We start from the raw sequence: 144,179 nt of genomic DNA, 5'->3' as shown, positions 1-144,179 counted from the left end.
GATACTGATTTCGTGGTGTAATTTTGATTTTTACTATTTCTAGCATCGGGGGACAAACGTAAAGCTGACAAGTCTACGACGAAACGAATCGCAGTTTCGAGAAATCGAAAGCATGATGCAGAGTACCATCGTCCCTCATAGCTTTGAGAATTTACGGGAATACGAAATAATCCAGGTATATATTCAATCCTAGAAACCTAACTTTTGTAGCATCGACAAATGCGCTGTATTTTTCCCGCACGCCAATGCTATGATCGTGCTGTCGCTTGTCAACTCGGTATTTTGAGAGAAAATGATGTTCAACGGGTAAGTACACAATTTTTTGACATATTGCGAATCTACTTGTCGTTTCGACGAATGGTTATGGTCTGTAATTTTTTTGCCATTGTGGCTTCGATACGAACGGTGACTGGTGGTCATACGGCGCGTTTATTATTCAATGAGGTTGATGTCAGTGCATCAAAGGAATCATCTGACGTCAGACAGCCAACATAATACAATGTGGATGTGATATTCAAGACGACCGCAACCCGTCCGACAATGAGGATAACCGACGGAATGCTCATAGACTAGAAATAGAATTGATAGAATAGAGTATTGTGTAAAATTGCAGACTGATTTGCAAACTTTATTGAGTTTGTGCCATAAAAACGATTTGCAATTAAACATTAAAAAGCGCTACTCCATCAGTTTTGCTCGTAAAATTAACCCAATAATTTTGGACTACTCTCTTAGTAGTTAACATTATCAAGGATCTCGGGGTTTATTTTGACACAAAATTAAATTTTGAACATCATGTAGATTACATAACTCGGTAAGAAAGTAACCAAACCCTTTAAAAACCCGGAAACTGTTATATGTCTATATATGAGTTTGATTCGCAGTAATCTTGAGTATGCCTCACGCGTATGGAGTCTGCAATATCAAAATCATATAAATTCAATAGAATCTGTTCAAAAAAAGTTCTTAGGTACCTTTTGTATAAGTTCCGAATGTCTAACCCACGTTCAAATTCAAATTACGAGCAATTTCTAAAATTTTTTTTATTTTAATTCTCTGATAAAACGCCGCGTTGTTTTTGATATAAAATTTCTGTATAAAATATTAAACTATAAAGTTCATACTAACCTCATATATAAAATACAAATAAATGCGGGACTGAGAACACTCAGACATCGGGAAATGTTTAAACTGCCTATGTTTTCAAATAATGCTTCATACCACACACTAGTAGCGAATGGTGATTTTATTTACAGGTAAGCCATATTTTTTTTTATATATTTGTACAAACAAAGGAGGTACATAATATAATGAAAGTAACATATACTATAAATTGATATTTTTCTGTGGTTCTGTGTGATACAACAACTCTCATCCATGAAATCAACTCAGACGACGTAACTTCGTAATATATTAAATTATATAGATATATTATACATTACTTTAATACATAACTCTTTAAAAAAAAACAGCACTATGAATTCAGTCGATATTAGATAACGTCAACTGGCCGAATCGTTCAAGAAATAATTAGTGCTAAAAACGGCTGCGTCAAGCGCCACATGTCCTGCAATATGACGAATGAAAGTAATTATGGTCTTATGTCAAAAGTACCGTCTCAAAGAAAAATAACCCTTAAGAAATACTGTTTAAAATACTGTTTTCCAAATCTAGAATCTTCAAATAATTTGTGTAAACTGCAAGTTTAATCTAGAAGAAAAAAACCCGCACTGGGGTTAAGACATTCAGAATATAGTATACTTATTTGTATGAAAAAATAAGCTGGAATAATTGGCTAGTTTTTTGGCTCACCGAAGGCGCTGGGCGCGCTTTATTGATATTTATATTAGGATAAAAATACAAACGGTGGAAATTATTAAAAATAAATGGTAATTATTTATATGTTTTTCTGTAAATGACGTTACAGTAAAACATTATTAAGGTTAGTCAAATATAATGGTAAGCTGCGCATAATCGCTTCTATGCACGGTTCGCCCCTGCCACATACCTATGGCCCGCGTGTGTCAGGAATATAATATATATATACTGCCGAAACAATAACATTGACATTTTTCATGATACTCTCTCAGCTTTTGCGAATAATCTCTTAGGAATAAATCTTATTTAAAAAGTGCACACGTACAACTTATTTTTTATTGCATTGTATCCCGTATAAAAAATTAAAAAATATTCACAAATATGTATTACATCTTAATATATAAATTTATTTTGTGTAATTCTATAATTGTAATTCTATAATTAAATATAAATATAAATGTATGTAAAATTGTATCGACGAATGCTGTCATTTTTTTTACTAAATACCGCGGTGATCAATAAAAAAATCGCATTTTAAAGAAACTTTAACTAACTAACTCAATAGTATTTTTTTTATCGATGAAGTCATAAAATTACAAAAAAAACTTATTTAATCTGGATATTCGTTTATTTAGTTACAAAAGTAAGAATAATGAAATTGAAAATTGCTGAAGAAAATTAAATAAATTACAATTATGTTCCAAGAACTGATATCGCCCAATATGGGCTGACTCACTGATGAGTTAATAGTCGGATTTTCTGCTTTTGTTGTTACGGTAAGATTATCTTTTCTTTTGTGTTAAATTATTTGGTACGTAAACTATACGTTGAAATTATTTTTTGGTGAATACAATTCTAGTTACAATAATAATAATGATTTCATATTTTGAAACATCACCTCTTATTTATTTATTTATTAATTTACACGCCCTACGGGCTTTTACATTTATTAGAAATACATGCAAGTGCAGCAGTAAAACATAAGTATGTAAATTTAGTTAAAATTAAAGATAACATAAGAAAAACTAAAAGATAAAATAATAAGTAAAAATAAGGAAATGTACCAACATAGGTATAGGGGTACATAGAAAAATATTCAATAAATTTACATATAAAAACATACACACATAAATACACATGCATATACATATACACACACATATATATATATATACATGCATGTACATATATACATATACACACACAAAGGTTTATACATTTAATGCCGATTATTCAACTCTTGTATAATGCCAGTTCTCCCATATGGGTTCGTGAATCTTGGCACCTTACCAAAGCTCAAATCACCGAACTTCTGAGTTTTGAAGTGCTTGAGAAGAATATTAGGTATAAGGTGGTTCGATTTTATAATTAACATTGAAGTCCGAGAACGGACGCAGCAGCCTCCTATAACGAGCGTCTAGGGGATGCGGCGGTGGGCCTGGCTCGGACACGTGCTGCGCACGCCTCGGGAGAACCTAAACCCTAATTGCCTCCTTTTAAACCTGCGGGCTCGCGCCGTTCTGGAAGGCCGTCAATGACGATCTTTAGACTTTATTCGGCGGAATCAAGGGGCGCTGGATTGACATGGGAAGAAGCGAGAGTGCTGGCTGGGGATAGGGTCTCCTAGAGGCAACTGGTGATGTCCACATGCGCCACTTAGGAGCGGATGTGGAAAAGAAGAAGAAGATGAAAAGTTTATACATTATTATAGAGATACATGAGAAAAAAATAGTAAATAAAGAACAATATTAAGAAATTTTATACAAATTAATTTATAACCTTTTGAAAACTTAACCTATATTTATATAAAGACAGACGAAATATATCAACTTCACATTTTTTGTCTAATTTTCCCTTCATAATTGCTCATAAGTTTTCAATGGGATTCAGGTCGAGTCTGTTTCCGGGCCATTTTATCGACGTTGTTTTTTGCATTAATTCTTTGAAATCGGTTATCTGTAATAAGATAACATTATTTATGATGGGTTAGCATTAAAATTTTGATAAAAATGTTGGTCTTGTGCTCGCAAAACGAGCTGTATGACCGGACATTGTCGTCTTGAAAAACTGGATTCTCGTGAAATAAAGAAAAATGTCACAAAAATGCTTGTATTTCTGTTCAAAAACAAAAAATAAAAATTTTGCTTCGGCCACTTTCATGTTCAATTTATTATTATCAAATATTAAAAAAAATAATAATTCAATACTTAGTCTTTATTGAGATCCCAGATACCTAAGTTTAGTCTAAATTTGAAATGGCGTAATATGCCGGTCTAAAAGTAATTATATTTTAGTCACATAAAACTTTTAAGTATACTTTTTAACAGAAATACCTTTAAAAATTATTGTTTTTTATCTTATTCATGTTTTTTTTATTTTTACTAGAAAATATCAAAACAAAGCTTTGAGAAACATTTTGAAAAAAAACGCATACACAAGTGTAAATTTGATGTAAAATGATTTAAAAATACGAACGTAGAAGCAAATAATATTGTACGATGGTTGTGTCGGCCTCGTGGTGTAATGGTTAGCGCGTTTGCCTACCATGCAAGAGGTCTCGGATTCGATTCCCGGCATGGTTGAAATGAAATATTGATTTAAAAGGGTGAATTCACACTAGAATATTTCGTAGCCCCATGACTGGTACCTGAAGCGTAAGACTGATCACCTTACCTTCATGTAACAAAATTGATCAAGATACGCTGTGATTCAGTGCCCTATACACCATTAGGTGCGGAAAGGGAATGATGATGATGATTATGTATAATATTATTAATTTTAAAAAAACACAGAATTTTTGAAAAAAATATATCAAAACTAACATGAGCATGATCACAATACAAAAAAAAGTTAAGTCACAAAATTCAATTTTATATAAGGCAGTCAAAAAATATTATGAAATAGGAAAACACGTTTATGGAAAAAATTTTTTTTTAATTAAACAGAAGTTTAAGAAATATGTTTTTAAAAAACTAATCAATTAAATATATCGCACTTTTAGGACAAAAACGACCTTACTCAAAAAAAGCTTAAAATGAGTTGAGATCATAAAACGACTTCAATGAACACTATCCACTGTGGGGATCGGACAAAACTGTTAATCGGTCTCCTTATTACTCAGAGAATTTAGATTCCGCGTCAGTACGGAAGCGACGCTATTATTATATCTATTACATTGCTGTGCGAAGGACGCAACGCAGACAAACATATAGTAACCGAAAGCCGGTTGATTCGGTTTTATTCCGATATAAAGTTTACTGTATTTTTATAAATATGACAACGACCGATTTATCTTAGTGACTCATTTCGTGAATAAATAAAAACATGTGTTTGGTGACCTGATCTGACTTACTAAAAATTAATCATCTTATTTATCAAATTATGTAAAAGATTAAAGACAGTAATGGGCTGCATATTTAGAATAAAATAAAATAAATAAATAAATATTATTAATTAAAAAAAACATATATTAAATTTTTCAAGTTTTTTTTTACAATATACATAAGAGGTAAAACAGAGTATTTAAAAATAAAGGATAATTACATAGCAATTAAATACATATTAATAGTAAAAATAGTAAACAAATATCCCACAAAGGCATGGCCTGTTCTTAGGTATACTTGGGTATACAATTCTTGGGCGGCCTCTGTGGTGTAGTGGTCAAGACACTTGACTCACGCACGGAAGGTTCCGGGTTCGATTCCCGGTGAGAACACATAAAATTAAAACTGTGATTTTTCTCAAGCCTGGGTGCTCTGTGATGTAATTCATCACTGTAATTAGGCCTCCTGGCCTGTTGTGGTGCAAAAAAAAAAATGTAAATGTAAAAAAAAAAATGTAAAAAAAAATGTAAAAAATGTGAATGAATATATAGACAGTTATAATATTTTTGTGTTACATAACAAGGAGAAAAATAAATATTCTGTAAAATATAAGAAGGTATTTTTTTTTGTAATTAAAAAAGGAAATAAAAAATAATTTTAAAAAAAACATAAAAATATTCCTTTATTAAAGGGCAACAAAATACATCAAAAAAATAGTTAATTTAAATACATCTTTCCATTTTTTTGTAAATGCATTCTCCTCGAATGCAACCCTGGTAGATCGATGAATAAAATATTTATGCTTCTTGCTTCTTTTCTACACGTTAGATTAAAGATTTTAATATCTACGAACACGCTCAGCGCAAAGATCTATATTTCTCTGAAAACCGCACGTAAATCGGTTAAGCCGTTTAGGAGTTCAGTGACACCACACGCACAGAGGAATTATAAATAATTATATTATTTCACCCAATTATATTTAATATTTGTGACCAAAACTAGTTTAATTTTTGCTTCTATAATAAATAAACAGTTATAATATTTTTGTGTCATATAAGAAAGAGAAATATTCTGTAAAAGATTATAAGTTTTTTTTTATTTATATATATTAAAAAAGGAAATAAAAAATATATAAAAAAAAGCATAAAAATATCCCTTAAAGGGCAACAAAATATATCATAGAAAAAAAGAGTTCATATCTTTAGTTTGTATCCAGGATAGTGTGTGTTTTTTAAAAGAAGGAATATTTGGATAAAACCATTTACCGACTTTTCTATGTCTACCGGTTTCGAGACGTGGCCGTCTTTTCGGCAGGACACCAATTAAACCAACATGTGGTCAAACATTTAACAATCAATAGTACCTTCTTCTTCTTCTTCTGCAGCCTTATTCTCTCCACTGCTGGATGGCGGGCTCTTCCAAACGTCTCCATTCCTTCCTATCACCCGCTTTCATCATCCACGTTTTACCGCCAATAGAGGCAATGTCGTCGACCCATCTTTTCTGTGGCCTTCCAACGCTTCTTTTGTTTGCCCGCGGTCTCCACTTTATTATTCTGGGTGTCCACCTGCCATCATTTTGCCTCGCCGAGTGTCCTGCCCACTGCCATTTCAATTTCGCTGGACGATCCATGATATCCACGACTCCGGTTCGGCGCCTTATTTCTTCATTTCTTATTTTGTCTTTTAGACATACACCGAGCATCTGTCTTTCCATGGATCGTTGCGTGCATTTTAATTTCTGGCTACTTTTTTGTGTTATAGACATGGTTTTTAGTCCGTATGTTGTCACCGGCAATATGCACGATTGCATATGCATACTTGTCTTTTCAAGCATATGGGAACTTTTTTATTTTCAAAAATATATTTAAGTTTGCCGAAAGCAGCCCAACTGAGTCCTATTTTTCTTGGTAACTCCGCTATCTGGTTATCTTTACCAAGTTTGACTTTGTGTCCTAGATAAATATATTCATCAACCACTTCGATTTTATTATCGTTAATGAAAATGTCTCGTCCTGTTGAACTCATAATCTTTGTTTTATGAATGTTCATTTCCAAACCAATCCTTTTTGAAGCCTCGTGTAGTTCTATAATCATTTCGCCTAGTTCATACAGTCTTTACTTATGACCACTATATCATCTGCGAATCTGAGGTGACTCAGGTACATGCCATCGATCTTTACACCCTTATTTTCCCAATTGAGGTTTTTAAATACATCCTCTAAGGCTGGCGTAAAGAGCTTTGGCGATATTGTGTCCCCTTGACCTTTCTCTATTTTGATTTTATCAGTTTTTGTGTCCTCATTAATCCTCACCTCCATAGTAGCATTGTCAATAATGAATTTTATTAATCTAATGCATCTAGAATCAACTCGGGCATTTTGAAGTGCTTCAATTACAGGCCATTTTTCAACTGAGTCAAACGCTTTACGATACTCGATAAAAGCTTAATGTAGTGTTATGTTGTATACAACATAATATCTTAATATCAATAAAATAAATAAATAAACTGATCATATTTATTATTTTTAGATCCAGAAAGTAAGCAACGAGTATTTGTGGAAAAAATACAAGAGCAGACAGCAGGACATAGCGAGAGAAGTTGGATATTGTAACCAGAAAAAATTGTTCCACGGCTCCGATAAAATTACTAAAATTATCGAAACCGGATTCGACGAACGATACTCAAACATGAGTGAGTAGGATTGTTGTGAATGTTTTACATGTAGCTTGATATTATTATTATTATTTATTTATTTTAAAGAAACAAACATTCAACACTGATATAATAACATTTAAAACAAAAATACGGTTTAAAGACAGACCAGCGAAGTTTTTAAATAAGAATCAAAGGTAGCCGAGCCTGCATGTGCTCCTTTACTCTCGTTGTAATCTTTCTCACAGTCTGCCTTATGTATACCTTGGGACAGTTTTTACAATCCAGTTTGTAAATGCCGTCGGTTTCGAGAGGATCCCGGTCCTTTGCTGATTTAAGAAAATCTCTTATTTTTGCCGACGTGCCGAAAACAGTTTTGATCTGGTGTTTTTTAGGGATTTTGGAAATTCTATGCGTAATATTCTTTACATATGACAAACAAGCTATTCCTTTATAGTTATCGTTATTGCTGTCATGCGTCTTGTTTGTGTTTGATATAGAAGCTATTCTAGCCAAAATCTCTTTCTTTTTGTATCCGTTTCCTTCTAGCGCGTTTGTTAATGTGTTCAATTCAGCTTCTAAGCTTGTTTCTTCACAAATACGAGTCGCCCTTCTGGCAAGTGTATTTATGAGACCCAGTTTTTGGGATGGACGATGGTGAGAGGTAGCATGAAGATACCGATTAGTATGCGTCGGCTTTCTATACACTTTATGGCCCAGGCTCCCGTCTTGTTTTCTCACAATTTCGACGTCAAGGAATGGAAGGACCCGTTTTTCTTCTTTTTCCATTGCAAACTATATAGAAGGATGCAGGCTGTTCAGGTGTTCTAGGAACACTTTAAGTTTATCTGATCCATGATCCCATATCACAAAAACATCATCGACGTAACGCCGCCAGACTTTGGGGACGGAGGGAGCAGTATCCAAAGCGGTGATTTCAAAGCTCCTCATGAAAAAATTCGCTATTACGGGCGAAAGTGGATTACCTATAGCTACTCCTTCTATCTGTTTATAAATTTCCTTTTCAAAAGAGAAGTATCCATTTGTCAAACAATATTCAGATAAGGCACACATGTCCTTATCAAAAATCTCTCTTAATGTAAAATCTATAAACCAACTTTATGTAAAAGCTCTGTTACTATTCGCACGTAAACATTATTCTCTACCTTCCGTTACAAATACAAGAGTCACTAGATACTCCACCCTGATGCTGCAAAAAAAATAAATTAACACAACCTTCGGTCAAAGAGGATTGGCCTACTACTCGGTTAAAGTGTACAATCTACTTCAATTATCCATAAGGACAGTTAGTAAGTACTCACAATATAAAATCGCTATTAAGAAATGGATAGTGGAGGTGGGTTGCGCACGGATCGATGAGTGGATCAATCCAAATAGGTAAAATGTGTGTACTGTTTATGAAATTTAAGTCTATATAATGATTATTTTAGTTTATATTGCTTATTATGTTAAAGATAATTAGGTTAATTAGATTAATTAGGTTTTTTATTACTATTATTCTGTTGACTTTGTTATAACTAATTTAGGGCATGTTTTAAATTTTGTAAAATGTTTCCCTCGGCACGGGACAACAGTGAGGGAACATTCTTCTGTATAAAAAAAGAATACAAACAATGTAAAAGTATAAATAAATGATTGTTTCAGGCGGTATGTTTGGCGCAGGAATATACTTCGCCGAGCACTCCTCTAAAAGTAACCAGTACGTATTTGGCCTTGGAAACGGGTGCAGAACTCATAATTTAACCAACTGTGAAACATGTGAAAGGTTTGTTTGATGTGTTTTGAATTTATTAAGTTATTTATTTATTCAAATTCAAATAGCGAATGCCGAATCAGAATCAACGATGTTGTCACATATCGGTTTGAGGTCACCACCGGAGTTCCCCAAGGTTGCGTCCTTGCGCCGTTCCTTTTTATAATCCTCATGGACTTTATCTTCATCATTATCATCATCAGTGGCGCTACAGCCCGTTGTGGCCTGTTATGCCACATTATCTAGCCATCTTAATTTTGGTCTGCCTTCCGGAGTGATGTATAGAATCTTTTTTGGGGTTCAGCTATCATTCATTCTGTTTACCGGACCCAACCATTGTAATCTTCTTATTTCGATGAATTGTGCAATGTTGGGTTTACCATACAGCGCCTCTAATTCATGATTAAACCGTCTCCTCCACACTCCGTTTTGGTTGACAGCATCAAATATCTTCCTTAATATTTTTCTTTCGAATACCAATACCATATTTTTTCATCTTTTTTGGTCATAACCCAGCATTCGGCACCATGTGCAATGACCGGTCTGAGGAGAGTTTTATAAATAATAGTCTTAGTTTTCCTAGTGAGTAATTTGGATCCCAGATGTTTAAACAAGCCATAATAACATCTGTTTGCTGCCGATAGCCGTGTTCTAATCTCGATACTATAATTGTTATCATCAGTCATTTCAGTACGTAAATATTTCGAAGAATTGACGTTGTCTATATGGTGTGACCCAACGCCAATTGCCTGTTGTACAAAGTTTATTTGTGATTTTCTTGCAAACATATATTTAGTCTTAGATGTATTTATTTTAAGACCCATGTCATTAGCAGCCATTTCAAGCTTTAAGAAATCATATTTTAATCCCGGGACAGTTCTGGAGATTAAGTCTAGGTCATCAGCATAGGCTAATATCTGGGTGGTCTTTACAGGTAAATTGTAGATTTACAAACAGTGAAACATGTGAAAGGTTTGTTTTAATGTTTTGAATTTATTACCTTATTTATTTATTCAAATTCAAATAGCGAATGCCGTATCAGAATTAACGACGTTGTCACATATTAGTTTGTGGTCACCACCGGAGTTCGCCAAGGTTGCGTCATTGCACCGATCCTTTTTATAATCCTCATGGACTTCATCTTAAGGAAGTCGATTCCACTCGATAGAGGAATATCCATCTCCTCCCGAAAACTCTGCGACCTAGAGTATGCCGATGATGCGGTTTTAATTGACAATGCAATCAGGGGTATTCAGGCCACTGTAGATAACCTAAATAGGTACTCCGCATGCACGGGTTTAAAAATCAATATTGCAAAAACCCATGTACTGTGTAACACTTCATGCCTCGATGCCCAAAATTTCCTGACTCTGCCAAACCAAGTCATTAAAAGGGCCGAGAATTTCAAATACCTGGTATGATGGATATCATGTTACAGAAAATGGCAGCTTTCAAAAAGAAGTGGGAGTGCAGCTAGGAGTAACAGGCGCTACATATAATGAGTACAGTGTCATCAGCATATGATATTATATCAGTACAGGTTAACGTCGTTTTATGCCAGGGTTCCGTTCCGAGAGACATCGGCGTAAAAAAAATGTATATTATGGAAGATAAAAGGTTAGTTTCGCGTCAAAATTCTAAGAACAATCTAAAATGTTTATTTAATACATCTCCTTTATATTTCTAAATTATTAATATATTTAATAATTACAATTTAAATTCGTTAAAAAAAAAAATAATTCTATTTTTTATAATAAATACTAACTCACCAGTTCGCCGGTACTAAATTAAATTCACACGCGTATTTGAAAAAAACATCCTATTTCATTTGCTTTGATTGGTGCTTCCTTTCTTGCAGAATCATAGCAAAAACTACAAATATGAATATTCTTTTAATTTTAATAATAATAAAATATTAAACAAAATCAGACCTTTTTATTTTTCTTAAAAACAAAACGAAAACCAACTCGGAAACAATTTCACACACACAATAGGCTGCTCGCGTACACGGTAATAAAATAAAAGAACGTGTAAACGTGTGTCTGCTATGAGAATCGCGGCGCCTACTGTCGTCGGGTGTCAGCCGAACCGGGGAATCCCACGCCGGCACCCAGCGGCGTAATTGTAAATCGACGTTTACCTGTATTCGTATTTTGTATATTAAGAATATCATTATTCGCTCATTGGCGGTTTTTTTTACAATATTTTTTTATGTTTCAGACAAATGTTAGTCTGCCGGGTATCTCTGGGTCGCACTTACAAGCTCATGGTATCGCAAAACATCGCCCACCCCCCACCCCGATACCATTCTGTCACTGGAGAGTCCGGCGAAGGGCTGAACTACCCGGAATATGTCGTATACAGGGGAGAACAGGTGACTCACCAATGCTCCGTTCTAACCAACTAACGCGACCATTTATACCTGGTATAAGAAAAAGGTTACTCATAAATGCGTACGCCTCTTCTGTTTGGTCTCCGCAATATGTCGCACATAAAGAAAGGTTCGAGAAAATTCAATGGACATTTTTTAGACATCTTAACTGGAGATGCAGGAATACCGATCTCAATCATAGCGCACCCCTAGTTTTAAACTATGACAAGTCAAAAAACTGAGATTTTGAGTTAATAATGTAGAAGTATTGATAATATGATACACAAGTCTAAATGAACAGTTCTCAATTTAATAACACAAAATATAGTCTTGAGTTTTCTTAAATCATATTGTGTGATATTTCAATCAAATTGTGTGAAAACAACATTTTTATTAATTTTAGACTATTACATTTTCAATTTACCTAGTTTAAGAATAGACAAATGACTTAATTTTGAGTTTTGGTACCACATTAAATTTGCTAATTTTAATTCATTTTTTTAAATTTGCAATGCTTACATTGAGCTACCAGGAATAACTGAACAAAAAAATAAAGTTCTTTTTAGCCTATGCAAGAAAAATTTGATTCCTAAAAATAATAATTTGAAAGTCGTTAATACCGCTCGAAGAGAAAATCCATTGACTTATGTAAAGTGGCCACTTAAACCAGCCATTGACAGGTCATAAGCCCTGTAGATGCCTAGACTTCTATATTACCTTCTCTTAAATGTTCTTCATGTGTTGTATGTTTATGTTTTTTTTAAATCCTCGTCTTCGAGTTTGCACAATATTATTTTGATAATTCCCAGGGGGCTAAAAACCTATTTTTGTCTTTAGGCATTTAGATTTACTTTTAAATATTGTGTAAGTAATATATTGTTTTTCTTTCTAGGCTCTACCCGATTACCTGATAACATATACAATTAAAACGGCACAACCAGAATATTCTCATCCACCGGTGGGTGCGTTTTACGGCTCGTATGGAATACTATACCCGCATTGGGGTCAACAATTTTAAATATATATTTTTTTTGTGCTTCGAGTGAAGGAGTAAATGTTTTAAAGGTATTCATCCCAAGATTGTTGCTGTTATAAAAGCGCTCCACATAGATAGCAATTGTCAAGTGAAAATCGGTAGCTCTTTGGCTGATTGGATCGAGGTCTCCACTGGAGTGAGGCAAGGCTGCGTCCTTGTACCGTTCTTATTCATCATACTGATGGATTTTATCTTATGCAAATCAATACCACCTGATTGAGGTAAAGAAGTGAACTCCTTGAAGTGACTTGGGGTATGCAGACGATGCAGTTATTTTTGAAAAGTCTGTTGGTGATTTTCAGGAAATTGTTGACACACTGCAGGAAAACTCAACTCGTCTGGGTCTAAATATCAATACAAAAAAGACTCAAATATGTGCAACAAATCCTGTGCTGACCCTGATCAGCCTTATCAGCTTTATAATAATGGACAGATGACTAAGAAAGTCGACAGCTTTAAATACTTGGTAGTTCTTATAACTGAGGATAAAAGCATGCACAAAGCTCGCAACCCACCTAGAAATTGCTGGAGCAACTTTTAACAAAGATGGGTGTTGTCTAGAACTTTAGTCTAAAGCCGATTATTCAACTCTTGTAAAATGCCAGTCTCTTATATGGGTGCGAATCTTGGCACCTTACCAAAGCTCAAATCACCAAACTTCTGAGTTTCGAGAGAAAGTGCTTGAGAAGAGAATATTAAGTATAAGGTGGTTCGATTTTATAACTAACATTGAAGTCCGAGAACGGACGCAGCAGCCTCTTATAACGAGCGTTTTGAGGATGCAGCGGTGGGCCTGGCTCGGACACGTGCTGCGCGTGCCTCAGGAGAACCTAAACCCAAGTTGCCTCTTTTTTAAACCTGCGAGCTCATGCCGTTCTGGAAGGCCGTCGATGACCATCTTTAGACTTTATTCGGCGGAATTAAGGGGCGCTGGATTGACGTGGGAAGAGGCAAAAATACTGGCTGGTGATAGGGTCTCCTGGAGGCAACTGGTGATGTCCAAATGCTACACTTAAGAGTGGATGTGGAAAAGAAGAAGGAGTTTTTATAATCCAGCGATTAAAAAACGTGTTTGAATTATTTAAATTTAACCTGATGGCAGTACTTATTAAATCGCGCAATAAATGCTGCATTATGAATGACTCACGAAATCTTAAAAAGACCAGCAGCTCAATCATTGCAAATTGATGTCGATTAAAAGACCTGCTACTGACCGATCACAATGGAAGCGGACCGCGATAATAAACTCGCTTATGCGCTTCGGAATGATTAGTTAGTCAGTAGCTCAATCACAAATAACTATCGACGTACTTATAAACATGCTAATCATTTGAGCGATCACAATGAACAATTATGAACATGCTTAAATTATCGCAGTCAGAAGTCAACGCGTGTGTAATCTCTAAGTCAATGCTCGTGTCGGTTTGTTTTTTGTTTTCCTCGTAAATAAATAAAATCGGCGTTTACTATAAAAAATAATACAATATATTGCATTTGCAAAATAATAAAGAGTATCTAAGACAGAGGAATATTTTTCTTCAATGAAATGTACAAAGATAATAAAAAGTACAGTCAGGAATACAATATATTTAAGAAAGAAGTGAAAAATTACATCTATAATTCTCCTTTATGTAACACTGATTGAAAACATCGTTTACTATATCTTTTTTGTAATTTATTTATATTATCCTAAAAATATTATTAATTAAAATAAAATAAAATATTGTAAGACGCCACTCCCCATTATGTACACTAGAATTGTTTATTTCTTTTACGTAATGGGAAACGTTAATGTAAATATATGTATTTGATAAATGTAAAAAATTGTATTTAGTTGTAATATTGTATTTTCATTTGTAATTAATAAATACAAAAATAAAAAAAGACAAAAAGGTGAAAATTAAATATGCAGGCTGTTTTTCTTGACATTTGGCTCGCCAACCGCCGGCTAAATGCAATAAATAGCGCGGTAAACAATAAATAAATAAATAAAAATAGCCGTTTAGGAACATTTTCCATATTTACACCGATGAAATTCAAATATGTGATTGTGCAGCAGGATTATACGTCGCGAAACGTAAATATTTTGACATTTTAGGTGTTGACGGATGTTGCATTGTGGTCGCGAATACGATAAACAACCATGGTGAGAAATTGTTATCACGTCGCTTATTGGCAAGCCGATAGTTATTTGTGATTGAGCTACAGGCCTAACGCCAAACGCTTCAGACAAAATTAAGGCAATCCGAGTTTTAGATACTTTAGTGACAACTGCTTCTTCTTTTACACGTCCGCTCCTGAGCGGATCGTGTGGACGTCACCAGTTGCCCTCGGAAGACCTGTGGCCAGCCAGCGCTCTCGCCTCCTCCCACGCCTCACAGCATACGATTTTACTAATGTAGACAGACAAAAGTTCTGAATGTTTAATTCTTGATTTCTTTAATATGGCTCTATGTCCTTGAATCTTTCCTTCAGCCGATAAAGCACTCCAAGTTTGGAGTTATTTTTTGCGCCATTGTCCGAGGATGATGCAAGCAGCGAGGATGATTTGCAGCAAATAGTCTCTAGAATGTATGATGTATGCTTGAAGAGCGAATTGGTGATGAACGAAAGTAAGCCAAAAGTGATGGTATTTGAAAGGGGAAGTGAGGTTACTGACTGCATAATAAATGTAAACAACGAATGTCTCGAACAAGTACAAGGATTTATGTATCTGGGAAGCGTGTTTTCAAGAGATGGAAGAGTAGAAAAATATATTGAAAGGAGAGTGAATGCGGGCAGCAAAATAAACGAAGCATTTAATTAAGCGCAGTAATTGCTAATAAAAATATGTCAATCGAAGCTAAACTGACACAGTGGAGATTTAGTTTAACATGGAACTGGCAGAAGAAGAGTGAAAGCCGAGTGACCGCGGTTGAAATGCGATCTTCTAGACAAATGTGTGGGAAATCAATGTACGACAGGGTTACGAAAGATGAAATCGGGCGAGAGTGTAAATCTGAGTCAGGTATAATTGACAAGATTAAGAAAGGGTCTTTGAGATGCTTTGGTCATGTAGAATAAATGGACGAGGAAAGAATGGTAAAACAAGTAGGTATGGCGAAAATGAACGGCAACGTGAGACGAGGACGACCGAGGAAGACGTGGCATGATCAGACCAACCAAAACCGTAAGTCTGGTCATGTCAAAAGCAGGCAGAACCGAAGGGCATGTATGACAAGATGTATGAATGTGGAAGAAGCTAGAAATGTGTGCCAGGGTAGACGTGTGTGGCGGTCCATTCTCTCTGCCTACCTTAAAAACTTTTCCTTTCGTGTGATTACGTAATGTTTTAACATTTTATATCATACTCATTTAGCCTTATATAATACATAAGAGTACATAGATGTAATTTTTTATTGTTTTTATTTTTTCTTTTATAGATTGTATTATGTACAGATCATTTGGAATTTATTTACGTTTCTTACTAGCTTGTAATATGTTTTTTAAATATTTTTTTGAAACTTTTGCGTACTCTTGATTTGTAGTGTATCCTAATCTATATTCTGCTTTTGTAAATAATGTTGTTTTTAAAAATATAAATACCGTATAATCTTTTACAGAATATTTTATTTTCTCTTTCTCTGCTACACAAAAATATTATAACTGTCTGTTTAATATAGGAGCAAAAAATCATCGACATTTTCTTGTGTACCCACAAACAAGTCATGTCTTTGTAGGATTTTTTGTTATTATTCTTTTTTTTAATACTTTGTTTTACCTCATATTTATTTAGTAAAAAAAAAATTAAAATTAAAATGTTTACAAACATTTGTTTTTTGTGGATCTTAATCAGATCTTTTCCTTGAATTCCTTATAATTTCTACCCATTTATTTCTTTTTACTGGATTTTTGGTAACACTCAAATAATATTAAATACATTTGTAAAAATCATTTTCCTATTTAAGTACACCCCTCTGTTGGTAAAAAGACCGGAGTTTGACTTTTATGAAAAGAATGCCATATTTGAAAAATAATTATTTTATGTTTTGAAAAAACAAACAAGTACCTAGGTACCTATTTATCAATATAAAGTCTTTTATCAAGCTTATTAACTTGCTAGCTGCTATTGCAGGCCAACGTTCGGACAGGACAACGTCTCTCGGGTTTGCTAGTAGAATTATAAAATCCCAGTAGTCGCTTAGAACCAAATTTTGCATACATCGGACTGTGTCCAAAAATCTGTCAGATTTCTGGTCTATTATAATTCTATGGTTGAAATAGTTATTAATTTGACAAAAATCTGGCATAAATAAAAAACCATGGCTACGCGCAGAAATCGACGTCTTGAAAAAATATCATCTTGGCCGGTTTCTTAAATGGTCTGGAGTTATCCATTCAAAGTCACGGATCATCTGGTTGGATTCGACATACTTCGACACACTTAGTGAGAGGATATTCCAACTTTTTATACCATCTGAATAAAACGATTTCGGGAACTTCTCAAAATACGCGTTAGTTTCGGTAATCACTTTTTCGTTTGAGCTGAATCATTTTCCTACTAGCCATTTTTTCAAATGTGGAAACAGGAAAAAGTCACTAGGAGCTAAATCTGGACTATAAGGTGGATGATCAACCAATTGAAAGTGCATTTCACGTAATTTTAGCATCGTATCTAATGCTGTGTGAACCGGTGCGTTGTCTCGAAGAAAGAGCACTTTTTTATTCTTTAAATGTGGTCGTTTTTCCTTGACTGCATCATTCAATTGATCCAATAATCCACGATAATACTTTCCTGTGATTGTGAATCCTTTTTTAAGATAATCGATGAGCAATATTCCGAGTGCATCCCAAAATACAGTGGCCATAACCTTGCCAGCCGATTTCACTGCCTTTGCCTTCTTCTGCCTGCTTCCACCCATTGTTTCGATTGATTTTTGGTTTCAGGTGTATAGTGGTGCACCCACGTTTCATCAACAGTTATTAATCGACGCCAAAAATTAACAGGATTACGCTTTATCATGTCATGAAGTGGTCTCTCGAACTCGTTTTGTTCGACACTGAGCAAACGCGGCACCCATCTTGCCGATAGCTTTTTCATATGCAAATGTTCATGCAAAATGTTAAACACACGTTCAGATGAGATGTTTATCATTTCAACAATCTCACGCAACTTCACTCGGCGATCATTCATAACTATATCGAGGATTTTCTTGATATTTTCTTCAGTAACCACTTCTTTTGGCCTTCCTGTTGGTGCGGTGCTTGTTCGGCCGCGTTTAAATTCAGCAATCCAATATTTTACCATGTAATTTGACGGAGCAGACTCACCGCAATGTTTATCGAGGTTTTCTTTTGTCTTTTTCGCCGCTTTCCCTTTCAAATAATAGTGTTTAATCACTGCACGAAATTGTTTTTTTTCCATTTTTCCAAGAAACACAAAAATTGTTTACTTCAAACGACTACAACAAATAAACTAATCGATGAATTTGGGTGACATTTTAACAGCTGCCGTTTGACAGATCGCAATTTGGAAAAAATAAATCTTTTTTGTGTTTGCGCTGTCATCTAGCTCTAGGTAGCTTCATTATCAATCCGCCCTCGTACGGTCCAGGTGATTGATGCTTTCGTTCAAAAACATGACCCCGTCGCCCAGAACGTTCTCAAAAGACACCCACATGACAGTTTTATTGTCGATTAGACGAAATCTATTTGTTGCCTTTTCTATAATGTGCAAAGATGAATTTATAGATTACATTATATTAACATATTGCAACAGAGATGAAGAGCATTTTAAAGAAGGTAATAAAAAAGTCTAAGTCACTTTACACACTGTGCAACATTCACCATTCTGCCCATATTTGAACATTTCTTTCAATTCTTTCTTCTGTTGATGTTTGTGAAGTTTAATTTCTGAATCTCACCCGCATAAATTAAACCTTCATTTATGCGGGTGAGATTCATCTAATTGAATTTATATAACATTTATCGAGATACAAATCTCAACTCCATGGAACCAAATACCTGTGTCGAGTTGGGAGTTGGGAGGAATATATGCATAAAACTTTAACAACATATCTACATATCACCATACATAGTATACAGCATAAAAACGTCATTAAAAAATATTAACATATAAAAGAACGTGCAATAATAAAGCATTTGACGTACACGAAAAAATAAAATTGAAATAAACTAACTCAAATATTTGAAAAACCAAATTCCTCCACGGACTGGCGGCGGACTTCTTTGAAGCCGGATTAGTCGCCAACAAAAATGCGTTGGAAAATCTAGTGATTTTGTTGAAAAATAGTTAGGAAATTAAGCTCTCCTATGATGTATTTTTCAGTTCAAATAAAAAAAGGCCGTAAACCTGAGAAAAATTGAGAACCTTATTTTTTACACAACCTTCGTAATTATCAGTATATTACAGTACGGAATAATCGGATGGGGTGGTGCTTTTAATACAAATATTTTACCAGTTGAAAAAATACAAAAATTAATTATGAAAGTTATTTTGAAAAAACCGTCTACTTTTCCCACTGTTCAATTATTTAAAAAAATTAAGGTTTTAGATATAAAATTGCTAAATAAAAAGAATTGTTTGCTTCAAATACATAAAGATAAAATAAATAGTAGTATTTCTAGGTCTCAAAACGTAAGTACGCGACCTAGAACAGGTGGTAATATCTTCATTTCTAAATTAAAAACTACTACTGCACAACATCATTTTTTTCTTTAATAAAATGAACTAAGATAATAAAAAGTACAGTCAGGAGTACAATATATTTAAGAAAGAAGTAAAAAATTACATCTATAATTATTCTTTATGTAACACTGGTTGAAAACATCGTTAATGTCTTTTTTGTAATTTATTTATGTTATTTAAAAAATATTATTGATTAAAATAAAATAATCTATTAATAATAATCGTCACTCCCCATTATGTACACAAGAATTGTTTATTTCTTTTACGTAATGGGAAACGTTGATGTAAATATATGTATTTGATTAACGCGAAAAATTGTATTTAGTTGTAATATTGTATTTTAATTTGTTATTAATAAATAAATAAAAAAAATAGTATAAAAAAGATTATAAAATTTAATAAGATAAGAATAAATACACATATGGAAAATCCTCGATATTTTTGGGTAAACCGATATTTCTAATCGGATGAATAATCTATTCTCAGAAGTATTTATCCGATAAGAGATATTCATTATACCACCTCGCTGAGTCGCTATAATATTTTTAATGTTGAAGAGAAATGCTTAAACCCATTCACACCGAAAACAATTCCTGTATTAAAAAAACATATTTTATTTATTTAAGCGATCTTATGATTTGACAATGTTTTGAGTGTGTCCAAATGCTTGCAGAATGGCTGGATTTTCTCCCTAGGGAGTAGTTCATATTTAAATTTGTTGCAACAGAGAGGGAAAACATTATCGAGAAGGGAATATGGGAGCCAAGGGCTTACGACCTGTCATTGGCTGGTTTAAGTGGCCACTTTACACACTGTGTAACATCTGGTGTTTCTGTTTTACACAAAAAGTCAGTTTTCGCATGATTTTTTCCTGTGTTTTTCAGAATTATTTTTCAACTGCTTATTAGGGGCGCATTGCTATCTCCGTAGGTATGTTTACCCTTAAATGCATCGAGAGAGAAACAGTTTCCATCATACCTAATATTTAGGTATATTTATTTTTAAATTAAACACATCTCATACATACAGCGCTGCTGAGAATCGGTCTATCTGACTTGTTTAGCAGTGCCGATGTAATAAATATATTGCGTATAAATATTATTGTTTGGCTTTATAAATATGTTAACATTGTACTTTTTGATTAATGTATATCATATAAATCAACTTAGATTGTATAACTATATTTTTCAGTTAAAATGTGTTTTAAATAAATAAATAAAAATATAAAAAATGTATAAAAAAATATTCAGATTCTTAGAACATTACAGAAAGTAAACCCGATTTATTCTAAATACAATAATAGATCTCAAATTATAGTAGACAGTTATGTTATTAAAATAATATAAAAGAATTAACATATTACAACAGAGATGAAGAACATTTTAGAGAAGGTAATATTTCTATATTAGACTTCTGTCTAGGCATCTACAGGACTTATGACCTGTCATTAGCTGGTTTAAGTGGCCACTTTACACACTGTGTGACATTTACCATTCTGACACTTAAACCAGAAAATCTTACTAGCAGTATGAGGAAAATCATTTTTGAGCGGAAAATATGGAAATTTAGGCATTTACAAGACTTATGACTTGTCGTTGGCTTATTGTAAAGGCCACTGAAGTGAACACTGTCCATCATTTATAAAACTCATTAATATTTAGATAGCTCAATATATATGTTCGGCATACTAAATAGTATAATCGATGTTCCATCATCAAATTCAATATTCCGACTCGTAGGTTGAGAAATAATGAAGTACTGTTCATCGATCAGCATAGAACCAAATATTGCCTTAATTCTCCAATGACACGTCTTTGTCGTATTGTTAACTCAAGACAGGATCTGAACCTTTTTGGTTTAAGTTTAAATCGATTTAAACGAGCACTAAATAAATAGTCCAGATCTTGTCTCGATGTCCCTTATGTTTGTCAATGCTTCTTTTCTTTTCTTTTTAATGTTTTAAACTATTCTTTTGTTGTAATATTTAACCCCTATAAATTGTATACAGCGTGTTCTTTAAACCCTGTCACATCCGAAACGACGATGATCAGTATGGACAAGAAGACATATTAACCTATAAAAAAAAATAATTGAAAGAAGAATTTTTTTTTAAATAAAATATTTTAAAAACAAATGGTTTCTGCAGGAGAGAAGTGAGGCAAGCTCGGTTGTCGGTGTATCAGTTTCCTCCCCCCCCCCCCACCCCCACGTTTCAATCATTTGCTTTTTTTGAAATTTTATTATTTTAAAATTTATTCGTTCCAAAAAAATATTTTAATGTGCCAATATGTATTCTTGCTCATACTGATCATCGTGGTTTCGGATGTGACTAGGTTTAATGAACTCCGTGTATATGGACAATTCCCGTTAATAAATAAATAAATATATAAAAAAACATTTACCATTCTGATAAAAATAATTTTCCTCTTTGCTACAACATTTAGATCGAAATAACTCCCTAGGGAGGAAATTCAGTCTGTCTACAAACATTTAGACATGCTCAAAACATTGTTGGATATATCTGTAATTAAAAAAAAATACAGAATGACAGACTACATTACAGACATTTTTAACTGCACGTTGCATTTGTACAGAAAATTTCTTCATGGGGTCGATTATTTGGGATAGTTGCTAAATGTGCTATGTATGTGAATACGCTTCTCCTATTTGGTCTCCATTCTACAGGACTCATATTGACCATATCGAGTCTATCCAACACCGTTTTCTAAGAAAAGTGGCATGGTTGCTCGGATTACAAAGGGGTAATTATTCTTATTTTGAAATAGAGCAACCTCTTAATCTGTCTTCATTGGAGAGACGTAGAACTGAGATGGACCTTATATGCATTTTCAAAATACTTAATGCTTTAAGTGATGTCCCATCTCTGTTGCGATCAATTTCTTTTCATGTTCCCAACCGTGTCACCAGAAGTCAAAATTTGCTACTTATAAAATCATCTAAGTGCAACTTTGGTTTTTATGCCCCAATGTCCAGAATGTGTAGATTAGTCAATTCATCACACGACTTGGATTTTTTTGGGATAGATCTTCCGACTTTTCTTAGATCTCTTCGCGACTAAACAGTGTGGGATGAAGTTGGATTGGCATGGTTAAGCTCAAAGTTTTTGGTCTTTCGTTTTTTTGAATATATTGTCTACAATTATTGTTTTGCCCTTATTTGTCTTAGCTAAATAGTTTTATGTTCTTTTTGTTCAGTTTCTTGCATTTATGTTTCTTCATGTAACTGTTTTCATTGGCTTAGGCCGTATGTATATAATAAATAAATATGTGCCGCATGTAATGTTTATGTTTGTGTATGTTTTATATGTGCGTTCATGTGTGTGTGTGGATGGCTCGGAGTGTACACTTGGTATTTTTATTTATTTTAATTTATTAACTCCATGGAAAACGCAAATGTTAACAATTATTCTTTTCTCACTTGAAATTCTTATTTATTTATTTTTTTTGTCACATTTAATGTTAATATTAAATAAAAAACAATAAATTTGTTAAAACTTGTAGACCTTTAAAATGTATTCAAAATTGTAAATTCAACATGGGATTGCCCTGAACTATTATCTCTCATCAACTTCAGGGTGCCTGGAAGAATGACTAGACAGGTGCCACCGTTTTGTAGCAACAATTCACGGACAGTGTATACTTGTAATGCCGTATTAAATAGACTTCATGAAATCGGCAATAGTTATTCCCACGTATCTGATATATTTAGTGTAGGGTATTGTTCCAATACAACAAACCTTTGAACTTTTTCAAAGATGGTGAATGGTAATTATATATATTTATTCGTGCATTTCATAATCTATATAAATTCATTCTTTTGTTCACTTTGCCTAGCTGTGTGAAACAGTACTTATGATTTTCTTGTTGTTTTACTGTAGAATGTTTTATTATTTAAACTTTCTACTGAGAATATGCTGTATAATTTTTAGGTTATTTTTTTAAATGTAAATCTTGAATAATTTTTACGTTTAATTTTTTTTTATAAATCTTGGATATAAGGAAATTCATGTTTTAAAAAAATATATATACTAAGCCAAATATGTTAATATTATAAATGTTTGTAAAAGGCAAATTTGCCGTTTATAAAATAAAATAAAATTAAATATCTTTTGTATAATTTATGAAAACTAAATTGGTCTTTTTATGTAAAAAATTGTTGTTTTTAATACTTATTATGTATGACTGTATGTTTTCTGAATTAAATAAAATAAATAAAAAATTACGGCGTTAATCTATGCGCCAATGTGTTAATACGATTACTTATCTCTCACTAAAAATACTCCACCTCTGACAGCCACAGAGTTCTAAATGACCACAGCCGGCAACTCAAACATTCCAAATATTCGCATTGGACATTCAGTGAATCTGTGAACCTGAATAAATTTCTTCAACTGTCTCTGTAAGTGCAAAATCTTATTTCTTTATTTGCACAGATCAATATTTTAAGTATTCAGTTCTTTTGTGGCTACATAATTTTATCGATCGCCATTTTGGTGATCCATGATCACATTACTGAAACTAAAGTAATTAAAAATATTGATGACTGTGTCAGACTCCAAGAAGACATAAATGCATTTCATACTTGGTGCAAAACTAATAACATGGAACTTAACATCGATAAATGCAAAATTATTTCATACCATAAATGTAAACATCCTTTTATTTTTGATTATAAACTTAATGGCCAAGTTCTTTCGATTGTCACCTCTATAAGAGATCTTGGAGTGATCCTAGATAATAAACTAACTTTTCTGGAACACTTTGATAATATAGTAAACAGATCCTTAAAAATTTTAGGCTTTATTAATAGAACTACGTCTGATTTCCAAAGTATGCTTACACTTAAAACACTTTATTGCTCTTTGGTTCGCCCTATTCTTGAATATGCATCTGTAATCTGGTCCCCTCATTATGCTGTTCATATCAAGCGCCTTGAATCAGTTCAACATCGTTTTATAAGAAAAATTGCATGGAAGATGGGATTGGAAAGAGGAGACTATTCATATTCTGATATGGAGAGGTTTTTAAGCATATCAAGTCTTGAAAAACGCAGATGCATTGCAGATATAATCTGCATGTATAAAATTATGAACTGTCTCATTGATGCCCCTGAAATTTTGCAAAAGATTCTTTTTAACGTTCCCACCCGTAGACTAAGAAATAATGAAATGCTTTTCCTCGGTCACTACAGGACCAATTATGGTGCACAGTCGCCTTTGCCCAGAATGATCAGGCGGGTGAACGATCATCAAGATCTTGATTATTATGGTGTAAGGATGTCTTTCTTTACAAATCAGCTAAAGAATCTGTATAGTTAGCCTATGCTTTTTACTTAATCTAAAAAATCTATCATCTGTCTTTGCTGCTTATTTCTGTTCCTTATATTTTTTTATTCCTTTGTAAAAATTTCTTTTAATTGTAATGTTTATAATGGACTTTGTCCGTAAATAAATAAATAAATAAATAAATAAAGTGAATACATTTTCAAAAATAAGGAATACTCTTAAAATAGTACAATGATAAATTATTAAATTAATTCTAAAGAAACCCTCAATATTCAATTCGGAGTCCGTATAAAATATTTAAGGTTCATACAGTAGACACTCTTAGTTAAGGTATTGTCCATCCCTGTTGTTTTTTGTTAATCTTAACGACTCCCGAGGGGGCGGAATCCAGTCTTTTGTCTGCGAACATTTGGACAAACTCAAATATTGTAATGAAACCAACTGGTCCAAGAAGAAGTTTAAAAATTGGGAAATTGTTTTCAGGCGTTGCCTTGTATGAGAAATAATTCAGTCAGATGAATCTCTTCGCAACAATAAAAGTTTCAGCTCTTTAACTTCACTAAAATCAACAAATGGAAGAATTGAAGAAATATTGATGTTTAATGATAGGCAAAATGGTGAATGTTACACAGTGTGTAAAGTGGCCACTTAAACCAGCAAATGACAGGTCATAAGCACTGTAAATACCTAGACTTCCATATTCCCTTATTTAGAATATTCTCCATCCCTGTTGTAATTTGTTAAGCTTGTTAAGAGGTTTATTTATCAGAGGATCGTAGGGTGACGATAGTTTCTGTTTTTCTGCTTGAATTTTGATCGAATTCGTGTTTGTTTTCTAGAACTGCCCTAGGGATGGCGAGCGCGACTATTCTGAAGGAATTAGATCCTAACGGGGGTGAATTTGTAGCCATTAAGACACAAATGATTGCAACCATACGATCTCACAAGGGGGCTTCGTCAACAGGAGGAATCTTCAGCGAATATAAAATTGTCAAAGTAGGTAGTAAGTATATCAATATATATATATATTTTTTTTATTTATTAAATAAACGGCACTTCGTACCTTTTACATATTAGTTACAAATACAATTAAATATACATACATCTAAGCATAATTATAAATAATACAGAGCATTTACAACAATATTATTAATATTGTTTTAATTTCTCTACAATACCGCAGTGTGTGCGGACCAACTACTGCTTCACAAAATTATGACAGGAATAGTTGACTGTGCAGAACTACTTAGTTTAATAACAATACATGTGCCAGCCAGGATTTGTAGACGGTACCACCTGTTTCATGTACCAATAAGTAAAACATCGTATGTTAAAAATGCTTTTTTCGTAGGACTTTTTCAGTGTACAATACAAAATTTAAAGATATAGATTACACAAACATCACTCTGTCAGATTTAAAATTTACACTAAAAATTCATTATGTAACTTAGTAGACATTATAATAATAAATATGTACATCTCCCTTCCCCTCCTTATCCTCTCTTCAAGCATCCTGGTCCTAATCCCGCCTAATTTTCAGTAACCGAATGTTCTTAAAAAATATATTTGAAAATTCTTCGATCATTGAAAAATATTTACTAGTACATGAAAATAACATTTTTAGGTGTATTTATTTAATATGTAATATATTTTCTTTACTAACTTTGTATAGTATGTGGAAATCTGTTATTAGTTCTGAGTTTATACACTACATCTGTTTGTTTACTATAAATATGTATGTAGAACTATTGATTTCCCACATAAAATAACATAAAAATAAAATAAAGGAGATGTTTCTTTAGACATTTCATTTTAAGAGTTATAAATATATTTATTTATTTCACTTTTTGTACAGTGGCGGGCTTATTGCCAAATGGCAATTTCTTCCAACCAACCAATAAAATAATAGTTTTATTTTTATAATTCAAGTTACAGAACATATTCAAAAGAAAATAAAGATTAAAAAGCTAAAGATATATAAAAACAGAAATAAACTTATTTAACAATATTTTGAGTTTGTCCAAATTTTTGTAGACAAGGACTGGATTCAACTCCCTGGGGAGCTATTAATATTAACATATTACAACATGAATTACATTACAACATGAACAATATGAAGTTCTTCATCTCTGTTGTAATATTTTAATGTTAACAGCTCCCCAGGGAGTTAAATCCAGTGCTTGTCTACAAAAATTTGGACAAACTCAAAATATTGCTGATAAATCCACCTGGTCCATGAAGAAGTATAGAAATTGAAAAAAAAATAATTTTCAGGCGTTGCCTAGTATGTCGGTGAAATAATTCAATTAGATGAATCTCACCCGCATAAATAAAGGTTTCAGCTCTTTAACTTCACAAACATCAACAGAAGAAATAATCAAAGGAATTTAGATGCTCAAATATGGGCAGAATGGTGAATGTTACACAGTTCGTAAAGCGGCCACTTAAACCAGCCAATGATAGGTCACAAGCCCTGTAGATGCCTAGACTTCTGTATTACCTTCTCTCAAATGTTCTTCGTGTACCTGTTTTAGATTGAGAAGATCAAAAACGATACGTTAAAACAGAGGTATGAAGCAGCCAAGAAGAGGATTGATGAAGAAGTCGCCGGTCCCCACGAGCGCATGCTTTTCCATGGGTCAAAATCTCTCACAGAAATTGTGAAAGGAGGATTTGACGAGAGGCATTCTTCTCCGTGTGAGTCACAACCCTAATTCGATCACCTCTTTACTCACACCGACGGCAGATGGGTCAGATTAAAACCGGTGTAAATGATCGACTATGTGAGAAGTCATTTTTACGCACAGCTATCGTTTCCTGAACTAAATCATGAACAAATACACTCACACATCTTCATGATTCAGTAGCTCAATCATAGACGTGCTAATAAGCGACGTGATAACAATTACTCACCGTGGTTGTTTGTCGCATTCGCGAACACCTAATATTAAATGTCTAAATATTTAACATATTACAACAGAGATGAATAACATTTAAGCCTTTGATGCCTTGTAAAGTAGGCAAGCGTGGTTAAGGCTCTCAGGAGGCATTCGCAGTATATGGCCAAGCCAACCGTATCACCTCCGCTTGATGAAAGCTGTCACCGGAGGTAGTTGCGTCCGCTCTCTTATTACTTCATTCCGCACAAACAATAGTAAACATACTTCCCAGATACACAAATTCTTCTAGCTGTTTTGGTATAACCCCATTCACAGTGATTTCACATTTAGTCATAATTTCATTTATTTCAAAAACCCTCACATTGGATTTATCGACATTCATCAGCAAATCGCTTCCCTCGCATACATCATGGAAATTTATTACACAGAATTGCAGTTCCTCTTCGTTGTTAGCAAGAAGCACGGCATCATCAGCATACAACAGACAATTGACATTTAGATCACCCATTTTTGCTTCCGTTCTTAAGCCTTTCAGTTCTTTTATACAGTAATCCGACAACGCCTTCCATAATTTTTATTTTTCAATTCTATCGAACGCTTTTTGCAGATCGACAAATGCCCAGAAAAGCTATTGGTTTCTCCAGCAATTTAAAAAATGGATAAAGCGTAATATTTAGTACTTATAAATAAAGTAAAGAAAATAAACGAAAACGAAAATAAGGTTGTGTGAATGTGTACTATTTTATTCCAGCTGGCATGTTCGGCGCTGGTATCTACTTCGCAAAGCATTCTTCTAAGAGCAACCAGTACATTTATGGTATCGGCGGGGGTAGCGGGTGCGTGTCCCATTCTGACAAAAGTTGCTACGTTTGTCTGAGGTATGATTTAATGATTTTATTCCTACAGCTTTTAATATATTACAACAGAGATGAAGATGATTTTATAACTGTAAAAAAATGAAAAATCTTTTTTTGACGTTTTGAGTCCACAATAGTAAGTTTATTTGTAGCAGCTCGTCAAACTATTGTTGACAATTCAATTTTTAAAAAATTTATATATATTTACCAGTTTATTTTTATTACTCTTTACTGTCTTTAATATCCAATTGCATTGTACAAAGTGAATGCCGATTCAATTAGTAATACGATATTGTATTGATCACGTGTAAACGGCGTTTGATACTACTCTGATTGTCCTATTCTGTAAAACTTCTATTTTTTTTCAATTCTGTGTCGTTTCCAAGAAACAGAAAAAAAACTTGCTAAAAAATAATGCTTAGGTTACAACAATTTTCCCAAAGCGTTTGATAAGGTAGATCACCAACTTTTGCTTCTGTCACTTCAGAGGATTGGCTTTAGTGACATTCTTCTAAAGCTATTCACAAATTATCTTACACATCATAAGCTGTATTAATCTGAAACATTTAATACCTCTTCAGGAGTTCCTCAAGGATCTTATTTGGGACCAATGTTATTTATAATCTTTATAAATGATATTGGTAAAGTCATAAAATTTTGTAATTTTCTCTTATTCGCTGACGACCTAAAATTTTTTTGTGAAATACTGACTTCTTCAGATTGTATTAAACTTCAGTGTGACATTAAAAATATAATTCAATGGGGCAAACAAAACAAATTATTCTTCAATGTTTCCAAATGTTTTGTAATGGCATACACAAGAGCATCCAAAACAATATACTATCGTTATCTCATGGACGGAGTGAGGCTTGAAAGGGCTTTAACGTCCAGAGATCTCGGGGTGTTGTTTGATGTTCAGTTATCTTTTAATCTTCACATAGTTAATCTATGTAATGACTCCCTTAAAATGCTTGGTTTTGTTCTTAGAAATGCCAAGATCTTTTCTAACATTCAGATTATGAGGACATTGTATAATTCCTTGGTAAGAAGTCGTTTGGAGTTTAGTTGCATTATTTGGTCGCCACATGAGGCTCGATACTCTTTGATGGTGGAGAGAGTGCAGAGTATTGTGCTATCTGTACCTAAAAGAGTGTGCATATTATCCTTGGCTCTTCCCAACCGTCTTTTTACTGGGGATGCTAGGCTATCAGTCATTATGAAGGAGAAGGGACGTTCATTTGGGTGTTCACTTTTTCCAGGTGATCGGTGGTCGCATACATAACTCAGAAATTCTGATGGATGTAGGTCTGTAAGTACCTGATAACTATCATCGACAAAGACAGCGTCGATTGTTTTACCTATCACGATGCAGAACCAACCTGTTGGTAGAGCCATCTTGCTACTTAATCGCATCGGCTCGGATGTCGACATATTTCACGACAATGGGCCTTCCCTTAGGAAAGCATTTTCTAACTTTTAATTTTTCTTTTTACATTTTGTTATATTATTTTAATAACATAACTATCTACTGTAATTTGTGATCTATTTTTGTATTTGGAATGAATTGGGTCTTTTTTCTGTAATGTTCTAAATATCTGAATAAATAAATGAAATAATTAAGTTAGGTTGGACAAATACTTAGGTTGAAACTAGAGTGGCCATGTTGTATAAACTTTGATAATTTTCTAACTAGACAGATGCTCCTTTGTCGGGTGAGCCTAGGCTGGTCCTACCAGGCGTTCCAGGCCATGAATAACAAGGCGCATGCTCCTCCCGGACACCATTCGGTGACTGGCGTTCCGTCCTCTGGACTTGTCTATCCGGAGTACATTATATACAAAGGCGAACAGGTAAACAATTCAAAATGCAATCTATTTTATTTAAGTACAAGGAAAACATACAGCTCATTACGAACCAAAGTATAATTAAATTCTTACCTATTAATACTAAATGCGTTGAAAACAGAAATCACGGAAAACACCCACATTTGAAAAATTAAAAAAAATTGTTTCACCAAGACAATGCACTTTCTCACACCTCGGCGGTTGCCATAGCAAAAATCCACTAATTATGGTTTGAACTGCTTGACCACTCTCCTTACTCACCAGATCTAGCTCCGAGCGACTTATTTTGGTTCCCTAAGCTGAAAGTTACGCTCGGAGGACAGAGATTCTCATCTAATAAGGAGGTTATCACCTTCGTAAACTACTATTTTACAGGGAAAGGCGCTAGCTACTATTCGGATGGGTGAAGAGACGGGAGCATCGCTAAGAGAAGTGTAAAGATGTTGAAGGAGACTATGTAGAAAAAAAACAAAAAAAAATATGAAAATATCCTTCGTTAGACCAATTTTTAAGAACGGCGATAGATCTGATATCGCGAATTATAGACCCTTTTCCAAGATTTCTCCTATTCCGAAAATATTTTAAGCTATTATTACTAATAAATAACTCCCGTTTTTAAGAATGTACTGATCGAGGAACAGCATGGATTTGTGACTGCTAAGTCAACAACTACAAATCTACTTTCATTCACTGATACAATTTTTAGAGCATTTGAAAACAATCTGCAAGTTGATGTTCTCTATACTGACTTTTTTAAGGCCTTCGACAAAGCCGATCATAAAATTCCATACTCTAAACTTTATGTTCTTGGCATTGGAGACCCGTTCCTGTCGTTTCTAAAATTCTATCTCTCTCAAAGAAAAAGAAGTGTCATGACTTATGATTTCACCTCAAATTGTTTTATGCAACTTTCGATTGTGATAATTTAATCTCTCTTTTCAATCCGTGCCTCATGTCTGCGGATGCTGATTACGCCTGACTCCAGGCATGGCTCGTCTGTGGACGGTCTCCTTCCATCTGGAACGGTCTTGCGCTCTTCTATAGGCATTCGTCAGTGATAATCCTGATAATTGAGTGACTAGGCCATTCCATCTTGTCAGTTGACGTCCACTAAGGCTTGTCCCTTCGACGCTTCCCTGGAGAATAGTTTTTTTCCAAACTATCACAGTTCCCCCTGGAAATATGTCCAAAGTGCGGAAGGGTTTTTTTCTCGCACATGAATGTAAATCTTTCTCCTGTGTCCAATTCCTAGAGTAAAGATACATTCATACGTCTGGCCGTACATGGAATCCACCGCCTTTTTAGGTTTTTTTATTTTCAGATTATCTCAGTGTCCTACACTCCATACCGTACATGAACACTGAAAAAACCGATGCCTTCACCATTATTTTTTTGGTGTAATACTGTAATCATTGCACTTTAATGCAATTTATATATGATTATATACTCAAATCTAGCAACAGCAAAGCATTTCTGGGTTCAGCTCGTAGTTATTACGTTCAAGTTCCTATAGCGTTAGTTCGAAGAAATATTAATTCTGGGAAACGAATTTCCTGCGAATGCAGGGCGCGGAATAGCGGGGACGAAGTCCTAGGGCTCCTACGATATTATTGAGCGGAGTGAGATGCCACTAACCTTATCCTCGTTCTTGATGGAATTGCCGGATCCGACTTGACACTTGCGAGTGGCACTAACACGATGGCAGGCCCCGACCTGGAGCTCAAAACTTCGGTTGGTGGAAACAAAGTTTATAGTGCGGCACACACGTTTAACGAAATAAACGCGCGATGTACGACACGAGGTCTTAATGTGGCGGGTGATCAAAGGATACTGAGGTGGGAGGTGAACAGTGGTTGTGGGTAAAAAGAATGTGGAAGTTGTGACAATACTTGACCCATATATACCCACATAATTCGTAACCAAATGTTACATAGGTTCAGTGGCGGTATTTCCATAGAAGCCCATAAGCCGGGCTTGCCTATTAATTTTATTTCAAAATTTCCAAATCTGGACCAAACGCTTAAAAATAATTCATTTCGTTGTTTAAATTTCGCGCCAAATGAGAATTAGAGATCTGTTCGACGTTGGTACTGTACGCATCCCGAGATCCGAACCGTATGAAATCCGAACGACACTATGTCTTCTTATCTCGCTCACGCACGTGGGGTTCTTATGGGGCTTATTTCACGGTGCAATTCGCATGTAAACAAACAGCAAACTCATAAAATGTTTGTCTGTATATGTTGAGTTTTATATGGGAATCTGAAGCCAGCTTCTTTAAGGTAAAGTTGGCAGAGAGCGTCTCTTGTATTTCGTATCGAACAAACTTTACGATTGTTTATTATGCTCTTTTTTACGGAATTTGATAATTTTAAACGGTTATTTTTATCTTCATTGATTAAAGACTCGTATTGGTTAAGATTTATGATAATTTACTTCATTTTGTGCAAACGAATATGAATATAAAAATAATTCGGAGATGGACGACGTTTCTTTTTTATTTGCCTATCTACTATCCTTTTCCTTTTCCAATATTCTATATCATAATTTATCTTTATTATATTTATGTGTCTATGGGTTCCGATGACTATTATTCAACTCTACGCATGCTATATTTTGTTAATGTTACTTATTGGTAATGGTTGATATCTGGGGAATTACTTTATATAAAATAATATTATGTTTTCTTTATATCGTTTATTTAAACGAACTCAGAAAGATTATCCTAGGCATATTTTCATAAAATGTTGTTATTCGTCATAATATACCTTTTGGATGCTTTGTAGACTGTACAACTATAGTGAAGAAAGCATACATCATGTTTTCACACAAGTGAATTCATCATCATTCCTTTTCCGCACCTAATGGTGCATAGAGCACTGCAATCGCAGTATATCTTAATATTTTTTGCTACATGAAGGTAAGATGATGAGTCTTACGCTTCAAGTACCAGTCCAGGGACTATGACACATTCTAGTGTAAAAACACCTTTTTAAATAAATATTTCAAATCAACCATGTCGGGAATCGAACCCGAGACCTTTTGCATGATAGGCAAATGCGCTGACCACTATACTATGAGGCCGTCAGGGAATTACACCACATGTGAATTAAAAATATATATATGGGCTTGCCTTACTCGTAAACCCTAGGCATGCTACTGCATAGGTTATAGGTTTTGGGTATAACATAACTACGAACCATTCAATGATTGGCTTTTATTTCATTGTGTATTTTATTAAATACTTATTTTAACTAACTCGCAAGGTTTATCAATATAAAACCCTAATTTCGGACGTTTTAAAGTGACTTTTAAAGAGTTTCGGTTTTGGTCGAAACTAGAACAGAAGCCGGAATTTGATTTTGGCTGAAAATCTTATTTCTGTCGGTCACTAAAAAATATTAAAAATAAAAATACATTAACAAAATTCAATAATAAAAAATAATATCTTGATGGTTATAGTAGGAAAATATAAGGTTTTTTTTAACATTTAAAAAATAATTAAAAAAATGTATTTATCAACATCATTCCCTTTCCGCATAGGGCACTGCTTTAGTTCATTAATCGCAATGTATTTAGTTTTTTTTTGTACATGCAGGTAAGATGATCAGTCATACGCTTCAGGTTAGTTAATCCTGGGACTAAGTAATATTCTGGTATGAAAACACCCTGCTAAATAAATATTTCAAATCAACCATGTCGGGAATTGAGCCCGTGACCTCTTGCGTGGTAGGGAAACGCGCTGACCATTACACCATGAGGCCGATGAAACTGACTTATTTGAAGTGTAAAATATATTTTTAAATAGCCGCAAAAACGGTTAATTGCTTTGGCCACGCCCCTAATGCGCCACGGTTCGGTTAATTTTTGAGCCGTTTAAATTGAAATAGAACATCGTCAAGAATCTTGACGCCACAATTGTCAAGGCCGAACATGTCGCGTTTTTGTAAAGATATATTTTCATCAAAATATTTCTACAGAATATCGATGTTGAAAGTACAATTATTTTTTCTAAATTCATTTCACATGCTTTTATTCGTAGTATGTGGTATTTCCATATAATATACTTTTTTTTTTTCATAAATTTCATAAAAAGTACATGTTTTTGTAAAATTCTAAACATATCTACTTTTACACATCTAGTAAATGTTATCACTGTAACTCTCCAAAAAAAGAGACTAACTCTTGGACTTACACTGTTTTAGTTGTTTATTTATAAGAGTTTATATATTTTGAAAAAAAAAAATTAAAAACATTGGATATATAAAGTAAAAACATAAAAAATAATACATTCATACTAATTAAATTTTAATGTTGTTTTTACACGAGTTCAAAAAATTTATTTAGATTAACTTAAAATTTATTTATGGATATATTATTTTTAATAGTTTTTAGTTCATTGGGAAGATTATTATAATTTTTACACCTTTTGAAGATAAAGCTATTTTGACCACGACTTGTGTGGAATTTAGGAATTTTAATATTATGTTGGTATCTGAGTGACTTTTTTCTCTTTTATATATTTGTATGATAGAATTTATTTTATTAAGAGTGTTTACTGTATGAACCTTAAATATTTGATTGTATTAAATGTTGATTATAATCCTAAAAATCCGCTCTGAATTTTAATATGTTTTCAACATTATTCCTGATTTGTGAAAATACCGTCATCCAACAATCATGGACCAAATATTTTAATGTTTTTTCCAGGCTAATCCTGAGTACATAATTACATACAAATTGATGAGTCCACCGATCTCAATACCCTAAAAACTACGCCTTTAACGCGCCATTCTCCTGCAGGTGTATGCTGAGAGGATGGAACGCCCCACGCATCTATGCTGCCACCCATCATGAGCTTCTTCCATTTACAAATACACACTATTTTTATATATTTTTATAAAAGAGTTGCATTTATTATTTACCTTGCTTTTTATGTATATAAAAAGGCCCATTCCCTCTATAATAAATTTCTATTTTAGTTTTAAATGTCGGGATTAAGAGGGATATTGGCAAAATTGACAAAACACACTGTAGCTGCTATTTTTGCGGATGATACAGCATTGTTTTTTTACTGCAGAGGAGATTCAAATAAAATTTCTATCGATAAATTAATTAAAAACTGAGTAGGAAATTGGTTTGCATCTGTAAACCTATCGTATTTAAATAATAGAAAACAAAAAGTAATTATGCAAATAGTAAATGAAATATCTCGTACTCTAATTAATACAATCTAAGTTTTAATACAAGACATGAATGGAAACTAAATTGTAATTGTGTACCAAATTTAAATATATTTTTTAAATATACTTGAGTACTATTTATCTGCATAATCGCCATCCCTTTCGATGCATGTCGTGGGCCGTGGCACAAGCTTTTTTATGCCCTCCTCAGCCCGTCTTCACGAAGCCTGAGCCACCATGGCGCTCCTGAAGGCGCGAAAGGAGATGTTTCTTCGGACGTGATTTAAACAGAGATACTGTAGTAACATCTCTGATGGTGGATGGGAGATGATTCCACAGTCAAGCCGCTTGGATACTATATGAGTTAGAGAAGAAAGAGGAATTGTGGATGGGTATTAAGAGAGTGCCTCGAGAATTAGAACGAAGAGGTAAACCATGAACTGATAAGCGTTGAAATTTTTCACGCAGGTATATAGGAGCGTTAGGACAATGAAGTACATTGAACAGAAGTGAGAGGGAGTGATAGTCTCTCCGTTGTCTAATTTTGAGCCATTTCAGTTGCCTACGATAATCAGAAAGAGCGTAAAGGAGCTTGTGCCACGGGTCCTCCCACATGCAATTGAACGGGGTGGCGATTACGTGAGAAAATAGACAATAAGTGTATCAACAACATCCTGTATTTTTTTTCAAAAAAAACCTTACCCAGTAGTTTTTTAATAAAGAAAAGATGAAAGGGATGAAAATATAACTAAATTTGAGATCGTTGTGAACGGAGATATTCTGAATCAGGTAGAAGAATTTGTGTATCTGGGAAGGATGTTTACTAGGGACAGAAAGGAGGATGAGTGCCGGGAACGGGGTGTACGGTGCACTGAAATCTACTTTGGCAAACAAATTTTTATCGCAGGAGGCTGAACTAGCAGATCATAATAGAGTTCTAGTGCCAACTTTAATGGATGGGAGAGACGTATGGAATTGGAAAAATGACGATGAAAGTAGGTTTAATGCTGTTGAAATGCGATCCCTCAGGCGAATGTGTTGTAAAACGATGTATAATAGGTGCACAAATGTCGAGATCCGTGAACTGTGTAAGGCTGAGACACGCATTATCGACAGAATCAAGAAAGGGGTGCTGCGTCGGTTTTGACGTGTAGAGCGAATGGACGGCGAAAGAACGGCTAAAAGGATATATGATGCGAATGTTGATGGACGCAGAAAACGAGGAAGACCGAAAAAGACATGGCGCGATCAATTCCATCAAATACTTGAAGATGGACATGTCAAGAGTAGGAATAATCGGCGTGCGTGCATGAGAAGATGAATGAATGTAGAGGAAGCTAAGTCTGTATGCAAAGATCGAGTGATACGGCGTTCTATCCTCTCTGCCTACCCCTACGGAGAAACGGCGTGATGGTTTGTTTGTTTACAATTTGTTTTTATCTCTATCATTTTTCTATTCACTTTATATTTCTTACTGTTTAGAAATAATGAGTTTTTTTTACGTTACAAATAATGTTGCATTTATGTATATTTTCATATTATGCTAAGTGCTATTTTTTATTTTATATTACGGCATGGTTTATTGTTAAAAAAGTTATTACATTGTTTTTTTTCTTCAAATTATTACTATGTGTGTTTTTAGCTGTATGATTTATGTAAATGCCCTTTGGGCGTACTGTAAAATTAAATTTAAATGAACCAAAAAATTATAATGTTTGTTTTTTTCACATCGCAACGGAGAGACCGATCGAAGTTCATCTCAAAAATAACATCTCACTCCCTTAAAAGCTGCAACAGCCTCATAAGAAATCAAACTGTAGGTGTATGGAAAAATCTGTCAGAATGTTAAATGAAACGGTTTAAAATATTTTCAAAAATGTTTTCCCCTCTGTCGCAACAAATTAAGATCTGAATAACTCCAGAAAATCCAGACTGTCTGGAAACATTTGGACGTACCCAAAACATCTTTGAATCAACTAACTGCTATAAGAAGTATAAAAATTGGAAAATTGTTTTCAGGCGTTGCCTGGTGGGTGAATTGGTTCAGTCGGATAAATCTCATCCAATCGCAGGTTTCAGCTCTTTTATTTATTTTATCCATTTATTCATATATTTTCTCTTACAAACCATAATTAACAAAAAAATAATGTGACCTCACTGGGGTTACCAGTGCAAAGGACACTTGACAATATACTTTAAAAAATGTATATATTTTTACATTTGAGAATAAACAAAGAATATTTTTAATTGAATCGGCATTCACTTCGTAACACTTCATTATAAATTATTATGAAAATAAAACTTTGTTATCAGTGTTACACAATTTTGCACAACTTTGCGACCACCCTCACCGCACTCACCCTCTTAGACCCGCGTCTGTCAACACTCTCTTAGCCGAGCGATGTCTTCCCACACATTAAATCTTAGACTTACTTATTGCAACTTCCACTTACGTGCTAAATTTTAAGAAATAAATTCGACTTAATGTTCCGTCCATGTTTTCATATCTGTACTTAAGATAACCATCCATTCATATGCCAACACCTTAGATAAGAATCAAACCCCCCTGCTCTAAGTCTCACTGATAAATCTGTTTATTTTTTGTTTAGATTCGATGACATTGTGAACAATATTCTGTATTTATTATATTAGTTTTATATCACCCGTCGATGGGAGGAGTGCTCTCCCGAAACTATAATTGTGTTCTTGTAAAATAATAAAATTGTGTAACACTGATAACAAAGTTTTATTTTCATATATATATGATCGGGTTGTGGTCCTGTGGCTAGTGTCTCGGACTCACAGACCAAAGGTCCGTGCTTCGAATCCCACTCTACCCCAACTCGATTCCATTTTCTAATAGTGAGTTATTTACAACTCGTTGAAAATGGCCCTCAAAATTAAATATTTGGGTAAATCATAAGAACGCAAATATTTCTTTAAAAAAAAAAAAAAATTATAAACAAAGAAGACTAACTTAATAAACAGAGATAATTAACAAAATGTTCAGACAGTTTTTAACACTACGTATTTATGTATATAATTAATTTATGTACACCTATATTATTTATATTACAAAAAGCATAATGAAAATAACAAAAACCCAACATAAGCTATACACTTGTGGAGGAATCAATATTGGTTTGGGCGAATGAGAAAATCCATTTTACTTCTACCTAGCTCCACTATCCATTTCATTATAGCCTTTTTGAACATTTTCTCGTTACTAATTGTTTTAATAGATAGTGAAAGTAGGTTACAGATTTTAATTGAATAATACTCAAAATCCATATGTCCGAAAGTGGTATTAGTTTGTATTTGTTTAAGTTGTCTTTTTACTTCACAAAAGTCAACAGACGGAAGAGTTGAGGAAATACGGATGTTTAAACATAGGCAGAGTGGTGAGTGTTACATAGTGTGTAAAGTGGCCACATAAACTATTCAATGACCTGTCATAAGCCCTGTAAATGCTTAGACTTCCTGGAAAGTATTTTTTTAATAAATATGTTGAATCTTAATACAGTAAATATTTACTCTGCTATGTGAAGAATGAATGTGACGCTAACACAGCAATTAATCGGTATTAAAGAGAGCACAGAGATAGAACTCATAACAAAGAAGACAGGGAGCTGTTCTTTGGTCGGTGTTTGTGTTCAGTCGATTATTGGCAGTGATGACTGGCGTATTTATTATTTTTAATTTATTTTGCTATAACAGGGCAAAATCATTTTTATCATTATAAATAATGAAAAAAGGAATTAGTAAACAGTTTGTATGTATGAAGGTATTTTGACTGAGAGACGCATGAAAAATTCAAGAGATTCCTATGAAATTTTGCTTTTGCGGCGTTATAGAAAGAGTTTCCCATAGAGAATTATTGCTGGCGATGAAAAGTGGTTATATTTCGAGAATCCTAAACGCAAAAATCGCGGCTTTCAGCTGGAGTGCTATTCTGAACCGCTGAGCGTTTGGAATACCACCCCTGGCGAACCATCAACTACGGCGGCACGCCTGATCTAATAAGAAGACGAGGCTAAGTTCGTCATACCTTCACCGTGACTTTCCTCGAGCGATTACGAAGATACTCTACCCCATCCCCCCTTTTAAATTCTGGGCAGTACTACTACTACTACTACCATCACGCCATTTCCCCGTAGGGGTAGGCAGAGAGAATGGACCGCCACACACGTCTATCCTGGCATACACTCCTAGCCTCTTCCACATTCATACATCTTGTCATACATGCCCTTCGGTTCTGTCTGCTTTTGACATGACCAGACTTAAGATTTTGGTTTATCTGATCATACCACGTCTTCCTTGGTCGTCCTCGTCTAACGTTGCCGTTCATTTTTGCCATATATACTTGTTTTACCATTCTCTCGTCGTCCATTCGTTCAACGTGACCAAACCATCTCAGAGACCCTTTCTTAATCTTATCAATTATACTTGTCTCAGATTTACACTCTCGCCTGATTTCATCATTCGTAACCCTGTCATACATTGATTTCCCACACATTCGTCTAAGAGATCGCATTTCAACCGCGTTCACTCGGCTTTCATCCTTCCTCTGCCAGTTCCATGTTTCACTTCCATACATAAGTGCTGGGACTAAAACTCCGTTGTGCACTGCCAGTTTAGCTTCGATTGACATATTTTTACTAGAAATTGCTGTGCTTAGTGCTCCGTTAATTTTGTTGCCCGTTCTGGGCAGTACATCAACCGATAAACGAGGGGAAGCGTACGTCACGATTCACATATCTACCCACTAAAGTGACAAAGCTTCATTATGACGTCATAGTTGAATATAAATTCTCTCGAGCGATTACGGAAATACACCACCGATTCCCCCGCCATCGAGTTTTGATGTTAGTACATCGGTTTGTACCGGTGGGTCTAGAACCCCTCTATACGCATATTTACGCATTAAAAGTGACAAAAATTTTGTTCCGCCGAGCAATTTTTCCTTTAAATTTGTTTATTTTTTGGGTGATACCGTGTGTGTTGGATTTGTTCGGTCGTTTCGGCTACCATTGCAGGAGCCATCTTCAGGGTAAATTGAGTGTTTTTTAGAAAAAACAGTATTCATCACACACGGTATCACCCAAAAAAGAAACAAATTGACAACGGTGACCGTGAAAACTTTCGCACCTATTTCATTTTTCCTTTAATTACGATTTATTTGAAGTTTGCAGTTTTTTTTAAGAGCCCATGGGGATTTTACCAGATGGCTAAGCGCCAAATGCATCTGAGCTCTAGGTATATTACATCCTGTGGAATACGTACTTTCCACCATCAGCTAACTAAATACAATATGTATATGACATAAATGCCTTTAAGTAATTGACTGTTTATATACCGATTTACGAGGGTTTATTTATTAATCTGTATATTGGTTTAAATAAAAAAATATGTAATGGGTTTGGGAAAACACGTCTTTTGAATAGTTACAAATTGTAAGAAATTTTGGGCAAAAAAACTGCATTTATTTTTTATAGAACGGACGAGCAGAGTTATTCAGAAAAAATATTTTAAAAAGTGGTCAGTGACGCTCGCACAAGCTTGGCAAATAAAAAAACTTGATTTCAAGTAATGAATTTTGTAACTTTTAGTAAAGAAACATTCATTATAATATCCCAATTCCTAAACAGCATGCCCTTTTGTCGCTGGGCCATAAAGTATGCTGTTTTTTTATCATTGCTCAATTGATATGTCTGTTTCAATACTATTTTTGTAAGCGCGATTTGTTCGGTTATCTAAGAATTCTGAGTAACAGGAAATTCAAAGCGAAATTCGTGATAACGAAATAGATAGAAAATATATGCTTTTAATAAACCAAAGACTTAGCACAGATCGGCTTTTGAAGATTCGTTTAAAAGAACGCAAAAACTAACGACAATGCCATATTTTTATTTTTTCAGATTATTTAATTATTTGAAGATTTTGACAATTTCCCGCTCAGCTATGGACCCTTCAATGACCGTTATCTGTGTAGGAATAAGTTGTTGAAGGTTGGAGCTCCTACTTCAGATAGAAATTGACAGAAGACACGAGGTTGCTGTTTGATGTTTATTTATTACAAGGCGAATAAATCAATAATGAATTATGTCGCGCGAGGGTTACGGCGATTAGGGGTTGAAGTACCCGCACTTAAACTACACGCTGGAACTAAGTGACTGCGTTGAGCAGAGTCTTCTGGCTGGCTGGACTGACTGACGTTGACTGAACTGGGCGTTGACTGCGCCCTGTGGTCTCTTTGTGTGCCACGTTCCTTTGTAACTCATTTCTTCATGGTAGGGACGATGTCAATGTACTGCAGAACGATGTTCTCGCCTTTATGTTCAATACTGTTAGAATTAAACATAAAGACATGTTATTTTTTCAAATAAATGAATTTAATTGAAATCGCCCCTTTTTCAGCTTTCAAAAACAACAGCTGGAGGTGCGATGCGGAAGTTGAGGACCTATCAGTGGCGAGCCGTGATTTATTTTATAGGTAATCTACAAAAAATGATCATCAAATTGTACCTACGAGTACAAATAAGTACATAATATGTAAGTAATATAATTATAAATGACTTTTCTTTCTGCGAAAACCAACTCTCAGAACAATTATTATTAACCACGCGATATGCGTAGCTTTATTCCACACTATTTTAATACAGCATTTGGACAGAAGTTTAATAACAAATACCACAATAACATTCGGCAGATTTTCCATTATGATTTTACTCTTAACACTGAGCACTGGCCGATTCCTTTCAAAATGAATATTGCCAAAAACGGCCACTGAAAATGCCACATGTCCTATGTGATGCATGATATGCCAACGGTATCCTACCAAAGATAAATAGTCATTCGGAAATAATGTTCGAAACATTAGTTTTCAAATAGAAAACCTTTAAATAATATTTGTAATCTGCAAGCTTGTTTTAATACTAAAATAACAAACTTGGGTTAAAGACGTAAAATATGGTGTATTTTTTGTATGGAGAAATAAGCAGAGGTAATCGGCTAGTTTTATCGTTCACTGAGAACGGGCTGGGCGCTGGGGGCACATCATAGTTTTTTTTTTTGGAGGAAGATATACACAGGGGTGGTAATTTATAATAAATTATAATTGAGGGTGTTCGAAGCAAATTTAGAAACCTCCGCCAAAAACGGAAAATCAGTTATCGATGCCAAAATAAAGTACACATATAAACCTACCTACCTAAACAATAGCGTAATTCAAACCCGTCTCTAAATCACCCAGACACCGCAATCTTAGCATTCTCCATTGAGTAGGTGAAGCATAATTAGAAATCTTACTATCCTTTTTTCAAAGTTTTTCGCAAATATCTGAGGAACTCTTTCAATGGAGATTTCCAAGTCTGCTTCTAATATTCTCAATTATTTTACTATAAAAAGTCAAATATAATGGAAGGCTGTGTATAATCGCTTATTTTGACGATTCGCTCCTGGGGCCTATGCGACATCGGATCAGTGATACTTCATAGAGAACTCACACCAGTGGTGGTATCTTAGACGGTCAAGGTAGTAAAAGACATTGGTAAAATAAACTAAGATTATCGGTCCTCTAATTAAATACTTATGTGATTCTTTTTGATATTTATATATTTATATATATGGCCAAAGGGCATTTTTAGGGACATATTTATGCGCAGAAAATTATTACAAAGGAAAGTAGAAAGACACAATGGTATATAGTGGAGTCGGCGGGAGTTTAAGCTGGAGAGGGGTGGTTTTAATTGAATTTGATTCAGTGACCGTTTGAAAAAAGACAACTTGTTATCAAAGAAATCAAGACTGGTATGTTTGTTGGCAGACCTGAGAATTCTGGACATAGGGCAATGAAAACCATAGATAGTTCTATTCTATAGTATTTGTAACTTATATGTAAAAGGCACTAAGTGCCGTTTATTTCAATAAAATAAAATAAAATAAAATAAAATAATTATCGGTACAAAAGAGTAAGGTTTGTCTGAGGTTTCTAGTTGGGATATTTCATTTTATCGAGCTCAGTAGTTTAGGCGCATCAAAGAGTGAAATGAGAATTTTAAATAGGACTAGAAGGTCGGATTTATTTCGACGGTCTTGAAGAGAAGATATATTTAAGGTAGTTTCTAACTCATTATACGTATATTGGTGTCTGGATAAGCACAAACTCCAGCCTATCTTTCTTAAAAATCGTGATGTTGAACTGATGCAATATTATTGATATGAACATCATAATACGGAGACCAGATAACAGTGAAATACTTAACTTTACATCTTCTATCTATCCGAGATAGCCGGACAATAGCAGCTGCAGAGCCACCCCTATCTACAGTTCGACTACTATACACACGACGAGGTGTCGTGTATAACTGGATAAACCTTGACATTCGTTTTCGGCGCCGAACGAATTCTTCTCGAACGAAAAAGATTATTGTCGATACCATCTGTACTAGGGCATAGAGATATCTCTAAGTTTTCAACTTCAGTTTCGAGTCCGTCAAAAAGCAATTGCGTTTATTAAAGAAAACTCCTAGTAAAAGAAACATATTAAAAGTGCAAGAGTGAATTATTACAGTGTAGTGAAAATGTGTATGTTAAAATTAATATTTTATTAACTTAGTGATTTTCCATGTCAAATCTACTTACGTATTAATTTGTGCTAAACGGTTTCAAAACACGCCTATGCTTAAAAATAATTAAAATCTCACCAAAGGCGTTGATCAAAAGGTAAATAAAATAAATGAAAATAATAATATTAAAATGGGTGGGGACCCAGTGAATACGGGGGTGAATAGTTCTCGCCCTCCGAACCCAGGTCTATAAAGAGCCTGGCGACTGTGTGGAAGGCGAGAGTTTACATTTTGCTCAATCTCACTCTCCAAGCCCAGATCCGTAAAGCGTCGGGTTATTAGGTAGGAGGCGAGCTCTTTAATATCCCCAGTGCCTCGACTATGAACGCTATCTTTATCTGTATATATCGAGACGGTATACTTAACTTCTGTACTATCTGTATCTTACTTCGATATGTTCTACCTACTTGTCATATCGACATCATATGATTAAAACAAGCCAATGGAATGACCGCAAACAATTAGTCCGCGTTCCTTACGTCATTGACATTTAAAATAGTTCTCATTTTCATTTTAAATAGACTTCTGTAGTAATAAGTTCTCACTTCAAAGCGATTTTAAACTCCAACAAATCCCAATTCAAGCAAATAATGCTTGCTTGAACATGAATTTTGCATGACTTTTGGAAATCACCTAGACGGTACGCTTAACGATCTTCTGTATGTATTTACCAATCGACTACAAAGCCGGCTCCTATAACGTCTCGATACATACACTCGGAAAGATAGTAAAACAGATGGAAAAAATATAATAACTAAATTATTTTTTTAGAGTGGTAACTTTCTGACGCATGTAATCTGTGTTTGACGCCTACATACTCTTATTTGTTAATAGGAGAGAATTTAGCAACATTATTTCCACATCTAGGCGTTCGTTTTATTAATGTGACAGTTATGTCGGAATTTAATTCGACTTCAAAACTTACTTATTTATCTCTCATATTTTTAATAGTCTTTTTTTAAAAAAAAGTGCCAACCTTAAAACGATTAAAATTTTAAATAAATCGTAATAGGAAAAAATACTCGGTGGAACAAAATTTTTGACACTTTTAATGCGTAGATAAACGTGTCGAGGGGTTCTAGACTCGTCGGTATAAAATGATGTACTTACATCAAAACTTGATGGTGGGGGTATCGATACTATACCTTTGGTTGGGAGACTTTTATCTTCAACTATGACGTCATACTGAAGCTATGTCATTTTAGAGAAATTGCGAGAATTGCAGTTCCTCGTTGCTGCTAGCAAGAAGCACGGCATCATCAGCATACAGAAGACAATTATTGACAGTTGAATAACCCATTTTCGCTCCCATTCTTAAGCCTTTCAGTTCTTTCATCCAGTTATCGATATACACGTTAACCAGTAGCTCAATCATAAATAACTATTGACGTGCTAATAAGCGACGTGATAACAATTTCTCACCATGGTTGTTTAACGTATTCGGGATCATAATGCAACATCCGTGAACACCTAATATAAAATGTCAAAATAATTACGTTTCGCGACGTATAATCCTGCTGCACAATCACATATTTGAATTTCACAGGTGTAAATATGGAAAATATTCCAAAACTGCTATTTTTATTTATTTATTTATTATTTATCACGCTATTCATTGCAGTTAGCCAGCGGTTGGCGAGCAAAATGTCAAGAAAAGCGGTCGCAATAGTAATTGTAATTTAATTTTTACTTTTTTGTATTAGATACTCCTTACTATTTTGCAAATGCAATATATTGTATTATTTTTTATAGTAAACGCTGATTTTTCGCCAGTGAACTGTATTTATTTACGAGGAAAACGAAAAACAAACAGACACACGCGTTGACTTCTGACTGCGATAACTTAAGCACGTTCATTATTGTTCATTGTGATCGCTCAAATGCTTAGCATGTTTTTACGCACGTCGATAGTTATTTGTGATTGAGCTACAGCCATGGTGACAGCCAGCCTTTGACTCTTGTTTGTATTATTATCAATATGTATTATTATTAATAAGTAATATTTCAATGGTTATGACCAGTCGACTATTGTCGAGTGAGAGACAAAATGGCACACCTTTCCAACACAAGGCCCCAGGACAATATTTTCACTAAGTTTGATGTAAAATCAAGTTTCTACTGACAAAACGTTTTTTTTTCAGCGAAGTATTCCCAAAAAGTTTACAAAAGTATTGCAACCATAAAGCAGAATGAATGAGACGAGTTTTTTACTCCTTAATAAGCACGATGCAGAGTATTCGGATATTGTTTCCAAAATGCAATTGTCTGTACGAAATCATAAAAAGTCTGTTGGAGGAGTCTTCAGCAGTTATAATGTAATTTCTGTGAGTACAAGTTTAGTGTAATATCAACCAAACAACCCAACTAAGAAAAATTATATATTTATTTGAAAACATTAGAAACATCCTAAACAAAGCTACTTTAATTCATGTATACTATGCTCCAGCACAATCAACTATTAGTTACGGAATAATAGGATGGGGAGGAACATATAAAACTACATTAGAGCCATTGATAAAAGCACAAAAAGCCTTACCAATACTCTACAGACATACTTTTTACAGAATTTCCAATACTAGACATAAGACAAATATACATAAAGACAATTTTAAGACATTTCCATCAAAATCCTGACAGATATAATGATGGACAACACATTTACGACACTAGGCAAAGACAAAAGACAACACTTCTGCTCCCAAAGAAAAAAACAAATTACGGACAAAGACATTATACTTTTCTGGCCCCTAAGCTATACAACTTTATAAATAAGGACATATTGGCGAACAAAATGAAAAACAATATTTTCAAAGCTAGAGTACATAAATGGATTGCTAAAAAGACTAGACAGGAAGCTGAGGAATATGTTTCATGTATAAGTTTGTAATTTTAGTTTCTTGAAAATACTAGATTAACATATTACAACAGAGATGAAGAACATTTAAGAGAAGGTTATATAGAAGTCTAGGCATCTACTGGGCTTATGACCTGTCAATGGCTGGTTTAAGTGGACACTTTACACACTGTGTAACATTCACCATTCTGCCTATATTTGAACATCTATATTCATTCAATTCTTTCATCTGTTGATGTTTGTGAAGTTAAAGAGCTGAAACCTTTATTTATGCGGGTGAGATTCATCTAATTGAATTATTTCACCTACATACTAGGCAACGCCTGAAAATGTTATTTTTTCAATTTCTATACTTCTTCATGGACCAGGTAATTTATCAACAATATTTTGTAAACAGCTCCCCAGGGAGTTGAATCCAGTCGTTGTCTACAAAAATTTGGACAAACTCAAAATATTGTTCTTGAAAATCCTTTTGCGTTTCATTGATGTAGGTATGTTTTAATTTTTTTATATTTTATTTCTTTTGAATTTTTACACAATTGATGTGAAATTTTGTACAATTATGTATAAATAAATAATACACTGACACTCCGGACGTGCCTGCGGGCTATATCCGGAACGTGGCTGTGGGCTATGGAGTGGCTATATCCATAAATAAATATAATATCATGTAAAAAAAATGTTTAAAGCATTTGGGGCTTGTCCAGAAAGGACGAATTCCATTCCAATTCCACCATTTTACCCATTAGGTCATAAGCCCTGTAAATACCTAAGCGTGAATAATTGTCGTAAACTCACTATAATAGGCTTGTTTTTGCGTTTTTATATCAATTTTCGGAAACAGAGTTTCATGTTTGCATTAAAAAACTGATAAAATCGATTAGATCGGTACATGATCAGTGATCAGTAATTTCCCATCACTAGTGGCATTAGTTTGTCAGCTGCCATTTTAATCAAGCTATATTTTAAGGACTTAAGTCTAAATGTTTGTAGACAAAACAAAAAATGTTTTTTACAAAAAAAAAAAATTACTATGTTTTCACAATATTTATTACTTTGGTTTTTACTATGTTCTTGCTTAATTTTTTTCTGTTTTTACTACATTTTTACTGTGTTTTAACTACATTTTTACAATGTTTGGATTTGATGGATTTCACCCCCTAGAGGGTCCATTAAGATGAACAAATTACAACAGAGATGGAGAATATTTTAGAGAAAGGAATATGGAAGCTTAAGCATTTACAGGGCTTATGACAAAATGGTGAATGTCACACAGTGTGTAAAGTGGCCACTCAAACCAGTTAACGACAGGTCATAAGCCCTGTAAATGCCTAGACTTCTATTCTCTGTTATCTTCTTATCTTATCTTCTGTTCTTCATTTCTGTTGTAATTTGTTAATCTAAGTATTATGTCGAGTCTGCCTATTGTAACCCGTGAAGTGGTGGTGAAAGACCGCCACGCTCGAGGGCAGTTATTATTGTCCTTAAAATATAGCTCGATTAGAATGACAGCTTTCAAACTAATGTTATTAGTGATGGGAAATTATAGATCACGGATCAAATCGATTTTATCAGTTATTTCATGCAATCATGAAACTCTGTTTTCGAAAATTGATTTAAAAACGCAAAAACAACCCTTTTACAGTGTGTTGTTTATAACACAATTATTCACCAAAAAATAAGACATTTATACTTTTTTTCATGAACAACATAAAATGAATTATTTTTTTATTCGATCAATTTACATTGATCGACTTGTCCCATCTGTAACGCCTTTGCAAAATAATGTAACCTTGTAAGAACGTCGTTAATAATTAGGATTATTTTGGTTTTTTATTATTTTCAAATCTGATTTTATATATTTATGTTGATTTATGTATCGAGCATTGTATTAAAAAAATAAAAAACACGCTAGATACAAATGATTTTTCGTGTGTTAATATACATAACTCCTTCAACGTTACTACAAAGTTATGTCGTCACTTTTTCTGACTAAGGTCATTCTAATCGAGCTATATTTTAAGGACTTGGGGCGTGCGGTGAGATTTTAGGGAAGCAATATATACATATTATGTTACATACCCAAAAAGTACATAAATGTATACAAGTCCAGTATCCCATGCATAATAACTCGTAGAAAATGTCCCACAAAATTTACATTTTATATAAATAATATGGAAATATATATATACAGGGTATTCGGCAGAACATTGAACATACGAAAATAGGGAGTAAGTGGGGTCATCTGCTACCTACTCAACCCCAAAGATTTGACCTAGGCGATTTTTTTTTTAAATTTTGGAATTTCGTAACTTTCGTACCTTAAGCTACTATATTTAAAAATTTTTATAGGCAGATATGATTATTTTATATTTTCATTAGAATCTTAATAGTTGGTAGGTTCTTTCAAAATTAATATTTGTTCCATGTCATTGCTAGAAACAAAGTTATGGACCCTCAAACATAAAATAATAGTTTTACAAAAATTTAAAGCTCAACTTCGCGTTACATTAAAAAAAAAACTAAAAATGATAGACTTATTTTTTCAAAACATCTCTGAAGTATGAGCTTTCTAACGGTATGTGGTTTGCATTGATATCTTTTTTGGAACCATAGTTATTTGTTGTTATTTACCTAGCCGGACCATTTCGACGAAATTCTACTTATTTGGAAAGTTAAATGTTTTGCAAAATGCAAATCAATGCAAAGGTGAAAATAATGAAACGGCTTATTACTGGGATTGGAATCACAAAGCTGGTAGATTTTTTTATCATTCTTGCGCAGTCATAAGGGCTATCTTTTCTCTCTTTCAAAGTGGTAATAATGATAATGTTTCACTCTAGCACACTCATATTGAATCTTTTCTCTCTTCCATTTTCGGAGAGCAGCCGGCGACTACGTCTCAAACGCATGAGTCAAAGGATCCCTTGTTATTTAGTCGAGACTTAACTGTCTCTACGATCTAACGTTCTCTTTGCGCTTACGCTTGTTTTCGTTAATTTCGCTTTGTGTTATTGTTATCCCTGTTAAGTTTGTTTGTTAGTGCAATGACTTCTTTTACCAATGAGGAATATGCGGACATTTTAACAGCATATGGAAGCGCTAACTGCAATGCGCGTGAAGCGCGTCGAATTTATCAGGAACGATATCCCAACCGATGAGTGCCCAGTCACCAAACATTTGCAAATACTTACCGGCGTTTGCGGGCAACCGGCAACCTACAGTTTCAAGAGCCGAGGATCAACGTCAGAGAACACAATGTTGCCCTTGAGCAAATCCTTGCCGAGTTTGAAGCGGACCCTACCAAAAGTGTTAGACAGGTAGCTGCAGCACTTGGCCTAGGAATATGGAAAGTGTGGTCTGTTCTCCGGCACGATGGATGGCATCCTTTCCACTACACACCAGTTCAAGGTATGTTTTTTTAGCTACACTACACAAGCAGGTAGTCAGTGCCGATCTTCTCGCGGGTAGTTGCTGCAGATAGTTTGTCCTAATATTTCTGTGAATAATGAGGCCATACGCTTTTATGGCTAAACTGCTGAATCTAGTTAAGAGTAGTATAATAAAAAAATATATAAGTAGTGAAACCAATTCTTGTTTTGTTTGTTCTAGGTCTTAAAGATAGTGATTTCGGGAGACGTGTCGATTTTTGCCGTCATTTGCTCCATACCGATGTGGACGATGCAAACTTTTTGAAGAAAATTCTTTGGACTGATGAATCTACATTTGACAAGGAGGGGATAGTTAGCTATCAACTTACACCACTGGGCACCACGGGAAGAAAACCCATGCGTAAAAAGACAAAGGGCTTTTCAAAGAAGATTCAGTGTCAATGTTTGGGCAGGAGTGATCATCAATATGTTAATAGGTCCATTTTATTTACCAGACAATCTCAATGAACTTAATTATTTAGAATTTCTAATAAATGATTTACCCGATTTAGTGAAAGAAGTGTTCCAGGAAGATGCTACTATAGTAGTTCAACATGACGGCTGCCCAGCTCATTGGAGCTCAGCTGTAAGGGAGTACCTTAATTCTGTTTTCCCTAACGCATGGATTGGTCGGGGTGGTCCAACTCCCTGGCCCCCGCGATCGCCAGACCTCACGCCTATCGACTTTTACGTCTGGGGAAGAGCCAAGGATTTGGTTTACACCACTGAAGTGTACAGTCGCGAAGAATTGATAAGACGTATCGATGCTGCGTTCGAGAAGATGAAACAGGAGATGCTACTGCGAACAACAACAGTCGAAATAAGAAACCGATGCAGAGCTTGCATAGCGAACGAGGGACGTCAATTTAAGTAAAACTGAACCCTTATACTGCTAAACAACGATATATCGTTGTTGTTAATCCCTATCATAAAGTTCCAACTAGACTAATGCTGACGTCATAATCCCCAAAAGGGTAAATGAATTCGGGAACTGCTTGTTGCACTTAACCGTCAGTGGTATAAAACATTTTCAAAACATACAAATTACTTATTCGACGGGTTATCATTTAGTTTCGTACCTATTTCAGCCCCACGGAAAATTTAACACAAAAAATGTTTTCTTACGCGCGGTTGAAATTTGAGCATTAAATTGTACAGCAAAGTTTCTTGAAATGAATAAAAAATGTTTAAATAAAAACGAACTATATTGAATGACGTCCAGTCCTTCCTCCGCTTCTTCATGGTTAATCAACCAATGATAAGAAGATTGTGGAAGATTTGTCAATGGACCAATTAACAGAACTAACCGAGAAGAAGCGGAAGAGAACTTGCGACGTCACACGTGGGTTAATGTCAGAAATACAAAAATTTATAAGATCGTAGCGCTGATAATACGATACATAAAAATTAAAAAAGCTTTGTCTAATAACAATTTTTTTTAAACCACTAAACATCCTCATTATAAATTTACTTATGATGTTTAAATTCGCAGTGCTTTTAAGAAAAGAGAAACGACTAAACACAGGAAACTTCTAGCTAGTCGGGACCTGAAACAGTGAACTTTTTTACATTGCAAAAACAGTCAAATGAAAAATAAATAAATGCTAATAGTTAGTTTTTTAATCACTTATATGATATTTGAAAAAAATAATTGCATTCGGTGTTTTTCCCGCGATTAAACCCGATCCAATAATTAAGAAAATATTGATGTACTTCCGTAATGAATAACTAATTAAATACTCTACTTTTAATATAATAACTCTTATCTAGTGAGGTCCCTTTATCACCGGAAAACCCCATAATTAAGAATATAAACAAATAATTAAAGAGCCATAAAACATAAAAATAATTTACCATGGAACCTAATGATTGTCAATTAAGACGTTTGAATATTAAAAAAATCATTTGTTCATTTATTATAATGGGTGCCCACAGCAATGGGAAATTCAAATGTTTTAGCTGTTCATTAGGTAGTAATTATTACTCTACTAACAAAACGTATTTATTACTATACAAACTCTATTCTACAAACAAAACGTAAATGAGGTATATCAGCTCGATATTGATCCAAAAATACTTTAGAAAAAGCTTCTTCGATTTCGTGCTCTTCGTAAGAGTCATATTATAAATTATTATCACTATCACTTAAAAAATGATCGTAATTTACTAATTCACTTTCGGAATAGGTTTAGCTGCTAAGCCTCCGAGTTTCTCGGTGAGGTACTATTATTTCTTTATCACTTTCACTATCCGTTATCATTTTGAATGATATATTTTGTATGCGTGAACTAGCTATTAGTGAAACGGAATATTTTTCTTAGAAGAGATATCAATTTGTGAGACAGTTTTACAAAAACATTATTTTTTTAAATTAAAATTATATTATAACATCTACCAAGAAATAATATCACTTCTTAGTACATTTACCGGTTACTTTTAAGTTTCAATCTAAATAGTTCCCTACAAACATTTGGACATACTCAAAATATTGTTGATTAAAATAACTTGCATAAAAAATTTAAAGTATTTTTAGGCATTACCTAGGTGAAATAATTTATCCAGGTGAAACTCACCGACATCAATAAAGGTTTCAGCTCTTTTAGTTTGCAAAAGTCAACAGATGGAAGAGTTGAGGTTATGTAAAAATAGTCATGAATGTGGATGTGTAAACATACCCCTAAAATAGTGAATATTTTGTAGTGTGTAAAGTGGTCATTTAAACCAGCCAATGACAGATCATATGTCCTGTAAATGCCTAGACTACCATATTTCCTTGGCAAAAATGTTTTCTCTCTCTGTTGCAACTAATTTCAAGATATATTTTACACAATTTTTGTTTAGCATGCATTGATGGAAGTGATAGGTTTGATAATATATAACAGAGCACTTTGCCCCGCAATCAGCAAAAAACCATCATTATTATTTCGTTTCAATAATAACTATTCAAACAATGCAACTTGAGATTGCTGTACGAGATCAGTTTTGTTTGTTTTTATTTTCAATTAAGAAAGGGTTTACAACCGCTGTACGAAAATTGTATATTTGCGGCACGAATTGTCTATCTTTCTCACTCCACTGGGCTTGAATTAGATATTTATGAAATGGAAGATTTTTCTTGGAATTGCTATTAATTTTTAAAGCAGTAGTGTGTTTGGAAAACAACGTATTCGATAAAATATTTTTAAAATGTATGAATAATAAGATTTCTGATTAGATTCTTGAAAAACTGCGTAGCAGCGTAAACGTTGAAAAAAAAAGAAGTTTTTTACTATGTAAAGCTAGGGTTTCCTAGGACAGCGGTGCCCGTATTTTAACGGCCGTAGTGAACGGTGATGCAGTGGACAGCCGTCGTAAAGGTGACTAGAGTGTGGTTTTCTAGGAAAACGTTGTTATTAACACCATTTAACACCGTTTTCCTAGGAAACCACTATCTAATCACCTTTACGACGGCTGTCCAATGCATCACCGTTCACTACGGCCGTTAAAATACGGGCACCGCTGTCCTAGGAAACCCTAGCTTAACTGATGATTTTAAATAAAAATTACCAGATTTGAATTGATCGTTAAATTATTTTCACCTTTGCATTGATAAATTTCGCAAAACATTTAACCTTCCACATTAGTCGAATTTCGTCGAAATGGTCCGGTCCAGTTAATTAATTATGGATAACTTATACAGCGCCATTTTCGTAATAAAATACCTCAAGGGCGCTTTACACGGTGATTCTATTGTTAAGTTAATTTCATTGAAGCTTTTAAATTTGTAATTCAATTAAAATAATTTATTTTGTTGTCACGTGCTACGGATTTATTCAAATGATTTAGAGAACAAGTGGGTTTTAAGTTTTTTCCGAAACATCACTTCACTTTCAAAGCCTCGCACCTCTGCTGGGAGAGCATTCCATGCCATAGAAAACAGATATACGAGGGTAAAGTCGATGGTAAATGAAATGAAATTATTAACATATAAACAAAGAATATTTTACAATACAATGATATTTGTTCATAAAATTATAAACTCTAATAAAAAAACAGAATTTTGGAAAAAAATTGATCGGAACCAGCGTGAACACGATCACAATACTAGAGAAAAGAACAAAATTAGACTTTCATTTAGGAAAAAGGCAAAGTCACAAAATTCCATTTTATTTAAAGCAATTAAAAAGTATTACGAAATGGAAAAAAATATTTATGAAGAAAAAAACATATCAAAATTTAAAATAATGGTCAAGACATATGTGATAAACAATTTATAAATTAAATATATTTGTAATGTTATTATAAGAACACACATAAAAATATGTATGATATGTGGGCCCTACTTTAAGATTTAAAAAAAAATAAAAAAAATAGGGCCTGCAACCGCAAATGCGCGTTCACCAAATTTAGTGCGCTGTTTGCGTAGAGGTATAATAACTTTTCCTCTCGCCGTAGACGTAGCTGATCTAAGCGTGAGACGCCTGTCAGCTAGTTCATCCGGAATGCATAGTTCCCTTAGATATTCCGGAGCCGAGTTGTGCAGTGACTTATACATAAGCCGACAGAGTTTGTATTCAACCCTCTGTGGAAAACGTAGCCAGTGTAGTTCCCGAAGTAGGGGAGTGATATGACTGAACTTAGAGATTCCGAAAATAAGTCTCGCTGCGGCATTCAATACAGATTGTAGGCGAGTCATTTCAGGTTAGGTAAATAATAACAAATAACTCTGGTTCCAAAGAAGATATCAAAGCAAACTACATATCGTTAGAAAGCTCATACTTTAGAGATGTTTTGGAAAAATCAAAAGTCTTCCATCATTCTTAGTTTTTTTTAAAAATCTAACGCGAAGTTGAGCCTTAAATTTTTTTAAAACTATTCTTTTATGTTTGGGAGTCCATAACTTTGTTTCTAGCAATAACATGGAAAAAGTATTTATTTCAAAAAGATCTACCAACCATTAAAATTCTAATAAAAATATAAAGATATCATATCTGCCCATAAAAAAACTATATATTGGAGCTAAAGGTGTGAAGGTTACGAAATTACAAAATTACAAAAAAAAAATCGTATAAAAAGAATCTTGAGGACTAGGTCAAATCTTTAGGGTTGAGTAGGTAGCAGATGACCCCACCTACTCCCTATTTTCATATGTTCAACGTTCTGCCGAACACCCTATAAATATTTGTAAACCTTGAGTACGAGAATGATTTTTTTTTGCAAAAAACCGCACGTAAATCTGTCGAGCCATTTTCGTGTTTTGGCGAGACTTCATTATTTTTTGTTTGTAAGAGAAAAAATATGAATAAATAAATAATGGGTCAAGTACTCAGATTCAGAAATTAATCAATAAACAATATTCAGATCCAGAAAATACATAACAAAAAACTATGGAAGCGGTACCAGAACAGAAAGCAGGAGATAAATGAAGACAACGGATCACATAATGAGAAAATACTTTTTCATGGATCTGCAGCATTGCCGGCTATACTGAAAAGTGGCTTCGTTGAGTAGGTAGCAAATGACCACACCTACTCCCTATTTTCGTATGTTCAGCGTTCTGCCGAACACCCTATAGATATTTGTAAACTTTGAGTACGAGAATGATTTTTTTTTGCAAAAAACCGCACGTAAATCTGTCGAGCCATTTTCGTGTTTTGGCGAGACTTCATTATTTTTTGTTTGTAAGAGAAAAAATATGAATAAATAAATAATGGGTCAAGTACTCAGATTCAGAAATTAATCAAAAAACAATATTCAGATTCAGAAAATACATAACAAAAAACTATGGAAGCGGTACCAGAACAGAAAGCAGGAGATAAATGAAGACAACGGATCACATAATGAGAAAATACTTTTTCATGGATCTGCAGCATTGCCGGCTATACTGAAAAGTGGCTTCGACGAGAGATATGCTTCTAACAGTAAGTTATTATAATGCTTTTTACACTTACACCTCTTACACCCGTGTGCCGCGATTATGAACGCTATCTTCAGCTGTACATATCGGAACAGTACATTTAATTTCTATACTATCTCTATCTACCTCTAAAATTTAGTCCGCGTTTCTTTCTTAACAAAAAGTGCTCAAAAAACGATTATAAACTTCAATAAATCCCAATTCAAGTTTTGACAATTTATTTTATTTCGACGGCTTACGCCTTTGACAAAGTATAAAATAATATTAATAAAAAAAATATAATGAAACAAAATACCAGAACACAGTATGGAAAATATAGATACATACATTAAAATCAGCAGAAAATAAGGAAATAATGAAGAAAAATTAAATAAGAAATTATAACATAGGTATGCGGCAAATTAACAATAAATAAAGGCAATATAGAAGTCTAGGCATCTACAGGGCTTATGACCTGTAAATGGCTGGTTTAAGTGGCCACTTTACACACTGTGTAATATTCACTATTCTGCCCATATTTGAACATCTAATTCCTTCGATTCTTTCGTCTGTGAAGTTAAAGAGCTGAAACCTTTATGTATGCGGGTGAGATTCATCTAATTGAATTATTTCACCTACATACTAGGCAACGCCTGAAAATGTTATTTTTTCAATTTTTATACTTCTTCATGGACCAGGTGGATTTATCTACAATGTTTTGAGTTTGTCCAAACTTTTGTAGACAAGAACTGGATTCAACTCCCTGGGGAGCTGTTTGTATGCTGACAAACTCAAAATATTGTTAATAAATAAATGGTTTGAATATAAAAAGTATTGAAGTAACAGAGGCGATGTATCATGTATCATACAAACATTACTGATTTGATTATTTCAAATAAATCTGAGAAGATTTAATTGATTTATTTTCTAGTATTTTCATAATTATGACACTTTTAAGAAACCCTTCACAAAGTATGAAATTTCACAAAAATGGGCCGGGCACAGGGGAAATTCTATGTGTATTCGGCCGGTGCTCAAAGTGTATAGAATCAAAAAATAATTTGCAAACTTGGAAATCAATCGCCGGTGGAAAATATACTACACAAATAAATATAACATTCGTCTTGCGTACTGCCAGGGTTTTCGGTAGTACACGAGTACTGAGAATTCTTTATAACTCGTTGGTGCGAAGTAGACTCGAGAGTGGCTCGATGATTTGGGGACGTTGAGTTGAGTTGAAGTACTCTCTTATGGGGGAGAGGGTTCAGAAGAAATTTCTTCGGTTCCTCTACATGAGGGAGTGCGGATATTATCCATGGCTTTACCCCACTGAGTTCCTCCAGGGTATGCTCGGTTACAGCAGTTTGAAGACTAGAAGGAATGTGTATTTAACAACGCACTTCTTTCGATTGTTGCGCGGTATTATTGACAACCCTGAAATTATGCGGAGCATTAGCTTTTATGTTCCTGATAATTACCTTAGACAGCGTCAACATAGACTGTTTCACATTCCAATATACAGGACCTGTTGGAAGGGCTATCTCTATGTTGAACAATATCACTTTGGACATTGATATTTTTCACGTCTCTGAGGGAGTTTTTCGTTACAAGATTCTCTTACTTTTTTAACATATTATTCTTTGGATATTATGTATACTAATGTGTTTTTTTTATATATACCTAATTTTACCTAATTATTTCTATGTGTATGAATTAAGATATTTTATTTTGTAATGTACATATATATGAATAAATAAATGATAAATGATTCACCATGTTTTACCCGGAGATTCTCATTTGGAGTTTCCGAAACAGTGAAATGTTGAACTTGCAAATTTTCTCAGATTCTAACCCCCGTAAGTATCCCCCGCCCTGCCTGCGGACATTATCGGTGACATCGCGACCCTTTTTTATTACTGTACACTAGAGTGGGCTTTTTAATTTTTTTAGAGATCAAAGTGAAAGGGGTCTAAAAAGTTGCATTTTAGATCACATTGAACGTAAAAATTATTTAAAAAAATATTCCATACTACTTTTGGCCCTCAACCGAGGTTTGAAGTTTATCACTGTCTGAACATTTTGTTTATTATCTGTATTGTTAAGATTATTTTTTTGTTAGCAAAGATATAACTTAATCACATTGCAAATTCGAGCACGTTTTAAAACTACCGAAATGCAAAAAGTTTACACTCCACGGAACTGATTCCGTTGAGCGCCTGGCTAATATTGACGAAAACAATGAATCATAAAAACAATGCTACCCATTTATTACAAAACAAAGAGCAACTCTCGCCCATAGATGCTTATTTAATAAGGTTTCATTCACATTTTAAATTTGACTGGACTGATTTTCTTACTTAATTACGAAATGAGAGTCGGTTTAGCGCAAAAAATCGACTTTTTCGAAATCTTCAAGCTCTGGTTGAAGGCCAAAAGTAGTATCGAATATTTTTTTAAAGATTTTTTGCATTCCGAGTAATCCAAAAGGCAACTTTTTAGTCCCCTTTCATTTCAAATTGGGAAAAAAAAATATCAGCCCACCCTACTGTACACCTATGACGTCATAAATTTCTTAATATTTTTCTTTATTTACTATTTCTTTTTCTCATGTATCTCTTTAATAATGTATAAACTTATATGTATGTATATGTATGCGTGTATGTTTTCATATGTAAATTTTTTAAATATTTTTCTATGTACCATATACCTATGTTGGTACATTTCCTGATTTTTACTTATTATTGTATCTTTTAGCTTTTCTTATATTATCTTTTATTTTAACCAAATTTACATACTCATGTTTCACTGCTGCACTTAAATGTAATTTCTAAAATATGTAAAAGCCCATTGGGCGTGTAAATCAATAAATAAATAAATAAATAAATAAATAATGAAGCTATGTGTTACTATGTGTACCTACCCAAAACTTGAAGGTGGGGGGTCGGTAGTGTATCTTCGCAATCGCTCCAGAGAATTCATCTTCAACTACACCGTCGCGGTGGTGTGACGCGGCGGTTCGGGAATGACATCCGAGTGTAATCTGAGCTTAATTTTCCAGAGGGCATGTTCGGAGCCGGGATATACTTCGCAGAGCACTCTTCCAAAAGTAACCAATACGTCTACGGCGTCGGAGGAGGAGATGGCTGTCGACGTCATAGAGACCGGAGTTGTTATTTGTGCGAAAGGTAAATACGGCATTATTCACGAGCTGAGCCCGGCAAAGCACTGCTATTGCTAGATTTGATTAGTGTAGATTTTTTTTTCAATTTTATTTTATTTAGAAAACATACAGTCCTACATAATAAGTATTAAAAACAACAATTTTTTAACATAAAAAGACCAATTAAGTTTTCATAAACACAACAAAAGATATAAATATTAAATGTTCACCATTCACCATCTTTGAAAAAGTTCAAAAGGTTTGTTCTATTGGAACGATACCCTACACTAAATATATCAGATACGTGGGAATAACTATTGCCGATTTCATGAAGTCTATTTAATACGGCATTACAAGTATACACTGTCCGTGAATTGTTGCTACAAAATGGTGGCACCTGCCTAGTCATTCTTCCAGGCACCCTGAAGTTGAAGAGAGATAATAGTTCAGGGCAATCCCATATTGAATTTACAATTTTGAATAAATTTCAAAGGCCTAGAATTTTTCTTCTATCGTTAAGTTTTAACAAATTTAATGTTTTTTATTTAATATTAACATTAATTGTGACAAAAAAATAAATAAATAAGAATTTCAAGAGAGAAAAGAATAATTGTGAACATTTGCGTTTTCCATGGAGGTAATAAATTAAAATAAATAAAAATACCGAATGTACACTCCGAGCCATCCACGCACACACATGAACGCACATATAAAACATACACTAACATATACATGCGTTTTCTACTATCATCTCCCAGGGGACAGCCAAATGTGAACCAAATATGTTTACAGTTATTTACTAGGAAAAGGACAATAGATCCTGTAAACTGCATACCATCTTGTTAACCTTAATAATAAGTTAAGGAATGCCATCTTTGTTTAGTTTTTTATATTTTACTTTTTGTGCTGTTACATGTTCACTAATTGCCATACTTACTAGTTTTTTGCGCAATGTATTATCATTGTGTTCTTTTATTTTTTTAATTGTTAACTTTTTAAAATCATTCTTATGTTGCTGAAATTCCATTCGTCGATGCGTTTTGTAGCTGCAAGACTTTTTGTGATGTTAGCTATCATATTATTTTTATCATATTATGTAAATGATACCAACTATCAAATATCTAAATTTAGTAAATGGGGTCTAGAATTTCAACCGTCCACGCGCTTAGTAGCTGCGAGACTTGTTGTTATCTAACTTCTAATTTTAGAAATTTGCTTTTTATTTCGTTTTTTTTAAGTATCAATTAAACTCTTAACTTCATTGTCAAATATTTTTTTAAAAATAAAAATGTAAATAGGGGCTAGATTTCTTATTGTCTATGCGCTCTGTAGCTGCAAGACGTGCTGTTATCTATCTCCTATATATATCACAATTGTTATATATCATAATTGGAATGTAAAATGTAAAATAATGTAAAAGCCTAAAAGGCGTTTAAATAAATAAATAAAAAAATATAAAAAATAAAATAAATACACACCTACATATTACGCAAATGATGTTAGTGTTGAAAAGGTTAGTGGCGGCATTTTGCTCTACCTGCAACTTCAACGCCCCGAACCGCATCTTCGTCACTACTTGCATTCAAAAGTTTAGTGGCGGCACTTTGCTCTACCTGCAACTTGAACGCCCCGAACCGCATCTTCGTCACTACTTGCATTCAAAAGTTATATCAGTTTAAACTATGTAATTTGACGCTGAACACCACCCTGATGATCGTGAATTTTTACGAAAACTTTTTTATCTTTCAGGCAGATGCTTCTCTGCAGGGTTCTGCTCGGTAGGACCAAATGTTTAAAGTTCCCAAAAAACGGGCTATCGCACGCTCCCCCCGGCTACCATTCTATCACTGGCGAACCAACGCCGCAAGGGTTGATGTATCCTGAATACGTCGTCTACAGGGGCGAACAGGTATAGCTAACGCCGCGCAACTTTAGGCCAACGAACAAATGTAGCGTCTAATGAGGAATTCCACTGTTTTCGAATTTATTTATTTTTCTATTAGCGTACTATTTAACTAAGCAAATATATATATATATATATATATATATATATTTGTGCGTTATTTACAAAGATATGATTTTTTAAAGTTACATTTATTAAATACCGCGCCAAATGACTGTAATCAGTGTGTCACTTTTCAGTAGTGACGTCATGAAACGGTTGGCGTTCTTACTTTCACTGACCTGACAAGAATCTACGGAATATTGCTTTGCTTACTTCATTTAGTTGATCGTAATTTGCTCATTTCTATGTTATGGTTGTTTTTACGAACGTTTCGATTTAGAAAAACCTAGAAAGTTGACATAATCTCTGGTTGAAATGTCAAATTATGCAAATTATACTCTTTTTTCTATGGTCAAAACGTTGAAAGGGCTTTAAAGCGGAAACCGGAAATACTACACGTAGATGTAGGGAGTGGCGTCATTATTTACGATTTTAAAATGAATACTATTTTTAACATTTTTTATTTATTTTTGCGTGCGTTTTTGAGATATTTCATCCTACTCCAAAATTTTTAAATATTCACGTGTACACGAAAACATTTTAAAAATTCAATTCCGGGTTGGGCTGGAATTCCTCATCGCTAAACTCCCTAAAATGATTTTAAATGTTTTTGAGTTATGGATGTTCTCTAAATCATTTGAATAAATCCGTAGCATGTGACAACAAAATAAATTATTTTAATTAAATTACAAATTTAAAAGCTTCAATTAAATTAACTTAACAATAGAATCACCATGTAAAGCGCCCTTGAGGTATTTTATTACGAAAATGGTGCTATATAAGTTATCCATAATGAATAAATAAATAAAACGAAAAACATGTTATTTGTAAATTTTCATATAAAACCTGCTGTTTTTCATCAGCATATTCTTAAAAGGCAGTTATGTGATGTTCAAAACTTATTTTTTTTATACATTTTTGAGATAATTAATTAAAAAATATTTTTAATTTGTTTTAAAGGGCTTAGCGAGTAACATTTGATTTTAGAGGCTTTTGAAATTAACATTGCTTGTTTTTGCTTGATTTCAAAAGAATGAAGTTTTGGACGCCATATTGGATTTTACTTCAAATGATCATCTACAAGCGTTGTGATTGGTTGATTACATTTTAGGGGGGTCTGCACCTTATATTCTGCCTGTTTTAGGGAGTTTTGTAATTAGGGTCAATTTTCGTGTAAAAATAAACCATGTTTGAGTATGTCCAAATGCTTGCAGACTGGCTGAATTTCCTCCTGGATCTAGGGAGTTGTTCATATTTAAATTTATTTCAACGGAGGGAAAACATTTTCGAGAAGGAAATATGGAAGTCTAGGCTTATGACCTGTCATTGGCTGGTTTGAGTGACCACTTTACACACACTGTGTAACATTCACCATTCTGCCGATGTTTGAACATCCACATTTCCTCAACTGTGTTGAATGTTTTCTATATTATAAACATGAACTTTATAGCAGGGTGACCATATTGATGAATTTAAATCTAAATTACTTCTTACAAGAGAACAGTATAATATTTTCAATGATCGCATGGACTTGAAATTTCGGCCTATGTAAAGAACGGAACATTTTTCATTGTTTAGCGAGATTAGCCGATAATTCTAAGCTTTATAATTCCGATTAACGAATAGGTATTGATATTGTTGTATATCATATTGATCCAACAATAAATGAAAAATGTTGCTGTGTCTCAGTGAAACATTTTGTTTTGTCATAAAAGTACAACACACACAAAATACCCGAAGGATCAAATTGCACTAGAAACAATATATAGGGACCCGACAAATGCTGTCTTGCCTGCTATTAGCTGGTTAAATGTATGCATTATGGATCATTTGTCAAAGTAAAAAACATTCCAAATGTTGTGTAGATTTGATTATTCGATATTTTTACAAAAGTGCTATTATTTATTTATTTATTTGACACTTTATATACATATACAATAAATATACATATAAGGGCGGGCATATTTATTTATTTATTCATATTTTTCGCTTACAAACTATAAATTAATAATAAAAATAATGTGACCTCACTGGGGTTTCCCGTGCCGAGGACACTTAACAATTTAGATTTTTTTTTTATTACATTTGAGAATAAACAAAGAAGACTCACTTAAAAAACAAACATAATTAAACAAATATTCAGACAGTTTTAAAAACAAGGTATTTATATACATCTATATTATTTATATTACAAAACACTACAAAACACACAATGAAAACAACAAAAACCTAGCAATAGCCATACAATTGTGGAGCAGTTGATTCAGCATTGGTATGGGCGAATGAGACAATCCATTTTACTTCTACCTAGCTCCACTATCCATTTTTTTATAGCCTTTTTAAACATTTTCTCATTACTAATTGCTTTAATAGATAGTGGAAGTAGGTTATAGATTTTAATTGAATAATACTCAAAATCCCTTTGTCTGAAAGTGGTATTAGTTTGTATTTGTTTAAGTTGTTTATGTGTTGAGGATCTAGTGATTATATTATTTGTATGTGATGTATTGTGGGGGTTATGTCTTTCATATTGCCTTAAGGCAATTTCTTTCTACCTACCCAAACCGTTCAGTTTGAGAAAATTATAGATACATGGACATATTGAATCTTACAATTTTATACAAAAAATAAAAGCAAATATTAACAATAATAAATATATGTAAAAAAAATGAACGCTTTATTATGAAGAAAGGAGAGGGGATGGTCAGGAAAGAAGAAGGAAAAAGGAACAATTTAAATATTTAGATAGTGACATTTCTTCGGCAAGAAAATTAGAGCGATGACTGGGTATAAAAAGGGTTCTCTTGTTACTGTTGTGAAAGAGGTTGGATGAGCTCTCTCAGATAAACAGGCGAAGTGGGATTATTTAAAATATTGTGAAGAAGTGATAGAATGTGAATGTTTCTTCTATGCCTGATACTGAGCCAGTGTAGTTGCGTGCGATACTCGGTTATGTGGTCAAATTTGCGAAATTAAAGATATAACAAATACAAAGCATCTGGATAACATACATCCGCGTAGTCAAGGAGTGGAAGAAGTAAGCTCTGGACTAATGTTTGCTTAACATAAATTGGCAAAAAATTCTGTAATCTTTTAAGTGCAAACTGCTATAAAGTTTACGACTAACTTCGTTAACCTGTTCGTGCCACCCTAAATGATTATGAATAATAATACCTAAGTTTTATTATCTCAGTTACTTTTCTATGGCCGGCTGATTTCTGCATAAATACTTTCAATTGGCTAAGACCGTACCATATATTATAATGAGTAAATAAATAAGGCTCCAGGGGCATATCAATCAACCCTCACGTATTGCTCACCAGCTTAATTATTACTATATAATATTATTATACTTTTCTACAGGCTTTTCCAGAGTATTTACTGACATACAAACTTGTTGACCCGAACGAATCAAACTGTACGTCGGCGGCGTCTCGTTTCAGTGAGGTACTGTATTAAAAACTTTTATTTTTTAATATTTATACATTTGATGACCACAGAATCGGGTTGTGGTCCCGTGGCTAGAGTTACGGACTCACGCATCAGAGGTCCGAGGTTCGAATCCCACTTTACCCCGACTCGATTCTTATTTTCTGATATTGAGTTGCTGATCGATGGAAGAATTGAAGGAATATAGATGTTCCGATACAGACAGAATGGGGAATGTTACACGTTAAGCAGTGTGTAAAGTAGCTGTTTTAATTTTTTTTTTAAATGTATTAGGAAAATGGTAAATGCCGATTACCTGGCAACATGTAGGCCAATCTTTACTCAGAATGTTTGCAGACCGGCTGGATTTCCTTCATAGGGAGTTATTTAGATCTAAATTTGTTGCAACAGAGAGGGAAAGCATTTTTGAGATGAGAATATGCAAGTCTAGGCATTAATAGGGCTTATTTATTTATTAATGTATTATGCATACGGCCTAGGCCAATTACAACAGTTACATGAAGAAACATAAATGCAAGAAACTGGACAAAAAGAACATAAAACTATGTAGCAAAGACAAACAAGGGCAAAACAATAATGCTATACATAATATTCATAAACACGATAAACATATAAGACATCGAGCTAAATGTTAATTATTAAAATAAAAAATAAAAATTGTAAATTCCATAATTTTATCCGATCTGTTAAAGACATTTTAAATTTATCGCCTGCTTGACTTTTAACTTTTAATTTGATTTTTAATTTTATCTTTCAATTTTAACTTTTTAATTTTAATTCTTAATTTTAACTTTTGATTTAAACTTTTGACTTAATTTTAATTTAAATTTTTCATTTTAATTTTAACTTTTACTTGTGATTTTAATTTTAGCTTTTGATTTCAACTCTTATTTATACTTACTTACTTCTACTACCTGCATCTAATAATTTATTGTTGGTTGTGATTTTTTACAAATAAATTTAAATGTTCATGGAAGCAGAGAGAGGGGGAGGAAAGTAGAGTAGCTTTACAATGTCTTCTCCTTTATATGTACTTTTTATGTTATTTTTTTTTTTTTACTTTTTTAGAATTCAATTATTTTTCCCCTCTCCTCCTGCATTCATTAGTGTGAAATCTGTAATTGGTCTTACTATTTTTATTTGTTCTTTTGTACCTTGTTTTATATAAAGACTGTATTAAATAAATAAACCATATCAATCCATTTTCATCCCACATTGTGTTAATGGCAAAGAGATCTACGAAAAGCGAAAAGATCTATCCCAAAGAATTCCAAGTCGTGTGAAGAATTGACTAATCTACACATTCTGGACATTGGGGCATAAAAACCAAAGTTGCTCTTAGAAGATTTTATAAACAGCAGATTTTGACTTCCGGTGACACGGTTGGGAACATGAAAAAAAATTGATCGCATCAGAGATGGGACATCACTTAAAGCATTAAGTATTTTGAAAATGCATATTAGGTCCATCTCAGTTCTACGTCTCTCCAATGAAGACAGATTAAGAGATTGCTCCATTTCAAAATAGGAATAATTATCTCTTTGTAATCTGAGCAACCATGCCACTTTTCTTAGAAAACGGTGTTGGACAGACTCGATATGGTCAATATGAGTCCTGTAGAATGGAGACCAAATAGGAGAAGCGTATTCTTATGACCTTATATTGACTGGTTTAAATGGCCGCTTTACACACTGTTACCATTCTGCCAATGTTCAAACATCGAAATTTCCTCAACGCTTCTATCTATTGACTTTTGTGAAGTAAAGGAGCTAAAACTTTCATCGTGTGGGTGAGATTCACCCTGCTGAACAAATTCGCCTTCTAGGCATTTGTGATGCTGAAGAGCTGAAACCTTTATTGATGCGGGTGAGATTCATTTTATTGGATTATTTCATCAACATGCTAGGAAACGCCTGAAAATATTTTTGAATTTTTATACTTGGACCAGGTGAATTTATTACAAACGTCAACAGATGGAAGAATCTAAGGAATATAGATGTTCAAATATAGGCAGAATGGTGAATTATACTCAGTGTGAAAAGTCGCCACTTAAACCAGCCAATAACAGGTCATAAGCCCTGTGTATGCTTAGACTTCTTTATTAACTCCTTTAAAGTGATCCTCATCTCTGTTGTAATATATTAATAAGAATGAGTTTTTACTCTAGGGTTGGGTTGTTTTTCCACCTGTGTCCTCAATTAATTTTTTTTAAATAATTTTTCGCAGTCGGAAAATTTTCAAGATTCCAGCAGAGAAGAAAATGCGGATAGCAGCGATGAGGAATCTGACGACGGTTCATATAATGCGAATTATTCTCATTCTAATAGTGACAATGATTCTTATGACGAAGGTGAAAGAATTCACAATGACACCGATGACGAAGATGAAAGAACTCACAATGATTCCGACGATGAAGATGAAATAGCTCACAATTATACCGATGACAATGATGAAGATGAAAGAACTCACAGTGATTCCGATGCCAATAACGAAGATGAAAGAACTTACAATAATTCCGACGATGAAGATGAAATAGCTCACAATTATACCAATGACAATGATGAAGATGAAAGAACTCACAGTGATTCCGATGCCAATAACGAAGATGAAAGAACTCACAATGATTCCGACGATGAAGATGAAATAGCTCACAATTATACCGATGACAATGATGAAGATGAAAGAACTCACAACGATACCGACGATGACAGATTTAATTATGATTCCGATGACGTCGATGATGACGAATTATTCATTAGATTTCCAACTTGTAGAATAAATTGATTTTAATTTTTTTACGTTATTTGTTTTTTTTTAAAGTTAACAAAATTAGGCTACTTTTTTTGGTGGTATGATTGCAAATCGAGGAACTTTCTCAATCTGTCTTTTGAATAGAAGGCTTGAATAATTGTGCTATCGAATGTAAAGTGCTATTTTTAGTGTCGCGGGAATAGTTTTTTTTTTAAAGAAATATTCAACTCAAAGTTTTATGGGCGCATGTAACACTGAATACATGTAACTCTAGATGCCAGGCCTACCAATACAAAAGCACGACACGCCACCAACGACCGAGAAACTAAATTTAAAATTTCTTAGACCAGCATTGATTCCGGCTGTCTTCAAAACAATGTGACTACAAATTTATTCCAAATTTCACGATTAGGTTCAATCAGTATTGTTTATTGTATTCATTTGTTGTATTTAATTTAATAAAAGTCAATTACATTGTAAATAAAACTTCACAGACAAATATTATGTCAATTGAAATTTTTATTTTGTGCACACAACCCTGTTACAAAACAATGGTATACCAATAATTCTATACAATTATCAATAACCACACCAAACCGACTCCACTACAGTTTGTAGGATTGGGTTGTTGTGGGTTGTGGGTTGTGGAGCTCCTATCCCAGTTGGAGATTGTCAGAAGACACGGGGTTGCTCTTTAAGGCGTATTTATTACATGGCGAATAAATTATGGATTGAATTATGTCGCGCAAGTGTTACGGCGATAATGTGTTGAGCTAACTGCACTTGAACTACGCGCTGGAACTGACTGTGTTAAGCTGACTTGTTGGGCTGACTGTTTGGTCTAACCAGGCGTTACCACGCCCTGTGTTCTCTTTGCAAGCCACGGTCCTTTGTTTTTCATGTCTCCCCGGTAGAAACGATGTTAAATTAATGATCATTGCTTTCGTGCCTTGAAGAGTATAATGTATTGTATTCTATGTAAAACGATGACTTGTATGTAAATGTGATAATGTGAAAAGTGTCCAACTCCAGAGCGATCATGTTCAGCTGCCCTGGCTGCTCTTCCTATCGGCATGACCGGAGGCAGGTTAGTTCTGGAAGCCGGGAAGCAGAACAGTCTGCGCTGAAGCTGTCGAAGATCCAAAATGGCCTCGTACCAAAAAATTTAAAAATCGTGGTGACGAAGTTTATTTTAAAAGCAAATTGTACTACATGATAGTCTTCTAGGAAACCGGTAATTAGGCACACTTAGTAAGAATTCAAAGACAACAAAACAAAATAATCAATCCAACATACAATTTACCCTACCCGACCCCTACGATTGAAATGTACGAAAAAATATACCAGGGCCGTCATTATAAGAGCTATCTTCATCGGTACATACTGTAACGGTCAGTTTAGGTTGAAATAAATTATTTGGTCCCAGGTGTGCGACATTATAGAGGTAGGTTATCAAAAATCAATAAGCAAATTTTTAAGATTAAGAAGAATAATGCAGATAACCAAATAAAGTACCGACAAACAACTTACCATTCACCAGTTTCGCTAAATCGTCAAGGACATGAGAATTCTTCAAAAGAATAAGATTATGTTGTATAAATTTAATTTTATGAATGGAATCAAAAACGTTATTATAAAATACCTTACTGTAAAATGGAACAAATATGACTTAAAAATCTGGATTTTATGAAATAAACAACTCGTTAGTGAAATAAAAAATTTTAATAAAAGAAGCAATTCTCTACAAATGTACCAAGATTAGTTAGTATAAAAATTCAGAATTCTGCCTAGCTAATATGAGTAAGTGGTTGACAATAAATTTATCTAAGAAATAAATATTCGTAACAATAATAATGACAAGTGAAATAGATTTTTTAAATCTTCTTCTCGGGATGATATGAAATAATGTTGATTTTACAAAATGAAATCCGCAGATGGGACTCGATATGCGATGTCTTCGGTTGATGTATTTTTACTCATGGTTAACTCAGTTGATGAATTCCCAGAAGATTATTTGTCGACATTTTAATTCAGTAAATGATCGTCTGTTTCCTTGCATTTGTAAATTTGTGTCTCATGATCTTGAAGAAAACTTTAAAATCCGACACCGACGTTTCCAGGTATTTACGAATAAACTTCGTTATAATTAGTGATCCATTCGAATCATGGAGTGAATATACTACACTGTAAAATCTTTATCATCAGACACAGTAGATAAAAGGTGGAGTAAATAAAATAGAATAAGGTGAAAAAATGGAAAAATATAGAAAAAGGTAGAAAAGGGTAAAAAAGGTAGAGAAAAAGGTAGAGAAAAGGGGAACCTGTATAAAATACAATCTCATTAGAATATGATATCTCTCTCTACAAGAATTTTGGTAATAAATTTAAAACAAATAGGCTTACGTTACGTTGAACGTTCCCTTTCTTGAAGGACTACTTTTCTGAGATGTGCGGTCGCCTCTCTTTGAGTCCTTGCGCGACAGTTGGGCTGTTCGTCCCGAGTTTTCAAATGGAAAGGAATCTACTTCTAATGCACGGATATCGTATGGATGAGTTATTACCGCGGCCGTCAGATGGCGCTAAATCAGGCAACTTAGAATTATAATCCAGTATGCTTTCAAAACGGGGTACGTTGGACTTGTTTTTTACAACGTTACAATTCCGAGACGGTATTCTTAACTCCTGTACTATCTCTATCTACCTCGGTATATTCAACCGACTTATCGTCTCGACATCGTATGATCGAATCCAGCCAATGAATGACTCCGAAAATCTAGTGTACGTTTCCTTACTAAAATTTGAACAGATTAAAAATATTGTATGTAAATCCACCAGGTCCAAGAAGTATAAAAATAGAATATTATCAGGCGTTGCCGAGTATGTAGGTGAAATAATTCAATCAGATAAAGCTCACCCGCAACAACAAAGATTTCAGCTTTACAAACGTCAACAGATGAATGAATCGAAGAAATATAAATATTCAGATGTAGGCAGAATGGTGAATGTTAAACAGAGCGTAGGGTCGCCATTTAAATCAGCCAATGACAGATCATAAGCCTAGACATCTTTATTATCTCCTCTAAAATTGTCTTCATCTCTGTTGTAATATGTAAATAAGAATGCGTTATTACTCTAAGGTTATGTTGTTCTTACACCTGTGCCCTCAATTGATTTTGTTTGACAATTTTTAGCAGTCAGAAAATTCTCAAGATTCAAGCAGTGAAGAAAAAGCGGATAGCAACGATGAGGAATCTGACGACTGTTCATATGATGCGAGTTATTTTCATTCCAATAGTGACGATGATTCTAATAAGGTAGGTGAAATAACTCACAATGATACCGATAACGAATATAAAATAACTCACAATGATTCTGATGACGAAGATGAAAGAATTCACAATGATACCGATACAAATGACGAAGATGAAATAACTCACAATGATACCGTCGATGAAGATATAAGATTTTATTTTGATTACGATGACGATGATGAAATAATTCACAATAATACAGTCGATGACGATAAAATGTTTTATTTTGATTACGATGACAAAGATGAAATAATTCACAATGATACTGTCGATGGCGATGAAAGATTTTATTTTGATTCTGATGACGAAGCTGAAATAACTCACAATGATACAGTTGATGACGATAAAATGTTTTCTTTTGATTACGATGACGATGATGAAATAATTCACAATGATTCCGATGCCGATGACAAAGATGAAATTACTCGCAATGATACCGATACCAATGACAAAGATGAAATAATTCACAATGATACCGATACCAATGACGAAGATGAAATAACTCACAATTGCGAGCGACATGATTTGAACTTATTTATAAAAGTTTTGAGACAGGGCCTACAAATAAATATTTTGTTAAAATACTAGGAAAAGCTGTTATGAAAATTCGGGTTGCTTCCAACCATTCAAAACATTATATGAAACACTATACAAAGAATAATATAAAGTTAAACATCCTTAAAAGCATTTTAGCCAGTTTTCCAGAACAGAAGGAAAATTTTATTTACCAAGTGATATTAAAATGTTGGGACTGGGGATTTCCCCTTAACATACGGGATTTCAGAATATAAATAAAAAATATAATGACGCAAATGAGCAAGTCTAAAAGGTTTTCTTTTAAAGGTGAGCAAATAAATGTGAAGCTTCGTCCTCGAACGATAATGGTGAAGTGATTTATCTAGTAAATCAGATAATTGTTACGAAATGCTTGTAAAAAACCTCATACACTTCAATTGCACTTCTTGTGAAATTTTGTCGAGCATTGTTGAATATGGCCAATATTAATTTCCCAAGTATGTTTCACGTCTTCGTAAGAAACAGATCAACAGATACAATAATTGCTTTCCTGGAATAAAGTAATGGATTCTAAGTTATTCGGTAAAATAAATGTTTTCAAAAGCTGTGAAAGATAAGTTTTCATCAAATAAAAAAAACACAACAACCTTTCATTCTGTTTCGATAATAATGTCAGCCAATAAACAAATTCTTATACACAATAATACATTTATTAACTGATAATTATATTCAATCAGAAAGCAAGGTATATTATGTTATATTTATCAATTATTTGAAATATTTCATTAATACATTTTTTTAAACGCCATAATATTTTTCAATTTTAAACTTGATTTATATTTTAATTATTATTTTTGAGTTTATATTAAAATTCCAGTTTTTGGTTTTATGTGGAATTAAAGTATATTATTTTTATTTACTTAATTATTTCATGAGATTCGACTTAAACGCTTATTATTTACACGCCTTTTCATAATTTCCTAATACCTGAGTGTTTTTTTTTGGTAAGTAATTTATTATTGGAGAATGGATAGTTAGTATTCAGAAAGAAGTGAAAATTTATATTTATAATTATTTTTTGTGTAGCACTGACTCAAAACACCAATTTTTTTATAATCTATATGTTACACAAAAAATATTTACTTATTAAAAATAAAATAAACAAATTATTATAAGACGTCACTCCTCATTTTATACACAAGAATTGTTTTTTTTTTTTTTACGTAAAGCGAAACGTTAATGAAAATATATGTCTTAAATTTATTTAAAAAATGTCTTTAGTAGTTATATTGTATACGTTGTAAACTTATATATTTTAAATCTAAATAAAGAAAAAATAAAATAAAATGTTCAAAACAAACGCATAAAATCATGATGTATCAAAGCGACCCCGCTCCGAAGGGTTGACTTTGATCACCAAGTTTTTATTATTTTCTCGCTTACACGTTTAAAGTTCGAAACTGATCAAAGTCACCCCATTCCACTTACTCTACTCGAATCATAAAGCTTTACGTAAAAACTATCTCGGCATTCAATGACGCCAAACTCAGTGACAAGTTTTACAAAATGCAGTTTGAACTTGTTTTGCATTTAAAAATCTTAAAATCTGTTCGAGCAAAATGATCCAGCTCCATAAATAGGCATATAACTCATAAATGAAATGTTAATTTTGAACAAATGAAACAGCATTGGCAAGAAAAATACTATTTCTATCATTAACGATAATTTTTCAAATCAAGTAGTTATTTGTAATTTTATATTCGGGTGATCTTATATTTCCCCAAATATATGCCTCCTCTGTGTGGTCTTCTCAGTATTCCATACACAAGATAAGGCTTGAAAATATTCAGAAAACATTTTTGAGACATCTCAATTGGAGATCCAGATTTACGGACCTTAACTATAGAACTTCTTGTCATAAACATAATATACTTAGTCTTGAGGATCGTCGTTTGGTATTAGATATGGGGATTTTACATGATATTCTTAATGGACGTCTTGATAGTCCTGTTCTGGTTTCTGAGTTGGCCCTTAATGTACCTGGCTACCGCACCCGTCACACGAATCTATCTCTTTTCCATGTGCCTACAGTTCGCACCAACTATGCACAGAACTCTCCTCTGATTCAGTTGACGCGTAATTACAATGTATTTTTCAATAACATAGACATATTTAACTGCAGTAAACTCACTTTTAAAACCAAAATTAAAAAACTATTATGTGAAAAAAAATATTTCTTTATATAAAAAAAATATATTTTTAAATTATAAATTTAAGTTGTTTCTCTTCACTCATATCAAACACACACTCACCCTGTCCATAAACCTACCCTCACACCCATATACAATCACACACATATTCACATACCTACCAAAACCACACTCCACTTTTTTACACACGCATCCTCACACAAAAAAAAAACTCGCAAACATGCACTTCTATGAATTAATATCTAACTGAACTGGATTTTTATAATTGTATTTATGTGGAAAATTGATTTGGCTGTATTTTATGTTTTTTTTTTTTTTATAATGTTGAGTATATTTTTTTGTATTGCTGTTGTTTTTCTGAATAAACAAAATTAAATTAAAATTAAATTAAATTTAAAATCTCAAAACTGTAATTTGACAATTGGATCTTTTCTGCGTATATACGAGTACGTCCAATTTAATTATTACAAATGCGCGGTACCAACTTAACTATACACAATTTTCAAGCGGTACGAATTCTTCATTCAAATTTTTGGAGATGCAAAGAAATCACAATAAGCCTACCTACCTACGCTTTAAATTTTTATTCGAAAAAATGGAACAATGCGTTTAACCTACAAATTTAAGATGCGTTACTTTGTTTTGACAAAAAATAAACTGGATATACAATATTATATCTATTACCCGCTCTCGTAAGGACCATTTTATGGAGAATCCGTGTAAATGGAATTCTCCTTTGCGATTTAACTATATTTTATGATAGCGGACAATCAAATTATTTTCTCCAAAACCGCCGATGTGAGCTAGTGGATTATGCCGCCAACAATCTCTTAAGATGTACTCGAACCAGATAAAATCAATATGTAATAACACTGACTGACCTGGTGTTGAGTCTTCTTCCTTGTCGGCGATCAGCTCGCGCCATCGGGGAAACTGGTGGTCAGGAACACTGCATGCACACAATTGTCCGGAGTCCGGAGGCGGCGCGGCGGATGATGAAGAATGGCGATGGATGATAAAATGTTTGCGGTGTTGTGATTTACAGCGTTAAGTAATATAAACGTTCACGGCGAAATAGCGAAAAATACTTTTCAACAATTAGAAAAGCGTGCGAAAAGCGAAGAGCGCGCGGGGGACGAGCAGTGTTGCCGATCAACAAAATGTCCCGTCAGGCGTGGCCACCTCGCAAAACCAAAATTAGCCAGTAGCTACTTACATGCGATTCTTCTGGCTAAAATACATTATTTATTTATGACAAAATACAAGGATTTTAAACTTTACATATTACATTACATATTTTATCTGTACGAAATATTCCCAATCAGCAAAAGTGCTGGTATGAGGGGGTATTATGGTATTATACTCGTATATAATAACACAATGGTTCAAAAAAAAATTGATAAAATAATATCACATTTCACTCGTCACACGGGCTGTAAGAACTATTTTATTTGGGTGTTTTTTTAAGTACGTACATGTTTTGTATATTTTTTAGATCATTAGAAAGTGAATTGTAAAAATTGATTGCTGTATACAAAAAACTGTTTCTTTTTCTGTTGGTAGTATTATAGTATAGGATATTCAAATGGTATCTAGAGTCTATACGCGTCTAATAATTTACCTATCTTAATGCTCTCACCTGCAAGGGGCGGATGTCCCAAGGGACAATATTGTCTTTTTAAGGATTGACTATTTAGATGCACCTTGCGAAAATGTACACTTTATAACCCAATACATTGGTTCCAGGAGGACACATTGAAATTAGATTCCTAACTTAGTACGTCGTGACTACGACAATTTATTATTAAATGTAAACTACAATACAATACCATCTTCGAAGCTGCCTTTTATTGACTACTGGAGGGCGATTTAATTACTCATTACAAAGTGCCCCTCAACACCTTACACGGCACATAACAAGTATAAGTAATGTAGTTTTTGTTTTATTATCATATATTTAGTCTTATTTGTATTTATTGTTAATGAGTTATTATTTATTGATTTATTGAAACAAATTATCGGCTCAACCACCTACCTTTGATATGATGTGAATGTTCTTCAATCTTAACCACTGGATAATAAAATGCACCATGAATTGTAAGGATGTTTACGACGACGCGAGTCAATTTTGAGAACTTTTTATGCAATGTAATGTGCTGTCAAAAATGTTGTTTTGTTTGTGTTCTAAATCCTAATCTTCTAATTTTGAATTTCTTCTATCTTGATGTTAGGTAGGTACCATAGAAAAAAAGGTAATTGGCCAGGAAAAGTATCGATAAATGCTGTTTTTTTTTATTTCTTTATTTTATTTAAATATTATAATGACACATTTTTACATTTTTTTTAATTTCCAATTGTTATACTACACGCTACTGATGTGGACCTCATTGAAGCTTAGAATCTAATTATATATCCAAAAACACATTGTCCACAAGATCCAGTTCTTTGTCTTTAAGTTTAACATTAAAAGCACAAAGTTAATGCTTTAATATAATTAAAGTTTCTAATGTTCCAGTTACCACTTTGATTAATTTGTAATGCGGTGAATTTAAAAAATACTTCATCAAATTTCATTATATTAAATCGAGTCATTTGAATGACGAACTGTGAGTTCGGTTATCTGAAAAAAGAGATTTGTATTAATAAAATTCGTGCTATATTCGGATTTAACATCCCAACTTGAAGAAGATGTATACCAGATATAAGAACATAATACCGTGGGTATACAGGAAACCGGTTAACTAGGTTTTTGGCATATTTGAGTTATGAATATCATTGACTTGAAATTTTTATCCTCTATCTATGTTTACAGGTAAACAAACAAACAAACAAACCATCACACCGTTTCCCCGTAGGAGTAGGCAGAGAGGAAAGAACGCCATAACACTCTATCTTGGCATACAGACCTCGCTTCCTCTGCATTCATACATCTTCTCATGCACGCACGCCGATTATTCCTTCTTTTGACATGTCCATCTTCAAGTTTTTGATGGACTTGATCGTGCCACGTCTTTCTCGGTCTTCCTCGTTTTCTGCATCCATCAACATTTGCATCGTAGATCATTTTAGCCGTTCTTTCGCTGTCCATTCGCTCTACATGTCCGAACCAACGCAGCACTCCTTTCTTGATTCTGTCAATAATGCATGTCTCAGCCTTACACACTTCACGGATCTCGACATTTGTGCACCTATCATATATCGTTTTACCACACATTCGCCTGAGGGATCGCATTTAGACAGCATTCGACCTGCTTTCATCATCATTTTTCCAATTCCATACTTCGCTCCCAAACATTAGAGTTGGAACTAGAACTCCGTTGTGAACTGCTAGTTAAGCCTCCTGCGATAAACATTTGTTTGCCAAAGTAGATTTTAGTGCACAAAAAGAACGATAGAGGAAAGAATGTTGTGCATAGTTAGTGCTGATGATGGAATAATGACTTATTTCTTGTCACGCGAAAGGGGACATTGAGATTAATTTTGGAGAGCAGGTTAAAAAAGTCTACTTTATTATTTAAAAATTTATGTAAATAGCATAATTCAGATTTAAATTTATTTCAACAGAGAGGAAAAACATTTTTGAGAAGGGAATATAGAAGCCTAGGCATTTACGGGGTTTATGACCTGTCATTGGCTTGTTTAAGTGGCCACTTTACACACTGTGTAACATTCACCATTCCGCCCATGTTTGAACATCCACATTTCCTCAACTCTTCCATCTGTTGACTTTTGTGAAGTGAAAGAGCTGAAACCTTTATCACGTGGGTGAGATTCATCCAGCTGAACCAAATATGAATAACTCCCTAGGGAGAAAATCCAGCCAGTCTGCAAGCATTTGGACATACTCAAACATCGTTGAAAAATTATTATATTTGTTTTCCCATAAGCATAGTAACTATACAACATTATTATAGAAAGTTAAATAAAAATAATAAGCTATACATAACCACTTATTTAGACGATTCGCCCTTGAGTGGTAATGGCTATACATTACAAAAACAAAGCGTCTGTATCAAAACAATGTAAAATTAGAATGTCTACTTATTTTCCCCATCGCTTTTTGAGAATTAAAAGTTTTCTTAACAATTTTTAGATGAGAGCCATCGGCCCCCCAGACCGCCTCAACGGCCCCTAATTTTCTCTCGGCCTTCTACCGCCCCCCTGAAGGCCTTCATAACGCCCCCGAGCGGGCGTCGTCGCCCACGTTGAGAAGGGTGATCCACATTAACACATCGTAAAAGCTGTAGAGTCTACGTAACGTAGTCTACGTAATTAGCAAATGCATGTGTAAGTAGCAAATGCACTACTTAAAAATTGGATTATTTTTCCATCTGTCAGATTGTCAAAGAAAACAAAATGGACATTTTATTAGTGTTGCAAGGGTAGTAATTTTTTTTACTCTACTTAGCTCATCTAATGAGCGAACTAATGAATGTCTGAACCTCTGGGATTAAACAACGCCGTGGTGGACATTATTTTTAAAACATCAAATACAATTTGACATTGCATAAAAATATCCGTTTTATGTAAAATATTTTTTTTATATTTTAAATTCAAAGTTCATTAATTCAATTACTAAATAACCCTTTTTCATTCTGTTGTGTTGATTTATGTTTCCGGGTGCAAAATAAAATTTTAGAGAAAGAGAAGTCTTCAGTGTAGACTGTCAAAAATTGAAGACAATGGAGGAAATAATCCTGGAAATTCTTACCACAACAGACTGAGGGAGACTTAGGGCGAGTATAACACAGTCAGCTATCTCTTCAGGCTTCAAATGAGGATAGTTGTCGAGCTGGTTCTCATTCATAACACTCATCGACGCTTTGTCGAAGATTTCTGTCTGGACCAACCCTGGTGATATACTCTGAAAATGTTCATAGATTTTTTACAGTTCAGTGCCTAACAAAAAGGTAGGTCGGTTTTTTCAGTTCATTGCCTGACAAAAAGATTTATAGTTTTTTTAAAGTTTAGTGCCTAACAAAAAAGTTCATGGATATTTTTTTCAATTCAGTGCCTAAAATATGTATTCATATTTTTCTCATACAAATTATAATTAATAATGAAAATAATGTGACCTCACTGGGGTTACTCGTGCCGAGGACACTTAACAATATACTTTTTTGAAATGTTTTTACATTTGAGAATAAACAAAGAAGACTAATTTCACAAACAGAGATAATTAACTAAATATTCACAGTTTTAAAAACTAGGTATATATGTACTTCTATATTATTTATATTACAAAACGCACAATAAAAATAACAATAACCTAACATAAGCTATACACTTGTGGAGCGGTAGATTCAATATTGGTTTGGACGAATGAGACAATCCATTTTACTTCTACCTGGTCCACTATCCATTTTTTTACAGCCTTTTTAAACATTTTCTCATGGTTTGTTTTTATCATCATTCGCTTTCTTCACAAAATGGTGCAAAGGGCACCGCATTGGTACAGCAATCGCAGCGTATCTTAATAATGGTCGTTACATGGAGTAGAGACGTACTTGCACTTCAAGTGCCAGACTAGAGACTGGAATATTCCATTGTAAAAACATCTTTTGAAACAAATGTTTTATGTTAATCATATCGGGACGCGAACCCTAGACCTCTTGCATGGTAGGAAAAGACGCTGACCATTGAACCACCAGGCGGACAGTTTAGTGCCTAAAAAAGTTTTATGCGTTTTTTTTCTCCACTCAATGTCTAAAAGAGGTTCATATATGTTTTAAAGTTAAGTGCCTAGAAAGGTTCATGGTTTTTTTCTCAGAGTAATAATGCGTAACCTAGAGAGACGCCCTATCACTATGTTTCATAGAACGCAAGCGATGTTGGTTTGTTGGCTAGCAACCAATTGGTGGCCATTTTGTTTTATTTGACAACATAAACATAACGGTTCGATCGGATGCTTTTGAAGCTGTGCTTAGATTTGTTTGTAAATAACTTGGATATTTACGTTATAATAAATAAAAATCGACTATGGTGAATTGCAGTATGTTTGGTTGCAGCAGTAGGAGCGTCAAAGCTGTTAAAGGAGTCAGTTTTCACAGGTAATTGATTCCGAATATTTTCCCATGATTGACATTGATTTTTGGCATTTATTGTCCCGACACGTGTATTATATTGCTCAAAAACTAACCTTTTATCAACATATTTACTTCAGATACTATTTTTTCTCAATTTAGGGGATAAATTTGTGAATTCAAGTATTTTTTCTGTTGATAATGACAGTTGATTATAGGCAATATATCAAGGCCGCACTAAGCATCCATATAATGTTTGATTTTTTATCGAGTAGAGGTCGATTCAAATTTTACTTGAAAAAAGCAACGTTAACCTTGAAATTGCATCTAAAATGACGTTTCCGAATTTCAAGCCGCTACGACTCGCCGTTTCGGAGATGTGACGGACAAACAAACAAACTCAACACGGGACTTTGGTTCCATGGAGTTGGGATTTATGTCTCAATAAATGTAACATAAATATGTTATGAATAAAATGAATAAATAAATAAACACGCACATGTATTTTCAGTTTTCTAAAATAAATATAGGCGAATTATAGAAATAAAAGATTTGAATAACCCTGCAATGATAAATACACAGGTACATATTTAAAAGTATTTACAATGCAAATTAATATTCATTTGGCAATTCTCGGCCTGAGTTTTGCTGCGAACTGTAGCTAACTTAATACCCAATCGTCATAGAATGGTTTTCCTACGTTTGGGCTCCTCTCTAGGTTACGCATTATTACTCTAAGGTTTTTTTCAAGTTCGAGCCTAAAAAAGGTTCATGTGTTTTTTTTCAGTTCGAGCCTTAAACAGGCTCATAGGCGTTTTTTTAGATTCGGTGCCTAAAAAAGGTTTAAGAGGTTCATAATATGTTTTTCATTTCACTTTAGTGCCTAAAAAAGTTTTAAATATTTTTTAGTTCCATGTTCATTTACAGATGAAATGTGGATGTTTGTACTGGAATTTTTCGAACTCCCTAGGGCAGTGGTCGGTAAATGAATAATACTGCAATTCCCAATCACAGATCATAGTCCCTGTAAATGCCCGATTCCAAAAACACACAAACTACTAACTGTCTACAAACATTTGGACGTACTCAGAAGACTTACCGTAACCCTGATCATTTTTCTGAGCAAAGCCAATTCGATCCTCAGAGTCTCGGTGAAGGCGGTGACTCCATATTTCGAAGCAGTGTACAAATTGAAATTAAAATGCTCGTTCGTGTACACGCGATGGCCAGCGACGCTAGAAAATAATTTCGACATCAATTATTGTAATGTTTTTCGGATGTCGGACGGTAGATTTTCATTAAATAAAAACAGCTACGAGGGCGGATTGATAATGAAGCTACCTAGCGCTAGATGGCAGCACAAACACAAAAAAAAATATTTTTCCGAATTGCGATCTGTCAAACGGCAGCTGTTAAAATGTCACCCAAATTCATCGATTAGTTTATTTGTTGTAGTCGTTTGAAGTAAACCACTTTTGTGTTTCTTAAAAAATGGAAAAAAGCGAATTTCGTGCAGTGATTAAACACTATTATTTGAAAGAGAAAACGGCAAATGAGACAAAAGAAAAGCTCGATAAACATTACGGTGAGTTTTTTCAATCAGATTACATGGTCAAATATTGGATTGCTGAATTTAAACGCGGCCGAACAAGCACCGCAACAATACCATCAACAGGAAGGCCAAAAGAGGTGGTTACTGAAGAAAATATCAAGAAAATCCTCGATATAGTTATGAATGATCGCCGAGTGAAGTTGCGTGAGATTGTTGAAATGATAAACATCTCATATGAACGTGTGTTCAACCTTTGCATGAACATTTGCAAATGAAAAAGCTATCGGCAAGATGAGTGCCGCGTTTGCTCAGTGTCGAACAAAAACGAGTTCAAAAGACCACTTCGCAGCAGTGTTTGGACATGATAAAGCGTAATCCTGTTAATTTTTAGCGTCAATTAATAACTGTTGATAAAACATAGGTGCACCACTATACACCTGAAACCAAAAATCAATCGAAACAATGGGTGGAAGCTGGTGGAAGTGCTCCGAAGAAGGCAAAAGCAGTAAAATCGGCTGGCAAATTTATGACCACTGTATTTTGGGATGCACTCGGAATATTGCTCATCGATTATCTTGAAACAGGATTCACAATCACAGGAAAGTATTATCGTGCATTATAGATTTAATTAAATGAATGCAATCAAGGAAAAACGACCACATTCAAAAAGGTGCTCTTTCTTTAAGACAACGCACCGATTCACACAGCATTAGATACGATGCTAAAATTACGTGAAATACACTTCGAATTGGTTGATTATCCACCTTACAGTCCCAATTTAGCTACTAGTGACTTTTTTTATAAAATGGTAAGCCGCGCATAATCGCTTCTATACACGGTTCGCCGCTGCCTCGCGGCTTGTTGGCCCTCCACAGTGTATGTACCCAGTACTGAGCGACTGGATGCCTAAAGCTAGGGTTTCCTAGGACAGCGGTGCCCGTATTTTAACGGCCGTAGTGAACGGTGATGCAGTGGACAGCCGTCGTAAAGGTGACTAGAGTGTGGTTTTCTAGGAAAACGGTGTTATCAACACCATTTAACACCGTTTTCCTAGGAAACCACTCTCTAATCACCTTTACGATGGCTTTCCACTGCATCACCGTTCACTACGGCCGTTAAAATACGGGCACCGCTGTCCTAGGAAACCCTAGCTTAACCGAAAACCTCACCGCACGCTTCCGCAACTTACCTATTCAAATTTAAAATATGGCCAGCAAAATCCCGTTCCCTCATGGACTTGACAGATTCCCTACAAAATACTGCCATGCTTAGAAGATTCGTGTCCAAAATATCTTTGAAATCTTGTGTACTGGATTCTAAAACAAAGAAAGTCAAATATAATTAACAATATTTTGAGTTTGTCCAAATTTTCGTAGACAAGGACTGGATTCAACTCTCTGAGGAGCTGTTTATATCAACAGATTACAACAGAGATGAAGAACTTTTTAGAGAAGGCGATATAGCGGTCCAGGCATCTACAGGGCTTATGACCTGTCATTGGCTGGTTTGAGTGGCCACTTCACACACTGTGTAACATTCACCATTCTGCCCATATTTGAACATCCATATTCCTTCGATTCTTTTATATGTTGATGTTTGTGAAGTTAAAGAGCTGAAACCTTTATTTATGTGGGTGAGATTCGTGTGATTGAATTATTTCACCTACATATTAGGCAACGCCTGAAATTTTTATTTTTCAATTTTTATACTTCTTCATGGACCAGGTGGATTTATCATAATTATCAAACGGGCACCGCGGTCCTAGGAAATCCTAGCTTTACCCAAAACTTGAAGGTTGGGGGTCGGTAGTGTGTCTTCATAATTACTCGGGAGAGTTTATCTTGAACTATGAAGTCATAATGGAGCTATGTCACTTAAGTACGTAGATAAGTGTACCGTGACGTACGCCTCCTTTTGTAACATTTCGACGTACTTATCGAAAACTTGAAGGTGGGTTTGGTAGTGTATCTTCATAATCGCTTGGAAGAATTTATCCTTAACTATGACGTCATAATGAAGCTATGTCACTTTAGTACTTATATATGTGTACCGTGACGTGCGCTTCCCCTTGTTACATATTGATGTACCTTTTAAAATCTTGAAGAGGGGGGGAGATCGGTAGTGTGTATTCATATTCGCTCGGGAGAATCTATCTTCAACTATGACGTCATAATGAAGCTATGTCACTTTAGTGCGTAGATATGTGTACCGTGACGTACACTTCCCCTTGTTACATATCGATGTACTTACCGAAAACTTGAAGGTGGGAGATCGGTAGTGTGTCTTCGTAATCGCTCGGGAGAATGCATCTTCAACTATGACGTCATAATGAAGCTATGTCACTTTAGTGCGTAGATATGTGTACCGTGACGTGCGCTTCCCCTTGTTACATATCGATATACCTTCTTAAATCTTGAAGGGGGGGGGGGAGATCGGTAGAGTGTCTTCGTAATCGCTCGGGAGAATGCATCTTCAACTATGACGTCATAATGAAGTTATGTCACTTTAGTGCGTAGATATGTGTACTGTGACGCACGCTTCCCCTTGTGACATATCGATGTACCTTCTTAAATCTTGAAGGGGAGGGGAGATCGGTAGTGTGTCTTCGTAATCGCTCGGGAGAATGCATCTTCAACTATGACGTCATAATGAAGCTATGTCACTTTAGTGCGTAGATATGTGTACTGTGACGCACGCTTCCCCTTGTTACATATCGATGTACCTTCTTAAATCTTGAAGGGGAGGGGAGATCGGTAGTGTGTCTTCGTAATCACTCGGGAGAATGCATCTTCAACTATGACGTCATAATGAAGCTATATCACTTAAGTGCGTAGATATGTGTACCGTGACGTACGCTTCCTCTTGTAACATTTCGATATACTTACCGAAAACTTGAAGGTGGGTTTGGTAGTGTATCTTCGTAATCACTCGGGAGAATTTATCTTCAACTATGACGTCATAATGAAGCTATGTCACTTTAGTGCGTAGATATGTGTACCGTGACGTACTCTTGCCCTTGTATCGATATACTACTAAGGCAAGATGATCAGTCTAACGCTTCAGGTAAAACAGCTTTTTAAATTAATATTTCATGTCAACCATGTCGAGAACCGAACGTGAGACCTCTTGCATGGTAGGCAAACGCATTGAACACTACTCCACGAAACCGACAATTAACGCTAATAAAGTATTTTTCTGAAAAATAATTATTAAAATATGCTTCTTATACAAAAAAAACCTTGTAGTCGTATTAAATTTTTTTCGTGGTGATTGGCGTATTCGGTCTTATGTGCACCCGCGCGCTCACTACGGACACTACACTTGTTCGCTACGGTTTGAGGTCACCCCGCCCGTTTCGTATTGTTTCTACGCTGCAGATTGTTTGGTTTCTGCGGCAAAACAAAATAAAATAAATCACTCACCATATACTTTGGTCGCACTGCGCATAACACCAGCATTGTTGATCATGACGTCAACGCCTCCATACGTCTTCTTGATGGTTTCAAAGAGGCTCGGTATGGACTCCACTTCACGAACATCAAACTTCATGCCGTGGATGGATCCTTTCCCGTCTGGCACTTGCTTGGATAAATCCTAAAAAGAGGTTTTTAATCTTGAAGTACTGATCGTTATTTAAAGATGGCACGTTCGCAAAACTGACACAAACACTTTGTGTGCAGTTCAGACAATATAAGAAGGTATTTTTGGCTAATTACTTTTTTTGAAGTTTTATTTATTTTAACAAATAAAATAACATACATAGCTCCCTCGGAATATTTGAAAATCTTAATGTAAAATCTATAAAACCACTTTATGTAAAAGTTTTGTTACTATACGCACGTAAACATTATTCTCTACCTTTCGTTACAAATACTTCCAAATTTACTTTTTTAAAACAATAAGAAATATAATTAGCCTAAAAGAACTTGTAAAGATATATTCCGCAATAACTCAATCAGTTTTGGAATATGGGATAATTGGATGGGGATGTGCAAATGACACACTGATCAAGCAAATAATAATTGCACAAAAAGCTTTGATAAAAATTATTTTAAGGGTCCCAATCAGAACTAGCTCCCTCGGTATATTTGAAAATCTTAATGTAAAATTTATGAAACAACTTTATGTAAAAGCTCTGTTTCTATACGCACGTAAACATTATTCCCTACCTTTCGTTACAAATACAAGAGTCACTCCACCCTGATGCTGCAAAAAAATAAATACAACTTTCGGTCAAAGAGGATTGGCGTACTACTCGGTTAAATTGTACAATCTACTTACATCATCCATAAGAACAATAAGTAAGTTCTCACAATATAAAATTGCTATTAAGAAATGGATAGTGGAGGTGGGTTGCGCACGGATCGATGAGTGGATCAAGCCAAATAGGTCAAATGTGTATACTGTTTGTGAAATTTGTTCTATTGGTCTTTAAAAATTGGGTTTGTTTTTTATGATTATTTTGGTTTATATTGTTTATCATGTCAATGATAATTAGAAAAATTGGATTAATTACGTTTTTTTAATTGTTATTATTATGTTAACTTTGTTAAATGGCTAATCTAAGGCATGTTTTACATTTTGTAAAATGTTTCCCTCGGCACGGGACAATTCCAGTGAGGGAACATTATTCTATATAAAAAAAAAGAATACAAACAATGTAAAAGTATAAATAAATTAATTGTATTTTGTTCCCGCAAAGCTGAGGCTTGTCTTCGGGTTACAAAACATTTAAAAAAATATATACATATATATATATGTATATATATATATATGTATATATATAATTAGTAAGTACATAGTTTAATAATGGATGAAGAATTTAATATATTTATGTGCACACTTAAGTTTCACTTGCTGTTTTAAATAAGTTTTTGACTATTTTATTCAATGCATTTAGGTTTTTTTCCACGCGATTTTCAACAGGTATTCAATTAAACAGTTTTGGTACTACACTCCCCATTGTTCTATCTACATAGTAGTTCTTCTGTCGTGGCACCATCAGCTGCTGTGCCGATACTTGTCAGGTCACGATCTGGTGAGTTACTTTGGATTTAAAACTGCAATCGAGGAAATGATCTGTCATTATCTCATACTGACTGTTTGTTTATAGGCAAAACGTCAACATAATCAAATAATATTTTATCGATATCGATTTTTAATATGGGGTGGTGGAAATGGGTTTTCATGACTAGATAGCTGAAACACCAACTAAAAATAAAATAGTAAAAGTAAAAAAAAACACTTTATCTTATTGTTTTACTTGGTAATATACGAACCCAAGTAAATCAAATTCATATTAAAGAAAAATATATAATACTAGCGGACCCGACAGACGTTGTCCTGCCCGAACGTTGATAAAATACTTTTCATTGATAAGTAGGTACCTAGGTACTTGTTTGTGATTGAAATCCAAAACTAAAAATTGTTTATACTGAATTCAAGTAGGTACTTGTTTATGGTTGAATTCCAAAGCATAAAATAAATATTTTTTCAAATACGGATTTTTTTTGCAAACGTCAAACTCCGGTCGTCTCACCAACAAAGGGGTGTACTTATGTAGGAATACGATTTTTAAAAATGTATTGAATTCAATATTATTTTAGTGTTACCAAAATCCAATAAAAAGAAACAAATGGGTACAAATTAAAGGGAGGAAAGAATCTGATTGAGATCCACAAAAAACAAACGCTGTTAGTGAACATTAAAAAACAAACTTTTTTTATACACAAAAAAAAGAACATGTGTCAACAACAATAAAAAAATAAATAAAAAAAATGTAAATAGGGGCTAGATTTCTTATTGTCCATGCGCTCTGTAGCTGCAAGACGTTCTGTTATCTAGCTCAAATATATCATAATTGGAGACGAGGAACCAGAATCCCAACCATCCATGCGCTCTGTAGCTGTAAGACGTGTTGGGATATTTATTTATTGTACAGCGCCCTTGAGGTGATTTTCACAAAAATGGCGCTTAATAAATTATCCAAACATTATTATTATTATTATTATTGACCTCAACTCGCTTGCTTCGAAAAATAGCGTGGATGCTTGGACTAGAGAGAGATAATTATTCTTATGCTGAAATAGAGTCAATGTTCAATATTTCTAGTCTACAAAAACGTAGAACTAATATTGAATGAACTAATAAGAGAATGAGTTTTCTCGTACAACTCCTGGGAATATAATATCATGATATTCATGTCTTATATGTTTTATTAATAAATATATGTTCGGTATACTAAATGGTATAATCGATGTTCCATCATTACTTGGACAAGTAAAATTCAATATTCCGACTCGTAGATTGAGAAACAATGAAGTACTGTTCATCGACCAGCATAGAACAAACTAATTCTCCAATGACCCGTCCTTGTCGTATTGTTTACTCAAGACAAGATCTGGACTTTTTTGGTTTTAGTTTACAACGATTTAAACGAGCACTAAATAAATAGTCCAGATCTTGTCTCGATGTCCCTTATGTTTGTCAATGCTTCTTTTCTTTTTTTTTTTATGTTATAAACTATTTTTTTATTGTAATATTTAAACCTCATAAATTGTAAACATGGACAATGTCCTTTAATAAATAAATAAATAAATAAATAACTCATAGTCTCAATGGATTCAAAAATAGATTAGATTTGTTTCGGAAAAGTTGAATTGTGCCAACAGCTAACTATCATTAAAATACATTTTAGCATATCAGCTTCAAGCTGCTCGCTTAAAATTATAATAACAATTGCAAGAGTAAACCAAAACCACCCTTTATACGATTGTTGTTAAACTAAAAACTAAACGAAAACCAAATAAAAAAATTGGAACTCTCTTGTTGTATGAAAAAGAGCTTAAGGGCTTCTCCAGAGAATAATTTATTACTCTGAGAGTATGACAGATACAAACATATGTAACTTGCTTTCTTCCAACCTAAATCTGCTGTACGGAATTGCCCGCTGTACGGTATTCCCCTCCTCCCCCCTAAACCCAAATATGTTTTCAGTGTTTTTTTTTTGTTTTTTTGTAATATTAATTTTAAAGTCTGTTTATACCTGGATTTGTTCCACTCTCCTAGCCAAGCCAATTACCGTCATTCCAGATTTGGCCAATTTGACAGAAATGGCCGCGCCTATTCCAGAACTGGCGCCCGTCACAACAGCTACTTTTCCAGCCCACTTGTCCATGCTTGACCCCCGTTTCTTATTTCCTAGAAAAAAAACGATAGATTATCGGAAAATGTATAGGGAAAGCTAACTGATAAACGATGATCACATCCTTATTATTATAATTATTGATTGCAAATTATGTGGGTATGCATGGGTCAATATTGTCACAACTTCTACTTCTTTTTACTCATAATTACTGATCACCTCTAACCTCAATATCTTTTGATCACCCGCCACATTTAGACCTCTTGTCGTACATCGCGCATTTATTTCGTTGGATGTGTGCCGCATTATAAACTTTATTTGCGGCAATTTACGTAAAATTGTCGTTTCTGACAAATACGACAAAAAACTGGATTTCACCCTTTAGGGAGTCATTAAGATAAACAAATTATAACAAGGATGGAGACTTCCATATTAACTTCTCTAAAATGTTCTCTCATCCCTCTTTTAATTTGTTAGTCTAGCTTTTATTTTTATGTTAGACAATTTTTTTTTTTACATTTTACATTTTTTTTTTTGCACCACAACAGGCCAGGAGGCCTAATTACAGTGGTGAATTACATCACAGAGCACCCAGGCTTGAGAAAAATCACATTTTAATTTTTGTGTTCTCACCGGGAATCGAACCCGGAACCTTCCGTGCGTGAGTCAAGCGTCTTGACCACTACACCACTACGCCGCCGAATGACGATACAATAAAGGCTCGCAAGAGGCATCAGCGGTACTCGGATGTGGCTTAGCCGACCGTATTGCCTCCGCTCGATGACGGTTGTCACCGGAGTTTGCTGCGTCCGTTCTCTTATTACTTCATTCCTTACAAAGTCAAATCGACGCCCACCCGAGATTCTTCCGGGACACCTATTCTCGAAATTCGGTATTTCGCTGTTTTGGGCCCTAGCGAGCCCCACGATTCGTATCCGTTGAGGAGAAAAGGTGATACAAGCAGGCGATATATAGGCGGCATTTGGGTTTCACTGAGTAAATATCCGATCTCCAGACAGCTTTCATACTGTTGAATGTGCCGCCTGCTATTCCTAGCTGCACTCCCAGTTCTTTTTGAAAGCTGCCATTTTCTGTAACGTGATATCCATCATCCCAGGTATTTGAAACTCTAGACCCTTTCGATGACTCGGTTCGAGGGGATTTTGAGCATCAAGCACTAAATGTAACACGGTACATGGGCTTTTGAAATATTGATCTTTGAACCCATGCATGCAGAGTATCTATTTAGCTTATCACAGTGACCCGAAGACCCCCGACTGAATCGTCAATTATAACCGCATCATCGGCATACTCTAGAGAGTAGAGTTTTTTTTAAATTTTTATTTCTTAAACCTATATGTTTGGATAATTTATATAGCGCCATTTTTGCGAAAATTGCCTCAAGGGCGCTGTACAATAAATAAATATCCCAGCACGTCTTGCAGCTACAGAGCGCATGGACGGTTGGGATTCTAGTTCCTCGTCTCCAATTATGATATATAAAAAATACGATATACAGGAGCTAGATCACGCTAGATCACAATAAAGCACGTCTTGCAGCTACGGAGCGCATGGACAGTAAGAAATCTAGCCCCTATTTACTTTTTTTTTTTTAAATTGATAATGAAGTTTAGAGTTTAAGTGATATTGTAAAAAACGAAATAAAAAACAAATTTATAAAAACAGAAGTTAGACTGCATCAAGTCTTGCAGCTACTGAGCGCATGGACGGTTAAAATTCTAGACCTCATTCACTAAATTTAGATATTTAATGGATGATAACATTTACATAATACGATTTATAAAATATGATAGCTAACATCACAAAAAGTTTTTCAGCTACAAAGCGGATTGACTAGTGGAATTTCATCAGCATAATAATGATTTTAAAAAGTTTAAAAAGTTTACAATAAAAATAAAGAAAACACAATAATAATACATCGAGCAAAGAACTTAAGTTGGATATTTGCATTTAATTTACTTACATACTCGTATACACGGTTCTTCAGGGCCAGACCGCAAAAATTCCTAACATTCCTCATGGCAAGCTTTAAAAAGAAGCTTAATAATTCTTTTTCAAAAAGTTTCGTATATTTGGTTCGCTAGGAAAGCCCTGAGTACTGAGTAGGTGTCTTCACCAAAAAGTACCAAGAAAATAGGGAAGCAGAAAGTAAGAAGACGACCCGGATATCCCTGACTTCTGAAGCTAGGAATCTGCCTATAAAAGCCAATATTAAGGGGGGTGACGAATTTCGCGGGGCATGGGGTTGTGGAGGTCATCACCATCAAGCCGTAAAGTTGGCAAGGCCGAACACCGTTCTGGCTCGCAACGCGTAACCCGACGCAACGTCAGCTCGGACAAGTAATTAAATGTCGTGCAGCGAAATAATATGCACGTTTCATCTTGGCATTTCGTGTCGTCCGTCCACCAGCTCCTCGCCAGTGTTCGCTATTGTAAATTCCTTCGCTACAAAATTGTATGGATGCAACTCGTGTGTATCTACTCAATAAATAAATTCAATTGTAATCCATTTTTCTCATTTAACCTCGAATCAATTCACGCGCACTCATCCATACAAATGGTGACCCCAACGTGATTGTAAATACGCACTTTTAAACATTTAATTTACAATCTTTATTTTTTCTTTTCAATGATCGCGTGGTTGGGTAACGAAAAGTCGATTTCCCGCTCAGCTTTGCCAAAAGGAAAATAAGAAGCAGAACCTTTCAAGTCTGGAACGATTGTTATTTGAGTGAACCTACCGGAAGTATAACTAAAATGTTTTTCCCTACCATTCTCCATGCCTATGATTTCAGGAGAGTGCAGAATGCTGGCTACGAGCTCACCCAGATGCTTACGGGTCATGGTGGCTTTATGAGCTACCTGCATCGCTTTAATCTCTCCGAGATCTGCCAATGCGACGATGAAACTCCTCAAGATGTCCCTTACCTGTTGATGCATTGCCCCCGTTTCAGCTTTCAAAGACAACAGCTGGAGGAGCGATGCAGAAGCCTGGGTGAAGATCTATGCTACATCCCATCGGTGATAGCTAATAAAGAACTCACACGAGAGGTAGTATCATACATGGTCAATATAGTACAGGCAATTGGTAAAATAAACCAAAGTAGGGAACAAAATGCCGAACCCTCCTCTAGCGGAACGGAAGGCCTGTTGACCACTGCCAACAGGCCGGCTTCTCCTGAAGAGTTTTGAGTGGTTTCCTCTCCACATGAGCAAATGCTGAGAAGTTCCTGATGGGCCCACATTAGTATATCCTTCCTGATCCCAACAGTTTAGATTAATTTAAAGAAATTTAATTGCAAAAAAATCCACTTTTGAAATATAAACGAAAGGTAAATAATAAAGCAACTTCCACATAAAAAAAAACGAAAAGTCAAAATGAAAAGTGCATATTCTTTCGCTGCAAGGCGTTTAATTACTTGTCCGAGCTGACGTTGCGTCGGGTTACGCGTTCGAGCCAGAACGGCGTTCGGCCCTGCCAACTTTACGGCTCGGCGGTGATGACCCCCACAGAACTCCACACACCTTAACCTCAAATCAATTCACGCGCACTCATCCATGGGGTAAGCACGGGTGGCTGAGGGATGTCAGAAGGGCATCGCGTTGGAAGGCGAGAGTATGCAAACCTTCTACACATACACATGTTATAGGAGTGGTTAATACGTAACTATTTTGTAAGAGCAGGATAACAATATGCGAAAAAATGAATAGGGATTAAAGTGGGTGCTATAATTGTTGAAAAATCATTATTTTTAAATACCTGTATTTCAAAATATCTCGTCTGTTTGCCATACGCTGTAACAACACCGTCTGCTGAGGGATTTGCAGTAGTATTTTAAGACTCAAAAAATACAATTGTTTGCGGTAGATTGCCCAGAAGTTCCGCCTAGGACAGATTATACTCGCAAGTGCAGACCTAGAATAAATACTCAAGATTTTCCATGCATTTACATAGAGCATTAATTTATTTTTCAATGTCAACGCTACAGTGGCGAACGATGATTTTATTTAGAGGTAAGCTGTAAAAAAAAATATAAATTTGTACGTACATCTTTATATATATAATTCTTCTGTACGTGTGATGTCACTAAACTTCTCCTAAACGTTTCAGCATACGTGCGGTTTTCAGCGAAATGTAGATCTTTGCGCTGTGCGTATTCGTAGATATTAAAATTTTCAATCGAATCTGTGAAAAAAAGTTACAAGCGTAAATCTTTTTTCCATCGACCTACCGGGGTTGCATTCGACGAGAATGCATATACAAAAAAATGGAAGGAAGTTGTTTTTTGCGTTTAAAAAAGTTTGTTTTTGAATGTTTACAAACAACATTCGCTTTTTATGGATCCCAATCAGATTCTTTCCTTCTTTTCCTTATAATTTCTTACGATTTATTTCTTTTTACTGGATTTTCGTTAATACTAAAATAATATTCACCACAATTTGAGATGAACAAGTCACTCAGATACCAACATAATATTAAAATTCCTAAATTCCACACAAGTCATGGTCAAAATAGCTTTGTCTTCAAATGTGTAAAAAATTATAAAAATCTTCCCAATGAACTAAAAACTATTAAAAATAATATATCAATAAATAAATTTAAAGTAAATCTAAAGAAAATTTTTAAACACGTGTAAAAACTACATTAAATTTTAATTAGTATGAATGTATTATTGTTTCATGTTTTTTCTTTATATATCCTATGTTTTTATTTTTTCTGATGTACTCGTATTTAAAATTATATAAAATCTTATAATAAACAATAAACAACTATAACAGTGTAAGTCACTCTCCAAGAACAAGAGTTAGTCTCTTTATTGGAGAGTTACAGTGATAACATTTACTAGATGTGTAAAAGTAGATATGAAATTTATCAATAAAAAAAAATAAAAAGTGCTACGCTGCGTAGCCACAGACTAACAGACCGTCGTATTTTTTGCATTGCGATAGTTGATGGATCGGCAATAACACAGGCTACTTTTTTTCGACAAAATTAATTCATTAACGGATCAATTATTTCGAACTGCGCTGGCACGCCTCTGATTTCAAGCCTCGAACAATAATCTTATAAGTCAATTATTCAGTCGACCGGTTTTCCCATACTTTGTGTGCAATAAACGATCACCATTTCTATGTATCAATCTATATTTTATTTCAAATGGCAATTTATTCCAACCAACAAATAAAGTACAAGTTTTATTTTTATAATTCAAGTAAAAACATATTCAATAGAAAATAAAGATAAAAAAAATGCTAAAGATATATAAAAATATAAATAAATGTATTTGTATATAAATCATCTTAACCTTATACTATTACTCAATGGGCAAAAGGAAAAAGAGGAAAGAGGAAAGGAGGAGAGATTAAGGAAGAAAAAGGCCCCAATTTCATTATATTATACGTTTGTCAGAAGCCATTTGGAATACGCATCTCAGATATGGAATCCCCAGTATGCCATATATGTAACAAGAATAGAAAATATTAAAAACAAATTTATAAAGTACCTAAAATACAAAACCGGTATTTCTTATGTATCAACTCTCACTGCCTCCACCTACCATGGAATCACTTTTCTACAATACCGTAGAGTGTGTGCGGACCAACTACTGCTTCACAAAATGACAATGATTGACAGGAATAGTTGACTGTACAGAGCTGCTTGGTTTAATAACAATACATGTGCCAGCCAGGATTTGTAGACGGCACCACCTGTTACCAATAAGTAAAACATCGTATGTTATAAATGCTTTTTTTCGTAGGACTTTTTAGAGTACAATACAACATTTAAAGATATAGATTACACAAACATCACTCTGTCAGATTTAAATTTTACACTAAAAATGCATTATGTAACTTGGTAGACATTATAATAATAGATATGTACATTTCCCTTCCCCTCCTTATCCTCTCTTCAAGCATCCTTGTCCTAATCCCGCCCAATTTACAATAACTTACTGTTTTTAAAAAAATATTTTAAAAAAATTTGATTATTGAAAAATATTTACGAGTACATGAAAATAACATTTTTATACGTATAAACTTATATTTATTTATTTAATATGAAATATATTTTCTTTACTAGCTTTGTATACTTAGTGGAAATCTGTTATTAGTTCTGAGTTTATACACTACATCTGTTTGTTTACTTTAAATATGTATGTAGAATTGTTGATTTCCCAAATAAAATAAAATAAAATAAAAATAAAATAAAGGAGATGTTTCTTCAGACATTTAATATACGTCATACCTTCACCACAGGAGCGAATCGTCTAAATAAGCGATTATGCACAGCTTACCATTAATAATAATAATAATAGTTTATTAACAAAAATAACAATCACTTTATCTACTACATACACAGTTAGGTAATAGATTTCTCTGGATCATGTCTAGTCCGCCTAACTAGGTATAACCTGTTTTAAGGCAGACATTTTTATGTAAAATAAACAATAATATTACTACCTTCTAGTTAATTAACTATAAAGTTAAATAATATTAATTTATACCATTTATTATGTAAGAATGTTTTTAAGTAATTTTTCAATTTTTCTCGACCTAAACCCAGTTACCATTTTTTAGAAATTTATTCGATTGAATCTGGGTCATGGTTTTGCAATGTTTGACTTTCATTTTCCACTATATTTGACTTTCGATAATATTTTATAGTAACTATGTTTATGGGAAAATAAATACAGGTAAACGTAGTTTTGCGCCGGGTCAATTTACGCCGATTTGCAATTACGCCGGTTGGTGCCAGCGTGGGATTCCCCGGTTCGGCCACACCAAACGACCGTAGGCGTCGCGATTTTAAAAGCAGACACACTTTTACACGTTGTTTTATTCTATTACCGTGTACGCGAGCAGCTTATTGCGTGTGCAAAATTGTTTCGTTTTGTTTTTAAGAAAAATAAAAAGGTATGATTATAATTTTAATCTTATCATTATTAAAGTTAAAACAATATTAGAATATTCGTAGTTTATGATATGATTCTGTAAAAAAGGAAGCAACAATCAAAGTAAATGAAATTGGATGCTTTGATCAAAAAAATTGAGAGAATTTCATTTAGTACCGACGAACTAGTGAATTAGTATTTATTAGAAAAAATCATTATTTATTTTGTAAAGGAATTTAAAGTGTATTTATTAAATACATTTACAATTTATTTTGAACATATATAGAGTGTGTATTAAATAAACACGTTAGATTGCTCTAAAGCTAGGGTTTCCTAGGACAGCGGTGCCCGTATTTTAACGGCCGTAGTGAACGGTGATGCAGTGGACAGCCGTCGTAAAGGTGATTAGAGAGTGGTTTCCTAGGAAAACGGTGTAAAATGGTGTTGATAACACCGTTTTCCTAGAAAACCACACTCTAGTCACCTTTACGACGGCTGTCCATTGCATCACCGTTCACTACGGCCGTTAAAATACGGGCACCGCTGTCCTAGGAAACCCTAGCTTTAGCATTTTGACCTAACCTAACCTTGTATCTTCTATGATATTTGTGTTCATTTTACGGCCATTTTATTTACGCCGGTGTCTCTCGGAACGAACCCCCAGCGTAAAACGACGTTTACCTGTACAATAATTGTTACAATATTTTGAGTTCATATTTTGTTGTTTGTAGACGAAAGACTGGATTTCCCCCCCTCTGATCCGAGAGTCCGCAACACTAGCCACCCAAATCCAACCCAAATCAAAGAATATAGTAAAGGTTAACAAAATATATTTTAATTATAATTTTATCAAAATCATTATTTAACTTTTGTGAGTACTCAGATAAAAATCCTACAAAAGGAAATAGACTGAAGATTGGCGCGTTGGTCTCACGGTGTACCGGCTAAATAAATAATTGTAAAACAATAAATATCGATCCACCGTATCGTATTTTATCATGCCGGGTAGATTTTCGCCGCGGTGTGAAATGGGCCAATCACGCGATGTCACGCAGTGGGCTCGTGGTTTGCACGTGCACAGCGGTCCAGTCTCCGTGAATTAACGATCATTTTTTGTAGGTTACCAATAAAAAGAATCACCGCTCGCCGCTGCTTCACCATGGCGGTATCTCTGACAACCGCTAAATCACTTCTTCATTGAATTTATAATATCAGATTCACAGTCGGGTTAACAGATTTCCATACAAATGATTCTCTAACAATACAGAACAGGGCCATCGGGTTTTCTCGTCACGCACAGTTGAAAGTAATTTCAATACTTATTTGCAATTAGGATTCTAGGGACATATTGCAGTTTCGGCCGATTAAACGACTTTCGGCCAAAATCCCGCGATCGGGATGTGTCTGATAACATTATTAGCATCCACTTGTTGGAAAGGCGTTTTGATCCTCCCCACAAAACAAACAAACCATCACGCCCCCCGTAGAGGTAGGCAGAGAGGACACAGCGCCACATCATCTATTACAATCTGACTTATTGCCTTTTAGCACCTGGTGCTCATCCAATAATCTACATCTCAACTTAAGTAAGTGCAAGCTTATCCAATCATATACGACTACTCACTGAACGACGAAATATTATCATCTGTGTCTAGTATACGAGATTTGGGTATCATACTTGTCACTAAACTTTCTTTTACAATTCATATTGAACATGTTATCAATAAATCCTTAAAACTTCTTGGGTTTATTAACAGAAGCACAGCTGACTTCAAAAACATCAATACCCTTAAAGCTCTCTTCTGTCCCCTAGTTCGCCCGCACCTAGAGTATTCCTCCGTTATCTGGTCTCCATATTATGATGTTCACATCAAGAATATTGAATCAGTTCAACATCGATTTTTAAGAAAGATAGGCTGGAGGTTGGGCTTATCCGGAGACCTATATACGTATAATGAGTTAGAAACTACTTTGAATATATCTTCTCTTCGAGACCGTCGAAATAAATCCGACCTTCTAGTCCTATTTAAAATTCTCAACTCACTCTTTGATGCGTCTGAACTTCTGAGCTCGATAAAATGAAATATCCCAACTAGAAACCTCAGACAAAACTGACTCTTTCATACCGATAACCGTAGAACTAACTATGGTTTCCATTCCCCTATGCCCAGAATTCTCAGGTCTGCTAACAAACATACCAGTCTTGATTTCTTTGATAACAAGTTGTCTTCTTTCAAACGATCACTGAATCAAATTCAATTATAAACACCTCTCTCCCGCTTCCACTCCCACAAAGTCTACTATAAACCATTGAGTCCTTCTAATTTTTTTATAATAATTTTCCATGTATAAATGTGTCCATAAAAATGCCCATTGGGCGTATATATAAATAAATAAATCACTCTGTCTTTGCACACAGACCTCACTTCCTGTACATTCATGCGTCTCATGCACGCACGCCGATTATTCCTACTCTTGACATGTCCATCTTCAAGTATTTGATGGACTCGATCGCGCCATGTCTTTCTCGGTAGTCCTCGTTTTCTGCATCCATCAACATTCGCATCGTTTAAATTTGTTACAACAGAGAGGGAAAACATTATTGAGAAGGGAATATGGAAGTCTAATCCATCCAGCCAGTCTGCAAGCATTTGGACATACTCAAACATTGTTGGATTCGCATCGTTCTTGTGGATCCTTTTAGCAGTTCTTTCGTTGTCCATTCGCTCTACATGTCCAAACCGACGCAGCACCCCTTTCTTGATTCTGTCGATAATGCGGGTCTCAGCCTTACACGGTTCACGGATCTCGACATTTGTGCACCTATCATACATCTTTTTACCACACATTCGCCCGAGGGATTGCATTTCGACAGTTTTTAACCTACTCTCGTTATTTTTCAAATTCCATACTTCGCTCCGGCACTAGAACTCCATTGTGAACTGCTAGTTTTGCCTCCTGCGACAAACAATTGTTTGCCAAGGTAGATTTCAGTGCACCATTCACCCTGTTCCCGGCACTCACCCTCCTTTCCATCCCTAGTAAACATACTTCCCAGATACACAAATTCGTCTACCCGATTCAGAATATCTCCGTTCACACTGATCGACTGATCTCACATTTATAGTCCTTAAATGTAAAATGATTAGAATGACAGTTGTCAGAAAAATTGACGACATAACTTTGTAGTAACGTCAAAGGAGTTATTTATATTGACACACGAGAAATCATTTGTATCTGGCGTGTTCATTTACTTTTTTAATACAATGCTTGAAACATAAAAATCAACATTAATGTATAAAATCAGCTTTGAAACTAAAATAAACCTAATTTTAACGAAGTTCTTACAAGGTTACATCATTTTGCAAAAGCGTTAGAGATGGGACAAATTGATCAATGTAATTCATTTGATGTTGTTCATGAAAAAAGTATAAATGTCTCATTTTTTGGTGAATGGTTGTGTTAAACACACTATAATAGCCTTGTTTTTGCGTTTTTAATATCAATTTTCGGAAACAGAGTTTCATGATTTCATGAAATAACTGATAAAATCGATTTGTGATCAGTGATCAGTAATTTCCCATCATTAATGAAATTAGTTTGACAGCTGTCACTCTAATCAAGCTTTATTTTAAGGACTATAGTTACATGATATTTTCGTCCCTTTAAAAAACCATCACTTTGGATTCATCAACATTCATTAGCAAATGGCCTTTCTTGCATACATCGTAGACTTTTGTTACCAAGAATGAGGAATTCCACGGTTTTCTAATTGTTTTTTTCTATTAGTGTACAATTTAACTAAGTAAAAATATATATATTTTTTGTGCGTTATTTTCAAAGATATGATTTTTTAAAGTTACATTTATCAAATACCGCGCCAAATGACTGTAATCAGTGTGTCACTTTTCAGTAGTGACGTCATGAAACGGTTGGCGTTCTTACTTTCACTGACCTGTCAAGAATCTACGGAACATTGCTTTGATTACTTCATTTAGTTGATCGTAATTTGCTCATTTCTATATTATGGTTGTTTTTTCGAACGTTTCGATTTAGAAAAACCTAGAAAGTTGACATAATCTCCGGTTGAAATGTCAAATTATACTACTCTTTTTTTTCTATGGTCAAAACGTTCCTTACAAGGTGCGGAGGCTTTAAAGCGGAAACCGGAAACGTAGATATAAGGAGTGACGTCATTATTTACGATTTTAAAAAGAATACTATTTTTTAAATTTTTTATTTATTTTTGCGTGCGTTTTTGAGATATTTCATCCTACTCCAAAATTTTTAAATATTCACGTGTACACGAAAACATTTTTAAAATTTAATTCCGGGTTGGGCTGGGCTGGAATTCCTCATTGCGGGTCTTCATTGCTGCTAGCAAGAAGCACGGCATCATCAGCATACAGAAGACAGTGGCTACTTAAGTTTTGAGAGAGACAAGTAAAAACAAGTATTTATAATCAAAAATGGCTTTATTGTTTTTCAAAATATTCTCCTTGAAGTTCAATACACTTTTGCATGGGTTTGAACTTATTTTCGAAGCACTTTTTCCAGTCCGATTGAGGTACATGTGACACTTCTAAAACATGTGATTTGAACGTATCAACCGCTTCTTCAGTCGTCGAAAAACATTAACCTCGCAATTTATTTTTGATACGCGGGAATAAGAAAAAAATCATTGGCTGCCAATCAGGACTGTGCGCCGGATGACCCATCAATTCAGATGTTTCCACAGTGGAGCCGCATGGACACTATATGAGTTAGATAAGAAAGAGGAATTGTGGATGGGTATTAAGAGAGTGCCTTGAGAATTAGAACGAAGAGTTAAACCATGAACTGATGGGCGCTGACGGAGGTATATAGGAGCGTTAGGACTATGAAGTACACTGAACAGAAGTGAGAGGGAGTGATAGTCTCTCCGCTGTCTAATTTTGAGCCATTTAAGTTGCCTACGATAATCAGAAATGTGGTCATATTTCTTTAGACTAAAAATGTACCTTATACATGTATTCTGAAGTCGTTCAAGTTTATCGAGTCGCTCTGCTTGTACGAGAGTGCATTTAGTATTAATGGGTTAGAATTTTTGCAACCTTCTATGTGAGTGAAGACTGAAAAATATTTTGCGGCTTAATTCATTAGTGAGCATTAGAATATATTGATAAAAACGCACGTAAATCGGCCCAGTAGTAACTCAGTCCATCGAGATATAGATTACTGTGCTTAGCGCGCCGTTCATAATTTAATTATATTAAAATAAAACAAGATATAATTTTTACATAAATATATTATTTATTAATTTCATAATCACATAATTTCACCCTTTCCAGAAACAAAATAAGGTTCAATCACAAGCTAAATACATACATATTTACTGTAGAATTCTGTTAAAGTAGCCACTGGTCTATACAAGTGTATTCCTTCGTGGTTTCTGCCGAGATACAAGGAATGAGACAGAGAGAGTCAGACAGGTTTTTCTGTTTCCATCACTCATCCCACTAGACGGATGCCCCTCTGCCGAGGCCCTGCACCGGCAGCGCCCCCCGGCAGAAGAATTTCTCTAAAGGGGCCACGGGAGATTCTCTACGGTCAGCCAAACTGTCGTGTCACTATTAAGGCTGTAGCCTGGTAAAACGAACGCAAAATGAGGAAATCATACGATTTTGCCATTTTAAAACAAATGTTTTTTTTAACCGCGCAATAATAAAATAATAAAAAAACATAAATTAGATAAAAACAATATTTTTGAAAGGTATTTCGGTTGAAAAATATACCTCAAAGTTTTATGTAACTAAAATATAATTACTTTTAGACTGGCAGATTATGCCATTTCAAATTTTGATTAAAAAATAAATAAAATTGACATTTTTCATGATACTGTCTCAGCTTTTGCGAATAATCTCTTAGGAATAAATCTTATTTAAAAAGTACACACGTATAACTTATTTTTTATTGCATTGTATACTGTATAAAAAAATATTAAAATATATGTATTACATCTTAATATATAAATCTATTTTGTGTAATTCTATAATTGAATACATATGAATACCAGAAACTTAAAAGGGTGTAAGTGCCATAAATAACGAAAATGATTTTATTTAAGAAATGGATAGTATGTGCCAAGGCCAATGTCCTACAGAAGGGTATAAATGCCATTGTAGTACAAATAATATTTTATAAAAAATTCTAAAGATGGCGTTGGTTGTAAGTACCAACATCTGTTTTCCTTTAAAAGGTGTTAAGTGCCATCGCCAGTCATATGCTATTTGTATCAAAATGGTTGACAATGAACCGGTCTCTGTGAATAGTGGTGGCGTTAAAAGACGTAAAAAGGGGGAAAAAAGTGCCCAAGTGGCCCGAAAGAAGCTAAAAGATTCTGGACAAGAATATTTTACATCCAATAGAAAGTTGATTCCTGCAAAACGACCCCCAAATCAAGAGGTTTGTACATTGTTTTAAATCTTCACCGGTTGTCTCTACTAGATAAAATGTCACTCATCATGCGCTAGGGATGTGCCAACCTGTAATTTTCTGCCAACCATGACATAGTTTAAATGGAGTATTTGTATTGAATTCAATTTTTTAAATCTCCCGGTCAGAGGTATTTGGGTGAAACTTTATTTTTACTTGTTTTTAGGAGAGCAAAAAAAAGAATTTAAAAATATATTTTTTATTATAAATTCGTTTAAAGATAATTAAACCTTAATAATTATATTTTCATGGATATTTTCGTAAATATTATTATTAATGTGTAAATAACTATGTTAACGGCATATCAGAAAATAAGTTACGCCCTAATGATTGCAACCGGGAGAAATTACTATATCATTATTACACTCCACCACATTTAGTTCCTCTAGTTTAGTTTCTACTGAGTGATAGATATTGACCCTAAGTCCCTAAGATACGCCCACGGTTGCGTACCTATATTATCTATGTTGCTTTCATTCACTTCATTTTTTATTTTAGTGTATCTGCAAATGCAGCTATAACTGCAAAGAAATACCTTTCGAACAAAAGATGTCATTGTTCACGGAATTCTATGCGTTAAAAAACAATGAAAAGCAATCTTCTTTTCTGATGGGATTAATCCATTTGACAGAAATTAAAAGAAGAAGGCATGGAACCTATGAATCTCCTGCTCTAAGTAGGCAACAATGCACCGCATATTATATGCTTCCAGATGGCAAGGGAAATGTTGTCGGTGTGTGCAAAGCAACGTTCATGAACATTTTTTCCCTTTCTCCAAAAAAGATTCAAGTACTACTCGATAAAAAGAAACAAGGACATACAACCTACTTGGAATCAAGAGGAAACATCAATAAGAAAAAACGAAAATATTCAGACGAAGATGAGGATGAAATTAAACAACATGTAAATATGTTTCCCAGACTTGTAAGTCATTATGGTCGAGCGAGATCAGAGAAAGAATACTTAAGTCCAGATTTAAATATACATCGTTTGTTTAAAGCATTTAAGATATCTTTTCCGGAGTCAAAAGTCACATATAAGTTCTACTCTAAAATTTTTGGAAAGGAGTTTCCGAATTTAAAATTTGGCCAGAAACGAACTGATACATGTGCAACGTGCGACCTCTATGTTGCTAAAATAAATGCCGATCCATCTAATAAAACAATACTGAAGAATCAACTTGAATTACACCATCGAAAAGCAGAAAAAGCAACAAAACAGATGTCACTTGATATAAAAAAATCACAGATGCCGAGTAGTAATATATGCACTGCCGCCATGGACTTGCAACAAGTTTTGCTGACACCAACTTTAACTCATGGGCCCATGTACTATTCGCGACAATTATCAAATTTCAATTTGGGTGTGCATATCGAAAATACCGGTGATGGGTATATGCTTATGTGGCATGAAGCTATTACAGGAAGAGGGGGAAATGCGATAGCATCCTGCATTTACAAAATGTTTTCTAATAATTTTATAAGAAAGGAGAATCTCATCATGTGGAGTGACAATTGTAGTGGACAAAATAAAAATAAAATGATGATATTTTTATGGGCATATCTTGTGTATAAAAAAGTTTTTACATCGATAGAGCATAAATTTTTAATGAGCGGGCATTCATTCCTTAGCTGCGACAGGGACTTTGCTTTAATCGAAAAAAGGAAACGAGTAACACATTCCATTGTTCCTGCAGATCTTGTTGATATGATGAAAAATACTCGTGACAAGCAGCCTTTTAATGTTATTTCAATGACATCACATGATTTCATGGATTTTAAATTGGCTGCCGAAACATTTTTGAATACTACCACAATGCAGATATCGAAGGCTCATCGCTTGAAATTCGTAAGTGATAATCCTTTCGTTGTCAAAATGAAAGAGACCCACAACTCTATGGAGCCCTGGAAAATTGTAAGATTATTGAAGAAGAACAAAAAGTTATCGGATTTAGATAATTATTTCTTACCCATGCTGAATTGCAAGAGCAAAATAACAGAAGATAAGAAAAAAGATCTCAAAAATCTAATACCTTACTTGCACACGGAAGAACATAAACAGTTTTATAATAGAATTTTAGATATACACGATGTTGGGTGCTAAATAGTAATTATACTGAATTATAAATACCATGGGAATTTTCATCGTCGTCACATCACTATTATAGATAGATGAAACAGTGGATGTACCTATTTCTTTATTCTCACTAAGGCACTAACACCTTTATTGCTTTAGAGAGCAGGGCACTTTGGCCCTTTTAAAAGAAACTAACAACGGTACATGAGACTTTCTTTTAAATTATTTGTTTTTTTGATTTTATACTTAGTTTAATATGTCTTTTTTATATATTTTTTACTAAACTACATTAAAATATGCTCTTTTGTTGATTTGGCATAAAAATAAAATAATGTTTTCTTTGAATTATTATGTGTATTTTTAATTTCCCGTCTGCTTTCCTTTTTTGTCCATGGCACATAGAGCCTTTTAAGTTTCTGGTATTCATATATGCATGTCAAATTGTATCTACGAATGCTTTCAAATTGTATGTTTTCTAGTGTGTATCTTTGTTGAATTACTTAATGAAATAAAAAAAATAAAATGAAAGTTTGGCTTACTTTGAAGAGTCTCTTGTGGCCGCTTAAAGCAAATTTTGCCGCAAGAGGCGCTGTCGGTGCCCAGGCTAACATTTTTCAATACAATAGGGTAGCATTAGAACAATAATTAAATTAATTTATCTACACAGAAAATAAATTCATATTCAAGTTAATGTTAAAACGAGATCATTATAAATAAGTGCATTTTGACAGCGAATAAACGCTTAGAATAGTCACAGATTGGATCCCCCGATTCATCGTCAACATAGATTTTATCCAAGTACGTACTTCATGCGCTTTTGGGGAAATCAAATCAGTTTTTACTAGGCAGAGTACGAAGGATACATATCACATTAATGATATCTATAATCAGTAGGCGTCTTTGACATTCCGGCGATTCTCTGTGTTTGATTTTGTCGAGACTCCTCGGGCACCATGAGGTCGCGTATTGTGGACAGCAATGGGGATTCGCCCAGAGCGGGGGAATAATGTGAGGCAACAGAAGCTCTAAAGAGATGCTTTTCATCAGAGATGATTAATTTGAATGAAGATAATATGATGCATTCAATGAATAAATTCATTCGAATGAGGCAAGAGTAACTCTAGAAAGATGCTTTTCATAAGGGATAATTCATTTGAATGAAAATAATGAGGAACTTCAGCCCTACGGGAAATTGGATACAAAAAATGTTTTCTTACGCGGGGTAAAAATTAGAGCATTAAATTGTACTACAAAGTTTCTTGAAAATGTACAGAAAAAATAATAAAAAATACTTTGATAAAAACGCACTACTTTAAATGACGTCACTGGTTCATGTGAATCAACCTATGATCTGAGAGCTATGGAAGATTTCCGGTCTGCTTGTCGCTTCTGGACCAATAGGAAGAACTGAATGAGAATAAGCGGAAATGAACCTCTGACGTTACACGCGGAGTTATTTCAGAAATACAAAACTTTGAAAAATCGTAGCGCCGATAATACGATATATAAAAATTAAAAAAAAATTTTTTTGATTTAGTTTAACAGTCTATTAACAAATAAAAAATTCAAAAAAAAACACTGAACTTCCTCATTGAAACTACACTGAACACTTAATTCATTCGAATGAAGCAACAATAGCTCTAGAGAGATGCTTTTCACTAGAGACGATTCATTCAAATGAATCGAATACATTCGATTACTTAATTTATTTGAGTGAGGCAACAGTAGTTTTAGAGATATGATTTTCATTAGAGATGATTCGTTCAAACGAATCAAATAAATTTGATTACTTAATTCGTTAGAATGAAAATTTTCGAATGCATTCTATTACTGAATAAATTCTAATGAAAAAAATGGAATGCATCCGATTACTAAATTCATTCGGATGAGGCAACAGTTGTTTTAGAGAGATGCTTATCATTAGCGATGATTTATTCGAATGCATTCAATCACTAAATTCATTCGAATGAGGCAACTGTAACTCTAGATAGACGCTTTTCATTCGAGATGATTCATTTGAATGAAAATAATCGAATGCATTCAATCACTAAATTCATTCGAATGAAGCAACAATAGCTCTAGAGAGATGCTTTTCATTGGAGATGATTCATTCAAATGAATCGAATAAATTCGATTACTAAATTCATTCGAATGAAAACAATCTAACGCATTCGATTACTAAATTAATTAGAATGAAAATAATATTCGAATGAAGCAGCAATAGCTCTGGAGAGATGCTTTTCAAAAGAGATGATTAATTTGAATGAAAATAATCTAATGCATTCAAAGAATAAATTTATTCGAATGAGGCAACAGTAACTCTAGATATATATGATTTTCACTAGAGATGATACATTCAAATTAATCGAATAAAAATCGATTACTAAATTTGTTCGAATGAAAATAATAACATGCATTCGATTACCAAATTCATTCGATTGAAACTAATGGAATGCATTCGATTACTAAATTCATTCGAATGAGGCAACAGTAACTCTAGATATATGATTTTCACTAGATATGATTCATTCAAATTAATTGAATAAAAATCGATAACTAAATTTGTTTGAATGAAAATAATTAAATGCGTTCGATTACTAAATTCATTCGATTGAAACTAATGGAATGCATTCGATTACTAAATTCATTCGAATGAGGCAACATTAACTCTAGATAGATGCTTTTCATTCGAGATAATTGATTTGAATGAAAATAATCAAATGCATTCAATCACTACATTCATTCTAATGAAGCAACAATAGCTCTAGAGAGGTGCTTTTCATTGAAGATGATTCATTCAAATGAATCGAATAAATTCGATTACTAAATTAGTTCGAATGAAAATAATCGAACGCATTCAATAACTAAATTAATTAGGATGAAAATAATATTCGAATGAAGCAACAATAGCTCTAGAGAGATGCTTTTCAATTAGAGATTTCGCGGCCTTTCCATTACCCAGTAAATCTCTAAGTTTGAACTGAACCAAACCGGGGGATAAAAAGTATCTCTCTAGAGCCGCTGTTGCTGCATATTTTTTCCCTGCTCCCGTTCCGGTCCACGTTACAGTTAAAGTTAAAGACGGAGAAACGCGGGAATGTCACGTAAAAAAAAGACACCGATTAAATTACAAATATAATTAACATTGTTCGGTTTCTGGCACTAGTCAGTAGAATTTAAGAAAGCAAATTAAAAATGCAATCACATGTCATTTTTGCGCTTTATTAATCTTCTAAATCCTCCGAGGGTTAGTTTCAAAATTAGCACGTGTAAAAAATCGATAATTTTTTTAAAATGTTTTCTTGTGAAAAGCATTAACGAGATTTTTTTTCAAAATCTCATCCATTGAAACAATTTAAGATGCAGAAAAGACTTTAATTATAATAATAAACATACTTAATTTTTTTACCAGTGATCGGTTTCATTGCGAAGGACATCGTCTGTCAATTGGCTGCCGGGAAATTTGCTTTCAGAGACTCGCTCAATTACCCACGGTCCGGGGACATGGCTTTCGAAGGAACTGCCAACCGGCGGCCCCTGTTATAGTTTTCATAAAATTAACACGCACATAACTCAAATACATTTTTATTATACAACTTCATAAAATTACATATTTTACATCGGTTTTTATTGGAGTAAAACCTCGTTTTTACGTTCCTCAATTTTACGTTTTTCGAGTTTTACGCCCAAATGTTTAGTTCCCATTTTTTTACGCACATTCTCATTCAATTAAAGTTTTTCATAGCCCCGATTTTACGTTGAAAAATTTTCGAAACTCGTTCGATCTGTCAAAAGACGCCGAGCCGCGCGCCGCCGCGTTCGCCCACAATGGCGAATAAAATCAAGGTAAATAAAAAAAAAGTGTAAATTGCTGTCTCAAACTAAGTTCAAAGTAAGGTTTGAAATTTCAAAAAAATATTTAAAATATTTGGTTTTTGACATAATCGGTTAATACAATCTTTTGAGAACAATTTGGCACAAAAACACTTCGATATTCGCAAAATTGTATTTAGGAGAGCCAAAAATGTAAGGCCGTGCACGGCCGGCAGAGTGCCAGTAATCCTGTTCCAAAATGTTGACTGCGTTTTTCTTAAAGCGTAGTGGTTACACAGATAAAGAGAGACAGTCAACACTGTTCTGGCATCGAGACAACACTATAACGTAGGAAAAAAGGTCCATAACCTTTTGCCAGAATCGTGGAAAGACGGGAGTGTTGTCAAGTTACGGAAGGTGTTGACCTCGCTCTTTCGTGACATTGGTCGTAAGGAGTCAGAAAAGTTGATACATGCCACGGATTGGAGAACCTTACTTAATTAATAAAATTTAGTTGGGCTGGAATTCCTCATTATCAATGTTTTGGAAATTTCAAAGCATGTTTTGTTTATCAAGAATGCATACAAAAAAAAAAAAAAGAAACTACAAGATTCAACATAATTACCTGGAATATGTCCATGTACTTGTAATTTTCTCAAACTGAACGGTGTGGGTGGGTAGGAAGAAATTGCCTTAAGGCAATATGCCCGCCCTGATATTTATGTAAAGTGTTAAATAAATAAATAAATAAGGTTCCCAGTGAGAGCACAAAAATCAAAAACGATTTTTCTCGAGCCTGGGCGGTCTGTGCTGTAATTCGCCACTGTAATTGGGTCCCCCTGACCTGTTGTGTATAAAAAAAACCTAGAATAGTCTTCCACCAGTCGACGATGTCGGTCACGACAAAACCCGGTCGCAGGTAAAAAATTATAAATAAAAGTGTCTTAAAACTATGTGTGTATTTTTATTATTATAATGAAAATGCAGTTCTTGCTAAAAAATGGCAGTACAAAAACCCAATCTATCAAAAAAACTTCAGTCTAAATAGATTTTTCTCGCGTATCTTTTGAAATCCCCCAAGTAAAAGAATTAAAGAATGCGTCAATTTCCGTCGACCAATTTCCGTCTGGTTTTGCAGAGAAACAGCCGTTTGGCCAGTTGCACGGCCCTGTGCTTCCCGAAATCCGCGACGCGGCTCGGCAGCGAGCCGTCGGGCGCGGGAACGGCGTACATTCGCCCCGCGGCGGACGCGGACCGCGGCATCGGGGCGCGCGGCCGCGGGTCGGCCCCGCGGGTCGGCAGCGTCGCGCACGAGCGCGCGGAGGGCGCGAGCGGGCGGGCGGCGAGCGCCGCGGGCGTGCTCGGCAGCGAGCGGCTGCCCGGCGCGCGCGCGCCCGCGGCGGGCCGGGCGGCGCGGGGGTGCCGCGCGGGCGCCGAGTGCGGCCGGTGGGGCGGGACGTGCGCGGCGGGGTGCGGGGTGTGCGGAGCGGGGGGCACGCGGAGCGGGCGCGCGAGCCGGTCTCACGCGGGCCTCTCGCCGCCTTCCTCGGGGCGGACGATCTGGTACGTGAGGAGGTATTCCGGGTAAGCCTGAAACAAACACGATGAAGAAGTTCAGATTTTTTTTTATTCGTTGATAGACTACAAAAACCTAAGAATAATTTTTTTAAATTTTTATGTATCGTATTATCGGCGCTATGATTTTTTAAGGTTTTGTAATTCTGAAATTACTCCGCATGTGACGTCACAGGTTCTCATCTGCTTATTCTCAGTCAGTTCTTGTAAACTGTAATTTTAATAATTAGTACAGTGGAATGACGAGGAAGATGGGACCGACTGAATTTGCTTGTTAGAAGCGTTACTCGTTATATAAGAGAAAGGTTTTTTTTAATCCAATCACCATTGCAAATTATAGATTCAATTGAAAATTTTAATATCAACAAACACGCATAAAGATCTACATTTCGCTGAAAACCGCAGGTAAATCGATTAAGCCGTTTAGGAGAAGTTCAGTGACATCGCACGTACAGAAGAATTATATATATAAAGATATTTAAGTCTAAATGAATATGAAATAAAAATATTTTTAAAAAAACAAATACATATCAACTAATCACAGTCGATGACGAAGATTATCAGTCCCATTGATTCATTTTACTTAAAACAAGATTTAAAAAAGACAGAGTTGTCGGAGAAAGTCCAGAAAAGAGCAACTAAATGGTAGTTTCTCTAAGAAATTAATCATACGAGGACCGCTTAAGGGAGCTCGGGTTAAGTTCACTGTGGGAGCGCAGGCACTTGTGTGACTTGATCTTAACTGAGCAATGTAATGTGCCCGAGTTGAAATCAATGTTCACCATGAATGAAAACCGCCATCTCAGAGGTCATCCATTGAAACTGAACACTGCATCCTTCTCATCCGACCCCGGGAAGAACTTCCTGACCACTGACCAACCGAGTTGTGGAGAAATGGAATGGCCTTCCCGAGAAAGTGATTGGTGCTAGTTCAGCTAATGTTAACTAGATGCACACAGCAATGTATAATGTTTAATAGCCATGTACACTTGCTGGTGTATTATTATTAATGTGGTCTGGTCTCCATTCTATGTCAATCGCGTTAATCACATTGAATCAGTCCAACATCGCTTGCTTCGAAAAATAGCGTGGATGCTCGGACTAGAGAGAGATAATTATTCTTATGCTGAAATAGAGTCAATGTTCAATATTTCTAGTCTACAAAAACGTAGAACTAATATTGACTCCATATATATGTTCGGCATACTAAACGGTATAATCGCTGTTCCATCATTACTGGGACAAGTAAAATTCAATATTCCGACTCGTAGATTGAGAAACAATGAAGTACTGTTCATCGATCAGCGTAGAACAAACTATGGCCTTAATTCTCCAATGACCCGTCTTTGTCGTATTGTTAACTCGAGACAAGATCTGGACTTTATGGTTTAAGTTTACGAGGATTTAAACGAGCACTAAATAAATAGTCCAGATCTTGTCTCAATGTCCCTTATGTTCGTCAATGCTTCTTTTCTTTTTTTTAAAATGTTATAAAGTATTCTTTTATTGTAATATTTAAACCGTATAAATTGTATACATGGACAATGTCCGTTAATAAAATAAATAAATAAATAAAATAAATTAATAATAATTATTATTTAACAGACAGATTTAATTTAATTATTTATTTTATTTTATTAACATAAACGGCAAATCTGCCTTTCACAAACATTTATAATATTAACATATTTGGCGTATCATTATTTATTTTTTTAAAACATGAATTTCTTTATACCCAAGATTTATAAAAAAAAAATTAAACTAAAAATTATACAAGATTTATATTTTAAAAATTAACCTAAAAATTATACAGCATATTCAGTAGAAAGTTTAAATAATAAAACATTCTACAGTAATACAACAAGAAAATCATAAGTACTGTTTCATACAGCTGGGCAAAGTGAACAAAAAACTGTATATTTTATGAAATGCATGAATAAATAAATATAATTACCATTCTCCATCTTTGAAAAAGTTCAAAAGGTTTGTTCTATAGGAACAATACCCTACACTAAATATATCACATACGTGGGAATAACTATTGCCGAGTTCATGAAGTCTGTTTAATATGGCATTACAAGTATACACTGTCCGTGAATTGTTGCTACAAAACGGTGGCACCTGTCTAGTCATTCTTCCAGGCACCCTGAAGTTGATGAGAGATAACAGTTCAGGGCAATCCCATATTGAATTTACAATTTTGAATAAATTTAAAAGGTCTATAATTTTTCTTCTATCGTTTTGACAAATTTAATGTTTTTAGTGAAAAATCATAATTTAAAAATTCATGACTGATTCTAAGTTTAAAATTTATATACCGTAAGAATTTTTTTGGACTTTTTCAAGAGAATTTTGGTGCCAGTTGTAGTAAGGAGTGAGGAGTCCATATTGTAGAGTTATACTCTGACTGATGTCCATAGAATGCAGATTTAGCTATGTTTTAAGTCAAAAATGATTCCGATTCGAATATCCTGTAGTGAGAAATCGAGGCGTGAATCCTGGGTATTGTTGAGATTAGAAAGGTCTCCGAGTTGTAATGAGTATTACCTGCTCGCCGCGGTACACCACGTACTCGGGGAAGGACAGGCCGCCGGGGGAGGGGCGGCCCGCCACGGAGTGGTGGCCGGGGGGCGCGTGGGCCATCTTCATGGCGCTCAGCAGCACGAAGGAGCGCCCCAGGCACACGCGGCACAGCAGCAGCTGTCTGCAACGCGTCAACCTCGTCAGTCCCGATATTATCATTAATGTCGGGACCATCGTCCGCACAAATTTAAAATTTCTTGGATATTTCTTCCCTTAAAACTTCCCTACGAGGGGTTAGGCAGAGAGAATGGACGCCAAACACGTCTATCCTGGCATACATTTATAGCTCCTTCCACATTCAAAGAGGAAAAAAAAAAAAAAGAATTTCAAGGCTTTTAAAAAGTTTTGTAATCATTTCGGCGAATTGATCATGTCCAATCAATTTAATCCCAGTCAGTGAAGAATTCACTTCCCTCTCTTCTCAATCCAATGAAGTACATATTATGAACTTCTGGATTACTTTCTTTCAGCACAAAGATGCTAAGGCTACCAGATTTCAGAGAGCTCTTTCGGGCAGGTTTTCTCGTTTGACAACGAGCAAATTTTCCGTGTATGTGGGCACCGCCAAGGAGACTTGTGTCCTCAGATGCGGTGTGCGGTATGTGGCGGGCAACTCTTCCATCTCTTGAAAACATGCTTCCCTGGTACACAAACTCTTCTACTTGTTCGAGACATTCGTTGTTTACATTTATTATGCAGTCAGTAACCTCACTTCCCCTTTCAAATACCATCACTTTTGATTCACTTTCGTTCATCACCAATTCGCTCTCCCCAAATCACTCATAAGGACGCCCCCCTACACGGCAGATTAAAAGCACTAGGACTTATATCATTGGAAGAGAGTGGACCGATTTCCGGTAGCATTGAGCTTCCTCTTCGCTGAACACTCGATACGTTGGATAGGTCACCTGTGGCACGTGTAGCAGCTGCGGTCCTTGTGCGCGGGACACCCCGTCCCCCCGCCTATGCCGTACACGTACTGGTTGCTCTTGGACGAGTGCTCGGCAAAGTATATTCCTGCGCCAAACATGCCTCCTGGAAACAACGAATACAGCATTGTGAAACGTAGATACGTCAACATGGATTAGACGTGGGTAAGACCCTGTCACCGAGAGGACACGTGTCACTTGATCTGCATCACCAAAGTGACCGAACCTTTTAAGTAGTTCAATTGAACCAATGTATCTTTTAAATATTTAGGTCATCATATCTCCGCATCTTTCGCATCATCGTGTCATTTGTGTCTCCATATCTTTCGTGTCTCTAGTTCGTTTCGTTCTTTCATTCGCTCGAGCCAAACGCGTACGAGCGGTGAATAAAACAAATCATTCTAAACCTTTGGCTGGTTTGTCAGCATGATTTTCTTTATAGATTTGATAATATTGTTCTTTAGATATTATAATATCACAAACCTGTAGAAAACAGATAAATTATTTTATTTACAAAAAAAACGTTGTATTATATATTATCGAAAGTTATATTTCATGCTAGGTTTATTTATGAATGAATTTTTAAAATCCCTTAGAGGTTTACATTTTTTAAAATTAGGTTTTTATATTTATAACGTGTGAAGTTTTAATATATATTATGAAATAAACTAAGGAAAATTAAAAAAATATACATAAATAAAAAAAAAATAAAAACATTAATCGGCCTCTAGCACAAAATGGATAACTGACCTAATAAGTTATTCCACAATTAGGTTGTTATTTTTTACATTGTTTCATTTATAATTATTTTTTAATGTTATATCGTCCGATCGGACTGTTATTCTGAAATTGATATATTTTAATCACTTCATCATTTTAAGTGACTTTTTTTTAAATGTTAATTATTATGGTTTAACACGGGCACAGCCTAATAAAATTATAAAATATGAATGTTTTTATAATGAATTAATAAAATTGTTTCTATAATTATTTATACAGCAAAATAGAACAGAAAAATATATAATCCAATAAACTCGAGTGAACAAACTAACCTCTCGTTCACAGTAGAGGGCATTAATGAAATAAAATAGTAATTCATAAAATAGCATTTTTATCGTGACATTTCATAATTAGTGTCAATTAAATTTCATGTGCGACGCGCGGGAGATAAAGGAGAACAAAGCAGCCAGTCTAGGCATTTAGGTACCTACTATGGATACAGAGTGTATATGTAGGTATCTAACAGTGGCGAATGGTGATTTTATTTACAGGTAAGCCACAAAAAAATATCATATGTTTGTACCTACATAGGAGGTACATAATATAATGTAAGTGATATATACTATAAATTGATATTTTTCTGTGGTTCTGTGTGATACAACAACTCTCATCCATGAAATCAACTCAAACGATGTAACTTCGTGATATATTATATTATATAGATATATTATCCATTACTTAAATATATAATTCATTAAAAAATAAATAAAAAAATTCCACTATTAATAAAGTCCATATTAGGTATTCAATTGAAATGTCAACTGGCCGCATTGTTCTAGTAATTACTAGTGCTAAAAACGGCCGCGTGAAGCGCTATATGTCCCGCAATATGACGCATGAAAGTAATTATGGTCTTATGTCAAAAGTACCATCTCAAAGAAAAATAGTCCTTAAGGAATAATGTTTGAAATACTGTTTTCTAAATCAAGAATCTTCAAATAATTTGTGTAATCTGCAAGTTTAATCTAGGAGAAAAAACCCGCACTGGGGTCAATACATTCAAAATATAGTATACTTATTTGTATGAAAAATAAGCTGGAATAATCGGCTAGTTTCTTGGCTCACCGCAGGCGCTAGGCGCGCTTTATTCAAATTTATATTTATATTAGGATAAAAATACAAACGGTGGAAATGATTTAAAATAAACAGTAATTATTTATTTGTTTTTCTGTAAATAAAGTTACAATATAACATTATTATGGTTAGTCAAATATAATGGTAAGCTGTGTATAATCGCTTCTATACACGGTTCGCCCCTGGTATCTAGTCTACCTCCTAACCACAGGACACCATCTCGTTCAATGAATGAACGAAATGAGCAGAGATCCGTAAGACACGAAGATATGAAAGAGCCAAATGACACAAAGAGCCATTTAGTTCGCGAACTAACTGACCGAGACGAAAGAAACATGTCTCTGGTTCAATGTTTCTGACCTTGTCAGTATGACAGGGTCGTTCGCGAACTACACACCTCTAATATGGGGACCACGGGCGGCTCCTGACCAGCGTCGCCGACCCTACTGATTTTGGCAGCCATCTGCCGATCTACTAAATATGACTGAAAGTCTGCCGATTTTCACTGATTCGGTCGGCCACTATTACAGTAAAACCTTGTTTTTACGTTCCTAAACTTTACATTTTCCTACTTTTTACGCTGAAATGTTTAGGTCCCATTTTTTCCCATACATTCTCATTCAAATATTCCCCCAATAAACCTTTTTTACGTTTTTCAAAATACCAGTTTTAGGTTTTTTTTTTTTTTTAATTTTGTGATAAAAAATATTTTTGAATTTATGATTTTAAATGAGGAATTCCAGCCCAACCCGGAATTAAATTTTTTAAATGTTTTCGTGTACGCGTGAATATTTAAAAATTTTGGGGTAGGATGAAATATCTCACTGGGGTTACCCGTGCCGAGGACACTTAACAATATACTTTTTTGAAATGTTTTTACATTAGAGAATAAACAAAGAAGACAAACTTAATAAACAAAATATTCAGACTGTTTTGAAAACTAGGTATATATGTACATCAATATTATTTATATTACAAAACGCACAATGAAAATAACAAAAACCTAACCTAAGCTATACACTTGTGGAGCAGTTGATTCAATATTGGTTTGGGCGAATGAGACAATCCATTTTACTTCTACCCAGCTCCACTATCCATTTTTTTATAGCCTTTTTAAACATTTTCTCGTTACTAATTGTTTTAATAGATAGTGTGAGAGAGAGAGTATCATTTTCAATGTACTCCATAGTCCTAACGCTCGTATATACCTCCGTCAGCGCTCATCAGTTCATGATTTACCTCTTCGTTGTCATTTTCAAAGCATCCCCTTAATACCCATCCACAATTCCACGCGGCTCCACTGCGGAATCATCTCCCATCCACCATCAGAGATGTTACTACATTATCTCTGTTTAAATCACGTCTGAAGAAACATCTCCTTTCTCTTCCTTAATCTCTCCTCCTTTCCTCTTTTTTTCCTTTGTCCCATCGAGTAATAGTTTTGATTTAAGGTAATTTATAAACAAATACGTTTATTTCTGTTTTTATATATCTTTAGCTTTTTAATCTTTATTTTCTATTGAATATGTTCTGTAACTTGAATTTAAAAAAATAAAACTATTATTTTCTCGGCCGGTTGGAAGAAATTGCCATTTGGCAATGAGCCCGCCAATGTGCAAATAACGTTATGTACAAAAAGTTAAACAAATACTTCAGTTCATGCGGCCCCCGAATCATCGAGCCACTCTCGAGTCTACTTCGCACCGAGGAGTCACCGCCGATTGTCTCCGTGTGATCGTGAAACGTCGGGGTGCTCGCAAATCTAACGCCCGTATCCTAGCGGGTCCGGTAATTCTGGCCCTAGCTATCGCTAGGGGCAGCGAGGCAGTACCCACCAAGGTAGGCGTGGCGCTCGTCGAAGCCCTTCTGCACGATGGCGTTGATGAAGGGCGAGCCGTGGAACAGCATGCGCTCGTGCGCCGCGGCCGGGTCGCGCCGGCCCGCGCCGCCCGCGTCCAGCTCGGCCGCGCTCTGCGCTTCCTCGGCTATCTCGCGCCGCCGGTGCCGGTAGCGCGCCCACAGGCGCCGGTTCTGCACCTTCTGGATCTGCGCGGAACACATTCATTACACATCATTATATAATGGCCACACTGTTAATAAAATCCAATCTGAAGTGTTTAAGTGTTTCGGCTAATGCTTGAGCTCGCAATAATGTTCTGAATGAAAATCATCATTTTAATATTTGAGAAGGGAATATGGAAGTCTAGGCGTTTACAGGGCTTACGGCCTGTCGTTGAATGGTTCAAGTGACCACTTTACACACTGCGTAACATTCACCATTCTGCCCAAGTTTGAACATCCACATTTCGTCGACTTTTGTGAAGTAAAGGAGCTGAAATCTTTATCACGAAGGTGGAATTTAAACCAGCCAACGACAGGTCATGAGCCCTGTAAATGCCTAGACTTCCATATTCCCTTCCTGTATAACTCCAGCCAGTCTGCGAACATTTAGACTTTTAAATATTGTTGAAAATCATCATGTTTGATTTTACGTGTACATATTAATTTGATGTTTGTAAAGTCGCATGCAAAAAATAAAAACCCCCAAATCAGTCACTTAATATTTTACATTTAAATTTAATCGGTCACAAACCAAGTTAAAAATTTGTGTATCTTAAATTGTTTTATTTTAATTTACTTTCTATCGAAAACGCTTTGAAACTTAAACAATTTAAATAACAATGTTTGATTATGTCCAAATGCTTGCAGACTGGCTGGATTTCCTCCCTAGGGAGTTGTTCATATTTAAATTTATTTCAACAGAGAGGGAAAAGAGAGTGTGTAAAGTGGCCACTTAAACCAGCCAATGGATTTCCTCCCTAGGGAGTTGTTCATATTTAAATTTATTTCAACGGAGAGGAAAAACAGAGTGTGTAAAGTGGCTACTTAAACCAGCCAATGACAGGTCATAAGCCCTGTAAATGCCTAGACTTCCAAATTTCTCCTCGAAAACTTTTTCCCTCTCTGTTGAAATAAATTTAAATTTAAATAACACTCGTATTTTATTGGTCTGTTGGAAGAAATGCCCCGCCAACGTACTACGAGGTAAAAAAATAAAATAAATAGGAAAGAATCAGAATACCACCCCGGGGGTCGATATAGACCACTCCGGGGACGGTTCTAGACTAGGCGGGAGACACTCACCCTGAGGACGCTGTAGTGGGAGAAGAGGCCGCCGGCGTGGCCCGAGTCGCGGTGATTTCGCACCGAGGCCTGCATCTCGGCCTCCACGGCGAGGTACTCGGGGTCCTCGCGGCTCAGCTCTGCCACCATGGTGCCGGCGCCGCTGTACCAATCTAGGGCGAGACGGAAACACACTTAAAACAAGCTCCGAAAATATCGCGATACGCCCGAGGATGCGGGGAGCTGCTGTCCCAGTTGGAGACGACAGAATGATATTTTTAACTCGTGAATATTTGCAATCCCGGCACTCGAGAACCTGATCTTAGGCAATATTACAACAGAGATGAAAAACATTTCAGAAAAGGGAACATATAAGTTTAGACATTTACGGGGCCTATGATTGGCCGGTTTAAGTGGCCACTTTAGTTAATTTCAACTCGTTGAAAATAGTCACCGAAAGCTGAATCCTTTATTAATGCGGGTGAGATTCTTCTGACTGAATTATTTCATTATAACGCCTGGAATTTTTTAAAATTTTTAATACTTCTTCTTGTATCAGTTCGTTTAATCAACAATATTTTGGGTCTTTCCAAATGTCTGTAGACAAAGACTGGGTATCATCCCTTAGAGATTAAGATTAACATGTTACAACAGAGATGCGGAATGTTTACGAGAAAAAAATATGGAAGTCCAGGTATAAGAGGAACATTCACCACTATGCCTATATTTGAACACCCATATTTCTTCAATTCAACCGAGGGTGGGCGTACCTGCGGTCGGATGCTGCAGGGCGCGCATGATCCGGTGGCGGTGTCCATACGCGGCCACGCCCACCTGCTTCAGGTCCTCGTGGCCCATCTCGCCCAGGATGTCGAGCGTGATCTGCTCCCGCTCCAGCAGCTCGCCGAGCTGGCCGAGCCCCAACCTGAGGACGGGAGTTAAAATGATATTTGGCTGATTTACGTGGCGCCATTTTTGTGAAAAATTACCTCAAGGGCGCTTCACAATTGTATACTTGAACTAACATTCTAACTAAGCTAAAGTGACTACGGTAAAACCTCGTTTGTACATTCCTCAATTTTACTTTTTCCCGCTTTTTACACAGGAATATTTAGGTCCCATTTTTTCCCTACATTCTCGTTCAATTTTCCTCCAATTGACGTTTTTCATAGCCCCGGTTTTACGTTGAAATTTTTTCATAACTCATTCGATCTATCAAAAGACGAGCCGCGCGCCGCCGCGTAAATTCCTTAGATTCATCAATTACAAACTTAATATACCCACTGAAAATATTGATTATGATAATTTATTATCTACACTAAATATGTCAACTCTATGTAAAAGAAGAATTATAAATGACTTATTAAATTTATATAAAATAGCAAATGGCGTATTGGACGTCCCGGAATTAACTAGTGTTATCAGCTTGAAAGTACCTCTTCGAAATACTCGGCAGCTAACGTTATTTTTTTAATCTCCCGGCAGTCACAATTATTATTACAATTCACCAATACCTAGACTACACCGACCAGCGGCCAGCGGCTAGGTAACGAGTATGGTGAAGTTGATATATTTTGTCTGTCTTTATATAAATATAGATTAAGTATTCAAAAGGTTATAAATTAATTTGTGTAAAATTTCTTAATATTTTTCTTTATTTACTATTTTTTTTTCTCATGTATCTCTATAATAATGTATAAACTTATATGTATGTATTTGTATGCGTGTATGTTTTCATATGTAATTTTTAAAAATATTTTTCTATTTTCTATTTTCTATAGGTACCTATGTTGGTACATTTCCTGATTGTGACTTATTATTGTATCTTTTAGCTTTTCTTATGTTATCTTTAGTTTTAACTAAATTTACATACTCATGTTTCACTGCTGCACTTAAATGTAATTTCTAAAATATGTAAAAGCCCATAGGGCGTGTAAATTAATAAATAAATAAATAAAATCGAGGTAAATAAAAAAATGCGTAAATTGTTGTCTCAAACTAAATTCAAAGTAGATGCGGTGTAATTGACCGTTTTGTTAAGGTGTCTAATTTTGACATTTGACTAAACAGTGACATGCGGCTGACGCATGTTTAGGAAGAATAAAGTCTTTACATCAAAAAATTACGATGCAGAAAGTTTTAAAAATTGGCAATACAAATTTTATTTGATGTTACACACACATAATGTGAAAAAAGGAGTTAGTTTGAACAGTTATCATAAAAGTGTGAAACAGTCCGCGATGTAAATGACAGTTAAAATTTCGTGGTGCCATACTAAAAAAAGTGATACCATTTCAATAAAATTTGCCAATATTAAGGGAAAAAATCGTTGTATGCATTTTATGCAAATACAAATTTTTATTTTCGTGTTTTTAAGGTAGATACAATTATTTATGCATGTATTTTTTTTAATTCAATAAAGAACACATTGCAGTATCGTTTTAAAAAATACAAAATATTTTTGATTAAATCATTGGTAAATATGAATCATGACAGTTCTTACAATTTTTCAGCAATGTATTTAGTATAGTCTTGTGCAATAATTCTATTTTAATGCAATTTCAATTTTTCATACAAAGTTTTCCTCAGTTTTACACTTCTTTTTGTTGCTCCCTTGAAAAACATAGAACAGGGGATTTACTGGATTATATTTCCAGATTTAAAATTAAGGCTATGATAAACTAAAGAAGTGAGATTTGAGTTGGGATCTGAACTGACTGGGACTATCGATGATTCCTAAGTTTGAAGGCAATCGGCTCCAGGCGGAGAGGCTGATCTCCGAATCTAGTGTTTGAGGAGCGCCGGATTTCGGCAAGTTTACCTCTGCCTGAATGAAAAGCTGACCTAAGAGTAGATTTTCTTTGACACGTATTGTCCCTAATACAAAGGTGCGATAGGTATCTTTTTCTACATAAAGTTCATCTTGCGGGAGAGTCCAGTAAAGATTTTTAAATAGAAAATGAGCAAAATCAATAAAAATAAAACCTGGCACTTATAGTTCCGGATAATGAATGGCTTCATTATTATTATTAATCATAATTAATAATAATACACTGGCAGCTTTTAAGCTGATGCATGTTTATCAAGTGTACATGGCTATTAAACACTACGCATTGCTGTGTGCATCTAGTTGGCGGCCTCCGTAGTGTAGTGGTCAAGACGCTTGACTCACGCACGGGAGGTTCCGGGTTCGATTCCCGGTGAGAACACAAAAATTAAAATGTGATTTTTCTCAAGCCTGGGTGCTCTGTGATGTAATTCACCACTGTAATTAGGCCTCCTGGCCTATTGTGGTGCAAAAAAAAATGTAATGTAAATGTAGTTAATTAGCCGAACTGGCACTGGGTCATTCCATTTCGCCACGACTCGCTTTGTCGGGAAGTTCTTCCCGGGGCTGGATGAGAAGGAGGCAGTGTTCGGTTTCAATGGATGACCTCTGAGATGGCGGTTGTCATTCAGAGTGAACATTGATTTCAACTCGGGTACATTACATTGCTCGGTTAAGATCTAGTCCCTTGAACGGTTCTCGTATGATTTATTTCTTAGAGAAACTACCATTTTACTTGCTCTTCTCTGGACTTTCTCCGACAACTCTATGTCTTTATATGTCTAAGTATTTATTATAAGAAATTGTATTTACCATCGTTAGAATGGGCTGCATTTGTGCGTCAAATAAATAAATAATTGGAGTTACACTGTACGTGGACAGTAAAACCTAGTTTGCGAAAGTCTGGGATTTTTTATTTGTGGTCTTGTTGAAAAACCCGAAATTTTTATTTCAACCGATTTTATAAATTTTTTCAGTCAGTCGGAGTTCGAATTGCAGAATATAAAGCAATAATGGCCATAAAACACCCAGCCTCGGCGGCCGGCCGGTTTGTATCTTGGCGCGAGGCGTCGTCGTAGGCCGGGGCACTTACCCTTGCAAGAACGGGCGCAGGCCGTCGACGTGGCTGGGGGAGGCGGCCCCCGCCGCCCGGCCGCACTCGGGGCGCGGGGAGGGGGGCCCGGGCTGCCCCGACAGCTGAAACATTTCACACGATTGTTTTATTTACTCGATGCTCACGTTCTTCGCAACAATATGTCCATGTATCTGAAACGGCTTCCGTATGCGGAGACTGGAGACTAGGTCTCGCGATGCTGCAGGAATGGCGAGAAAGGGGTGACCTGATCGAGGCGTGCAAGATACTCAACAGTCACAGTAGCTGCCCAAATTTATATATATATATGGATAATTTTTATAGCGCCGTTTTTGTGAAAATCACCTCAAGGGCGCTGTACAATAAATAAATATCCCACCACGTCTTGCAGCTACAGAGCGCATAGACGGTTGGGATTCTTGTTCCTCGTCTCCAATTATGATATACAGGAGCTAGATTACAGCACGTCTTGCAGCTACAGAGCGCATAGACAATAAGAAATCTAGCCCCTATTTACATTTTTTATTTGACAATTAAGTTTAGAGATTCCGTGATATTTAAAAAAATTTAATTAAAACAAATTTATAAAAATAGAAGTTAGATAACAACAAGTCTCGCAGCTACGGAGCGCATGGACGGTTGGAATTCTCGACCTCACTTACTAAATTTGCATATTTGATAAGTTGATAACATTTACCTATTGAAGCTAGATTACTAATCGTCTTCCAGGTACAAAGTGCATGGACGAGTGAAATTCTGGCAACTTAAAATTATCAATAAATTTACAAAAACAAACATTGAGCATAATAGTAAATTTGCATAGTGTTCGTGCTAAAAAGTAAACAATAAAAAACTAAACAGATAAAGCACTTCAACACTGTGGATAACATTACAGATAAAAATATCCGAAGTAGCTTTTGTAGTCACTAGTCACTGTCGGAGTATCGCACATGTGCAAACATGAGAATTTGGATCCCATGTCGTCTTCGAGGCCACAATCTCAGGCTGGAGAAAACCAGATTCAATCTAAATCCACGGAAGCATTTCCGGGCAATAGGGTTGTCGATGGTTGGAATAAGCCGCCTCAAGAGCTGACCTCAATGTGTAGTCTCGATGGGTTCAAAAATGGACTACATTTGTTTTGGAAAGTTCAAGTGCCCCAACAATTAACTCTTGTTAATGCTGCTTGCTCAAAATTAAAACTGAAAAAATAATGCATTTTTGTAATACAGAGTACTATTTATTGTAGATAATAACAGAGAAAGGTGATATTGTACCGGCAGAGAGAGGGTGACGGTGGAGCCGCTGGGCATGGTGAGCGTCTCCAGGGGCCCGGGCGGGGCGGGGGGGGCGGCGCCCGCCGCGCCCCCCGCGCCCCCGACCATGGCGTCCCGCAGCAGGCAGCGCACGTCCTCCGCCCCGCTCAGCTCCAGCGCCGTCTGGCCCTCCTGGTTCTTGAGAAACGGGTCCGCGCCGTGCGCCAGCTGCGGGCGAACACTCGAGAGGTAAACCGGGAGCTCTATCCCCCTCGGCCCCGAGACAAACTGCCTCTCCGGCTGATTGGAATCATTTAGTTATTTTTGATGTAGTCAAGTCCATCGGAGATTTAGGAGTTGTTCTGGACTATAAACTGACATACAACGAGCATATAGATAATACAGTAAATAAATCACTGAAATTACTCGGCTTCATTAACAGAATATCCTCTGATTTACTCATGTCCGTACAATCAAAACTCTTTATTGCTCGACTGTTCACCCTCTTCTAGAATATGCCTCCTAGAATAGTGCTCCGGTCTCCATTCTATGTCAATCGCATAAATCACATTGAATCAGTCCAACATCGCTCGCTTCGAAAAATAGCGTGGATGCACGGACTAGAGAGAGATAATTATTCTTATGCTGAAATAGAGTCAATGTTAAATATTTCTAGTCTACAAAAACGTAGAACTAATATTGACTCCATATATATGTTCGGCATACTAAATGGTATAATCGCTGTTCCATCATTACTGGGACAAGTAAAATTCAATATTCCGACTCGTAGATTGAGAAACAATGAAGTACCGTTCATCGATGAGCATAGAACAAACTATGGCCTTAATTCTCCAATGACCCGTCTCTGTCGTATTGTCAACTCGAGACAAGATCATCTGGACTTTTTTGGTTTAAGTTTACAAGGATTTAAACGAGCACTAAATAAATAGTCCAGATCTTGTCTCGATGTCCCTTATGTTTGTCAATGCTTTTTTTCTTTTTTGTTATTTATTTATTTATTTATCAACGGACATTGTCCATGTATACAATTTATAAGGTTTAAATATTACAATAAAAGAGTAGTTTAAAACATTTAAAGAAAAAAGAAAGAAGCATTGACAAACATAAGGGACATCGAGACAAGATCTGGACTATTTATTTAGTGCTCGTTTAAATCGTTGTAAACTTAAACCAAAAAAATCCAGATCCTGTCTTGAGTTAACAATACGACAAAGGCGGGTCATTGGAGAATTTAGGCCATAGTTTGTTCTATGCTGATCGATGAACAGTACTTCATTGTTTCTCAATCTACGAGTCGGAATATTGAATTTCACTTGTCCCAGTAATGATGGAACATCGATTATACCATTTAGTATGCCGAACATAAATGTTATGTTATGTTTTAAACTATTCTTTTATTGTAATATTTAAACCCTATTAAATAAATAAATAAATTTACCAAATGTCACATCCAGACGCCAATCAAGAAACAAGATTTGATATATCTCTCTTATTTTATTTAATGATGAAGCTGTATTTTTAGTAATCTTCAAATGGACATTATATCACAATGGATTTGAAAAGGGAAATTTGTACGACTATGCTGGATTTAAATACAAAAAATATTATCCATGTTCCTCAAAAAGGCAGTCCAAAATATTACTCCAGAGATAATCCTTAGAATACACAAGACCTACAAAAGACCTTTATTGGAATATTAAAATCAAGTATGGAGTCCCTTTATCACTTAAGACATTGAGCTATTGAAAAAAGTCCAAAAACCCAAAATTACTCAAAAGGATGTCCTACCACAGTAGATTAAAAGCACTAGGACTTACATCATTGGAAGAACAACAGAAGAAAGGGGACTCGATAGAAACTCATAAGATACCCAATAATTACTAGGACTGCCCCCTGCATGAGATGTATCAACTAAATCTCCACACAAATTTACAGGATCGAATAAATTGCCAAACCTTATTGTCAATTTCATTTTGGTCAACTGGTTCGAAAACCATTTGGATGGTTTTTAGAGGGAATAAGAACGCGGTACACAATAATAATCTCCGACTGGTGTACGAGATCCCTCAACAATGGACAAAATCCTACAAATAAAATAAGGCAGTCTCTTCACTCACGAGCAGGGCGCAGAGCTGCGTGCGTCCCTTCTGCGCGGCCTCGTGCAGCGGCGTGAAGCCCCACTTGTCGGTGGCGTTGACGGCCGTGCCGCGGCGCATGAGCAGCGCGGCGACGTCCGCGTGGCCGTACGACGACGCGTTGTGCAGCGGGATGAGCCCGCCCTTGTCGCGCGCGTCCACCTCTGCGCCGCGCTCCACGAGCCACTCGGCCACCTCCAGGTTGTTGTAGCCGGCTGGCGAGCAAACAACGTAACAAAGTTATAATTTATTGGCTTTCGCGAACGCCGGTTAAATGAATTTTGATAAATATGGCGGTGCAATTAAATGCTTTAATGCGCATAAGGAAATTATATTCGATTTCCGTGGTTGTTAATAAGTGGCAGCCATCACCTCATTGCAGTAGAAAAAGGATGTTGAGGTTGTAACTTTGATCCACCTTTTACGTTTTTCATAGGTTTTACGTTGAAATTTTTTCAAAACTCATTCGATGTGTCAAAAAAAAGCCGAGCCGCGCGCTGCCGCGTTTTCCCAAAATGGTGAATAAAATTAAGGTAAATGAAAAAATGCGTAACTTGTTGTCTCAAACTAAATTTAAAGTAGGTTCAGTATAATAGACCCTTTTCTTTAAGTGTCAAATTTTGACATATAGTCTTTACATCAATAAATTACAATGCTTTAAAAATTTGGGAATAGAAATATTATTTGAAGTTATATACATAATTTGGAAAGAAGATTGTTTAAACGAAAGGTCTTTCGAAAACGATCATTTCGTAAGTTGGTAATAAATTTTGTTGGTAGTAATGCATTCATTTTAATGTTGGTAATGCCACAGGCCACAGATAGAAATATAAGGAGAGTTGTCTATGCATATTATCTCAAGCCCCCCCCTCCCCATTACCCACTCCCCACTCCAGTTCCAGGCGCTGACAGATGAAAGTGAAAACGGATTACATCTTAACATCTCGAATTTCTTTTATTATTTTATGGTTTTCAACCTCTTCTAAATTAATTCAATTTATCATGAAAATTAAAAATCACAGCTCGTAGCGTTTGATAAGTGACAGGACACACGACACATAGAAAAAAGAAGCTATCTACAATGCTCTATAAAATCCATAGACATTGATGAAAAAAAATCGAATGACGTCACGAATTGTTTATTTTTGGCACCATTCAAACGACTAGAATTTAATCCTTCATATCTCCCTCATTTCTGAACGGATTTTAATAAGAAAAGTACCGATCGGCTTGTGATTTTTCGGCTTAATTTATCAGCTAATAAATGATAGTTGCCCGTTGCGGGGTCGGGCGGGTTACCGGCCAGGTGCAGCGGCGTGGAGTTGCGGCCGTGCGCGTCGCGGCAGTTGATGTTGTGCGGCGTGAGCAGGCGGCGCAGGCGCGCCAGGTCCCCGCGCTTGGCCGCCTCCAGCAGCGCCGCGTCCCCGCGCAGCAGGTCCGCCGTGTCCGCGTCGCCCTCGCGCGCCAGCTGCAGCGCCGTCAGCCCGTCGCGGTTGCGCCGCGAGGGGTCCGCGCCGTGCTGCAAACACACGCGCGAGGTCAACAAAACCCAATGCTCGACACAAACACAATATTTGATTATTGAGCATATAGATAATACAGTAAATAAATCACTGAAATTACTCGGCTTCATTAACAGAATATCCTCTGATTTTACTAATGTCCGTACAATCAAAACTCTTTATTGCTCGACTGTTCGCCCTCTTCTAGAATATGCCTCCTGGAATAGTGGTCTGGTCTCCATTCCATGTGAATCGCATAAATCACATTGAATCAGTCCAACATCGCTCGCTCGCGAAAAATAGCGTGGATGCCCGTACTAGAGAGAGATAATTATTCTTATGCTGATATAGAGTCAATGTTCAATATTTCTAGTCTACAAAAACGTGGAACTAATATCGACTCCATATATATGTTCGGCATACTAAATGGTATAATCGCTGTTACATCATTACTGGGACAAGTAAAATTCAATATTCCGACTCGTACGTTGAGAAACAATAAGGTACTGATCATCGATCAGCATAGAACAAACTATGGCTTTAATTCTCCAATGACCCGTCTCTGTCGTATCGTTAACTCAAGACAAGATCTGGACTTTTTTGGTTTAAGTTTACAAGGATTTAAACGAGCACTAAATAAATAGTCCAGATCTTGTCTCGATGTCCCTTATGTTTGTCAATGCTTCTTTTCTTTTTTTTAATGTTTTAAATTATTCTTTTATTGTAATATTTAAACCCTATAAATTGTATACATGGACAATGTCCGTTAATAAATAAATAAATCAATATTTTCCAGTATTGAGACGCATCGATTACCTGAATATCCCTAATTAAAATCATTTATATTGGGTGCTAATCTATATACATAAAAGGCAATGTTCGTATGTGTCCACGATAGACTGAACAACTACTGGACCGATTTGCGTGCGGTTTTCAGCGAAATGTCGATCTTTGCCATGAGCATATTTATAGCTCTTAAAATCTTCGAAAAAAGTTAGGAGCGTAAATGTATGTTTGATCGTTCACAAGATTGCATATACTTACAAATACGGAGGATTTGATTTTTTTGTACATAAAAAAGTTTGTATTTGAATGTTTACAAACATCATTTGGTTTTTTTTTTTTCTTTTTATCTTTGCACCACAACAGGCCAGGAGGCCCAATTACAGTGGTGAATTACATCACAGAATACCCAGGCTTGAGAAAAATCACATTTTAATTTTTTAGGTTCTCACCGGGAATCGAACCCGGAACCTTCCGTCTTGTGAGTTAAGCGTCTTGACCACTACACCACGGAGGCCGCCGCTTTCACGACACAAACACGGATTTTGGTTTCAAATCAAATGTCAAGGTCCAGTCAAAACCCGGCTGGCGGTTAAAGAATGACTAAATACGCTTTGAGAATGACTGAGCTAAGTGTAATAATTTTATAGGGCTCAGGATAAGTCTATGTGTATTAATAGGCCGACATTTTTATTGGAGAACCCCGAATCTGTTTCTAGGGATACCTAAAAGCATTGCGAAGTAAAGTTTTGTAAGTATATAAATAATATTTAATTCAGGCAGCCTTCTCCGGTGCGTCTCGTTCTTCCTCGACTGAAATGGAATGGACGACTAGGCTCGGCAATTTGATGGCGTCAGATGGTACTTTACCTTCAGCAGCAGCCTCACAATGTCGGCCTTGCCTTTGGCGGCGGCCTCGTGGAGCGGCGTGAACTTCCACAGGTCGGCCACGTTGACGGACGCGCCGGCGCGCACCAGCAGCTCCGTGACCTCGTAGTGGCCGTACGAGCAAGCGTTATGCAGGGGAACGAGGCCGCTGAAACGAGGGAAACAGACATGCTGTTAATTCTTTTACTCATTTCACATTGAGCGGCAGCAATTTTACGAGATAATTCTGGATTTTTGAAACATCAAATGAATTTCGAAAATTTTGAAACGAAACGTCAACCTCGCGGTGTTACGGTCAGCACGTTTGCCTACCATGCAAGAGGTCTAGGGTTCGATTCCCAACAGGGTTGATATGAAATATTTATTTTAAAGGGTGTTTTCACGCCGGTATATTTCATAGTATGACTGATCTTACCTTCATAAAGGGAATAATGATGATTATGAAGAAAAAAAAAAATTGTTAGGGGGAATATTTGTATGAGAATGTACGAAGAAAAATGGGACTTGAACATTTCGGTGCAAAAAGCAGGAATACGTAAAATTGAGGTACATAATAATGAAGTTTTATTTATTTATTTATTTCACATTAAAAAAGAAATTATAAAAAAATATGTCACTAGAAAAACGAGACATGTTTGGCACTGGCACTGTGACATTAAGATTCGTGACAATGTTCTGTAAAAATTTAAACAGTTAGGAACAAAGTTCAAAATAAACACGACGCGTGACGTATTAGGGGCGTGGCCAATGCAATGACCGTTTTTGCAGAAATTCAAAATTCATCATCATTATCATCATTCCCTTTCCGTACATAATGGTAATCGCAGCGTATCTTGATCATTTTTTGTTACATGAAGGTGAGATGATCAGTCTTGCGCTTCAGGTTCCAGTCCAGGGACTAAGAAATATTCTGGTGTAAAAACACCTTTTAAAATAAAAATTTCATGTCTACCATGTCGGGAATCGAACGCGAGACCTCTTGCGTGGTAGGAAAACGCGCTGACCACTGCACAACGAGGCCGACAAATTAAAAATTAAAAAATATTTTTTATGCTTTAACCTTTTTCTCACTAAGCATCCTAAACTTACACATGATCCGAACGGGGGGACCAAACGACCCCAGCGCCTACTTGGATATGGCATCAGAAGAATAAAACGTCGGGAGTGTTTTTCATACCATGAAATAATTTATTAATGTTTTCGCGTACACATATTTTACTCATTCGTGTATTATATTCATTTTTGTTAGTTTTGCTTGTGAACATTAAGTAAAATTGACCAAATAGGTCTATGGGGGATTCGAATCCCCCCCTTCGGTCCGGCTAGGTTAAATAAGTAGCGAAAAAAAAAAAAAAATACGCGACAGTATTTCATAGACCCTCAGTACTCGGAGAATACTCACCCCTTGTCCTTGGCGTGCACGTCGGCGCCGTGCTGCAGCAGCGCCTCCACCAGGCGCAGGCGGTTGTAGCCGGCCGCGAAGTGCAGCGGCGTGCTGTGGCGCCCGTCCAGGTCGCGGCAGTTGACGAGCGCGGGCCGCGCGCGCAGCAGCGCCCGCGCCGTGTCCGCGTCGCCGCAGCGCGCCGCCTCCAGCAGCCGGCGCTCCGCGTCCCCGCCCTCCCCCTCTGGCGGACAGAGAGAATGGTGAAACATAACTGGCAAGACGCGAAGAAAACACGGGTTTGACCGATTACCGAATATGGTGATTTTGTAAATGGAGTCTAGAATGTCATTTCATTTCGAGCCTATTTTTAAAAATGAGTTTTGATAAGTGAAGGGGTCAACACTGTTCTGGCATCGAGACAACACTATTGCGTTGGCGAGAAGGTCCATAACTTTTGGCCAGAATCGTGGAAAAGCGGGAGTGTTGTCAATTTGCGGAAGGTGTTGACCTCGCTCTTTCATGACATTGGTCGTAGGGAGTCAGAGAGGTTGATGCATGCCGCGGATGGGAGATGCTTACTGGATGTTGAAAACGAAACATGAAAATAAGGAATTAAAAAAAAAAATACAGGGTGTTCTTTTAACCCTGCCACATCCGAAACCACGATGATCAGTATGGGCAAGAAGACATATTAGCATAATTTAAAAATATTTAGAACAAAGAAAAATTTTAAAAATAAAACTTTAAAAAAACAAATGGTTGCTTACCACATGGTGAAAATGAATTGTAAGGTGAAACGAGGACGACCGAGGAAGACGTGGCATGATCAGATAAACCAAAATCTTAAGTCTGTTCATGTCAAAAGCAGGCAGAACCGAAGGGCATGTACGAATGTGGAAGAAGCTAGGAATGTGTGCCAGGATGGACATGTGTGGCGGTCTATTCTCTCTGCCTACCCCTATGTGGAAATGACGTGATGGTAGTAGTAGTAGTAGTAAGAAAGGAGGAACTAGAATCCCAATCGTCCGTGCGCTCTGTAGCCGCGAGACATTCTGGGATTTATTATTTTAAGGTACAGCATCCATGAGAAGATTTTGACATATAAATTATCCAACTGTTGACGAACCTAGCGGGGGGGCTGGCTGGGCGGGGAGGGCGGGGGGGCGGCGGGGGCCGGCTCGGCGCAGTGGGCCAGCAGCAGGCGGCACGCGGCGGCGGCGTCGCGGCGCCCGCAGCGCTGCAGCGCCGTCTGGCCGACGCCGTCCGTCGCGTTCACCTTGGCGCCTGAGCGAGACACGGAAACGAGCGCTCGGATTAAAAACAAAGTATTATATTTTGGTGGAACTTGAAACTTGGTTGTACAATGAAACGCTCTTATCTTTACCGCACTGAATTTCCTCATTGTCCAGGAATTAATTCGCGCGTCGACTGGGCGTTTCTCGCAACTCACCGTTTCTGAGGAGCAGGTCCATGACGTCCAGGTGAGAGTGGTCGGCGGCCACGTGGAGGGGCGTCAGGAACTCCTTGTTCTTCTCGTTGAGGTTGCCCCCCTTCCTGATGAGAATCTCCACCACCTGAAAACCAAAAAAAGTGGGGTTTTTATGAGTGACAAAGGCTGGTTTTATTGGATTTGTGCATTTCGGAATGCTCACTGTTCCATAGTTACTACTTGAAAAAACAGGCAAGAAAGTAGGCTCAATTTTGTCAAACATGCACAAATGTCAAGATCCGTACACTATGTGAGGCTGAGATAAGCATTATCAACAAAATCTGCGTTGGTTTGGACATGACCTATCTTGATTCTGCCGATAATGCATGTCTCAGCCTTACATTACCACAAATTTGCCTGAGAGATCGCGTCTTTTGGTATCTGATACCCAGATATTTAACATCTGAATGTACAAATATTTTATACAAATATATTCGAATATTTAACATCTGAATATTCAAAAAATTTTATATCCGTGCACTAGAAAATTTGATATTCTAATATTCGAATATTTGATATCCGAATATTAGAATATTATCAATTCAAATATTTAACATCCGAATATTCTAATATTCGAATATCAAATATTCGAATAATTTGATATTAGAATATTCGAATATTTTATATACAAATGTTCGAATATTTGATATCCGAATATTCAAATATTTGATATTCGAATATTTCACATCAGAATATTTGAAAATTTGACATCCTAATATTTAAAAAAATGATATTCTAATATTCGAAAATTTGATATCCGTATAATCGAATATTTTATACTTAAATATTCAAATATGTAATATTGGAATATTCTAATATTTGATATCCGAATATTCCAATATTTAATATCCGAATGTTCGAATATTTGATATCCAGGATTGATATTTAGGATTTTTGGTATCCCGATATCCTAATATTTGATACCTAGATATTCTGATATATGGCATCTGAATATTCGGATAAATGGTACCTAGCTAAATATTCAGACATTTGGTATTTGGATATAAGGTACTCAATAATCACTGTGATTGCCCCCTGCATGAGATGTATCAATTAAATCCCGACACAAATCGACGGGGTCATAACTGGAAACTCCATCGTACCCGATCCCGAGACAGACTTCCTTTCCAGCTGTGCAGTTTCAGACTGGAATAAATTGCCAAGCCTAGTGTCCATTCCGTTTCGATCAACCGGTTCAAAACCTGTTTGGATGGTTTTTTGAAGGAAAAAGAACGCAGTGCTCGAGTTATAGGCGAATCAGCAAAGTCCGTCTGCCCATAAATGATTCAACTTCTAGATATTATGACAATTGATCAAAGAATCAAATTCAATGTTGCCAATGAAATAAACAAAATTATTAAAGGAATAGTTCCGAGATATTTTCAAAATAAACTAAAAAATAATGAGTTCTTTCATAGAAACTATGCAACAAGAGGATCTAAAAATATAAGACTGAAAAAGAAATCAAAAGCAATGTCCCAGAACTGCCTTATGTACAAGGGAATAAAACTATTTGAAGAAATGCCAGAAAGCATAAAAAATTAAATTAATGTAAATATATTTAAAATTAAATGTAAAAAGTATATATGTGAAAAATATTAGGTAGTATATAGTTATAGTGTAAATAGTGAATTTAATTAATGAAAATGTACATATGAAACAGTTAATATTATAAATTAGGATACTAAGTGTATATTAGTGATAAATAATGTTAGAATAAGTATAGATGTAAATATTGTGTTGTAAATATATATTAGACTATGTTACATAGAACTAAATAAATAAATAAAACAACAGATAATAATCATTACATCTCTATACTACTTAGCATCTAGAATACTCCGAATACTCCGCGTCTCGACATTCGGCTGGCGACGCGGAGCCGATTTGTAATCCGTACCTGTTTCCGTTTGGGGTGCTGGCTGGCCGCGGCGCAGTGCAGCGGCGTGTCGCCCGTGCAGGGGTGGCGGAAGGCGGCCGCGGGCGGCGGCAGCGCCGCGGGCGGCGGGGAGGGCGGCGGCGGCGGGGGCGGCGGCGGCGGCGAGGCGCCCACGCCCGCCGGGCTGCCCGGCCGCACCTCGGGCGACTGCCGACGGACATGGATTGTACTTCTGATAGCAGTTAGTTTGGACGACAATGTTTGAGTATGTCTGCGGCAACGCTATAGACGTCACACGCGACGTCGCGCGCCGGGTCCGAGCGACGGACAGGAGAGAAGCGTTTTGGCTGTGTTCGGTGACACGCGTTCTTTAGACAAAAACTTGATGTAATTTTAATTGTTACGATTTCATACTTTTTCTTAACTGCTCTATTTCACGTTTCACAAATTAGATTCCTCGAGTTATTTTGAAGTAATTCCATTCCATTCTCTATTATATTAATTGTATCTTTTAAATACAGTATTTTATTTGAAAAATAGTGTATTGAAAACTTTTGAGTTAGTCCCTTTTTCTCTTATATCACTCAAATTACATACATTAATATTATTATTATAAATCAAATTTCTCTTTTGAAATTTTGTTTTACTACTAAAATCGCTTTAATGAAATTTTATCGACTTCTCTTGGTTTAAAATCTTCTCCTTATATTGCTTTTTCAAATTTTAAAGATTACTTGCTATGCTTGTTATTCCTTCTTCATTTTTTCTTTTTTCTCTGCTGCCATTGGCATATTTTTATACTTTTAAACTACTTTTAATTACTTATATTATATATGCAAATAAAATCAATATATTGCTGCTCTTACAATAATGTGTCATTAATTTTGAAGATGTTTTTTAAATTGACTTAAATTTATTGTCTTATATTTCACTTAAAGATTCTTCTCATCGTTTCTTTGAATCCCTTAAAATAAATGTGTATATTTATGTTTTTCCTTTTTTTTTTTAAATGTTAATACTATTTTATTTTATTTTTACATCTGAGCATGTTTTTCATTCTTTATTTCAATTCTTAATTTTTAATTACTCTTGCAAATTTTCTTCATTTTTAATATTATTTCCATTTGCAAATACTCACTACAAACTACAAACTTTAAAATATCTTTTTTTCACTTAAATTTTAATTTTTAAACAACTTTCATTTATGTTTTTCTTTTTCTTTCTCTTTTTTATACTTTCACAATAACCCTTACATATAATTGCTTTATAATATGGAAAATTCACTGGTCCATTAGAGTTAAGTCTAATTGTGTAAAATATTAAACTTTGTAACTGTACTGTATGTTTCCTAAATAAAAGAATATAAAAAAAATAAAAATAATAAAACATTCATCTAATCATTTACTCTATCTGTGCATTACACATACCGTGTTAGTCTGAAGATTTATCCAAAACGAGCGTGAGGTAAAAAACGTTCTCACGAGACGATTTTTACGGAACGATATAAACGTGGATAAATATTTAGCAATTTATGTGGAACCTACTAGGCAGTCGACATAACCCGACGTTTAGTAGGTAACAAACACCACCATATGTCTAAATGCTTGTAGGAAGGCTGGATCTCCTCCCTAGATTCAACATGTCTGTCTGTTGCGACAAACCTGTTTGGTAAAAAATGAAATTACACAAGAATACTAGGGGACCTGACAGACGTCGTCCTGCCTGAACGTTGGCTTACCTGCCATTAGCTTGGAAAAATACTTATCATTGATAAGAAGGTACCGAGGTATTTGTTTATGGTTGAATTCCAAAAATATAAAAAAATCATTTTCAAAAACATGTATTTTTGCAAACTTTTTTAACACAAAAAAAAACATTCTTCTTTTTTTTAAAAATATTTAAAAATTTTGGAGTAGGACGAAATATCTCAAAAACGCACGAAAAAATAAATAAAAAATGTTAAAAATAGTATTCATTTTAAAATCGTAAATAATGACGTCACTCCTTATATCTACGTGTAGTATTTCCGTTTTCCGTTTTAAAGCCCCCGCACCTTGTAAGGAACGTTTTGACCATAGAAAAAAAAAAGAGCATAATTAGCATAATTTGACATTTCAACCAGAGATTATGTCAACTTTCTAGGTTTTTCTAAATCGAAACGTTCGTAAAAACAACCATAACATAGAAATGAGCAAGTTACGATCAACTATATGAATTAATCAAAGCAATATTCCATAGATTCTTGTCAGTTTTGTTATTGGCTGGAGAAATACAACTTACCGCGGTCAGTGAAAGTAAGAATGCCAACCGTTTCATTACGTCACTACTGAAAAGTGACACACTGATTACAGTCATTTGGCGCGGTATTTGATAAATGTAACTTTAAAAAATCCTATTTTTGTAAATAACGAACAAAAAAATAAATAAATGTATTCTTTTGCTTAGTTAAATAGTACGCTAATAGAAAAATAATAAATTAGAAAACAGTGGAATTCCCCATTTACACATTTTTTAATTTACCTCGATTTTATTCTCCACTCACGCGGCGGCGTGCAGCTCGTTGTCTTTTGACAGATCGAATGAGTTTTGAAAAATTTTCTACATAAAACCAGGGTTATGAAAAATATTAATCGGGGGAATATTTGAATGAGAATGTGCGGAAGAAAAATGGAACCTAAACAATTCGGCGTAGAAAGCGGGAAACCATAAAATTGAGGAACGTAAAAACGAGGTTTCACTGTACTAACAACATTGTTGCTCGAGTACGCGAGATACACGCGCGGGGGTTGTGCACCTACCTGGGGCGGCGCTGGCGTCACCAGCATCCCGCAGGAGTGTCCGGAGAGCAGTTTCTTGACTCTGGCGACATCGGCCGCCCGGCAGGCCTCCAAAAGGCAGTGCCCACGATACTCCGCTGGAAGGAAATAGATGCAAAATATTACAATTATTTTAATTTTAAGCGAGCGGCTCAAAGCTGATGTGCTCGAATCTATTTTAACCAAAGTTGTCGAAGTTGTTGGCGCCACCCGAACGCTATCATCACGGGAGCCGAAAACAGCCTCCGGTGGGCCCCCAGGAGGCAGAAGGCTAACAGAAAGACGACATTTTTTTTTTTTGCACCACAACAGGCCAATTACATCACAGAACACCCGGCTTGAGAAAAATCACATTTAATTTTTGTGTCCTCACCGGGAATTGAACACAGAACCTTTCGTGTGAGTCTAGCGTCTTGACCACTACACCGCGGAAGCCACCAGCGATTAGACCTGTACATCCCATTGCTGGTTTCGGTCTTTAGCGTATTTGAACTGTTCGAAAACAAATCTAGCCCATTTTGAGACACGTCGAGAGCAGCTCTTGAGGTAGCTTATTCCAACCATCCCAAGGAGGGTTCAGGTTGAATCTGATTTTCTCCAGCCTGAAACTTACCATTTAAAGCTTTGTGATATTGGGGAGGTCATCACCATCAAGCAAGAAGTAAACCGTTCTGACCCGCAACGCGTAACCCGACGCAACGTCACCTCGGACAAGTAATTAAACGTCGTGCAGCGAAAGAATATGCACATTTCATCTTGGCATTTCGTGCCAAGTGTTCGCCATTGTAAATTCCTTCTGTACAAAGTTGTAAGGATGTAACTCGTGTGTAGCTACTCAATAAATAACTTCAATTGTAATCCATCTTTCTCATTTAACCTCAAATCAATAACCGCGCACTCATCCATAGAAACGGTGACCCGACGATTATAAATCCGCACTTTTTAACATATTTTATTTAATAACCGCGTGGATGGGTAGCGAAAGTCAAGATAAAATGTGCGTATTCTTTTGCTGCACGACGTTTTATTACTTATAATAATAAAAATACGTGTATAGTTTTATTCCACTTTTATTTATAAATTTTCACCAGTGAGGGTTTCGTCGTGACCGACATCATCAACCGGATCCGACCGGGAATTTCGCTTTCGGAGAATCACTTAATTACCCCGGGCCCGAAGGACATGGCTGTCGATGGAACTGCCAACCGGCGGCCCCTGTTATAATTATAATTAAATTCAAATACATTTTCATTATAAAACTTTATAAAATTATATAATTTACACCAGTTTTTATTATACAGGGTGTCCAATAAACCCTGTCACATCCGTAACCTGGATGATCAGTATGAGCATGAAGACATATTGGCACATTAAAATAATTTTTTAGAACGAATAAAATTTAGAAAAATAAAATATCAAAAAACCAAATGGTTGCTCACTTCTGCAGGGGAGAAACGAGGGGGAGGGGGGGGAAAGTCTGATACTGCGCCGCGCTCCCCTCACTTCTCTTATATTATATTTTTAAAACTTTTCTTTGTTCTAAATATTTTTTTAAATCTGCTAATATGTCTTCTTGCCCATACTGATCATCGTGGTTTCGGATGTGACAGGGTTTAAAGAACACCCTGTATACATTCAAACAAAACTTATATACATACATACTAGCGGACCCGACAGACGTTATCCTGCCCGAACGTTGACTTACCTGCTATTAGATTGAAAAAAGACTTTTCATTGATAAGTAGGTACCTAGGTACTTGTTTGTGATTGAATTCCAAAACTAAAAATTGATATGGCATTCTTTTTGCAAACGTCAAACTCCAGTCGTCTCACCAACAAAGGGGTATGTAGGAATACGATTTTTTTTAATGTATTGAATTTAATATTATTTTAGCGTTACCAAAAATCCAATAAAAAGAAATAAATGGGTAGAAATTATAAGGAATTGAAGGAAAGAATCTGATTGAGATCCACAAAAAACAAATGCTGTTTGTAAACATTCAAAAACAAACTTTTTTATTCACAAAAAAACAACGTCTTTCCATTTTTTTGCAAATGCATTCTCCTCGGATGCAACCCTGGTAGATCGATGAATAAAACATTTATGCTCCTAACTTTTTTTTACATATTTGATTGAAGATTTTAACATCTACGAACACGCACAGCGCAAATATCTATATTTCTCTGAAAACCACACGTAAATCGGTTAAGCCGTTTAGGAGGAGTACGGTGACATCACACGTACAGAGGAAATATTAATTGTTATTACCTTATACTTAAATGATTTTAATTTAAACTCTTTTATATCAACATATTACAACAGAGATGAAGAACATTTAAGAGAAGGTAATATAGAAGTCTAGGCATCTACAGGGCTTATGAAATGTCAATGGCTGGTTTAAGTGGCCACTTTATGCACTGTGTAACATTCATCATTTTGCCTATATTTGAACATCTATATTCCTTCTTTTATATCCAAAATTATATAAAATCATGATTTACAACCCCTGCTTGCACTTGTATATAACGTAGAAATTTGTTTAGTCTCCCACCAGTCTGACGATGTCGGTCACGACAAAACCCGGTCACTGGTAAAAATTTATAAATAAAAGTGGAATAAAACTATGATTATTTTTATTATTATAATTAAAATGCAGTTCCACCAAGAAATGTCAATAGTTTTATTACTTGTCCGAGCTGACGTTGCGTCGGGTTACGTGTTGCGGGTCAGAACGGTGTTCGGCCCTGCCAACTCTACGGCTTGATGATGATGACCTCCACAATATAATCCATAACATAAGGTTTTTCCCCATCCGCACTGGGAAACCTACATCTAGGAGTTTTACTCTACCAACATTCACCATTCTGAAAGTCAACTTCAAGTGTCGCTCGATACTCACTGGAGAGGCGGTCTTGCAGTTCTCGCGTCGGCGCCACATCGATGGCGGACTTCCCGTGGCAGTTCAGCTGCGTCGGATCGGCCCCCTCACTCAGCAACAGGGAACACACCTTAAAAGAGACATTTCATTTTAAAATGGGTTTGAAAATTCTCGACCGAATCAGATTACAATTTTTGGAAGGTTTTTTCAGTATTTTTTTTACACACATAAACTAATCAGCTTCGTAACATTAATGGAAGCTACAAAAGTTTTGACTAAAATGCAGAATTTAAGTTCAAGGGAGTTAGACTTGAACTTCGACTTAAAATAGGAAACCGATAAGAACATGTTCGTAATTGCAGTTTTTTTGGATTTTAAAAGAGCCTTCGAAACAATAGACCGAGAAATAATTATTAAAAAATTGAAAAAAATAGGAATAAAAGGAAAAACTATAAAATGGTTTGAAGAGTACCTTGGCGATAGATACCAAATAACGAAGGTGAATGATGAAATTTCCGAGCCCCTCAAAATTTCATTGGGAGTACCACAAGGATCGGTTCTCGGACCGGTTTTGTTTATTATATACATAAATGATATTGTCGAAACATTAAAATATTCAAAAATAAGACTCTTTGCAGACGATGCCTTAATATATATATCGGGAGAAAATTATAAAACAATTATGGACAGACTAAATCATGATCTTAATAGTGTATCACTGTGGCTAAAAATTAATAAATTAAAATTAAATGTTAACAAAACTAAATATTTGAATATAGGAAACAAAAGAATAGAAATTACACCATCAATTGTAATAGAAAATGAAAAACTTAATAAAGTCACTGAAATGAAATATTTAGGTGTAATGTTGGATTTAAAACTTACATTTCACCAAAACGCTAAGATGGTAATAAATAAGATTGCAACAAAAATATCAATTTTGGGAAGGATCAGAAGATTTATTGATAAGGACTCCTGCAAAACTATTTACAAAGCAATTATTGAACCACACGTTAACTACTGTAGTAGCATTTTATTTTTATCAAACAAAGAAAACATAGATAAACTAACTGTATTACAAAATAAAGCCTTTAGAATCATTTTGAAAAAAAACAGATATACGAGGGTAAAGTCGATGGTAAATGAAATGAAATTATTAACATATAAACAAAGAATATTTTACAATACAATGATATTTGTTCATAAAATTATAAACTCTAATAAAAAAAACAGAATTTTGGAAAAAAATTGATCGGAACCAGCATGAACACGATCACAATACTAGAGAAAAGAACAAAATTAGACTTCCATTTAGGAAAAAGGCAAAGTCACAAAATTCCATTTTATTTAAAGCAATTAAAAAGTATTACGAAATGGAAAAAAATATTTATGAAGAAAAAAACATATCAAAATTTAAAATAATGGTCAAGACATATGTGATAAACAATTTATAAATTAAATATATTTGTAATGTTATTATTAGAACACACATAACAATATGTATGATATGTGTGCCCTACTTTAAGATTTAAATAAAAAAATAAAAAAAAATTAAAAAAATAAATTGAAAATCTTAACAGGCAATTCCTTAGATTTTGAGTAACTTTCAAACTAGACTCTTGACAAACAAACTAAGGCGCTAGATTCTAAGCTTTCGTAATAACACAAAAAAGTAGTACTTTTGTATATTTGGATAATTTTAGTGCCATTTTTGTGAAAATCACCTCAAGGGTGCTGTACAATAAATAAATATCCCAGCACGTCTTGCAGCTACAGAGCGCATAGACGGTTGGGATTCTAGTTCCTCGTCTGCAATTATGATATATTACAATAATTTTTAATATCTAGCTTCTACAGTTTATTTTTATTTCTTTATATTGTATTTTTTTTCATTTATGTTGTTTATATACTCATCGTCTTTTTTTTATACCAACTTTACTTCTAGACACTGTTCTATCTTTTATTGCTTTAAATTGTATTTTTTAAATTTTATGTCGTTTATATACTCGTGTTTTATATAACTTCCATGTATGTCAAAGCCTTATGGGCGTGAAAAATTAATAAAATTAAAAAAATAAATAAACAAAAGCTAGATTACAGCACGTCTTGCAGCCACAGTGCGCATGGACAGTAATAAATCTAGCCCCTTTTTACATTTTTTGTTTTATTTTATTTGACAATGAAGTTTAGAGTTTAAGTGATATTTTAAAAAACAAAATAAAAAATATATTTATAAAAATAGAGGTTAGATAACAACAAGTCTTGCAGCTACTGAGCGCATGGACGGTTGGAATTCTAGACCCCATTTACAAAATTTAGATATTTGTTGAAATTTACCTACCTAGCTACAAAGTGCATGGACGAATGAAATTCTAGCTATTATTCGCTGAAATCAGCCTTCAAAGGTTCTGAGGCCTGAATCTAGATAATTTTTGTTACATGGAAGGTAAGGTGATCAATTTTACGCTTTAGGAGCTTCGTACTTTTAGAAACATCAAAATATCGCGGGATAGGATCGCCTTTAAAACCAATATTTCACAACCACCTGCCAGGAATCAAACCTAGAACTTTAAGAATAATAGATGAAAGCAACCATTGCACAAAGAGGCTCATTTATCTCAACTCGATTTTGCTTTACTGTACTCTTCATCTGCCTGGATACGGACAAAAGATTCGAGCGATGGAACTTGATATGAGCGCGCTTTTGAGACTGGTTGCACGCCGTAGCTCCTTTGCTCACCTCGACGCGGGATTTGCTGGCGGCCTCGTGCAGCGGCGTGAAGGCCCAGAGGTCGTTGGCGTTGACGTTGGCGCCGTGCTTGATCAGCAACTCCGTAACCTCCAGGTGGCCGTATGAACAGGCGTTGTGCAAAGGGACGAGGCCCCTGAACAAAACAAAAAAAAATCATTGAATAGGATGGGGTGGAGCCGACTGAGTTGTTTTAGAGGGCTATAAATAAAGAACGGCACATCATCAACATTCCTTTCCACGCCGAATGGTGCATAGGGAACTGAATTGATACAACAATCAGTGCTTTTTTTTTTTGCGGTATTATGATTTACAAATATTTTAATTCTAGGGGCTACTTTCAACGAGTTGTAAATAACTCACTATTAGAAAATGGGAATCAAGAGTGAGATTCGAACCATGGACCTTTGAGCCGTGAGTCGGAGACACTATTACACTATTTGATGACCACAAGATAATCAGTCAAACGCTTCAGGTGCCTCACTCCTCATTCTATATCTCCACAAACACAAAATACTTCTTTAGTACATAGGGCGAGAGCATTACATGAGTAACATTTTTTAATTTTTTATTTAATATCAAACACGCACAAGGAAAACATAATTCAAGTGAACTGGCCAAAAAAGAGTATATTAGGTCAAGGTATAATAATGAGGTCAGGTCAGGTTACCCCTTGTCCTTGGCGTGCACGTCGGCGCCGCGCTGCAGCAGCAGCGCACGGCGCGCAGGCGGTTGTAGCCGGCAGCCAGGTGCAGCGGCGTGGAGCGGCGCCCGTCCGCCGCGTGGCAGTGACGGCCAGCGGCGTGAGCAGCGCGCCCAGCCGCTCCTCGCAGCCCGCGCGCGCCGCCTCCAGCACCTCCTCGCGCCGGTACTCCCCTGCACACATCAAAACGGATCGCTTAGTTTCCGGTGTCCGGGCCTTCGGTCCGGGTGGAGCGGCTCGTACGGATGATGAAGGAGGGATATAGAACCAACCTGTGAGAACCGGCCGAGTGATCGGATCTGCTATATCCAGGCAGTTTCCCTTCAGTGTTGCGAATATTGGCGTCAGCGCCGTGCTGCAGAAGGACTGCAAAAGAAACGCAATTAGCCAGATTACCATGTTACAACAGAGATGAAAGAACTTTTTTGAAAATAAAATAATCTAATGAATAAATTTTATTAATGAGCTCTTTATAAAAAAAAACCTTATCTGTCAAATACATAACGTAGACTAACTTACTAACTACTGACTACTAACTCTTCACTGGTGACATCGCCTACAAGTCAAATTGACAAACTGTTACTTGGTCCATTCTTCGGATCTTAAATTTACTAATAAAAGTGACTATGTGTTGGTCGTTTTACTTATCAAAAATCTGTGAGCTTCTATCAAATGGTCACATATTTTACAAATTAAATTATTTTTAGTGTCGGATCGACTGGGCATTTTTACCAGTCAAGCATTATGCTAATACGATGACAAAAAGTCAATAATCTCAATTTTGTCATTTTTGCAAATGGTCACTTTTACTTGTATAACCACGATTTGTATAAAAGTGTAGATGTGCGTTTTTGTGTATTTGTGTGGGGGTAAGTGTTCGGATGTGTGTAAGTGCGAGCATCATTGATTATAACTCCAGAAGGCCGGCTCACCGATGCACACGTCCAGCTTGCCACTTGCCCTTGGCGGCGGCCTCGTGCAGCGGCGTGTAGCTCCAGTTGTCGCGCGCGGCGGGCGGCGCGCCCGCGCCCCAGCAGCAGCCGCACCACGTCCGCGTGCCCGAAGGAGCAGGCGTTGTGCAGCGGCTGCAGCCGCCGTCGTCGCGCGCGCCGATGGCCGCGCCCGCCGCCAGCAGCAGCTCCACCACCTCGCGCCGCCCGTAGCCTGGTGGCCGAGAGAACGTGCGAGTGTTGAAAGAACGAGAGGACAAATTACAACAAATTGGTCGATAATGTGTTCTCTTGAGATATTTGAATTTGCACATTGTATGATTTAAATTTTATTTATTTACATTATATGTACATTACAAAATGGAATATCTTAATTCATACACAAAGAAATAATTAAAATTATAAGGAAAAATTTGGATAATATAAAAATAACAAATAAGTATACATAATTCTTTTGAAGAGAGAAAAATTTTTGACTTAGAATCAGTCATGAATTTTTAAATTACGATTTTTTACTAAAAACATTAAATTTGTTAAAACTTAACGATAAAAGAAAAATTATAGACCTTTTAAATTTGTTCAAAATTGTAAATTCAATATGGGATTGCCCTGAACTATTATCTCTCATCAACTTCAGGGTGCCTGGAAGAATGACTAGACAGGTGCCACCGTTTTGTAGCAACAATTCACGGACAGTGTATACTTGTAATGCCGTATTAAACAGACTTCATGAACTCGGCAATAGTTATTCCCACGTAAATCTGATATATTGAGTGTAGGGTATTGTTCCTATAGAATAAACCTTTTTGAACTTTTTCAAA

The 144,179-nt window shown here is 35.3% G+C and overlaps 5 protein-coding genes and 1 long non-coding RNA gene across 7 annotated transcripts in view; 4 read left to right on the top strand and 2 right to left on the bottom strand.

Moving 5' to 3' along the window:
* The window catches only part of LOC148272360 (poly [ADP-ribose] polymerase tankyrase-like), a 16,724-nt gene extending 3,735 nt beyond the window's left edge, over positions 1–12,989 (top strand). The window contains exons 2-6 of the mRNA XM_088240145.1: positions 44–175; positions 7,673–7,835; positions 9,462–9,582; positions 11,791–11,944; positions 12,834–12,989. Coding sequence (XP_088096271.1) covers positions 44–175; positions 7,673–7,835; positions 9,462–9,582; positions 11,791–11,944; positions 12,834–12,959 — 696 coding nt within the window. The 3' untranslated portion in view covers positions 12,960–12,989. The remainder of the gene's footprint in view (positions 1–43; positions 176–7,672; positions 7,836–9,461; positions 9,583–11,790; positions 11,945–12,833) is intronic.
* A 10,948-nt stretch (positions 12,990–23,937) lies between these two features.
* On the top strand, positions 23,938–36,424 carry LOC148272359 (poly [ADP-ribose] polymerase tankyrase-like). Its single transcript, XM_088240147.1, has 6 exons — positions 23,938–24,084; positions 25,810–25,966; positions 27,505–27,667; positions 28,622–28,748; positions 30,421–30,577; positions 35,282–36,424. The coding sequence occupies exons 2-6, from the start codon at positions 25,823–25,825 to the stop codon at positions 35,339–35,341; spliced, it is 651 nt and encodes a 216-aa protein (XP_088096273.1). The 5' UTR covers positions 23,938–24,084; positions 25,810–25,822; the 3' UTR covers positions 35,342–36,424.
* A 7,811-nt stretch (positions 36,425–44,235) lies between these two features.
* On the top strand, positions 44,236–68,417 carry LOC148272358 (poly [ADP-ribose] polymerase tankyrase-2-like). 2 transcript variants are annotated; one of them, XM_088240143.1, is made up of 7 exons: positions 44,236–44,478; positions 46,523–46,705; positions 56,404–56,566; positions 59,600–59,726; positions 61,451–61,610; positions 65,070–65,153; positions 67,383–68,417. In XM_088240143.1, the coding sequence occupies exons 2-7, from the start codon at positions 46,571–46,573 to the stop codon at positions 67,938–67,940; spliced, it is 1,227 nt and encodes a 408-aa protein (XP_088096269.1). In that variant the 5' UTR covers positions 44,236–44,478; positions 46,523–46,570; the 3' UTR covers positions 67,941–68,417. The 2 variants fall into 2 exon arrangements, with proteins under 2 accessions (XP_088096269.1, XP_088096270.1); XM_088240144.1 differs by lacking the exons at positions 46,523–46,705; positions 56,404–56,566.
* A 7,864-nt stretch (positions 68,418–76,281) lies between these two features.
* On the bottom strand, positions 76,282–92,607 carry LOC148272357 (farnesol dehydrogenase-like). The gene is made up of 7 exons (XM_088240146.1): positions 92,445–92,607; positions 88,565–88,719; positions 84,942–85,113; positions 82,709–82,835; positions 81,067–81,202; positions 78,656–78,808; positions 76,282–76,564 (listed from the first exon to the last, which is right to left on the bottom strand). Exons 2-7 carry the CDS (start codon positions 88,694–88,696, stop codon positions 76,523–76,525), a joined length of 762 nt encoding a protein of 253 aa, XP_088096272.1. The 5' UTR covers positions 88,697–88,719; positions 92,445–92,607; the 3' UTR covers positions 76,282–76,522.
* Positions 92,608–100,852: 8,245 nt separating this feature from the next.
* LOC148272356 (uncharacterized) lies at positions 100,853–108,851 on the top strand. The gene is made up of 2 exons (XR_015824861.1): positions 100,853–102,021; positions 102,550–108,851. It is a non-coding gene; the product is annotated as an uncharacterized LOC148272356 (long non-coding RNA).
* A 482-nt stretch (positions 108,852–109,333) lies between these two features.
* LOC148272355 (poly [ADP-ribose] polymerase tankyrase-like) lies at positions 109,334–143,572 on the bottom strand (the record flags this gene model as incomplete). The annotated part of the gene is given in 26 exon segments (XM_088240142.1): positions 109,334–109,530; positions 112,063–112,219; positions 113,007–113,133; positions 116,717–116,927; positions 118,026–118,177; positions 118,775–118,929; positions 121,925–122,028; positions 123,202–123,408; positions 125,319–125,551; positions 126,636–126,855; positions 128,492–128,657; positions 129,912–130,134; positions 131,344–131,467; positions 133,283–133,468; positions 136,060–136,175; positions 138,978–139,086; positions 141,697–141,841; positions 142,376–142,421; positions 142,424–142,495; positions 142,498–142,581; positions 142,681–142,718; positions 142,720–142,774; positions 143,341–143,368; positions 143,370–143,438; positions 143,440–143,498; positions 143,501–143,572. Coding segments are annotated over 26 exon segments (3,227 nt in total), but the record flags the coding sequence as incomplete, so codon positions are not given.
* Positions 143,573–144,179: the final 607 nt, after the last annotated feature.

Source organism: Micrasema longulum, unplaced genomic scaffold (genome assembly GCF_059751315.1).
Source record: "Micrasema longulum isolate JH-2025_06_02 unplaced genomic scaffold, ASM5975131v1 h1tg002359l, whole genome shotgun sequence".
Taxonomy (NCBI): Eukaryota; Metazoa; Arthropoda; class Insecta; order Trichoptera; family Brachycentridae; genus Micrasema; species Micrasema longulum.
The sequence above is the reverse complement of the archived record's forward strand: the minus strand, read 5'-3'. Positions and strand labels throughout refer to the sequence as shown.

What these genes read in the sequence shown, in the direction of transcription:
- LOC148272359 (XM_088240147.1), top strand. Translation starts at nt 25,823, where the DNA reads ATGGCGAGCGCGACTATTCTGAAGGAATTAGATCCTAACGGGGGTGAA. An exon ending in AGTTGCTACGTTTGTCTGAG is followed by an intron (nt 28,749 to 30,420) that starts GTATGATTTAAT and finishes TTTTCTAACTAG; the next exon opens with ACAGATGCTCCTTTGTCGGG. An exon ending in TTATATACAAAGGCGAACAG is followed by an intron (nt 30,578 to 35,281) that starts GTAAACAATTCA and finishes TGTTTTTTCCAG; the next exon opens with GCTAATCCTGAGTACATAAT.
- LOC148272358 (XM_088240143.1), top strand. Translation starts at nt 46,571, where the DNA reads ATGAATGAGACGAGTTTTTTACTCCTTAATAAGCACGATGCAGAGTAT. An exon ending in AGTTGTTATTTGTGCGAAAG is followed by an intron (nt 59,727 to 61,450) that starts GTAAATACGGCA and finishes TTTATCTTTCAG; the next exon opens with GCAGATGCTTCTCTGCAGGG. An exon ending in CGGCGTCTCGTTTCAGTGAG is followed by an intron (nt 65,154 to 67,382) that starts GTACTGTATTAA and finishes AATTTTTCGCAG; the next exon opens with TCGGAAAATTTTCAAGATTC.
- LOC148272357 (XM_088240146.1), bottom strand. Translation starts at nt 88,696, where the DNA reads ATGGACAAGTGGGCTGGAAAAGTAGCTGTTGTGACGGGCGCCAGTTCT. An exon ending in CAGTGCGACCAAAGTATATG is followed by an intron (nt 82,836 to 84,941) that starts GTGAGTGATTTA and finishes TCTTTGTTTTAG; the next exon opens with AATCCAGTACACAAGATTTC. An exon ending in GTCTCCCTCAGTCTGTTGTG is followed by an intron (nt 76,565 to 78,655) that starts GTAAGAATTTCC and finishes CTCTTTTTTCAG; the next exon opens with ATAACCGAACTCACAGTTCG.